We start from the raw sequence: 144,179 nt of genomic DNA on the forward strand, positions 1-144,179 counted from the left end.
TGGAAGTCTGAGATCAAGGTGTTAGCAGAGTTTATCTTATTCTGAGGCCTCTCTCTTGGCTTGTGGATGTGTGTCTTTTCCCTTTGTCTTCGCATCATCTTTCCTCTGTATCTGTGTCAAAATTTCTACTTATTTTAAGGATATCAGACATACTGGATTAGGGCCCACAAACATAACCTCATTTTACCATAATTGTCTGTTTAAAGGTCCTGTTTCTAAATCCAGTCACTTTTTGAAGTACTGGAGATTAGGACATCAACATATGCATTTGGAGGGAGGGGAACAATTCTGCTCATACCAATATACTGCCCTGATATTGTCCCATATTATTCATTGACATATTGGGACCATTTAAAGTGTATTCATGATAGAAATGAAGAAGTTGTTGTTGTAACTTGATGTTTTATCCTGTGAAAATGGTGATTCAAGCTGGGCATGGTGGATCATGCCTGTAATCCTAGCACTTTGGGAGGCTGACGTGAAACAGGACATTTCCCTGACCCCTTAGTGGGTGAGAACTGGAATGTGAGCGCTAGAACTAGCCAATGGCTTTGGCACCAGAGAGAGAACTCCACTCACTCAAACCCTCTGTGCTCATCCCCTCACAGGAGAAAGCATACATGTGAGCTGGTGCAGGAGCTGGGGTGAGGGCTTTTTGGCTCCGGCAGGAACAAACTCCGTACTGGCCCTGCATTAGGATCTAGCGGGGTGTCTGTGACCCTTGAAGCCCCAGAAGGAGTGTTACAGTCAGTGTTATTCTCTTTTAGCTTTGCCATCTGCAAATGGTCGTGTTGACAGCTCAGTGGAAGGTCAGTTTGACAGCCTTCTGCACCTGCAACTGAGTTCTTGTCTGGCATCCAGGAGGAATGAAGTTGCGCAAACGAATTTGAAGGATGGTAAACGCAAGGGATTTTATTGCTGATGAACGTGACTCTCAGCAGGAAGGGGAGCTGAAAAGGGGATGTAACAGGAAGCTAATCTTCCCCTGGAGTCCAGCCATCCCTGGCTAGACTCCTCTCTGAAGCTATGCCAATAAGTTAAGTTGTCCCTCTGAAATAAAGCCACTTCTCTCCAACCACAGTCTCCAACATCCAGCTGCGTCTCCTCTCTCCTCCTCTAGTGGAACCCAGGGTTTTTATATGCACAGGATGGGGGTGGGGTAGGCCATCAGTGGTTTTGGAAAAGGCAAAATTTGAGCAGGAAAACAAGAATGTATGTTCTCACTTTGGGCCGTGGTTCCAGAAATTCTGCCCAGAATTCCCCTGCCTTCTGTCCCTGTCAGAGGCAGGCAGATCGCTCAAACCCAGAAATTTGAGACCAGCCTGGTCAAGATGGCCAAACCCTGTCTCTACAAAAAAAATACAAAAATTATCTGGGTGTAGCGTCATGCGTCTGTGGCCCCAGCTACTCAGGAGACTGGGGTGAGAGGATCACCTGAGCACTGGGAGGTCCAGGCTGCAGTGAGCTGTGCTTGCACCACTGCACTACTGCAGCCTGGGTGACAGAGTGAGACCTTGTTTAAAAAAAAAAAAAAAAAAAAAAAGACCATTCGGATACACAGATACATTAAATATTTACATGATATAGAATAAAAACGAAGAAAAAATGTAACCGGAGGGATGTTTTACAAATCTAAACTTTAGGATACGGAGAAAAATAGTGGTGCTTTCAATATTTAAAAAGAAGCTAGAATGGGAAAGCTAAGATCTACTTAGTAATTAAAGTATAAATTCTAAGTCCTGTTTATACTAAAGTGATCTACTGGGAAGAAAATGATTGAATTTTTTTTTTGTTTCATATATGATCTTTAAAATGATCATTGGATTTGAGCTTGCCAATTCTAAAATGACTTTGATTTGGGATTTGGGATTCCTTTCTCATTATATTTTGTTGTTTTTCTCCTTCATTGATTTAAATCCACCATGATCATAATTTGTCACTCAAATTCACAAAAAAAAGAAAAGAAATAAATATAGTCATATTTATTCATATATCAAAAGAAATCATTTATTTCACAGGCCTTAGGTTATCTGGAAATACTATTTCAGATCTACTGTTAGTTACAATGTTTAGGTACTAGTTTTCCTATTAGTATTTCTCAGTTGTCCAGTCATTTTTCTAATTGGTCATTGACTTTGCTGACTTTGTTATGCCTTATAGGCAACATTGATGTTTAGTAACAATGATAACAACAATAATAAGCAGCATCCACATTTTTAGGACAGTAATCACTGTTTCTATTTCTAAACCATAAAAACATTCAAGAAGGTTTTCAAATGACATATTTGACACTCATAATCCAAAAATAAAATTTGATTCATCATACAGGACCAACAACATCGCTGCTAAATGTCCCTACTGAAATGTAGACACCTGAAAAGTCAATGTAACTTTAAGGACTCCTATAGAATTCTCACTGAAGATATCTAATTATTATTGATAATATTTTTTACTTTATAAATTGGAAACCAAATGGGATCAAGTGACTTGTTCAAATGTATGTAGAACAGGCAAGTAAAATAATCACCTGATTTATTTTACATTTTAGTTGCATGACATGAATGTGTTAAATCAGTGGAGATACATATCTTCAAATTATTAGTTTGAAAATTATGCTTGTATTATTTTAACAAAAGAAATATATTCCATTGTGGACAAGATGGACAAGGCAAACACCCATACTTGCTCACTTGTACAGAATCTCTGAGGTTAAATTGAATTTCATATTAAATTTAGTACAAATAACTTATTTTTAAATTTTATTTAAATAAAATAAAACTTCATGCATACAAATAAATAATAAGTATTTTTATAATGGTGCAGTTTACATCACCACATTGATGCATACTTACATTTTTGGCTGATTATTATTATAAGACTTTCTTTTATAGGAAATAAAGAAAAATGTTTATGAAGGACTCTTAATGTTTCCTTTATACCACCTTCATGGTTTCTGGCTACTATATTTGGATTATTTGAACTACAGCTTAAATCCCTGTAGCTATCTGTAGTATTCAGAAGACTTGTTTTCATATGAAAAGGCATTTCTGAATACAGACAATAATCTTTTCAAGTTTTAAGGCTGCTGTTAGCATTTGCTACTACTGAGGATCAACTGCCATGAGCTACAAAGAAATCACAAACTCCAACCCTCCTGCTAAGTAGAAAATCCAAAATGGCAGAAGGAAGTGTTTTAGCTCCCAAGATAAATTGTGAAGACCTTAACTGCTTGAAAATCTACCTTGTACAGGACAACATAAGAAAACACCAAGGATAGAAAACACAACCAAGTAAACAAAGACCAACCCTCAAATACAATTCAAAATGGAAAGTCATAGAGAGCAGTAGTCATAAAGGTAAGGTGAAGAAAACCATGACAATCTTATTTTCAGATTAAATAACTACCTTCAGAAATATAATATGATCTGAATTTTATAATATCAAATTTAAGCACTTTTTAATAAGCCAAGTTTTCATATAATAAGATTTTTTTCTAGTCTGGTTTTCAAAGAGAGTTTAGCCCTTTTGCTGCATAATGTATCCTTTTATAATCATTATTATATGACAACTGTAAGTTATATACTTATAAGAAAACAAGTTTCTGCATGTGTACTATATAATAATCTATTTTATATGCATACCTTAATACATACATAGAGAATTCTGGAAAATTATTATTAAAACATTAATGATGATAATATGAGTAACTTAAACTTTTATATTTATATTTTTGCAAATTGACATTTGTTTTATCATACTGACATTTTTACAACATAAATAAGCAAAAAAATCTATTATATAATGATTCCTAAATATAGATTTTCAATCCTGATATACTTCTAAATTTCAGACTCATAAATTCTTCTTTTAATTGAAAATCTATGTTTAGAATTGTAACTAGCATCTCAAACAACATTACAAAGCAAACCTCTTGACTTCTACCATCAAACTTGTTTGTTTCACAGTATCTGCCTATCTCAGTAAGTGCTTAGCCATTCCAATTTTCCAGTCTATCAGACAAAATATCTTGCAGTCATCTTTGACTCCACCTTCTAGCAAGTATCTTAATTCAAATCTTGTCAACTTTATCATAGAGATATGCTTTGAATCCTACCATTCTTCCTCACCTAGGCTGTGGGCATCTTAGGCTAAGCTCCCAGCATGTTTGATGTTGGCCTCCATGTTTGAACTGGTCTCCTTGTTGTTACCCTTATTCCTTTATGGTCTGCATCCAACAATACAGAGTAAACCTTTGAAAATACAGCTCAAGTTTTGGCATCCTCTGTTGAAAATCATCAGAAATTTTTTCTATTGTTAAAATTCCAAATTCTTATTGTAATATGCAGAGGCTACCCAATGTCAATTTACACCCATTCTACTTTTTTTTTCAGTAACAGAATTTTGTTTTTATTTGGAGTGGCATAGTGATTATCCCCAGAATTACATTCCCTATTATGCCTTATATAGAGAGGTAAGATGGAAGCTGACAAGATATAACCAGAAATGTTTACATGGTGCTTTCAGGAATGTTCTACAATGGTAGTAAGTCCAAGTGGCACCCCTGGTTTGTACTTGCTCTTTTCTGTTTTCAGCATACTAAAATGAAGTGTGTCATTTAAACTTGGCAGCTATCCTACAAGCAAGTGGATAAGGACCACACCCTATGGAGAATGTAAAAATAGAATTACCCTGAGTACTTAATGAAAAACTGGAGCCATCATAACAGCCCTGGACCTCTTATGTGATAAAGCTTTAAAATATATATATATTTAAAAGAAAAGTTGTTATTTGAGTTTTCTATTGCATGCACCTAAACAGTCTCTAATGGTTACATGTGTTCTTTAGAGCTCTAGATTTACCTACACCTAGTTCAGTAACCTGCCTGTATTAATTTGCTCAAACTGCTTTACAAAGTATCAGAAAACTGGGTGGATTAAAACAACAGAAACTCGTCTCACAATTCTGGAGGCTAGAAGTCAGAAATCCATGTATCAGCACGGCCATGGTTCTTCTGAGACTCTGGGGCAGAGGAGAAGGCAGTGTGAAGACAGAGGCAAGAGATTGGAGCAATGCAGCTGGAAACAAGGAAGTTGAAAGACATAAGGAAGAATTCTCTACTAGTGCCTCCAGAGGGAGTGTGGCCCTGCAGAAACTTTCATCTAAGACGCTGGCCACTAAAACCCCAAGAGAATAAATTTTTATTGTTTTAAGGCACCCGGTTTGAAGGAATTTGCTACAGTACCCTCAGGAAGCTAACACAGAGCCTTTACCTCAGCAGTTCCCTTTTCTTACCTATCTCCTATGTATTTTGCTGCCTGACTACATTCAGGTCTTACAGGTACTGCTTCATCACTACAAATTTCATCACCCGACACATCACATATCTCTGTGTTATTTTGTGTCTGCCCCTCTCATTAGAATTGAAGAAACATGAAAGCTAGAACTTTCCTATCAGCAGCTTGCTGGAGGTTATCTACATTAGTGTAGACACAGTAAATATTTGATTGATCTAATGTGACTAATTAAAAACTAATAAGTATTGATTGAACTAATGGAGTACTGTAAACAATATACTGACCTTTAAATTTTGTGCTTTTAATTGATATGATTTGAATCATTAGAAAAGACAAGTCATGTGTTTCATAATTACATCTCAATTATTCTTTATGATGCTAGGGAATGTTATCATCAATCATATCGAAAAGAGGGGGAGATGAGAACACTACATTCTATTTATATTTTCACTTTCTAAGAAGCAGTTTCTTTAATCCACTCTTTACTAGAAAGAAATATTGAATTCAGGAAAACACATTTTTAAAAACATCAAGCACATGGATTTTTTTATAAACAAAATAAGCTAATGCTTATGAAACATATCAGCTATTATTTTTCCACATAAACAAATACACAAAAATAAATTTATTCACATCAATGATGTTATTTACAATATATACATGTCCCTTCCTTTGCAGTCTCATTGATTTGTCAGCTAAGTCTAGATACTTGAAATGACCTTGAGACATAACTTGGCAAAGAGTGGGTAAAAGAGGAATGTCCAGAGAAAGGAGAGTTGTCAGCCAAAATGCTTCTAGTATCCTAAAAACAGGGCATCAGAGAACAGTCTTCTGAAAAAATAATAAATATGAATAAACAGTATTGAGTAGTCACATACATCTGTGGCAAGTGTATTTAAGTGAGAGAGTAAGATGCTTATGCTAAGGTGATGGATATCTAAAAAGAAAATACATATTCTAAAATAATCCTGGCAAATATAGTTACAACGAAGGTGATTAATAACATCATTGCCTTTGGCTTTTATATTACCCTATGGATCTATTTATTAGGATTTAAATTTAAATCAGAGAGGTTGATGCTGAGGTAGCTTAGCATAAGTTTGTGGGAAATAAGAAAGAAATTAGGTGGCAAGAAGCAAGTCTATAATATCCCTCTCTGCTTCTAATAAAATGTAAACTGCATTACAAGAAATGTAGAATTTAACTAAAAAATGTTTTATGTAAACAACTAAAATTATATCCCGATGGTGTCAAAATACTGTCATATTCCATGAGGTTTCCAAAGCCTCTTCTTTTTCTTAAGAAAAATAAGATGTTTTATTTTTTGAAGTGTCCATGTATATATCCCACAAGAATCCTCTTTTTAAAAAATAGTTTTACACATTTTATGAAGTTGTATGTATGTGGGTGTCTCTGAGTCTCTGCATGCTATGAGATTTCGGGCGAAAAAGACTACTTGTTCATTTTTAAAGCATTTTAGATGATTTTAATATAAAAATTCACTTATGACTTTACAATTTATCTTACTGTATTTTTATCAGTTTATAAATGGGTAAATTTTTATCTTTCTAAAACAGAAGGCTTATTATATATAAAAAAACATTTTTGTAATAATTTTTCACACAAGTAGAAAACTTGTTATTCGAAGAAAACCATTTATAACTTTAAAATTGTATGTTAATATATTTTAATCAGATTTTTTTCTTAGTCTGAAGAACAAGAGTATATGAGTTTTATATGTGAGCTAAAATATATTATTAAGACTAGAGATAGATACGTAGATATAACTATTTTGTACGCATTTGTGTTCACAAGCACACATACATACATATATCTGCACATTGAATGCCTTTTTAAATTCTCCCTTTCAAAATAGAAACTAGAATACTTTAGAGTGAATCAGTACATACTATCAGAGACAACATTAAAGACAAAAATGTTTTCATGTCTGCTGTATGGGAGCCAGAGCTATTCAATTTTCCTGCAGGCTTCTTCTGAAAAAACTACCAAGAGACTGCATTTTTATACCACTGGGGGTACTTCTTATGGTATGTATTAATTTGTATTGGCAAGAACTTTTGGAAGACAGCCATTTGCCAGCTTTCCAAGAACAAATTGTATAGTTACAAATGTTGCAGCAGTAGGCATGTATGAAAATGTTGAAATCATAAAAAATAAAAGTGGATTAACATTCGTTTCTTAGCATTAGTATGCAAATAATTGAGAGCTAATGCAATTTTCAGATTACAACCTAATTTTATAGCTTACTTTAGCAAATTGGCTAAAATGAATAAATGTGCTAGTGCAGACATCTAAGTTTAAAATTTGCATCTAATAAATGACTGGCAAATAAAAGATGTCTATGCAAAAAATGGTGTTGCTTGTGAAGAACCTTTGCTTGTTCAGTGATTCTCAATCTACCTGTATCAATGTATGTAAAACCATTAATATATTTTCAGTGTCATTGGCAAGAATTCCATGAAACATTATTTCCATTCAGTGGTTCACAATGAAATGGTTTAAAACATGAATTTGGTGCCGGGGCGGAGGTGGGGGAAGAAAAAAAATGAGATCTATGACCTGAATTGCACACACAAAGATATCATTTTAATAGAGTGTTAAAAAGCATTTTATTCAATCTCAATATTCCAAATTTGAAAGATAATTAATCTATTTCTGCTATTCATACTTCCCCATAACCCAGTTTAAGCCAGTTCCCATAAGAAATATTAACTCTCATTATTATTGAAAATTGCATTTTTTAAAAATTAACCCATTGATTTGCTAATTATATACCCTATATCTGGAAGATTCTATGATGAGTTTCAGTAGAGAACAGAAGAAAATCTACTGGTGTATTTTAAATTCTGATTATTTTTATCCATTGATATGATGATTACATTTTTAAATTATATTGTTTGATGAATATCATTTTATGGTAAATAAATGTGAATGGTAAAATTGTAGACATATTGCTTCTTTTAAAACAAATACACAGGAAAAAATAATAATCTTCAAAGCAGCAGTCACTCTGAAAAGCTTTTAATCCAATGATATCCTAGTCATTTATGGAGATTGTATTTGAATTATTTATTTATTTATTGGTTTAAAGGTTCTGAGTGTGGTGCTATTATTTTTCCTTTGGAGGTGAATCTGATTTTTGAAAATAAAAATCCAGGATTTGAATAAGTATATGGTAAAAATAAATGATGCAAAGTATACAAACAAGTACTCTTGGAAATAACACTGTTCAGTATCCAGTAGGAGTGACGTTTGGGTCTACGACTAGAAATAAAAGTTATATACCTTTAAACAACTTAAATAAGCTTTCAGGCTAGGCTTTTTTTCTGAGCATGAAGACAATTTATATAAATTTTGTCTTCTGTTCTTAAAGGATAATTTAAAAATATTAAATTACCTACGGCATGTAAGACAAATTGTATTTTCATATCAACAAGTTAGATATGAAAATATTCTTTTAAAGACAAAAACTATAAATCTGTGTACATCAATGTAACAAACTATCTATAGAGGAAATAGATAATCTGAGCAGTTCTATATCTATTTAAAAATTGAATTCAGCCCAGGCACAGTGGCTCACGCCTGTAATCTCAGCACTTTGGGAGGCTGAGGCGGGTGGATCACGAGGTCAGGAGTTCAAGACCAGCCTGGCCAAGATTGTGAAACCTCGTCTCTACTAAAAATACAAAAATTAGCCGGGTGTGGTGGCGGACGCGTGTAATCCCAGCTACTCAGAAGGCTGAGGCAGAGAACTGCTTGAACCTGGGAGGCTGAGGCTGCAGTGAGCCGAGATCAAGACACTGCAGTCTAGCCTGGGTGACAGAGTGAGACTCCAAAAAAAAAAGAATTCATAGTTAAAAATATCCTACTTCAGTTTAAGAAAAATATAGTTCAAATTCCACCCAATTTTTTTTTCTTTTTTTTTAGCAAATGAGAGGTGGTAACAATTCCCAATCATTTTATGAGACTAGCACTGTTACCAAAGAACAGGCAAAGACATTGAAAAAAAAAAAGAAAAACACAGACCAATGTCTTCTATGAGTACAGACCCTCAAAAACTTAAAATTTCAGCAAGTTGAATCTAGTAATAAAAAAGTGTGATCCATGACAGGGTTGAGTTTATTCTCAAAATGCACAATTAGTATAAAAATGAAAAATCATTCAATATAATTTACACCATTAATGCGTTGAAAAATACAATTTGAACACCTCTATAGATGAAGGAGCGCATCTGAAAGAATAATTCAACACACATTCAGCATAAAATCTGCAACAAACTAAAAGTTGAATGAAAATTTCTCAACTTGAAAAAGCATAATTATGAAACCTAGAGCTAACCTTATATTAAACAACACAGACCTGAAGGTTTTATACAAATATAAAGAACAGGGAAAAAATATTTGTTCACTACTTTTAATTAACATTATACTGTGCATCTTAGTACAATAAGAACATAAAAAAATTGAGTACTGGATAAAGATAAAGAAATAAATTTGTTCCTTTTAGTAAAGGGCATAATCATGCACGTAGAAAGATTGAAGGAATCCATAGAAAAGCTTCTAGAACTCATTAGCAAGTTTAGCAAATTTGTGCAATGTTCCAAAATAAAGTGTAGTTCTATATAACAGAAAATCATTGGAAAATAAAATTAAAATACACTGCAGAATTAAAAAATTTAAATACACTATATATACTATATATACTACATACTATATATACTACATACTATATATACTATATATGCTATATACTATATATTATGTATAGTGTGTGTATATATACAAAAAATGTGTACACATATATATGTATATATATATAAAGTGGCTGCAAATATATTTTTAAAATTGTCACCTAACATTTTTAGTTAGATGATTATGTTAAGAAAACTCTAATAAATCATGAAAAGTAGACTTAAAGCAATGCATTGTATTTTGTATTATATATACTATATATATATATAGTATTATATATATATAGTATATATAGAAACAATATATAGAAACCCGTTAAACCCAACAAGTGGCTTTAAGGAGAACAGAGAGAATGTAGATTGCCTGCAAAGAGGTGGAGCTATATTACGTCAGGGTCAAAATAGAGTGCTCTGGGGAGAGGAAGCCATCCAGACTTGCATGGTAGAAACAAGATAATGGGAAATAAACCAGAAAATTCTGGTCCAAAAGCTATGCTAAATTTTACTGATGACCAAAAAACAAACCAAAAAATACAATTAAACATCCTAGTAGAGGTGATAATGAAGAACAACCATAGTTTAAATGCAGAAAGCCATGAGAACCAAAAGGAACAAAAAGCCACATTTGGAGACTTAAGAAGAATTCCTTGAGAAAATGGAGTCCAAACTCAAATCAAATGGCCTTTCTCTTAAAAGAGAAAGGATGTAAAATTCTTTTGTAAGAAATGAGAATATGGCCTTGTGAGAATTTTGTATTTGAACCATACAGGTGTTGAGTGAGAGAGGAAACAAAAGAGACAGGTTAAATCAATTGGCACAAGGTCATAATGGGCCTTGTGAGCCACATTAATGCACTTGGATTTATCTATAAGCAAAGAGATGACAGTTAAATCCGTCTATTTTTATTCACATGTAACTCATGGAAAATCTTAGGCACAAAATATATTTCCTGAAGTTTATAATTCATAAGAATCAAATGAAAGATCAGGCCATCTTATTTTCTGATGTTCATACCAGAAAACCTAAAAGTGTAGCTCATTGGACAGCTAGAAAAAAACCCATGAATGATAATACTTCTAATTCTGCACCAAAGTGAAATGTCTGCTCTCTTCATATTTTGTAATAATGACACAGCACATTAATTTTAATCTTAATAAAATTAAAAAAAGAAAAGCAACTGTTAGGGGTAGTTATTTCAGGCTAAATATTATCAACCAATCTCAAATTCCGTGATGAGAAGGGATGTAAAATACAGAATAAAAGCATTTTCTCCTTTACATTGAATTTTAATAACTATCATTTATCTTTATTTTCAACTCCTTCCCCAGATATCTTACTACAGCCTTCTAAAGTTTGAAAATGTTTTCTTAAATATTTCTGTCTCTGAAATTTCATGTCAATAATTTTTGATGAATGGAATTAAGTCCATTTTTTTCCTAGATGTATTTTTTTGAAAAAATAATTGTCCTGGTTATAAACATCTGTGTTTTCTGGCAGTGGCCCAAAAATGCCAAGGGAGGTATACAAAATGCTGAGTAGATATTATGATTATATTAATACTATTTTGTATCTGTTTGATTTTATTCAAAAATAACATGCTAGAATTTTTATGTTTATTGGCATTCTTTGTTTCTTTAATTTTTTGTCTACGTATTCAACTATTGCACAGTTATCCATTCCTGATCTCATAACTTTTAATCATTGTTAGACACAGAGTAATGCAGTATGATGATAATTTCCTAACTTTAAATTTCCTGGCTTACTGCATTTCCTTTTATGTTTAAGAACAATAGTATTTTCCTTAATTCAATGCTTCCATTTAAAGAGTTAGAAAAACAGACATTTGTAATCTAGTCTTTTGAGGAACTTCGAACTCAACCTACTTCAAAAATAGCCACTGACTGAGGTCTGTGTGGAGGACCTAATTGGTATGAGTGAAGCACAACAGGAGATAGCAGCTAAATTTGTATGCAAGAGTCAGGATAAGAAGTATGACACTCACAGTGAAAGCACAAAACATCAAGCCAACAGTTCAGGACTAGTCATTCAAATGGACTAAAGGTCAGTTCCTTTTGTATACCTTTCTTACAGAGTTACTTAGAGGTGGGAGATGGAAGAAATGAATTTTTCATGAAATATACTGCCTGAGGAAAAGAAAAAAATAATGTCTATTCCATTGTGTATACCCAGAGCAAAGTGTAAGGCTCGTGGAGTACAAAATGTCATAGGCAAAGCTTGACTCTTTTTTCCATCATACAGTTGGGTAAATGAAGCTTGGCAGTGACTAATAATGCATCAATTTCTCGTGATCATAAATAAACCTGGATTATAAAGAAACATGAGAAAACATCTATCTAAGCCCAGGAAATGATTCAGAATTCCCTGTATGAAGTAAAATCTAGGATGTTTTAATACTCAAGGAAATAACCAGATGTCTGTTTTAATGCTTAGAAAGTTTATAATTTTCTAATTTCTTCTATAAGATAGATAATTAAATTTGAATTTATAAGATACAAATAGAAGATAATTCAAAGAAGCTAATCAATAAATGTGTTCCTCATTTGCTGACCCTGCTTTAAGCAATTTCTGTGAGTCTGATTGTAATTTCTGTGTTCCTCTTAGGTGGGGGAGAAAAAATAAGAGTGGATAAAAGAAAGAAAGAAAACAGAGAAAGGTGGGAAAAAAAAAACAAAGGAAGGAAGAGAGAAAAGAGAATGAGAGGAAGAGAAGGAAGGGGAAAAACAAGATTGACTTTACAGTATGAGATATACTATTATATATTGGTAAGCAATTGGAAAAATAAATATATGTAAATATAATGGATTAATTATATTTTAAACAATTACATTTAAATGTTACATATGTTTAAAATTTTAGAATTATTAATCTGACATAACTGTATATTTCTAGGTGTTATTTAAATAAACATAAATTTGTTCCAATTAACTTTTTGATAGATTAATCTACATTGACTCCTATCTTACATACCCATTTAACATTTTTTAGTTTTTTCTTAAATCCTAATGTAAATGAACTCTTCTGTGAGTTGCTAGATTTTCTCAAATACTAAACATTTTTATTCCTTTTTCTTCTTTCTTTCTATCTCTTCCCTCTTCTGTCCTTCTTACTTTGTAAATAATTTTTCTTCTTCATTCCTTTTTATTCTTTCACTTAATTATTTTTCTGTCTTTCTTATTTTCTTTCTTTCTTCTGATTACATGCAAAAGTGTACTTCTAGATCACCAGGCAAGATTTCAAATTTTCCAATTGGAGATCCTGGTAGAATTTTTGCTTACAAGTTTTGTAAGCAATAATCTATATTAACAAAATGAAAAAGAGGTAAAATGATTAAAATGTCTACATAATTGCAGATAATTAAATACATAAATGAAGTTAATAGAAAAATAATTTCAAATAAAGAGCAGGTAAATTAAACATCACCTGTTTTTTACTAATTGCTGTTGATTTTATTACCTAAAAAAGATGAGGAGCTGTAAACTTTGTTATTTTAGGGAGAACAATTGCCATGAATATAGGACACAGCTCTTTCATCTGAATTTGAATACTTATTTATTTTTCTTTTTAAATTAGAGACACTGTCTTGCTATGTTTCCCAGGCTGGACTCAAACTCCTGGGCTCAGGCTCCTGTCTTAGACTCTGTAGTAGCTAGGACTACAGGTGTTCACCACTGTACCCAGATTGTGGATTTAAATCTTATTTGAAGGAATTGCTTTAAGGATATAAGGTTAGGTTCTGTCCCAGGTAAATTCGACAATCTTACCATGAAAACAACAAACAAATATCCTGAGTTGGAGGTAGTGAAAAAGTTATGACCACCAAATATCAAATTATTATAATTAAAACAGGAACATGATATCAGATTACAGCAAATTTGTTTCACTGTCAACCTTGTACCAGCCAAGAATGCAAAGGTACAGTTTTTGCATATTCTACAGCACCTGAGCCAGAAATTCTCCTAAGAGGTTTCTATACATATATTCAGTCCATTTAATTGTAAAGAATGAAATCTGAAGAAAATTACCTCAGTCTTAGAGTATAATTTACTTTGCACATATAGAGAAGTTATAAAGTCCCTGAATTTATGACATCGAAGGCGAGAAGCTCATTTTTACCACCATTTCCCATTTCAAAATAGGTAATTACAATCGAAGTCCCCACTTTCCACTTTGTGTAATGTATATATCTCACCCATTCTGCCTTCTAGCTGATGGATCTATAGGGAACACATTATGAAATATAAAATTGGATGCAGTTTTCCTATGAAGTTATAATTTTACTTCTATATAGAAAAAATAAATATGTGTGTGGTACTGTTATCCCACTTGTGCTGAGCAACTAATGTTAAAAATCTCGAGCATACAAAATTGGTTAAATCAGTGATTTGCTAGTTTTCTTTTAACGTTTCTCTATGTCTAAAGTACTTTTTGTACTAGCTATATTCTTGATAATTTAAAAGTAGATATTAGGACTCTTCTAAAAAATATTGTCTTTTAAGAGTTTCTGTGGGTTAGAAACTTTTTTCTTGCTTTCTTATAATTCTTGAAAAAACATTAAACAATTTATCTCATAGAGTACTTTTATGAAACTAAAATTTTATGATTTTTATTTTTAAGGAAATGATTAACTTTATTGGTTAGACTACCATATTTCCTCTATAAGTCTATTACCTACATGAATACAAGGATCCTGCCTCCTTCTCTCTATCTCAGATCCACTGACAGCACCTCGCATAGAGTAGGGGCATCCATTCATAGAACACAAGAATACAGTGGTACTCTACCTGTTTATATGTTTTCCTTTGTACCCTCAACAGCGAATAAGAATACAACTATTTAGCGCACTTAATTTTGTGAGTGAGTTCATGAAATGCAACCTTTCATTCCCTTGTGTGTCTGTGTTGCTGGGAGACCTAGGTTATTGCCTACAATTTGTTTTTGTTCTGAATAAAGCTGCAGAAACCAAATCCAACAACTTTTGGCAAGGAAGCTTCCTTTTATCATGCACCTCCCTCCCTTGGGACTTGGAGAGTCTTCTCTTCTTGGAAGGCCGATGCATTTGCAATTCTCTACAACTACTGTAGTCCCATGAGAAATGCTATTTTCCCAAATTTCAACAAAAAATTTGGATTGACATTTTATTTATTGACATTGACATTATTTTACACTTCTTCCAACTCTCCAGAAAATAAGAACCACTTGATGGTAGCAGTCCCACTATCACTGCTGTTCTGTAAATAACTCTTTACAATAATTAACACAACTTAATCTGACTTTATCTGACATATCTTATTTTTAGCTTTCTACTATAATATTTATTTTGGATTTATCTGAGTATTTATTTGAAAAAAAATCCTCAGTATGAAACATGGCTTAATGATTCCAGATATCTCATCATCAAAACTAACTCATGGAACTTTATTCTTAACCTTTCAATATTTCACAGTTTTATTATAAAAGTAATAGTTCTGCTATTACAAGTAATGGTACTTTTTATTAATAAATTACTCTACACATGTGCTGCTAAATTTCTGCAACCCTAATTTATTTAGAACCTCTTTTTTCTTTCTCTCATGCTACAGAGATAAAAAAAAAAGTTATTGATATGTGGGATTTCCCTAGTTAATACTTGAAACATTTTGGAAACATTTTTAAAAAAATTATAGCATCATACAGTATAATTTCTTTACTAATGTACATATATCCCCAATCCCTACACCAGGAATTGGCAAATGTTTTCTGTCAAGGGCTAGATAGTAAATATTTTAGACTTGCAGGACATACAATCTCTGCCACAACTACAACTCAGCCTTTGGAGCCTGGAAACAGCTACAAACTGTACATAAATGATCATGGTTGTTTACTACTATTTCTGGACACTTGTATTAGTTTGCTATTACTGCCATAACAAAATACCATATACTGTGTGGTTTAAACACAGAAATTTATTGTCTCACAGTTTTGGAGGCTAGAAGTCCAAAATAAAGGCGTCAGCAGCAGGGTGGTTTCTTCTGAGGCTTCTCTCCTTGGCTGTCAGGTGTGACTGCTTTTACTCTATGTCCTCATATGGTCTTTCTTTTATGTCCACAGATGTGTGGTGGCATCTCTTTGTATGTCCTAATTTTTTATTATAAAGACATCAGTCAGATTGGATTAGGGCCCATTCTAAGGCTTCATTTTAACTTAATCACCTTTGAAAGGCCCTTTCTCCAAATACAAGCACACTCTATGGTACGGGGTTTAGAGCTTCAACACATACCTTATGGAGAAACAACATTCAGCTCCGAACAACACTGATACTTGTTACCACTTAATTTGATGCAGACATATACCAATTAAATGCAAACCTTCTACTTATGAAGATATTCATATGATATTCCAGAATTACAAAGCTGTATCTACTTTAAATATTTACTACTTTTTATATAGAATGATATACTTTTCAAGACATTGGCCATAACATTCTTTCCATTTATATATATATATATTTATCATGTTGTGCTATAAGGATTCAACAATAATTAAAATATGATATCAGCTTTCTAAGTAGGAGGAACCGCCACAAACGTATGTACTTTAATATCATAAGTGCAAATATAGATCTATAAAATGTTAAGATGCACATCAGAAACACATAAACTGTAGGTCAGATCTGTGGAAAGTTGACTGAAGAAGTAACATTTGAGAAAAACTTTAAAATAAAAAGTATTCTGGTTCATCATGACAAAATGTACATACACGTTCATGTCTCTTGCCATTAACATTTCATGAGAAATTAAAAATAAAAAAATGTGATTAAACCAGTATTGAAAATAAAAGAAGCATGCTATAACTCCAAGGCAAAAAATATTCTCTGGAAGATACAATGCAAATGCCTGAGAAATCCACGACGCCAAGCCAGGAAAGCCCTGAAAAATGTAATGGCAAACTAAAAAACATTGTTGAAAGAAATGAAAGAAGACATAAATAAAAAAAAAAGACATCCCATATTCAAAAATCATGACAGACTTTATTCTTTAGATGACAATATTCTCCAAATTGATCTATAAATTCAACAAAATCCCTGTCAAAATCCTAGCTAGACTTTTTTTTTGGCAGAAATTGTTAAGCTGATCTGAAAATACGTAGGTACAATGGATTCAAAATAGTCAAAGAAATCTTGAAAAAGAACAATGTTAGAAACTGACAATTTCCAATTCCAAAATTTATCACAAAGCTACTGTTATCAACACAACATGATATTGGAATAAAGGTAGATGTATAGATCAATGGAATGAAATTGAGATCCCAGAAATTAATTAATCATACCATTAATTAATTAGATTAGCAATTAATTAATTTCAGTAACCTAATTAATTAGATTAATGGTTAATTGATTTTCACAAAGGTGCCAAGATAATCCAATGAAAAAGGAATGATGCATGGACACCTGAATAACCATGTGCAACACAATAATGTTGACATGTCCCTTATATCCTGTAAAAAATTAATTCTAAATGGATCATCGATATAATTATAAGAACTAAAACTGTAAAACTCTTGGAAGAATAAATAGGAGTAAATCATTATGATTTTGGTTTAGGGTATATTTTATACTACACCAAAAGCATAAATGACAATGGGTAAACAGATCATTGTACTTCATCAACATTTTTTTTTGAAATTGATAAATTTTACTGCTGAGTGATGGAAAGAGACAAAAATGACAGAAACATAATTCATAGCTGCATTCCTTACTGTAAAGCCAAGCACGAATAGCTCTATTGCTTAGAATCATTGCATTTAAACATAGCAAGATCACATCTTTCATAGTCTTTTTATGGATGATAATAAGGCCACCATCAGGAAAGTGAAAGACTATGCATGCAATGCGAGAACACATTTGCAAATAGTATATCAGATAAGGAACTTGTGCCCAGAATATATAAAGAATTCTTAAAACTCAATATTAAAAATTAAAAATAAATTTGCCTGATTTCAAAGGGAGCAAGAATGCAAAGGATGTATTTCAACAGCTTTATTGATATATAATTACATGCTATAAAATTAACCCAAAGTATAAAACTCAGTGGTTTTTAATATATACACAGATACGTGCAAGCATTACACAATTTTATAACATTTTCATCACCTCAAAATAAAACCCTGTAACCTTAGCTTTTAGCTCCTAATCCTCTATGTATGTATATTCTTAAGAAACAAAAGTATGTATATTCTCAAGAATATACATATTCCTCAAAGTATGTATGTTCTTAAGAAACAAAAAACATAAGTTGATCTTAGTAATTTTACTATGTTATTCAAATTTTGAATTTATTCAGATATATAAATATATATGTATGTATATATACAAATAATATTAAACTGATATATATAAATAACAAAACATAACATCCAAATGGCATTACTTGTAATCAATATTTTGAAATATAATAACATAAAATTCTTAAAAAATGAACGAACTTTGTTATGTTGATTGGAAATGTAAACATAAAGGCAGAATTATTTTAACTAAAATATATTTCCTAGAGCTGTTCATTGATATGTGCAAGAACAATGGTACCTCAACAGCAATGAACAAACTGGGACCTAGTTGATTTTTTAAAATCTAATTTCAAATTTATTTTAGATTTAGGGAGTACACGTGAAGATTTGTTACATGAATGTATGGCATGATGTTGAGGTTTGGGGTACAGATTCTGTCATCCAGGTAGAGAGCATAATACCTAATAAGTAGTTTTTCAATCTACGTCCCTCTCCCTCTCTCCCTCCTCTAGTATTCTGCTGTGGCTATTGTTACCATCTTTATGTCCATGTGTACTCACTGTTTAGCTCCCACTTGTAAGTCAGAACATGTGGTATTTGGTTTTCTATTGCTGAGTTTGATTTGATTTGACTCTCGGCCTGAACATCATTAATGTATACCAAGGCTACTGATTTTTCTATGTTGATTTTGTATCCTGAAACATTACTGAAGTCATTTATGTTTTAGGAGCTTTTTGGTGGAGTTTTTAGAGTTTTATGAGTATAGGATCATATTGTCAATGAATAGAGAAAATGTTATTTCAGTAGTTTTATATTTGATAATGTGAATACAGGATAATGTACCTTTTAAAAATAGACACATGCTGAAGTATTAGTAAAAAATAGACACATGCTGAAGTATTATGATGTTAGTAATATTTTTAAAATCATTTTCTAACGAGTTCCAAATAAATAGTAAGTTACATATGTAATTGTTATGCTATTTATCTCTGTACATGTATGTATATATTTGTATCTAACACTACTACAGATAAAAATACATAAACATGATAAATGTTAATAATTATTGAATATTACATTTATTATATTCTTTCCATGATTCTTGCTTGTTATTTTGCATAATAAATATTTTTGAGCAAATATTGGCAATTTAGTAAGTCATAAGAGTAGCTGTACAATTTTTTAAAATACAAATGAAACAGAGCACTTATTTATATTGCAGTGAATCTAGCATTAATAATAAAAAGAGTAGAAATTTATTAATTAAAATACAAGTTTTATATAAGAGATGCTTTCAACAGAGAAAAATTTTAAAGTGTTATTAAGGTTTTTCAAAGTATGGATATTCACTGGAAATATTTCCTACTCCAAGAGTCAACTGAGGCAGTAAACAGAGTAAGTGACTACATAAGGAAGTAGGAAGTTAGATCAAATTATATTTCTGACAACATGGCATGAAAATGCTTGTAAAAGACTGTGGCCACTTGCCTTTTCTTTCCACCTTTGTTCTACTATTTTTAAACTGTAGATCTTATCATCTTTTCTGAAAAATATAATATTAAAATGTTAAATCTTATTTGTTGCTTTAAAAAGTAAATGGGCTAAGTTGTTTTTTAAAGAGAGACAGACTGTTTTAAGAACTTCTGCACAGCAAAATAAACTATCATCAGAGTGAACAGGCAACCCACAGAATGGGATAAAAGTTTTGCAATCTATTCATCTGACAAACAGCTAATATCTAGAATCTACAAAGATCTTAATCAAATTTACAAGAAAAGAAACAAACAACCCCATCAAGAAGTGGGCAAAGGATATGAACAGACACTTCTCAAAAGATGACTTTATGCCACCAACAAACATTTGAAAAAAAAGTTCATTATCACTGATTATCAGAGAAATGCAAATCAAAACCACAATGAGATACCACCTCATGCCAGTTAGAATGGCAATCATTAAAATATCAGGAAACAACAAATGCTGGAGAGGATGTGGAGAAATAGGAACACTTTTACACTATTGGTGGGAGTGTCAATTAGTTCAACCATTGTGGAAGACAGTGTGGCGATTCCTTAAGGATCTAGAACCAGAAATACTATTTGACTCAACAATTCCATTATTGGGTATATACCCAAAGGATTATAAATCATTTTCCTATAAAGACATATGCACACCTATGTTTATTGCGGCACTGTTCACAATAGCAAAGACTTGGAACCAATCCAAATGCCCATCAATGATAGACTGGATAAAGAAAATGTAGCACATATACACCATGGAATACTATGAAGCCATAAAAAATGATGAGTTCATGTCCTTTTCAGGGACATGGATGAAGCTAGAAACCATCATTCTCAGCAAACTAACACAGGAACAGAAAACCAAACACCGCATGTTCTCATAAGTGGGAGTTGAACAATGAGAACACATGGACACCAGGAGGGGAACATCATACACTGGGGCCTGAGTGGGGGTCGGGGGCACGGGGAGGGATAACATCAGGAGAAATGCCTAATGTAGATGACGGGTTGATGGGTGCAGCAAACCACCATGGCATGTGTATACCTATGTAACAAACCTGCACGTTCTGCACCTGTATCCTAGAACTTAAAGTATAATAATAAAAAAAAGAACTTCATGAAGGCTGTTTACTAGAAATGTGTATAAACAATATGATGATGCTGCAAATAACAAAGACTCCCCTCTTTATTTGGGCTTATTAATATTCTATTGTGCATATATAGCACTATTTTTCATTCATTCATTTACTAACTGATAAATATGCAAGTTGATTCCACATCTTGGCTATTGTGAATACCAATTCAATAAACAGGGTGGGTACAGATACCTTTTTAACATACTGATATCATATTTTTTTGAATATGTGTCCTGAAATAGGATTGCTGTATCATATGGTAGTGATTCTTTGAAGTTTTTGAGGAACCTTTATACAGTTTTCCATAATGGATGTGCTAACTACCAACAGTTCACAAAGCTTCCTTTTTCTCCTTATTGTCTCCAACACATGTTATCATTTGTCTTTTTGATAACAGCAATTTTAACAAGTGGGAGGTGGTATTTCATTGCAGTTTTCACTTGCATTTCCCTGATGAATAGAAATGTTGAGCATTTATTCATATATTTGTTGGCTATTTAAATATTTTCTTTTGAGCAATGTCTATTCAGGTGTTTTGCCCATTTATTACATTTATTATTTCTATTTTTTCTATTTAGTTATTTCAGTTCCTTATATATTTCGGATATTAAATCCTTATGAGATGTATGGTTTGCAAAAATTTTCTCTCATTACATAGGAGGCTCTTTACTCTGTTAATGTTTCCTTTGCTGTCCTTCTTAGTTTGATATAATCTGATTTATCTGTATTTGTTTTTGTTGTCTGTCTTTCAGGGGTCATAGCCAAAACTTCATTGCCTAGACCAAAGCCAAGATATATGTCCCTTATGATTTTTTTCTGGTGGTTTTAGAGTTTCAGGTCTTTTGTTTAAGTCTTTAATTGTTTTTGAGTTGATTTTTTAATATGGTGTGAGATAAAGATCCATTTTTATTCTTCCCAATGTGAATATTCAGGTTTTCCAACATCATTTATTGAGGAACTTGTCCTTTCCTAATTTTATGTCCTTGTTACTTTTGCTGAAGATTGATTGACTGTAAATATTTGGATTTATTTATGACTCTCTTTATTCCATTGCCTTATATATCTGTTTTTATGCCAGTACCATGCTGCTTTGATTACTATAGCTTTGAAGTATGATTTGAAATCAGGTAGTGTGATGCCTCCAGCTTTATTCTTTTTGTCCAAAATCGTTTTGGATACTCCAGGTCTTTTGTGGTTTTGTGCAGATTTTAGAATTCTTTTTCTGTTTCTATGAAAATTTCATTGTAACTTTGTCATTGGGATTGCATTAAATATGCAGGTTGTTTTGGGTAGTATGGACATTTTATCAGTATTAATTCTTCCAATTCATGCACATGGGATGTCTTTCCATTTGTTTGTGTCTCCGTTAATTTCTTTCATCAATGATTTTCAGTTTTCATTGCACAGATGCTTCATCTCCTTGGTTAAATTTATTTCTTAAGTGTTTTGGGTTTTGTTGGTGCTATTGTAAGTAAGATTGCTTTCTTGATTTTTTGGATAGTTTGCTCTTAGTGTATAAAACTGCTATTAATTTTTATGTGTTGATTTTATGTGCTTTGTACTGAATTTATTTATTTGTTTTAATAGTTTTTTGATGGAGTCTTTAGGGTTTTCTATATATAAATTCATGTCATCTACAAACAGAGATGATTTTACTTCTCTCAAACCTGAATACTTTTTATCTCTGTTACCTACCTCCTATGGCTAGGAATTACAGTACTATATTGAATAGAAATGGCTTGAGTGGGCATCCTTGTCTTGCTTCTAATCTTAGAGTATAGGTTTATAGCTTTTCACTGTGCAATACCATATTAGCTGTTTTTTTTTATTACTATACTTTAAGTTTTAGGGTACATGTGCACAATGTGCAGGTTAGTTACATATGTATACATGTGCCATGCTGGTGTGCTGCACCCATTAACTCGTCATTTAGCATTAGGTATATCTCCTAATGCTATCCCTCCCCCCTCCCCCCACCCCACAACAGTCCCCAGAGTGTGATGTTCCCCTTCCTGTGTCCATGTGTTCTCATTGTTCAATTCCCACCTATGAGTGTGATATTCCCCTTCCTGTGTCCATGTGTTCTCATTGTTCAATTCCCACCTATGAGTGAGAACATGCAGTGTTTGGTTTTTTGTTCTTGCAATAGTTTACTGAGAATGATGATTTCCAATTTCATCCATGTCCCTACAAAGGACATGAACTCATCATTTTTTATGGCTGCATAGTATTCCATGGTGTATATGTGCCACATTTTCTTAATCCAGTCTGTCATTGTTGGACATTTGGGTTGGTTCCAAGTCTTTGCTATTGTGAATAGTGCCGCAATCAACATACGTGTGCATGTGTCTTTATAGCAGCATGATTTATAGTCCTTTGGGTATATACCCAGTAATGGGATGGCTGGGTCAAATGGTATTTCTAGTTCTAGATCCCTGAGGAATCACCACACTGACTTCCACAATGGTTGAACTAGTTGACAGTCCCACCAACAGTGTAAAAGTGTTCCTGTTTCTCCACATCCTCTCCAGCACCTGTTGTTTCCTGACTTTTTAATGATTGCCATTCTAACTGGTGTGAGATGGCATCTCATTGTGGTTTTGATTTGCATTTCTCTGATGGCCAGTGATGATGAGCATTTTCTCATGTGTCTTTTGGCTGCATAAATGTCTTCTTTTGAGAAGTGTCTGTTCATATCCTTCGCCCACTTTTTGATGGGGTTGTTTGTTTTTTTCTAGTAAATTTGTTTGAGTTCATTGTAGATTCTGGATATTAGCCCTTTGTCAGATGAGTAGGTTGTGAAAATTTTCTCCCATTTTGTGGGTTGCCTGTTCACTCTGATGGTAGTTTCTTTTGCTGTGCAGAAGCTCTTTAGTTTAATTAAATCCCATTTGTCAATTTTGGCTTTTGTTGCCACTGCTTTTGGTTTTAGACATGAAGTCCTTGCCCATGCCTGTGTCCTGAATGGTAATGCCTAGGTTTTCTTCTAGGGTTTTTATGGTTTTAGGTCTAATGTTTAAGTCTTTATCCATCTTGAATTGATTTTTGTATAAGGTGTAAGGAAGGGATCCGTTTCAGTTTTCTACACATGGCTAGCCAGTTTTCCCAGCATCATTTATTAAATAGGGAATCCTTTCCCCATTGCTTGTTTTTCGTATTAGCTGTTAACTTGTCATTTATGGCCTTTATTATATTGAGATATATTTCTTTTATATATCTAATTTGTTAAAAGTTTTTCAAATAAAAAAGTGTTGAATTTTGTCAATTCCTTTTTCTATATCTATTGAGATGATCATATGATTTGTATCCTTAATTTTATTAATGTGATGCATCACATTTATTCCATTCATATGTTTGATTACTCTTGTATACAGGAATAAATCCCACTTGATAATGGTGGATAATTATTTTAATATGTTGTTGAATGTGGTTACCAGTGTTGTGTTGAAGACTTTTGCAGCTATGTTCATCAGAAATATTAGCCTTTAATTTTTTTTTTTTTTGTAGTATCCTTTTCTGGCTTTAGAAGTAGGGTAATGCTGATAATGTAAAATGAGCTTGGAAGTACTGTCTCCTCTTCAATGTTTTGGAAATACTTAAGAAATATTAGTGTTTGTTCTTTTTTGAATGGTTGGTAGAGTTCAGCAGTGAAGCTCTCAGGTCCTGGGCTTCTGTTTTTGGCAGCTTTTGATTACCGATTCACTCTTTACTAGTTATTAGTCTGTCCAGATTTTCTAATTTTTCATGCTTCAGTCTTGGTAAGGTGTATGTTTCTAGGAATGTATCCATTTCTTCTAGGCTATCTAATTTAATGGCGTATTATATGTGTGTTGGGGAGTGTACTATATATACGGTTGTTCACCCTTATCTCCCTTATCTGCCGGGATTATGTTCCAGGCTCCTCAGTGGATGCCTGAGACTGTGGATCATATCAAACCCCATACACTATGTTTTTTTTTTTTCCTATAGAATAGTTGTCAGGGAGCATATACAGTGTGGATACACTGCATAAAGTTATCATTCATGACCCAGGAAGGAGAGGATGGGATAGTATGAGATTTTACTAGCTACTCAAATTGGTGCTCAATTTGAAACTTATAAATTGTTTATTTCTGAAAATTTTTATTTAATATTTTAAAATCATAGTTGACCACATGCCTTATTCTCTTTAGTGTTGATATACCAGAACACTTGAGGCTAGGTAAATTATAAATAAAAGGGATCTACTTGGTTCACAATTCTGGTGGCTGTAAAATCCAAGAGAATGGCACCAGTATCTGTTTTGCTTCCAATACAAGCCTCATCCTGCATCACAACATGCAAGAGAAGCAGAAGGGGAATTGTTGTGTGCAAACAGACCAAACAGGAGAGAGAGTCTGCTTCATAAAAACCCACTGTCAAGGTAACTAATTCAGTTTCAGGAGAGTGAGAACTCATTTACTACTACAAGACTGTTTTAATACCTTCATGAGGGAGGATCCCTCATGATCCAAACACCTCTTAAAGGCTGCACCACTTCCCGACACTGTTAGATTGGCAATTAAATTTCAACATGAGTTTTGGTGGGGAAAAATTGTATGCAAACCATAGCACTGCCAGTAACTGAAGAAACACAGAAAGCAGAACTATAACTAATGGGGGAAAAATACAGACATATACATACACAGTGGAATAGAATACTTCTCAGCCTTAAAAGAGAAGAAAACCTTATCATTTGCAAAAACATAGATAAAACTGGAGGACACTATATTGCATTTTTCTCAGTGAGATAAGCCAGGCAGAGAAAGACAAATACTGCATAATCTCACATATGTGTGGAATTTGAAAAAGTCAGACTCAAGGAAGATGAGAGTAGAACAGTAATTACCGGGGGAAAGGGTAGGGTAGGAGGAAGATCAGAGGAATGGAAAGATGTTGGCTAAAGTGTACTAAGTTTCAGAAAGATAGAATAATTTCTGAAGATCTATTTTGTGCAGGGTGACTATTGTTATTAATAATGCATTATATTCTTGATAATTGCTAAGCAAGTAGGTCTTTAATGTCCTCACCACAAAAAGCATAGCAAGTACATGAAATAATGGATGTTTACTAGCTTCACTGAATCATTTAGAAACATTTACATATATACAAAAACACCATTATACACCCTAAATATATGTAAGTTTTTACAATTATACTTATACCTTAATAAAGCCGGGATGGAGGGAACAATAAAACACTGTGAAAAAAAGTTTGGAAATTGTTATATGGAAAGTTTGTGTTTTGTCAAATTCATACGGCAAAGCCCTCACCCCCAGCAGGATGGTGTTTGAAAGGGGTCCTTGGGAGGTAGATAGGGTTGGATCAGGTTAGAATGTGGGACCTTTATAATGGGACCTTATTAATAAGAAGGAGAGAGAGAGAGAAAGATGACATGGAACCTTGATCTTGAACTTCCCAGTCTCCACAATAGTGAGAAATAAATTTCTATTGTTTAAGCCACTCAGACTATGGTATTTTTTTTAAATGTCAGCTCAACCTAATATAAAAATCAAGAATTGAAAATGTATATAATAGATAAAACTTATGATTAACATTACAAATAAGACAAAGAATGGCATTAGATAATGATACAAGGTAAACATACTAACAGTATCAAACCCTTCAGCAACTAATTACATAAAGTAAACTGTATTAGAAATTCTAAGAGAATTTGATACAAATGAAATTATTGAAGTGAGTGTAATATATCTCTTTAATAATAATAAATAGTAGATAAGGCCGGAGCATAGGGCTTGGAGGCAGGGAAAATAAGGACTTCCTAGAATTAAATCAAACAGAAACACCAGCTATGACAGGAAATATCCTCTTCATTTACATAGGGTGTACAGCGAGTAAATAATGTTGTAACTTTACTTTATTCTCCTCATCTACATAGGGCATACACCAAGTAACCAATGGAAATTTCAGAGGAAATTTAAACCCCAGAAAATTCTGTAACTGGGCTCTTGAGCCACTTGCTGGGGCCTGCTGCCGCCCTGTGGAGTGTGCTTTCGTTTTCAATAAATCTCTGCTTTCGTTCCTTCATGCTTTCCTTGCTTTGTGTGTTCATTTTGTCCAAATCTTTGTTCAAGACGCCAAGAACCTGGACACCCTCCACCGGTAACATATTTTGGCGAGCCAGACAAGAGGTAAGCCCAGAGTTTGGGATTTATTTTTCACCTTTTCCTTTCTGCTCCATACAGTGGAATCTCTCTCTCTCTCTCTTTTCATTTCCAACTCAGGACCCTTGGTGGGCAGTGCCTAAACAGAGACAACTACAGGTTTCTGGCTGTGGCCACTCTCTGGTGAAACTAAGGGGTTTCTGTGTGGAGGTGCCTAACAGCCACCGTCCAGTTTGGGTAAGGGACCTGGATTTTTTTCCCTTTATTTCTTTTTTCTCTCTTTCTTTTTCAGGCTTTTGATGGCTGCTTCCTAGTATTAAATAGCTCCTTAGTAACTGAGCGCAACTGTCCAGGGCCACTCTCTGGTTTACCTGAAGGGCAAGGAGTAAAGGGGGATAGCTACCATGCCTGGAAGGGGGAAGGATTTTTCTGTCTTTTCCAGTTGTTGTCCCTGATCCCTACATGTGGGACAGCTTTTCCAGGGTGAACTCGCATGCATTTCAGGTGACTTAAACATTCTTTTCCTATGCTAAATTCTTCCCTTCCCCTACTCTACTGGCTAGGGACGAAAGAAACCCACCCATCCTCCAGTTCCTGTCATTACAGTTCATGGCTATCACTCTAGTGCAGTGGGAAACATGGAAACACAAGGCCTTATGAAATTATAAGGATGCTAGAAGTCAAGGCCTTCATCCAGGGACAAAAGGAAAGCTCATAGTAGGCCATCACCTCTGGAGGGAAAACATGCAAAGCAGCACCAGTGCCCACCTGAGGTCAAACATATCTGTCCATCTAAGATTGGACTCCAGAGGGGGACACCCCAGGGAATCCTCTGGACCTCAACCTCTCCAAAGGGGATGCCCTTGGTAGAGGTCCCCAGGTCAAGTACTAAGCCCTTCTTAGAATTTTCTCTGCCAGTTGCAATACTGTTTCACCACAATACTATTTGGAATCTGGAGTTTGCTGTTGAATGGGAAAGTGGGATGGAATTGCATGTATCCAGGCTTTTGTGCTGCTGTTCTAAGCAGGGGGCCTGGTTAACATGTCATCCTCTCCTGTGGTACTGTTTGGTCCCAGTGTTAGAGTCTGGGAAGGTTTAACCTTTAAAAATTAAACTGTCAAAGCCCATCTCTACTAAAAAATACAAAAAATTAGCCAGGTGTGGTGGCGGGCACCTCTAGTTCCAGCTACTTGGGAAGCTGAGGCGGGAGAATGCCCTGAACCCAGGAGGTGGAGCTTGCAGTGAGCTGAGATCGTGCCACTGCACTCCAGCCTGGCGGGCAGAGTGAGACTCCGTCTCAAAAACAAAAAACAAAAACAAAAAACAAAAAACAAATTAAACTGTCATGTAAACTGCTTTAGTTTTGTGGTGAGCTTGTATTGCTATCTCATGGCTAGAGTCCCAAGATAAAAGCTATTGAAACTTCACTTGTATGTATACACAATAAACTCATGTCTAGATTTGTTTATTTGTATGTTCACTAATTGTTACATGCTGTGTCTACTGAATTCGCTTATAAGTAAAAGACTTTTCATAAATTAAGTAAATAAGTGTAAGCAATTTTACTTACTGGTCAGGTGCCTAAAGTGAATTTCCTGATTGCACAGGATGTATGGTGATATTAGTGAACTTAAGGATATTGCATTGTGTAACAGGAACAAAATATTTATTATGTGGGTTTTGGGGGGCCCTGGGGAACACTGTAGCCTCCATGATAGATTGAGTAGGATAACAATAGATTATTATGCTACCTTGTATTTTCACCAGGTAAAGAAAGCTTTTTATGGTTCACTAAGGACAATCAACCCCTTCGCAATCTAGAACCAAAAGACTGGATCTTCTGAGAACATCTACTGTAAGAACTATAGTTACACAACAGACTTTGAATTCTCTTGTGAAAGTTAAGGTAGAATTGGCTGAACAGAGGAGTATCTGTGCGGCTGCTGGCATTTGTGGCTTATGGAGAAACACATTAAATGAAGATTACAGAGATTCATTGGCAGGGGATTAACAGAGATTGCTTAATTAAGTGAGTAGGCTCACTATCTAGCTCATTCTTTGATCTATTTGATTTTAGGTGGTTTGGTTTATGGGGACCCGGGGAAAGAAGCATACTCCAAACTCTTAGTATTATCCTCCCGATGGTTATAATAATAGTTGTCCTGTTGTGCTGTATTTTCTGAAAGGTTTTAAATGCTTGCATGCAGCCATCTCTAGAATGTCAAATGGTCTCTCTTCAACTGGAATGACAAGAGCTTAAAGAAACATGTGACCATGAGGAAACCATAAACTATGAATAATGTGTTGAGACCAGAAACCCAAAATGATGGTAACTGAGTGGTGCTAAGGCCCTAAGTTTTGGTCACACTCTCACCTAAGTGAGAACTTGACCAAAAAGGAGGGAAGTTTTTAAAACAAAATTGTGGGAAGTCATTTGTTTTGATTGAGTTCATGCACTCAGCCCCAACAGATCAAACCAAACCAAAATGGAGTTGCTTGTGTTAAGACTATAAGGAAACAGATACATTCTAGAACAGACCATGTTTTGTTTTTCTCCTGCAAATCTCTGTAACAAACATTCCTGACAACATAGGCATCCACTCCCTGAAGTTCCCATTAAGTCTTTTAACTAAATTCACTTCCTCTGGCCTAGAGACCATCAAGCTTCAGATGCTCATGTGACAAGGGTTCCAGCCAGTTCCAGGTGAAGACACCACTCCTAGCCATCAAGGAACTACCCTGTCTCCACTAGACAGAGAAGGGTGAGAGTTCTGTGATCCTCAACAGATAGGGACCATGCCCCAAGCCAGCATAAAGCAATTACAGAAGAAAGACCATTGGTCTCTCCGCCTCCCATATAGATGTATGGGGATCACGCCTTTCACGTGGGGAATGAGGCAGGAGAACAGGGCCTGGAGGCAGGGAACCCTAAGTACTTCTTAAAACTAAATCAAATGGAAACACTTCAGTCATGACAAGAAATATCCCCTTCATTTACATAGGGCATACACCTAGGAAATGACTTTGTAACTTTACTTTATGCTCTTCATTGACATAGGGCTTACAACAAGAAACCAGTGGAAATCTCCAGAGGAAATTTAAACCCCAGAAAATTCTGTAACTCAGCTCTATGCTGGAGCCACTCCCACCCTGTAGAGTGTACTTTCACTTTCAGTAATTTAAACCCCAGAAAATTCTGTAACTCAACTCTATGCTTGAGCCCACTCCCACCCTGTGGAGGGTACTTTCACTTTCAATAATTTAAACCCCAGAAAATTCTGTAACTCAGCTCTATGCTTGAGCCCACTCCCACCCTGTGGAGCGTACCTTCACTTTCCATAAATCTCTGCTTTCGTTGCCTCATTCTTTCCTTGCTTTGTTTGTGCATTTTGTCCAATTCTTTGTCCAAGATGCCAAAAACCTGGACACCCTCCACTGGTAACAATAGATAGGGGGAATATAGAACAATTTAAGTAAAAACCAGTTTAGAAGATGTATAAGAATTTTTTCGTTAAAGACTTAAAAGATGTGCCTTTTTTTATCTGTGTCCAGGGAAAAAAACACAAAAATGGGATATGAACTTTGTCACAAGGAAATCTTGAAATTTCCAAGAAGTGAAACTTTATTGTATGCCTTAAACTTTTAGAAGATATACTAAATCCATAGGTAATATTATAACTAAATTATATAAAGACAGACAAATCCAAAATCTGGTTCTTTGAATGTGTTAAAAAAGATAGAGTAAGAAACAATGTACAGGAAAAACAAGCAAACAACAATGACAAAAAACAAACAAACAAAAACCATCTCTGAATCTTACTGAACAGAAAAGAGGAGAGATGAAATATACACGTTAGTAGTTAGAGGAGAATAAGACCACTCAATAAGTAGAGTTTGAAACAACAGAAGTTTGCTAGGTACAACCCTATGGTGATAGTTATTTATTGTGTATCTAATTACCCTAAAACTTAGTGACTTAAATCAGCAACATTTTCACTATATCAGTTTCTGTTCCTCAGAAATCCAGGTGTGACTCAGCCGTCTCCCTTGGCTCAGGGCCTTTCTTTCTCAGAGCTGTGATGAAGGTGTCAACTAGGACTGAAATCATATCAAGCCTCAAGTGAGGGAGGATTTTCATCAATGCTCATCACTTGCTGTTAAGATACCTTTCTTCCAAAAAATGCTCACCATCACTGGCCATCAGAGAAATGCAAATAAAAACCACTATGAGATACCATCTCACACCAGTTAGAATGGCAATCATTAAAAAGTCAGGAAACAACAGGTGCTGGAGAGGATGTGGAGAAATAGGAACACTTTGACACTGTTGGTGGGACTGTAAACTAGTTCAACCATTGTGGAAGTCAGTGTGGTGATTCCTCAGGGATCTAGAACTAGAAATACCATTTGACCCAGCCATCCCATTACTGGGTATATACCCAAAGGACTATAAATCATGCTGCTATAAAGACACATGCACACTTATGCTTATTGCAGCACTATTCACAATAGCAAACACTTGGAACCAATCCAAATATCCAACAATGATAGACTGGATTAAGAAAATGTGGCACATATACACCATGGAATACTATGCAGCCATAAAAAATGATGAGTTCATGTCCTTTGTAGGGATATGGATGAAATTGGAAATCATCATTCTCAGTAAACTATTGCAAGGACAAAAAACCAAGCACTGCATGTTCTCACTCATAGGTGGGAATTGAACAATGAGAACACATGGACACAGGAAGGGGAACATCACACTCTGGGGACTGTTGTGGGGTGGGAGGAGGGGGGAGGGGGGAGGCATAGCATTAAGAGATATACCTAATGCTAAATGACGAGTTAATGGGTGCAGCACACCAGCATGGTACATGTATACATATGTAACTAACCTACACATTGTGCACATGTACCCTAAAACTTAAAGTATAATAATAATAAAAAAAAATACCTTCTTCCTAGGTTAGACTACTGCCTCAGCTTCTTGTTGATTGTCATGCAGTGGCCTTACTCTGTTTCCTTCGCCATCAGATTCTCCATGGGGTACCTTACAACATGGATGTTTTCTTCATTAGAATGAGCAACAAGCAAGCAAGGAGAGTTAGAAAGAGAGTGGGAACAAGACCGAGAATAGCCTTTTTTTTTTTTTTTTTTTTTTGATATAGGGTCTCGCCCTGTCTCCCAGGCTGGAGTGCAGTGGCTCCATCATGGCTCACTGCAACCTCCACCTCCCAGGCTCAAGTAATCTTCCTGCCTCAGGCTCCAGGGTATCTAGTACTATAGGCACACACCACCACACTTGGTTAATTTTTTATTTATTTATTTATTTTTGGTAGAGACAGAGTCTCGCGATGTTGCCCAGGCTGGTCTCAAACTCCTGGGCTCAAGTGATCCCCCTGCCTTTATTCCCCAAAGTGCTGGGATTACAGGCATGAGCTACTATGCCCGGCACATAGTCTTTTTTATAAATCTCAGAAGTGACATCTAATCACTTTTGTCTTTTTCCGCTGTTTTTAGCAATGTATTAGGTGTTGGTCACACTCAAGGGCATGTGATTATACCAGAGCATGAATATCAGAAAGAGGCAAGGATCACTGGAATTCAGTTTAGAAAGATGCCTACTGCTGGTGACAAGTTTAAAAACAAAATTTAAGGATTTTTTTATTTCTAAAAAATAAGGTATCAAAACATACAAAAGGAGAAGTAGGATACTTAAATAGAACAATAAATATAGAAGATATTTCAAATGTGATTATTAATATTATTAGATTGGTGTTTCATAATTTCTTTCTGTCTTAAGAGAGCAATATTTTAGTTATTTAAACTTTCCAGACTATAAATAAATACTGTATTTTTTGTAATTGTATCTAATAAACCTAGAGTGACCTATTGCATCATTTGATTTTACTTATTATATTGTCCCTGCTATTCTTTATCATTATTTGTTCATACATTTTGCTCACACATTTGTTTAGTTGTTTCCTTTCTCCCTACTTAACAATTAAGTTCAATGTTCTCTTCCCTGAAAATGCTTCTTCAAACAATATGGTTTCAGTGAAAGTTATACATATTATTACCTGTCTCACCAATTATCATCTCCTGCCCTCAGTCATCAAGATAAACACAGAATATAAAAAGGGCAAGTAAAATACTATAATCTTTCCCTAAGCTATGCCAATTTAGTGCTGATTTGCTGGAAGGATTATCTCTCTGCTTCCTCTTTCTTACAACTTCAGCTACTTGAATTTGTTTTCTATTATTTACAATTAGAGAAACCTGACTGGTATAACATCTAACACCCTTTCAATTTCATCACCACTTCAATGCCAATGATCCTTGTTTGTACAACAGCCTCTCCTATATTCCTATAAGACTTGCACAATTTTGGTTATACAATAGAACTAACATCTGGGTAAATGGGTCATTGGCTTTAGTGCAGGACTAATAGGGAATACAAAGTAGGGAGTAAACATTGCATCTCAGAATGCATGACTTAGAGGAAGCAGAACATAGGATTGTGCTTCATGGACTCATTGTAAGGCAATACAGTCTCTATGCACACAGATAATTTAGATAATTCAATCAGTACCACAGATACAAGGAAGACAGAGAAAACTACAGAAACTGGAAAAATAAAAGGCTTTAATCCCTTTCCAGAGTTTTTAAACTTTATTAAGCAAGAGACTTGGAGAAAACCCAATGATAATAAGTGGTAAGAGCAGAACCATAGAAAACATGACCTATTATTATTTAGTTGTCCTATTGTACCCCCAGACTGGTGGTATTTTCAGGAGCAATATTTATTTATTAAATTATTAATAAAGAGTCCTTTTGGTATGCTTCCTCAGGATTATAGAGAATAGTGATTTCCATTATAGTAAGGATTAGGTGTAATTATATCTCTTAATATCTTCTTACTTTGGATTGTTATTCTTTTTTCCTTGACAGTTTACTGGCTACCTTGAAGAGTTAGTAAATTATGTATATACAAGTCATTCTAGTATTATGTCACATTTACAGATACTTAAGGCATAAGTAATTAGATGAAATTTTATGACTTTGTGACAATTAATTTACTAATGGCATTTGTTATGTTGGTAAGATTATTGTATGTAACTTAGTTTTTTGAACTTTAGCAGTACTTGATTTTAGAAAAAATTGCATTGTTTTTCTTTTGAAAGTTCTAATATACGATTTTATGTTGGTTTTGTTTATTATCAGTACTATTACTCAAAAAACGCTGTATGATATTGTTTCACATTAACATATTAACTAATCTATCAGGAATTGTATTTCGTGATTTCCTTTTAATTTATATGACTCCAACCTTATATATGAAGTTAGTGAAAAGAGAAGAGTAAACCGAATATAGGATAGCTTGTAATCTCAGTAAAGATAATGTTTCATAATAGGCTTAGTACTACTTATCTTCATAAGTATGTAAGATTTAATACTAAAGTTATCCACTAAGATGTGAATAAATATTAAAGTAAGTAAGCAAATGATAAAGCATCTAGACTGTATTTAGAATTATTTCAATTATAATCTTGTGATATATCTACTCCTTGAAACTGTGTCTAGTTATTTTTCTTTCACATTAAAACTATATCCACCATTTTATTTGCTTATTAACATTTGTGAGTTAATGTTTTCCTAACAGTTAAGCAGAGAAAGTAGTATAAAACGCATTAAATAAAAATAGCTATAGGAAATATCAACTACTTAAAAATTTTTCTGCTTACTAAATCAATTAATTCTTAGGTATTTGTGAAATATTAATTTCTGCCAATACACAGAAAAATGCATTGAGATTTTTGGTTAGGATTATTTAGGAATTAGTCTGTTTACTAGCATAGTTCTGTGACTTACCATAACCAGAACCAAAAATAATACAAAACTTGTTTAGCCCAAACATATCCATGATTTGAAATCAACACAAAGCCACAGGATATATAGTACTTATCAGCTAAGATTTGCCATGGGTCAGGAGCCTGACAAATTTGAACTGGGTCCTCTGTTCAGGATCCGACAAGGCTGAAATTAAGTGTTGACTGGGTAAGTTCTCAATTTGAGGCTTGACTAGAGAAAAACCTGCTTCCAAACTTTCTCAGGTTGTCGGAAGGAATTGTTTCCTTGCTGTTATGTGACTGATATTCTCATTTCCTTTTAATTTAATTTAATTTTTAAAAATTTTATTTTAAGAATATGTGATAACATACATATCTGTGGGGTACATGTGAGTGTTTGTTACATGTTAAGAATGTGTAATGATTAAGTCAGGGTAAACGAACTACCCTTCACCTTTAATGTTTACCACTTTTATGTGCTGGTATCATTTCAAGTTTCCCATTCTAGTTACTTTGAAATATACATAATGTTATTGCTAAGTCATCTTAGTCCACTATCAAACATTGGAATGTATTTCTTCTATCTGACTGTGTTTTACTCATAACTAACTGTATTAGTCCATTTTCCGACTGCTGATAAAGACATACCTGAGATAGGAAAATTTACAAAAGAAAGAAGTTTATTGGACTTATAGTTCCACATGACTGGGGAGGCCTCACAATCATGGCGGGAGGCAAGGAGGAGCAAGTCATATCCTTAATGGATTGCAGCAGGCAAAAAAAGAGCATGTGCAAGGAAACTCCCATTTTTAAAACCTTCAGATCTCGTGAGACCAATTCACTATCACGAGAAAAGCATGGGAAAGACCCGCCCCCATAATTCAATCATCTTACTGGGAGAATTATGAGGGCTACAAGATGAGATTTGGGTGGGGACACAGAGCCAAACCATATCATCAACCTATCTTCATCCACCACTCCTCTCCTACCCAGTCTCTGCCATCCATTGTTCTATTCTCTATGTCCATGAGATCAAATTTTTAGCTCCCTCATAGGAGTAAGAACACACCCATTGTTTTTTTTCATAGTCGTGAGCAAGAGACTGCTTTCAGTTTCCAGGTATCACACTCTGGTTCTTGCCACATGACCCCCATTCCCATAGCTTCTCTCACACTTTAAATATCTTCCCTTAGTAAAGGTCTAATTCCTTTTATTTACTTCTGTATTTATTTATTATTTATTTTTATTTTATTTTATTTTTGAGACAGGGTCTCCCTCTGTCACTCAGGCTGGAGTACAGTGGTGGGTTCTTAACTCCCTGTAACCTCCGTCTCCCAGGTTCAAGCAATTCTCCTTCTCCCAAGTACCTGGGATTACAGGCATGCACCATGAGGCCCAGCGAAATTTTTTATATTTTTAGCAGAAATGGTGTTTCACCATGTTGGCCACTCTGGGCCTAAAATCCTGGCCTCAAGTTATCCGCCTGCCTCGACTTCCTAAAGTACTGGGATTACAGGTGTGAGCTACCACACCTGGCCTCCAGTTTCTTTTAAAGGCTCACCTGATTGGATCAGTTCTACCCAAGATAAACTCCTTTTTTTATTATCTCAAAGTCAACTAATTTGGGATCTTAACTATATCTATGAAATCCCTTTAATTCTGCCTACATTCAAAGGGAGGGGATAATCCAGGGGGTGTAAACCAAAACATAGGAATCTTGGGAGCCAGTTCTGAATTTTGCCTACCTCAGTGGTTTTGCTGATAGAACATATGTGACTAGGAGAATCCAAAAGGAAAGTTGAAAAACATGCAAATACCCTTACTTCTTTGTTACAAAGAATTGTATGCAATAATTTTGAAACACTAAAATATATAAAATATTTTAAATTATTTTTCCATCATTCTTGTATAATATAGTCAGTAGCCTAAATGTTTCAAGATACACAGGTATCTGAAAGTCTTAGTTCATGCCCAGTAAACTCTATACACCAAATTGGATATCTCATTATCTGCTTGATTATGGAAATGAAAATTCTCCATTAAAGGATCAAAAATCAAAAAGGTTTCTCTGTTAAGTTCTAATCTTCTTTCTGAAAAGAAACATCTATTTAAATAATATAATGATAATAATATATTATACAGTTTCATATTCCCTTGACTTTGCCTACAGAAAACTCTAACTCATATTTCTCCTTATCCATTAAATCTTCACAAGCCTCTTATATTTATTTTTTACCCCTTCGTCTAGTTCTCATCTAATTTCCAGAGTAGTGCATATTTATGAATCGTTCAATTATTTACAAATACACAGATGATACATGCACCTCTTTTAGTGCACACTATCTTACTGGGAAATGTCAAAACTATATTTTAAAACAGAAATTACATCTTCTGAAGTAGAGAGACTAATTGTTGAAACACCATACAAGAATGAATGCAGTTTGGGACTTCATGATAGGTGAGTTCTGAGAAAGTTCTTTTTATGAGTTGGAGGGAGTCCCATCCATTGGGCTGAGAATGGTATATGGGCAGTAACTCAATGTATCACGTAGCTGACAAAGAAAAGCAGTAACCATTGGGACTTTAGAAAATGGCACAGTATGGTGTTTGAATCACCTGAGCAGACAGGAGGAGGTTAGCAAAAGGAAAGTTTTTTTGAGAAAAAGCATGTTCATGTGTATAAAAACACAAGGTAGAAGTCAATCTACTTAAAAATAATTGCCAAAATGTTCATATTGGAAAAAAGAATATTGATCAAGATCAGGATTCTACTTCAGTTAGTCCAGTAACAAGGGTGCCTTGCTATTAAATTCCAGAATATCTCCAAAGGTGAAAAATAAAGCTAGAGGCTAAAATTAGGTTTTCCACAGGTGTGGGTCAAATATCACCCTTAAAGAGGAATTAGAAAAAATTAAAGTACAAGGCTAGGACTGAATAACAAAAAATCTTTAAATCGATTTGTTTTATAAAATAAAACTATATTTTCTAGTACCAAAATTAATAACACTATGGCTTATTAAATTATTGAACACATTTTTAATTATCAGAAAATGATTCAAAATAAAATAGTATGTCAGGTTATTTCAATAAGGTATATGTTTAAAGGAGCAGGAATAAAATAAAAAATATTTTTTATTAAGTTATCCTCAAATCTTATAAAAATCTTCATTTTGGAGATTATTCAAAGATTTTGAAAAGAATAACTTTTTTAAAGAAAGAGCTTTTTACTTTTATGACAATAAAAATATTTGGAATAGTAATTTTTAATTGTTCATAGATTTTGATTTGCTTTATAAATCATATGACTTTAAAAATCAATTAATATTAAGTATTAGCCAGGATATTTGTTTAATTTCAGAATACACTGAAGAAACTACTTCTTATTGTGATCTGGCACTTTATAGATCTTCTATTCACATTCTATCTCTTATAATTGCTTGGCAGTTAAATACAAGTTTGATAATATGTAAAAGCTATACCAGCTAGTACTGTGCATTTGTAATTAACTATGTAATTTTAAGTGATCAAAATATTGTCCATGACTATGCTCAATTAAAATCTAAAAATTAATTATATTAATATATGCTAAATTTATTAGTGGTTGTGCCTAGGTAGCTAGGAATTTATTATTGTGTTTATATAGCCATCTGTTCTAATTCCATATCCAAAGTTATTGGACATTATCCAAAAATGTGTAGCTATTGTAGACCTAAAAAATGTTAGCTGAAATATTTTACTAAACAAATAATAATTTAAAATAGAGCACTCTTTTAGAGTAGAAAAAATATAAACTAGTAAATGAATTTGGGCTATTCATCTATAAGACCAGTTTCCCTGAAATTATCTTTAGGGGAAAATCTCATATTCGCTTAATTGCATATAACAAGAGTGTAAAAAAGGGGAAATTAGTAAACGTCTTTTTCTCAACTCTTTAGTTTTAGTTTCAAAGTTTAAGTTTCACACTCATAAAATCTGCATGTTCTTTGGGTGCTTGATATCACGTTTAAATATTCTGAAGTAAGATTATGAAAAGACTATTATTTAACGTAAATGACTAGTCTTCATCCCTATGAGTTTCCCTGTGTTTTGATCATCATTGTCATTTTCTGACCATCTGTTTATTCCGTCACATTAATTGAGGGTATTGGCCCCTGTCTTCTTCCCTCTCCTTTTTAAGTACCATCATTCTTCCTTAATGATTATAGTTTCTATGAGAATAGCCTCTATTAGCATTTATTACTTTTAAGGTCAATCTCTCTATTTGTGAGCATTAAACAGGTAGTGGTAATCTTGCTCAGCCTCACTCTGGCACCATCTCCGTGCATGTTAGTCAGGATCCAACCTCTATGAGGTAGAAACCACACAGTAATTTGAAGAGTTTAACATAAAGAACTATTGACTATAGGAAGGGATTAGAGTAATGAGGAATTGGCTACTGAGAAGTAAAGAGAACTCTAAAGAACACAGGAATAGCATATTGATGTGCAGCTACTACCCTTAGAGCTGAGATAGAACACCCATGGAAGAGGATACTCCAGGACAAGATCCAGACCTTGTTGAGGAAGCACAGCCTTGGCCATTGAGTGGCAAATTCACAGGGCTGCTGCCTGAAGAAATTTCTGGAAAAGTGTCCTCCAGAATTTGCCATAAGTCAACCCCTTAAAGTGTTAAGGAAATCTCCCCACAGGGAGATGTATTATCAGAGGGACTTCTTTAGGAAACTACCAAAAGGGGATTTGCATTTGAGTATTATTACCCAAAAAACTATGGAATACAATAATGATTTAGGTTATTGAAATTCTTTGTAAACTAAAATGTTGAAAAAACTAAAGAGGGCAGAATGTATGATCTACTTGAGCGTATTTCAAAATTAACCAATACAGAAAACTATAATCTGACTGTCTATACAGCATAAAAACCAAGTCCTCAATTTTTCCTGTCAATCAATAAATCAGTCATTTCTATGTACTCAAATGGCATTTTAAAAAATTGTTATGTAATTACATCAAAATCATCAAATAACTATCATATAAACAGGGAATTAGATGACATTAAAAAAGACAATTATGTAACAAAATACAAAGATTTCAGGAGACATCACTCTCATTAAAGTTTAAAAGTCTGAAAGTAGGAAAATAAAATAAAATTGCATTTTTTAAAATGCAATTTTAAAATGCAATTTTAAAAGTAGTTGACTTTCTACTTTTTTTTATCCTTTGGCCTTAGTTTAGACTATATTGTTTCATAACTTCAATATATTTGACCCTAGCTCCGAGGTGGGAGTTGGCAAGATGAGAAACTTCAAACCTTGATTTTGAAACCCCCAGTTCAAATGTTCTGGGGTGATACTGTGAAGAGACTATCCTTAAAATAAATGATTTGATCTTCAATCAAGAAAAGTGTTAACTTCCTGGAAAGATTTCAGTTTCCTGCTCTGAAGTACTCAATTTAGCAATTTCATCAACTTTCACTTAACCATGTTATTGAAGAGAAACAGAGGCATGAATAATCTAAAAGTACAGTTAATTTTAAAGGAATATATATGAGATGATTTTCTGCAGTAAGTTTAACTTTCTAGTTATGTTGTATCTCAGCTAATAATAAAATTAGTTTTTCTTCCTCAGGGTGTAATAATTGGTAGCTAAGTAAAATGATGTGATAAGGGAGAGCCAAGCACTTTTATTAGTTAACATGAAAATATTTTTAAGCAGTACATGCATATGTGATGAGTTGAAAATTGCTGATAATAAAGAAAACTTGCTGTGTGTGAAAAGCTGGAGAATCAAAACAACTGACCCTACATTGTGAGATAGACTGGACTAAATACATATCCACACTAGTGAGGTGGATAGACTCTACTAGCCAACCTTCCATGAGTCAATGTATTTAACAGCATTTTGTAAATTACATAGAATTACATAAATACATGAATTGGAGGTTATCAAATGTTACTTTTTTGGTGTGATGCATGAACTTTTCTTAATTTCCATTATTATATGCGTAGAAAGCGCCTTTTTTAATGTTATTTTTTCCATGCTTTCTATTTTCTTATTTCCCATTTGATCAGGTAGGCAAGTTCTGTGATTTTTTTTTATCTCAAAGAATGATTCTAGTACAAAATTGTTTCCAAAAGCCCAGCCCTACAAAATAATAAGGTTGGCAAGAGATAGTTTCCTATAAATTAAGAAGAGAAACTCTTTGGATGTAGAGCAAAAGAGGGCATGAGAGAATGGTTTGGGAGAAGTCAAGGAATATGAGGCATACGAAGAGGTCATTGAGGAATTTCCAGCTCATACCAAATCAACAGAAAGCTCAATCTGCTGAGACAAGTAAGCATGGAGAAACTACACTAGCTAATGGGAAAGGCACAGTCTAATAACTAACAGCAACAACAAATGCAACCACCTTGAGAAAGCTCTAGGGAAACTGAAGCCTTTCTAGGAACAGTGTATGTAGTGGTCTGGTGTCTACAAAACTTGATTTGAAGAAGAGAGAGACTACTTTTGAAGAAATAGTTTTAGTACCATTGCTTTCTTATTCACTGACTGTATCTTAGCAATTAGAGGCAATAGAAAAAATATCAGGACCAAACCTACACTCTATGCATGCGTGAAATTGATGGAAACTATTGTGGCTTGACCAGTCATTCATAGTCATTGATTTTTCACCCCGCCCCCAAGATCACTAAGTTTACCAACTGCCAACTCCAAATGTTTCTCATAGTCATGATCACGGATATATAAAAATGTAATGCATGATAAAGGTGGTATCACAAATGCATGCAGAAAGAGCAGATTGTTTATTAGATAAGGTTGAGAAAATTCGCTCATTAAATGGAGAAAAATAAACTTGGATCTCTACCTAACTCCACATAGAAAGGTGGACTCCAGATGGCTTAAAACCTTAATGAAAAATAATCCCATAAATTCAACAAACAAAAAAAGTTAACTATCATTTTTACTAAGAAACAATGAAGCATGTCTTAAACAATATTTTGAAAGCACTAGCCATGAAACAAAGCAAACAAAAAGATGAGAGAGTGATGGCATTCAATCAAGATATTAGGACAAAAAGATAAAGGGAGAAAGTGCATAAAACTGATAAGGATTAACATTTAGCACGTAGAGATTTTACTAAAATATACTAATGACTATAAATCAATTGATAGCACTCCAAACAGGAAAATGAACCAAGGAGACAAATAGGCAATGTACAGAAGAGAAAGCTCATAAGCTAAGAAATATATGAAGATATTTTGTAATGTATTAGGAATAAGATAAAGGAGAGTGAGAATACTTAGATATCCCATTAACTTTTATCAATAGAACAATTCCAGTTCTGTGAGTTATGGGGATGCAGAGTCGCTGGTGGCCTGCTGGTGTAGCTATTCTTAAGAGCAGTTGATTCCACGTGGTTAAATAAATCTACATAACTATTAATACAGGAATTAAATTTTGAGTAAATGAGCCCAAGATATTTTCATATAAGTCCATTGAAAGTATGTACAAGGACTTATACAACTTTTGTCTATCCTTAGAAGAATGAATAATTTAAATGTGGTCAAGGCATGCCATGAAATAGTATGTATCAGAAGCAACTAGCTAGTTATACACATAATAACATAGATTTATGTTAAAACCCTAGCACTGAGGAAACAAAATAGAAGCAATAGAGTGAAATATATGCCTTAATCTTATGATAATAAATTCAAACTGTGTGCACTAAAACAACAAGACCTACATTCTAACCATACACACAGCTGAAAATATTCACAGAAGACAGAATAGGTTTTTATGGGGAGAAGGTGAGAAAGAAGAATGTGGGTAAAGCAAAAGACTCAGAGAGAACAGAGTCAGGTGAGGTATCAGTGATGGGCAACAGGTAATAATAACATCAGAGAAAGCTGAAACCTCTGGGAACTAAACTGATTACTACAGGCTGCTCAGCCTTCTCATGAGTCTACCTTATCCTTTGTCTCCTAAGGGTGTTCTTGTCTGTTTTTAAATTTTAACAAATCAGCAGCTGGTGGTTTTCTTGGTACCTATCCAGCAGAAAAGGATGATTGATGTCCTGTGACTTTGCTTGGGGTCCTGAGCTGCTGCATGAAAACCATGTGAATTCCCCCAGACACCCAACACATCAGTAAGAAATTGAAAATTGTGTGAGCCTTGGAATCTAGTGAGAGTTAAAGTGGTTGTGCATACATGAGAAATATCCACACCTGAACTTGAGCATTGGCTTTGTAAACTGGATGGAAATAGCTTAAGCCCTTAGAAAAATATATAATGATTCAAAATCATTTGATATGCTTTCTAGGTTAGTAATTACATCTTTCAATAGCAACAAGTAGTAGTTTGGAAAAGAATGAGTGAACTCAAGTAAAGTACACCAAATCTTAACTGATGAAAAAATCAAACCTACCAATATAACATATATATATATATATATTTATATTAAATTAATTGGTATATAAGTTAATTGGTGGAAAAAACTAGCAACATCTGAATAGAGCTAGGAATTTTTTTTTCTTTTTCTGGCTCATATATATATATATATATGTATGGTGCAATATACATATTTTGATATTTTCAAAAATTTTTGATACATTATCAAATTTGAAGATATTTGTCAATCAAGTAAATGTTAACACACACTGTTTTAAGCACAAGTAAAGTTCAATATGTTTTTACTTTTTTTTTTTTGAGACAGTGTCTCACTCTGTAGTCAGACTGGAGTGCAGTGGCGTGATCTTGGCTCACTGCAACCTCCACCTCCGAGGTTCAAGCGATTCTCCTGCCTCAGCCTCCCGAGTAGCTGTGACTACAGGTGCCTGCCACCATGCCCAGTTAATTTTGTATTTTTAGTAGAGATGGGGTTTCACTATCTTGGCCAGGATGGTTTCGATCCCTTGACCTAGTGATCTGCCCACCTCGGCCTCCCAAAGTGCTGGGATTAAAGGAGTGAGTCATGGCGCCCAGCCTCTTTTCACTTTTTATTGGGCATTTGACATTTATTTCAGTGATTTTTTTGTTCACTTTGAGTTTTTAATTTCAAGATCTCCGCTACTCTGCCTTTTCATTTTATATAATAATGTGGTATAATTTACAATAAGGCATATACTAAAACATAATTGTAAGCAAGAAACACAGTCCAATATGGTCTTGCTTTCTGTTTTTTTCTAATTATTTTGAATTCATTTCAAAGTTACAGTAAAAAATTAAGAAAAGTTAAAAAATTTCATATATCCTTCATACAGATAATCCATTCAGGTTTTGAAAACTATACCAATAATGTATTTTACTTCAAAAATGTCTAACCCAAGATCATCTGTTGCACTTAGATATCATTTAATCCAGAAAAATTCTTCAGTCTCTCTTGACCTTAATGTCCTATACATTTTTGAAGATAACAGAAAAGTTGTATATTAGATTATCTTTTAATTTGGATTTATTTGATACTTCTTCATGATTAGATTTAGATTATGCCTTTGGGGCATAAATATCACAGGAAAACTGCTGTATTTGTGTCATTGAATCCTAATAGTTGCCATGCGATGTCAATTTTTCTCATTATTTGTGATGTTTGATTTAATTACTTGAAGTGACAACAGCAAGGATTCTTTTCTGTAAAATTACTTCTTTTTCTTTGTAAATAAGTAAGCAGTCTGGAGGAGACACATGGAGACTCAGTAGATATCCTATTTCATACTCAGGTTCTAGTAACCTTTCAGCATCAATTGATATTACTTACCTGAATGTAATTATTGTAATGATGCTTCTCAGGGGTGATTTTCTAATTTTATATTTTTTCTATGTTTATTTTAGGCATACTACTGTAATGCAATTTTTCTCCTCCCATCCTTTCATTCGTTTATACTGGGGTGTTCTTGTGGCTTCTCATTTTATTCAATGTAATATAAAGGTGTGTATGTATGTCGGGGGAGTGCTTGTACACACACTGTACTCATGATCATTATTTATTTTGACACTCTAATTTTTCAGTTCATCCAGTAATCAGTATAGCCTCTTCAAACTGGTTTCCATGTCCTGAAAATATGCCATTAATTCTTTGAGCATTTCCTTGCTTTCTTTTATGGCAAAATATTCCACTCTTATCTAGTTCTTTCCCTGCTCCAGTCCTAAGATCACCTTTTTCAAGGAATAGTGGTTCCACTTAGAAGAGAATATTTATAGACTGAGTTCTGAGTTCTTGGTATTCTTATTTCTACAGGGAATTTGCTAGTCCCAGGCCCTGTCGGTGGATAAACTTAGAAAATATATGCATGCATATGCATATACATGGGTACACCTACACAAACACACATACACAGACTTCTACATCTGCAATTAGGTTTTTTAATCTATTAGTTCACATTTATACTTCCAAATTCAATCTATTACTGCAGGATTTATTTTCTTGCATGTGCCCTTTTCATATTTGAATATTTTTCTCCAGGTGTGAAATTTGGCTCCAGTTTTCCTCAATGTATTTATTTAATCCCCCTGTATCTAATTCCCGAAACTTGCTGGACCGACGCCTCACTTATTTCTGCTTAATGGTTATTTGACTAATTACAAAGGAAGGAAGGAAGGAAGGAGGGAATGAAGGAAGGAAGGAGGGAAGGAAGGAAGGAGGGAAGGAAGGAAGGAAGGGAAAGGAAAGAAGGGTGATGAATTTTAACTAATGTGTCTATCAATGTAAACTTCATTTCAATGAAGATATAGAACATTTCTCTCATTCCAATAAGTTCTGTCCTGCTCCTTTTCAGTAAACTCTTCATTACAGTTAAATCACTATCCTAATTTCTATCAGCACAGCTTAGTTTTATCTGTTCTAGAAATTCATGTTAATTGGATCACACAGTATGTATTTCTTTGTGCTTGCTTTGTTCCCATCTGAACATGATTATTTTAAGATTCATCATATTGTATGTATCACTATTTCATTTCTTACTCTTTCTAAGTTATATTACATTTTATAATTACTACACAATTTCTTTATTCATCCATTCCTCAACAGCTGAGTTATTTCAGTTTGGGGTTAGTAGAAAAAAATTGTCATGGAAATTTATACAAGTCTTTTGCATAAATATATTTTTATTCCTCTTGGGTAAAATACCTGGAAGTATAAGTGTGGGTCATATGATATGGGTATTTTCGTTTCTTAAGAAACCTGGAAATATTTTAATAAGTGGTTGTACCATTTTACACTGCTACCAAATATACCTGATGACACTTTTATATGAAGGAATACATTTTGTTATCAATATATGGATGTCTATTCTTCTAAAAACATTCATTCTAATCAATCATTTCCAATACGTGTGTTTAATAATATTTAGAACCTTCTAAGAATATTTATTAAATATTATTTCCTCAGGGAGTGAAGATAAGCCCTTTAGAGATTGAAAAATGAATGGCACAACAAATTTGCAGGATAAACTCATGAATAGACACATAGTGACTTAATCTGTATAATGCTGTAATCACTGAAGATTTGAAGAAAGGCTTTCTCTCTCTATTTATTTCTCTATTCCCACATATCCAATGGGAACTACTAGGTGACCAAAGTGTTTCTTCTGGAAAATTATTTAAAATTAATGACTAAAATAAAAAATAGCATGTTGATCTGATATCACACACTTAATAGTGTATGAAGTGCTAATCTTTCCTCACCAGTGCTTCCCAGTGAGAATTTCTGCTTGCCTTATTATTTATTTTTATGGTTTACCTGAGCATTATATAATGCCATATTGAAAAAGTTCTATTTTCTTCAAACATTCATCTAAGCCATAATTAATTGATTTGTTCCTGTATTAAGGAGAAACTTTCTTTCTGATGAGGCATAAACTATAAACTCATTTTTCCATAATTGACAAGATTGTGATAATACATTTAAAGAATCTTAAATTAATTTTACAGAATTAATATTTATATGTTCACTTCTGTTTGTCTCACCACACATCAAAAATTTACCATAACAGAAAAGCCATTAAAATAAAAGAGCAGCAGAATTAGAGGCTATAAAAGTTCTCATAAAATAGTAACATTTGCAATGTGAAATATTATATACAATTCTGGATAATTTTAGTGTTCTAAGACATTATATATTATTAAACAGGAAATAGCCTCAAGCATGTACATTTTGATAATGAAGATATATGTAAAATAAATACTTTATAACCATACTTTATCTTAGTAATTATACACAGCATTAATAAAGGAAAATAATTAAGTATAAACATACTAAAATGGTGGTCTGGTTATGCATTTGTTAAGTAGAACTGATTTATTTTCTATTATACGCATTTAAACTAATATTTAGCAGCCTCATTTACCTTTACAAAACTAAAACTCACTATTGTAAGAGAAACATTTTCATAAATCTATTGATCTCTACTTATTTTAGAATAAACCCTTGTATAGAGTGAAGAATACAAAAGTAAGTTTGACATGCTTTGCTCAGTGAGTTACGCACACTAGCTTTGCCATGATACTCAGTGAAAAATACTCTTAGGTAAACCTTTATTTAATTGGAAAAAATACTCCTCCTCTTTATTTTTTACTAGGAAACATATGTCTCAACAATTACCAACCCATGCCTCTTATTCTTTGACATTAACTACATTAAATTTTGGCAATATATTTGATAAAATACAGAACAAGCATTCTTACTATTATAAGCATAGCATTTATTAAGATAAACTAGTAAGAGTATGTAAGAAAAAATACTATAAGAAAGAACATAAATATTTGTATAATATTAGTATTTTATGACTACTCAGGAAGCAAATAATGTAGATTATAAGATTGCAGCAGATAGCTCATATCCCCCTTATTCTTCTGTTTTGTATTTTACTACATAGCTTTCAGATATTAGTTTTACTGAGTAAATAAAAAACAAATGAGACAAATTAATGAAAACAAGGCTCTAAGTTCCAATAAATAGATTAAATAAAGAGCCAACTAAAGAGAAATAATATCACTTGTTCAGTTCATTCATAGGGGTACAGCAAAACTTCACAATAGCATTACATACAAAAATCTTGAAATTACCAAAATTTGCTCGTATTATAATATTAAGACTCTACTGTACATATTACAGCATAGTTAAGCCATCTGGGTGACTTAATTATATCTCAATGGTCTAAGAAATATTTACTGCTAAAAACATTTTTAATTTTTCTTCTATCGAAGTATAAGACAAATAAATTAGTGAATCACTTTTTTAAAAGAAAAATGTAGAAGTGTGAGGAGGCAGAACTGAGGTATTTACATACATTTTCATAATATTTATGTGAATTTATAGTAAATATAAAGTAAGTAAAACTTGACACAATACTAACTGAAAATTACTTCAGTGTTTTGTGTTTTATTATGTATGGAAAAAAAGAAAAAACAGAGTAACAAATCTAAAAGTGACACACATAAAGAATGCTTATTGGAAAACAAATTATCCTAGAAGCTAAATAAATGTTCAGGAAAATACTTTTTCTTAATGATAAAGGTAGTTTTTAAAAAGCAATAAGATAATCAAAGAACAGTTGCAAGTTAACAATGATTGATGATAAAATACATAAAAGGGAGAAGAAAAGTGAGTTAGTGATTTAAAAAATGGAAGGGAAAGTTGCTCTGGGAAATAATTATAGAAATCAAAATCATTTGGTGTATTGAATGATAATATTAAGTTTGCCTAAAAACATTCTGAAAACTATAAGACAGTTTTGAGAAAAGTATAACATAAAATGGACAAGAAAACAGTGTGTATATTGATATAGAAAGCCTTCAAAAATACAGTATTAAACAAAAGTAGTCTATTATTATTCTTTGATACAATAATTTTACTAAATATGTACTAAAAAGTTATTCATATGCATAAGTACATATATATTCAAGATATATGCACATATACATATGTAATTCTTCTAAATATGGGTATTGGGTTAGATAAAGTAGGCCCTACTCTGCACACACAATTTCCGTAATGATGAAGTTAAAAAAAAGTTAATGTAATATTAAGTTAATGCTGAAAAAATGTTAAGTCATTCTCTACTCTTATGTTTCTTCCAGTAGTATGATGCCTCTGGCTTCCCTCTATCACACGTCTTCTTTTCGAGTAAAGGTTTTTCATAAATGTGAGCGTGGAAGAAGAAACCAGGTATGTCCACATAGATAAGTCCCTTCCCCCTCACCTCTCTGGACTATGGCTGACTGCACAGGTCATAGGTTCTTAAATTCGTTATACTTTGGGTTGTCAATAGCCAGTATTAACAGGTCTTTCCTCTAGAAAGTGGAAAGAAATATTTTTTTAAAAAATTACTAGCTATTATGTAATACAATTTTTTTAAATGAATAATTTCTAATTGCTTTCACAAAAATTTTTAAAAAAGCTTTAATTTTTAAAGCTAAATAAGTATGCTATTGTTGGAATTTTTACAAAACAATTTAAAAAAAGGAATGATAATTTTATAAAAATTTTGTTCCCATATACCTAAGTGAGAAAGAGTTTCTCACTTAACACTATACAACAAACAATAGGGATAAAATGAAACATGGTACTAAAGGGTGAATATTGTCTTATTTAGGATTAAATAATATCCATCCACAGACAATAACCAATTACAATAATTAGTAAACATATTTGCCCAGTAAGGAATTCAGTTACAGTAAAAGTTTCCTTATTTTTAATTTTTGTTTGCTTGAGGAATTATTTACTAGTAATTTTAATAAATTCTCATTTGTGACTAAAAACTTTAACTTAGAACCATAGAGGCCAATATTTTTTTAAAAATAAATTATAATATTTAATCCACATTTTTGCAGAAAGTTATAATAATTAAATCAATATAACATTATAAAGCATGAAATATATTACAATAAACTCTTTGGGTGTGATGAAATAAAAATACACATCAAATACTTATGAATAAACCAAAATTTCTCTTGGAGATGAGCTTTTTGATGTATTTCAAAATGTTTACTTATAGGTTTCAAAGTGTTGTATTAACAGTGTAATGTAATAGTATTTTAAAACATTTATATTTAAAACATGTTGAAATGACTGTTTACATTTAAATTAATATAAAAACTGTAGGAAATAAAGTGAAAAAATATGAGAGAATATATGCTTTCTCAAATAATTTTTAGTGGAAAGCATAAGCCAAAAGACATGCACCTATTTTTTATTTTAACTTTTTGATTATGAATATGTAATAGTTGTACAAATTTATGGAGTACATGTGATATTTTGACACAAGCATGCAACGTATAATGATCAAATCAGTGTAATTGGGGTATCTATCACTTCAAGCATGTACAATTTGTTTGCATTAGGAAAATTCCAATTACATTCTTTTTTTTTATTTTGAAGTACGCAATACATTATATTGTCATCCTATTGTGGATACAGTCATCCTATTATGCAACCAAAACACTAGATTTTATTCCTTCTATCTAACTGTAGTTTTATACCCATTAACGATCTTAACTTTATCCCCTGCTTCACTGTTTCCCAGCCTCAGGTAACCATCATTCTACTCTGTATCTTCATGAGTCCAATTTTGTTTTGTGAGCTGCCACATATTAGTGAGAAAAATGCAGTATTTGTCATTCTGTGCTTGGCTTATTTTACTTAACACAATGTCCTCCAGTTTCATTCATGCTTTTATAAATGACAGGATTTAATTTTTTTATGGCTGAATCTTGCATTTTGTATTGGAATCACATTTTCTTTATCCCTTTATGCCTCCATGGACACTTAGGTTGAGTTCACATCCTGCGTACTGTAAATAGTGCTGCACAGGAGTGCACATAACTCTTCAATATACTGATTTCCCTTTCTTTGGGTTATATACACAGCAGCAAGATTGTGGATCATATAGTAGTCCAATTTTAATTTTTTGGGTCACCTCCATATTCGTTCTCCATAGTGGTTTTACCAATTGACATTTCTACCAACAGCGTACAAGGGTTTTCTTTTCTCAAAATCTATATCAGCATTCGTTATTGCCTGTTTTTTTAAGCCATTTTAATTGAAATGAAATAATATCTGATTGTAGTTTTAATTTGCACTTATTTAACGATTAATTGTGCTGAGCATTTTTTTAGGTACTCTTTGGCCATTTGTATGTCTTCTTTTCAGAACTATCTATTCGGATTGCCTGCTTTTTAACTGGAATCTTTCATTTTTCTATTGAGTTGTTTGAGCTTATATGTTATGGTTATTAACACCCTGTCAAATGGGTTGCAAATATTTTCTCCCAGTTTGTGGGTTCTTTCTTCACTTTGTTGGTTGTGTCCTTTGCCGCACAGAAGCTTTTTCATTTGATGTGATTCTGTGTCCATTTTTGCTTTTGTTCCCTGTGCTCTGGAGGTCTAACTCATGAAATCCTTGCCCAGACCAATGTTCTGAAGTGTTTCTCTAATGTTTCCTTCTGCTAGTTTCATAGTTTTGAGATATAAGTATCTAATCAATTTTGATTTGATTTGTGCATGGTGAGAGATACAGTTCTAGTTTCATCTTTTGCATATGGATATTCCAGCACCATTTATTACAGAGACTGTCTTTTCTCCAATGTATGTTCTTGACACCTTTGTTGAAAGTGAGCTGACTGTAAACATGTGGATTTATTTCTTGGTTCTCTATTCTGTTGCATTGGTCTAAGTGTCTGTTTTTTCTGCAAATACCTTGCTGGTTTGGTTACTAAAGTTTTGCAGTATAATTTGAAGTCAGGCAATATGATGCCTCCAGTTTTATTCTTTTTGCTCAGGAATTCTTTGGCTCTTCTGGATTGTTTGTGGTTCCATATAAATTTAAGGATCTTTTTTTTTAAATTTATGTGAAGAACTTCACTGGTATTTTGATAGGGATCACATTAAATCTGTAGATTGCTTTGGGTAGTATGAACATTTTAACAGTACTGACTCTTCCAAACCATGAATGTGGAATACCTTTCATTTTTTTTTGTTTTTTGTTTTTTTTTGAGCAATGAGACAAAAAATGGAAAGGAAGAACTCAACTTATTCTTGTTTACAGAAGGTACGATCTTATGTTTAGAAAACCCTAAAGAGTCAACCAAAATAACTATTAGAACTGATTTAAAAAATCAGTAAATTTGCAGAATGCAAAATCAACACACAAAAATCAATAGCATTTCTATAAACCAAAAGTGAACAATCTGAAAAAGAAATCAGGAAAACAATCCAATTTACAATAACTATAAATAACATAAAATGCAGTGAAAACTGTAAAATATTGATGAAACGCATTGAAAAGGCATGTATTTATGGTTCAATTTCCATTTTATAGATGAGGGCTGTGAAGACAGGTGAAATTATTGTTAACGTAGAAAATGAAAAAATCTAAACAGTATTTTCAGGACAAATGGTATTTATTTCCACCAGATTATATTTTTAATATATTTTAAGTGATAAAAATATGTAGCTGATAATTTAGTCCTAAAATTATATAATCACATATGCTGTCTAATTTCTCAAATTTAGGACCCCATGATGGAGTCAAAAATATCATCATACTTTGGATTACTTGTGTATGTATATATGTATGTATGTATGTGTTTGCTTACCACTCTACACATGGTATAATGTTGAAAGCTTCTTTAGATATTGCTTTTGTGGAGAAACTGAGGCTCAAGATAAAAGGTTATTTTTCCCTTTGTTAAATAATTCATTCTTGATGTGTCTAACCAAATTAGGCTCTAGGACTACGGGTTGCTCATTTGCATTTGTATCAATTCCACGAAACTCTAATTTGTATGAAATTAAATTAGTCACATTACAAAGTTGGAAAATATTTCTTTTAATTTTTACTGGACATCTTATATTTTTGTCATATTTTGCTATAGGTATTTGGATAAATGGACAGAAAACTAAATCCAAAAAAAAAAAAAAGTGTATTCTTGAGGACAGCCAGCTAAGTCAAACTTAAGGGTGAAGAGTTTGTGTATGAGTCAAGAGTTTAACAATGGAGGCCATTTGTCAAACTGGTTGTGTGTAGCAATACAAACATTTGCCACAGGTGGTGGAAATAGACACCGAATTCAAATAACAGGAAAAAGTAGAAAGTAAGGAAGTAGAGACAGCAAATGTAAACTATTTTCTCAAGAATCTTGGCCGTGCCTTCCATAAAGATAAAAATGACGTACTTTAGCACTGAGAAACAAGTGATCGAATCTTGCTTATGACACTTTTTAATAGCTGTGTGATTTGGGGCAAGCCACAAACTGTTGAAAGCTCAGCCTCTCAAGATGCGAACTGAGGGTAAAAATATCTGTATCAGCTGAGTGCGGTGGCTCACGCCTGTAATCCCAGCATTTTGGGAGGTCGAGACGGGCGGATCACGAGGTCAGGAGTCAGAGACCAGCCTGACTAACATGGTGAAATCCCATCTCTACTAAAAATACAAAAATTAGCCGGGCGTGATGGTGCAGGCCTGTAATCCCAGCTACTCAGGAGGCTGAGGCAGGAGAATCGCTTGAACCCGGGAGGCACAGGTTGCAGTGAGCCGAGATTGTGCCGCTGCACTCCAGCCTGGGTGACAGAGTGAGACTCCATCTCAAAAAATAAATAAATAAATAAATCTATCTCATGGGGTTATTGCAGGCATTATAGGAAATTATCTATTAAAAGTAATTAACACACTTCTCATCATATAGTAAGTATGTAACACATAGAGTACACAACACTAAATACAGTATAAAGAAATAGCTAATTTAAGGGTATATTTTGCACAATAATTTTAAATATAAAATGTGCTTAAAATAATTCATAAAAATTATTGAAGGAATTAATTCATATTCAAATTATTGGGAGCATTTTAATTTAACATATATTTTTATTAAGATAAAAACAAACAAACAAACAAACAAACAAAATCATTTTATTCTAGATAGGGAGACCAAACCGAAATTCCTGATTTGATGAAAGGTAACTGTTTTAGTCTTCTCATATTGCTATAAACAAAATACCTTACACTAGGTAATTTTTAAAGAAAAGAGGTTTAATTGGCTCATGGTTCCTCAGACTGTATAGGAATCACGATGCTGGTCATCTGCTTGGCTTCTGGGAGGCCTCAGGAAACTTACAATTATGGTGGAAATCGAAGGGGAAGTAGTCATGCCTTACATGGCAGTAGCAGGAGGAAGGGGCAGGGAGGTACTACACACTTTTTAACAACCAGGTCTTACGATAACTCATTCACTATCACACTACAATACCCAGGTAAAAATTCTCCCTCATGATCCAATCACTCCCACTAGGTCCCACCTCCGGCATTAGAAATTACATTTCAACATGACATTTGGGCGGGGACACAGATCCAAGCCATATCAGTTACATAAAATTTTCTATTTTCCAATTTAAAATTAAATACTTTGAATCTAATTGCTAACAAGTTAGATCAACATAAATAACTCTTCATAAATTTCTCTAGATTTATGATTCTCAAACATCTACTAAAAATTATGACAGATAGAAATAATGTTAGTCCCAGCCTCTGCTCCTCCTATTGTTACTTTGTAGCTAATTTGGGGTGCTATGAATTTGGTTGTTAGAAGAAATTCAGTAAAAAATTTATGACCAATTCTTAAAAATGTTTTAGCCATGTGTTTATATACATGCGTGTCTGATTTTTTTCGTTACAGATATAACCTGATTTGAAAGTCACAGAAATAATCTGATTTGAAACCATGATAGATCATGATAGTCACCAAAAAGTAGTTAACATTTTCATTTTTATGACTACATGGGTGATATGCATAAAAGTATAACAATAGTCCTCACTGGACTCTAATTTAGAACCAAGCAAGCCTTTGTTTTTCATTTATTTTTATCAAATTAAAATAACATCCTTTATTTCTCAGCAAAAGTATGTTTTCATTTTCATCATGTTTTGTATATTTATTTTGCTGTTGTGCAAAAGATAGTGTCATTTTATTTGGTGGTACAATACTTTCAGAACTGTTTAAAAAAGTTAAGCTTAAATAATTATTATCTAGTTTATGTGCATAAAAAATTAATGTAAAAAAATCCACAATATTTTGCCATTTGACTAGTGTAGATCAAATATAAATGTTTATTTAGTATGATTTTTAGAATTATATAGAAATCTGATTATTTTAGCAATTTGATGTTTTTTATCTGTTCTTGTATGGAAGAAAGAAAAATGTTAGATTTGCGTATTGCTCTTACTAAATTGACATTAATTCTTACATAATATGATCAAATAGGTGTTTGCAATAAAATTGTATGTGTTGCTTTGATATACTCACATATGAAGGACTATTTGTAATAATTTTGTAGTAAAATTCATAGTTTTATTTTAGAAGGCTCCAATATTTCAGGTGTGATACTTTATAAGAAAAATTCAGGTTTTCTGCAGTATTATTGAAAGGCAAAATAAATCGTGAGCAGTACATAACTTAAGTGAGATATTAATGTTTTTATATCTATTTATACATTTAGCATTTATACAACTTTCTCAGTATATTACTAATTATAAAACAATATAACGCTTATCTATGTAACTGAGCAAAACCACCTACAAACTGTCAACAAATGTTGATGCACCTCTTCTGTAAAAACGTAATGGTTATTTTCCTGTGGCATCAGAATATTAAATTTGAGATACACTGTGATTAATTGATCAAGGACAGTTCTTGTTGAGTAATTATATTTAAGAAGGATCTGTCAATACCATTTGCTTTCAATTGTCATATTAAATCTAAGATAATGAGTACAGGTGTACTGAGTGATGTATGAAATAATGCAATTGAGTGAAAAAATTCAAATAAAAATATAGATAATTAAGAACTAAAAGTAGGCAAAGTAAGATAATAGGGTGAGATTCATTGACTGCCTTCAGGATACTGAAAAATCAAACAAGTCTGCCAATGATTTAAATGTTCCACTTAGTACACTGAAAATATTTCCTAGACATACTTCATAAAATAGCATCACGAGGCCTAGACAAGGTCACAAAGTAATATTTAAACTAATACCAAATGATCTAAAACTTAAAAAACTGGTGTGGTCCAAGGAGAATATGGTTAATAGTTTTATAGAGGAGTATCAAATGTAATTTATAATTCTAAAACTATAACTAGGAGGAAATTAACATATTATTGTATTAGAATTTACCATATTCTGATTTTGCAGTTCTCAAAAAATATATGTTTACACGTATAAGTTGTTTGTAAGTAGCATGCTCTCAGAACTCAGTAAATATGTGTATTTTGCAAATCAGATGAGATTTACCATTTAATGAAGAAAATAATTTAAAAAGGAAAAGTTATACACATAAAAGCCATGATGTTAAGTTAAAATATTCCCCTAATCAGAAGTATAATTATAAAACCAAGCTAAGACCAAAATGAATAAAATAGTTTTTTAAAACATAGTATATAATGTACTAAAATTCTGAAAGTTATTTATAAAGCTTGTGTACAGGCCCAGATTAAATAAGAAAATATTTTATCATTTAGAAAGTTATTTATTTAATTCAATGTGTAATTATTTAACTAACCTAATCTCAGTTTGCACACCTCGGTAGTATGGTTGTTGTTACCTGCTACCTGTGGTTGATCACTTTAATGAATTGCAATATACTGAAAGCTCTCCAGTTATTAATGCTTTGCTGTAGGATTAAAGCTATTGCCAAATTCAGAATAATTTATCCAGTGTTAATTATAAAAGTGTTTATTAGATGTCTCTGTAGAAATAATAATTTTATTTTATCTTTAAGTTCCATAGAGTAGGAGTACCAGGTTTCAAATGGTTGGAAAAATTAAATGTTAGAAAATGGAATTGTTAAATTCAAATGTTTATTATTGTTCAAATAATCAAGTTAGGAAAGAGAAAATTGATGTGCAACTTGTTCTCCATACCAGTTATGACTTAGCATTTTAAACAATTAAGAAGAATAGTTCCAAACTACAATGTATAGACTACCATGAAAAAAAAATGCTCACTTTCTCAAAATATATGTGAGTTTTGATTAGGAGACTTCAAATTACAGTACTCAGCTTACAGATGTATTGAGGTCATCTATAGTGTTGATCTACATATCTCTGGGATAAAAGATAAAATGTTGGAAAAGCAGTTCTTGCATTTTTTCTAGCTGTTTAGTTTCTTTTGGGATGTGTGCCCAGTTTTCCTACATCTTCCATTACTAAAGAGATTGTGGTAATATGGATTTTTTTATGACAAGGATATTCATAAAATTCCTGATGTACACACACAAATTATATTCATATAGTCTTGTGTGAGGTTTGTGAGTAATACATAGACTGTACTCAGAGTTTTAAAATTAATTGTTCTTTAAATTTTAGGATAGTCCTTTACACAAAATAATTCATTGATTTATGGAAAGTCTGCAATGAAAAATGACATGTACAGTCTCATAAGTGTTTTGTCAGCCTCTAAATTGTGAAGAAAAAAACCAAAATGTTTCAAAATTGGTTAAGTTGGATGCTTTCCCTTTCTCCAAATTTAAGTGGTGGGCAACAAAGCCCCTAGGAGACTCTAAGATTTTCAAAGTGACTTAAATCCTTCTTAGTTGTTTGAAAGTTGTACCTGATTTCAAGGATAGCTTTTTATCCTAATAAAATTTTTTGATAAAGGATACATATTATATCACATAGTTCATACTATGTAACAGAGTTTTTTTCTTTTAATGAAAGTTTATTTTTATACTTTGTAGAGACAGTTCTTTTTTTATTATTATTATACTTTAAGTTTTAGGGTACATGTGCACAACGTGTAGGTTAATTACATATGTATACATGTGCCATGTTGGTGTGCTGCACCCATCAACTCGTCATTTACATTAGGTATATCTCCTAATGCTGTCCCTCCCACCTCCCCCACCCCACAACAGGCCCCCCAGTGTGTGATGTTCCCCCTCCTGTGTCCATGTGTTCTCATTGTTCAATTCCCACCTATGAGTGAGAACATGCGGTATTTGGTTTTTTGTCCTTGCGATAGTTTGTTGAGAATGATGGTTTCCAGCTTCATCCATGTCCCTACAAAGGACATGAACACATCCTTTTTTATGGCTGCATAGTATTCCATGGTGTATATGTGCCACATTTTCTTAATCCAGTCTATCATTGTTGGACATTTGGCTTGGTTCCAAGTCTTTGCTATTGTGAATAGTGCCTCAATAAACATACGTGTGCATGTGTCTTTATAGCAGCATGATTTATAATCCTTTGGGTATATACCCAATAATGGGATTGCTGGGCCAAATGGTATTTCTAGTTCTAGATCCCTGAGGAATTGCCACACTGACTTCCACAATGGTTGAACTAGTTTATAGTCCCACCAACGTTGGTGAGACAGTTCTTAATATGTTGCCCAGGCTGGTCTTGGACTCCTGGCCTCAATCAATCCTCACACCTTGGCCTCCCAAAGTCTTAGGGTTACAGCTGTGAGCCACCACACTTGTTTTAGGAACTGTACAAGGTGTTTGCTAGACTCTTCATCCAGTCTTCGACTCCTACTGTAATGAATCCACTCTGGAGTTTTCAATTTCCTGATGGTAACAGGCTTCCAAAGGCTCTTAGCTACCCTGAGAACATATGGGAAATGCCAACAAGAAATGGAGAGGTCTCCACTGGGATCAGAAATACTCCTGGAGTTATGGAGGCCAAGATGTCCAAGGTCATAGGGCCACATCTGGTGGGATCTTTCCTGCCGGTGGGGACAGTGATGAATCCCAGGGCTGCGCAGGGTATCATATGGTAAGAGGGCTGAGCATGCTAGCTCAGGTTTCTCTTCTTTGTATGGTTTTTATTGTATTGATTTTCATTCCAGTAATTTTTGGGGAACAGGTGGTGTTTGTTTACATGGATAGGTTCTTTAGTGGCAATTTTTGACATGTTGTTGCACCCATCACCCAAGCAGTATAACCGTGCCCAATGTGTAGTCTTTTATCCCTCACCCCCTCCCGCCTTTCCCTCTGAATCCCCAAAGTCCATTGTATCATTCTTATGCCTTTGCATCCTCATAGCTTAACTCCCACTTATAAGTGAGAACATACAATGTTTGGTTTTCCATTCCTGAATTAATTCACTTAGAATAATGGTTGCCAACTCCATCCAGATTGCCGTGAATGACATTATTTCATTCTTTCCTGTGACTGAGTAGTATTCTATGGTGTGTGTGTTTGTGTGTGTGTGTGTGTGTGGATGTGCGTTTCTCGCTCTCTCTCTCTCTATAGATAGATAGATAGATAGATAGATAGATAGATAGATAGATAGATTCATTCTTTCATTCCTTTTTATGGCTGAGTAGTATTCCATTGTGTGTGTGTGTGTATATATGTATATGTGTGTATATGTATATGTGTGTGTATATATATATGTATATACATTCTTTCATTCCTTTTTATGGCTGAGTAGTATTCCATGTTGTGTGTGTGTGTATGTGTATGTATATGTGGGTGTATATATATGTATATACATTCTTTCATTCCATTTTATGGCTGAGTAGTATTCCATGTTTGTGTGTGTGTGTGTGTGTGTATGTGTTTCTCTCTCTCTCTCTCTCACTTTCTATAGATAGATTCATTATTTCATTCTTTTTTACAGCTGAGTAGTATTCCATAGTGTGTGTGTGTGTGTGTATATGTTTGTGTATATGTATATGTGTGTGTATATATATGTATATACATTATTTCATTCCTTTTTATGGCTGAGTAGTATTCTATGGTGTGTGTGTGTATATATATATGTGTGTGCATATATATATATAGGAATTTTTATATCATATATATACACATATGTATATATACACACACACACACACACACATATATATATACACATATATAATCACATTTTCTTTATCCACTCATTGATTGATGGGCATTTGGGCTGCTTCCATATTTTTGCAATTGTGAATTGTGCAGCTATAAACGTGTGTGCAAGTGTCTTTTTCATATAATGACTTCATTTTTTCTGGGTAGATACCCAGTGGTGGGGTTGCAGAATCACATGGTAAATCTACTTTTGGTTCTTTAAGGAATCCTCATATTGTTTTCCATATGGGTTGTACTAGTTTATATTCCCAGCAGCAGTGTAAATGTGTTCCCTTTTCACCACATCCACACCAACATCTATCATGCTTTGATTTTTTAATTTGGCCATTCTTGCAGGAGTAAGGTGGTATCGCATAGTGGTTTTGATATGCATTTCCCTGATAACTAGTGATGTTGAGCATTTCTTCATATGTTTATTGGCTATTTGTATATCTCCTTTTGAGAATTGTCTATTTATGTCCTTAGCCCATGTTTTGATGGAATTTCTTTTTCCTTGTTGATTTGTTTGAGTTCCTGGAGTAGATTTCACATATTAGTCCTTTGTTGGGTGCATAGTTCATGAAAATTTTCTCCCACTCTGTAGGTTGTCTGTTTACTCTGCTGATTATTTCTTTTGCAGCATGAAGCTTTTTAGTTAATTAAGTCCCATCTATTTATCTTTGTTTTTTGTTGCATTTGCTATTGGGTTCTTGGTCATTAACTCTTTATCTAAGCCAATGACTAAAAGAGTTTTTCCAGTTTTATCCTCTAGAATTTTTATGGTTTCAGGTCTTATATTTCAGTTTTTGGTCCTCTTGAGTTGATTTTTGTATAAGATGAGAGATGAGAATCCAGGTTTATTCTTTAATATGTTGCTTGATGATGATCCCAGCACTATTTGCTAAATAGGGTGTCCTTTACCCACTTTATGTTTGTGTTTGCTTTGTCAAAGATCAGTTGACTAGATTTAGCTTTATTTCTCAGTTCTCTATTCTGTTACATTGGTCTATGTGCCTATTTTTATATCAGTACCATGCTGTTTTGATGACTATGGCCTTGTAGTATAGTTGTCAGGTAATGTGATGCCTCCAGATTTGTGTTTTTTGTTTGTTTTTGCTTTGTCTTTCCTTGGCTATGCAGGCTCTTTTTTGGTTCCATATCAACTTCAGGATTTTTTTTTTTATAATTCTGTGAAGAACAATGAGAGTATTTGATGGGAATTGCATCAAATTTGTAGAATTGCTTTTTGCAGTATGATTATTTTTACAATATTGATTCTACCCATCCATGAGCTTGGAATGTGTTTCTATCTATTTGTGTCATCTTTGATATCTTTCAGCAATGTTTTGTAGTTTTCCTTGTAGAGGTCTTTCACCTCCTTGTATAGGTATTTTCCTAAGATACTTAAGTATTTTGTTTTTGAAACTATTGTAAAAGGAATTGAGTTCTTGATTTGATCCTCAGCTTGGTTACTCTTGGTGTATAGTGGTGCTACTTATTTAGATACATTGATTTTTGTATCCTGAAACTTTACTGAATTTATTTATCAGAGCTTTTTTTTTTTTTTAAGATGAGTCTTTAGGGTTTTCTAGCTATACAATCATATCATCAGTGAACAACAACAGAATGACTTCCTCTTTATCAGTTTGGAAACCCTTGATTTCTTTCTCTTGTCTTATTGATCTGGATAGGAGTTCCAGTACTATGTTGAATAGAAGTGGTGAAAGTGGGCATTATATTCTTGTTCCAGTTCTCTGGGGGAATGCTTTCAATTTTTTTTTGTTGTTCAGTAAACTGTTGGTTGTGGGTTTGTCATAAATGGCTTTTATTACCTTAGGGTGTGACCCTTCTATGCTGATTTTGCTGAGAGTTTTAATCATAAAGGAATGCTGGATGTTGTAAAATGCTTTTTCTGTGTCCATTGAGCTGATTATACATTTTTTGTTTTTAATATTGTTTATGTGATGTATTACATTTATTGACTTGCATATGTTAAGCCATCTCTGCATTCCTGGTATGAAACCCACTTTATCATGGTGAATTATCTTTTTAATAAGCTGTTGAATTCACCTAGTATTTTGTTGAGGTGTTTTGCATCTACGTTCATCAAAGATTTTGGTCTGTAGATTTCTTTTTTGGTTATGGCCTTTCTTGATTTTGAATTAGGGTGACACTAGCTTTATACAATGATTTGGGGAGAATTCCCTCTTTCCCTGTCTTTTGGAATAGTTTCAGTAGGATTGGTACCAATTTTTCTTTGAATGTCTGATAGATTCAGCCGTGAATACATCTGGTTCTGAACTTCTTTTTTTGGCAATTTTGTTATTGCCATTTCAATCTCTCTGCTTGTTATTGGTGTGTTAAGAGTTTCTATTTCTTCCTGGTTTAATCTAGGAGGGTGGTAAATTTACAGGAATTTATCTATCTCCTCTAGGTTATCCAGTGTGTGCACATCAAAGTGTTCACAGTAGCTTTGAATGATACATTGTAGTTCTGTGGTATTGGTAGTAATATCTCCCATTTCATTTCGAATTGAGCTTATTTGGATTTTTCTCTTCTTTTCTTAGTTAATCTCACTAATGGTCTATTAATTTGGTTTATCTTTTCCAAGAACCAGCTTTTTGTTTCATTTATTTTTTGTATTGTTTTTGTTTGTTTTAATTTCATTTAGTTCTGCTCTGATCTTTGATATTTCTTTTCTGCTACTGGATTTGGGTTTGGTTTTATCTTGTTTCTATAGTTACTTGAGGTGTGACCTTAGATTATCTATTTGTGCTCTTTTAGACTTTTTGATGTAGACACTTAATGCTATAAACTTTCCTCTTAGCACTGCTTTTGCTGTAAGAGGTTTTGATAGGTTGTGTCACTATTATCATTTAGTTCAAAGAATTTTTAATTTTCATCTTGATTTCATTATTGACCCAACAATCTTTCAAGAGAAGATTATCTAATTTTCAAGTATTTGCATGGTTTCGAGGGTATTTTTTTTTTTTTTGGTGTTGATTTCCAGTTTAATTCCACTGTGGTCTGAGAGAATACTTGATATAATTTCAATTTTCTTAAATGTATTGAGGCTTGTTTTGTGGCCTATCATATCATCTATGCTGGAGAATGTTCCATTTGTTGATGAACAGAATGTATATTCTGCAGTTGTTGGGTAGAATGTTCTGTAAACATCTGTTAAGTCCATTTGTTCTAGGGTGTAGTTGCTGACTTTCTGTCTCAATGACCTGTCTAGTGCTGTCAGAGGAGTATTGAAATTCCCCACTATTACTGTGTTGCTGTCTATCCCATATCTTAGGTCTAGTGGTAATTGTTTTATAAATTTCGGAGCTCCAGGATGGGTGTGGTGGCTGACATCTGTAATCCCAACACTTTGAGGGGCTAAGGCAGAAGGATGACTTGAGCCCAGGAGTTTAAGACCAAACTGGACAACACAGAGAGACCTTGTCTCAATTTAAAAAAAAGAGAAAGAAATCAATGAATAAATAAATGAATTTGGGAGCTCCAGTTTTAGGTGAATATATTTAGGATTGTGATACTCTCCTGTTGAACCAGTCCTTGTATCATTATATAATGTATATAATGTCCCTCTTTGTCTTTTTTAACTGTTGTGGCTTTTTTATCCTGATAAAATTATTGCATAAGTGATGTGTATTATATCACATGTACATATCATATCATTTACATAGTATGGCAAAACATTATACCACTTAAGCAATATTATTTTAATATCACATTTTATTCTTAAAATTGCCAAATAATTTCTATATAAAGAAATTATCTTAAGCAGTGATTTAATAAATATAATGTAGTTGAATTCATTGCTGAGAGGAAAAACAAAGTATTCTCCATCCTTCAACAGCATTTGACATGCAGTTTGTTATTGTACTTTAATCAGATAAAGCTAACAATAAAAATTTGTCTTATCTTTTCAATTTGTAAGTCTTTGTACTTTAATCTTTTTTAAATTGGATTATCTCATAGTGCTGATATAATCTTAGGAAAATGGAGGATATTTAGACACATAAATCTGATTCACATGTGTAATATGATTTTCCAAGACATGTCAAATGAAATTGGTTTAAAGGTTGTTTTCTGTGTAGTTGCTCAAATGTTGCCAGTATGAGATATGAAGGATTCTTCAATTTACATTTCTAATGTAAAAAAAACTGAGGCTCGATAGAAAAAATAATCTGTACATTGGAGTTATTTAAAAGTACTGCCATTTTGAGGGCATATGTTTTATTTAGGAAATATTCTCTCTACCTCCTGCATCCTGACTTTGAGAAAACATGGAATAACCTCTTCTAATATCAATATCAAATTTCACTTATCTATTAAAATTCACAATTTTAAAAATAAAATCTATTTATTTCTTAGCTATTGTAAGCTTGTGTTTGATATAGTGTGATTGGCATTGTTGTTTTTCTGTTAAGGAATTATTATTCTAACCAGTGCAAACAACTAATTGACAAACTTTTTTAGTTATTAAAAATCAGATTTTACAAAATACTAATAAAGTACCTTTTATTTAACTTGATCGGTAAAAAGGTATGCTTCATTTTAATGTACATAATTACCTACAAACTCTTATATACTTTTAAATTGGTGTATGAAGTAACTTAATCTAGGACACTTAATCAAGGAAAAGAAGAAGACATAAAAATGACTTTCTCCTGCTTATCGTCAGACATTTATTTTATGTAACTTACTGATGTTTAAATAATTGTGAAGCATAATTATTTGTAAGATTGGGTTAGGTCGTGCATGCTATGGAAACCAATAACTCAAAAATGTTAGTTATTTGAAGCAAGATGATTTACTTATTATTCATGTCATTTGTGTACCGTGTATATCCTACAACATAGGCTATCCTTTATATCTCCTTAGTCTGTAATCCAGAATAATAGCAAGGTCTCCATGTGGATGTTGCCATGCTAGAAAGAAATAGAATAAAAATTTTAAAAGATGGAATTTGCAAGTCACTAACTGACTCTAAAAATTCCTTCCTTTTCACTTACATTTTATAAAACTGGGTTCTAAAAGTATTTTCCGTGGACCAGTAACATCAGAATTGCCTAGGAACTTGTTGGAAATGTAAAAAGTTTCTGTCCCTAGCTCCAGAATTACTAAATCAGTAACTCTGGGGTACGGGCCTAGTAATCTATGTTTTAACTAGCTCTTTAGTAGATTTTGATGCTCAATAATGTTTAAAAACCACTGTCTATGGCAAACCTTGTCTAAAGCTAACCTCAAAGAAATGGGAATGTACAGTCAATTTAAGTGTTCTGAGGATAATCAGAAATATTTGATGGCTAGTAATAGTGAATACAACATGAGATAAAATATGAGAAAAACATGATTGCTGTTGGGCCCTAGTCATTCCTTTGATAACTATTATCAAACTTAAATTTGTATCACCTACTTAGTCAAAGGGAAACCTTGGGTTACAAAGATACAATATGAATGTGACACTTAAAGCTTACAATATAGATAGAGAGACAGATATGTTACCCAAATTGATGAGTAGTGACATGAAACAGTTTATGTTAATTGCCCATGTGGCCTTGTCAATCAACAAGTATGGGCTGATTGTCTGGAGTTTTATATTGAGACTTCTGAGACAATCATCAGATATATTATAAAAGATTGCTAAAGTCAATCTAATTAGGACTGTTCACATGGGTAGGGAGGAATAAAAGAACACACATGACATGTATTTGTATCTTAGTTTTTTTGTGTGTTGCTATAGTAGTCTGTTTTGTGTGGCTATCACAGACTGGGGTATTTTATAAAGAAAAGAATCTTATTTATCACAGTTCTGGAGGTTGGGAAGCCTAATATCAAGGTGCTGGCATCTTGCCAGAGCCTTCATGTTCAGTTATCCAATAGTTGAAGGTGGAAATACAAAAGACTGAACTCACTTTTATAAAAACCCACTTTTGTAATAACTAACTCACTTCTGACTACATGAACCCATTCATGATGGCAAAGGTGTCATGGACTAATTGCCTCTTAATGATCTCACTTCTTAATACCATCACAATGGCCATTCAACTTAACATGAGTTTTGGTGGAAGCATTCAAACTGTAGCACTTTGCTATCCCTATTTATTCAAAAAGTGAAACAATTTATGCTAAGATATTAGGTTTAGAAAAGAAAAAAGTATAGAGTAGATAATAAAAATGAACAATTGTCCTAACGACACATTATATTGGTCTTATACTGAAAGAGTTTCAGAAATTCTGACAGGTGAGAGAGAAACAATATTACATATAGAGTCATTAGTTCCTATATGGCTCTATCTTCTTTTAGATCATATCATTAATAGGCCAGTTTACTTCTTAGCACAAAAGAATAAAGTCTTATTTTTGACTGAATGCATTTTAATTCTTATCTTTACAGAAGAATATTATCTTTTATCTTTTGTTGATTTATCATTGTATGCACTTAAAGCTTTTTAGTCTTTTTAGTTTTGTGTTAACCTACCTTTCTAAATAAAAACTCATGAAATATTCTTTTATTGAATTGGCACTGTTTCTTTGTAATTAATATTATAAAGCTATTCTGACTTAATTTTATAATTTTCCTTAATAATTTTAAACTTAATTTTATTTAATATTATTTACTGTATCTATTATTATATGCTTGAATTAGTATCATAGATTTATTTAGTCATTTGTATAATTATACAATGCTTATAGTTGTATGATAGCAAATAATAAAAAGAAATTAAATTTGTTTTTTCCTTAACAATAGTTAAATATGGAACTTCACACCAGGACACAAAAGGTGGGTAATTCTATTTTTATAGCCTTCTTAATGACTAGAATTTACCATAATATTATGGTATAGCAAAACCAATTTATATTTGGATTATAATTTTACATTTTATATTGAATTCTCCATCAAAATTTAAAACAAAACATTTAAGCAAATCTCTAACAAATGTGCACTCATGACAAAGTGTAGAAAATGCAAAAGTCAAAATAAAAGTAAATATGAAGAGAAGGGACAATCTCTCTGAGGAAAATTTTAAGATAATTTACAAATAATTTGCTAACACTAATATTAACTCATACATTATTTGCTTAAATCATCTAAGTAATCTAAATTTCTTGATATGACATTGTTAAAAAACAGTTTTAAATTGTCTTTTTTGAGTGGCAACAAAGTTTTAAAAATTGTGTTGAATTTATTTTTCAATTGAAAATTAAAAACTGTTTATATTTATTATGTATATGTTGTTTTGAAATATATATATGGTGTGGAATGATTAAATTTAGCTAATTAACATATGCATCACCTCACATATTTATCTTTGTTTTTGTGGTGAGGACACTTAATATTTACTCTCTTAGCAATTTTCAAGAATACATTATTATTAACTATAGTCACTATGTTTTACATGAGATGTCTCATGTTTATTGCTCATATCCCTTTGTAATTTTGCATTCTTTGCCAAATAACTCACCAACCCATCCCACACACTGGCCTCACAACTTTATCCTTTCTTTCTAGGACTTCAAACTTTTAGATTCCACAAGTATGTGAAAAGATGCAGTATTTGTCTTTCTGTGCATGGTTTACTTCACTTATCATCATGTCCCTCAGGTTCATCCACGTTGTTGCAAATGACAGGATTTCATTCATTTTTAAGACTGAATAGTACTCCATTATGCAAATATACCAGATTTTCATTGTCTATTCGTTCACTGATGAACACGGGTTAATCCTATATGTTGGCTATTGTGAATAAAGCTGCAATGAATATGAGAGTACAGATATATTCTTGACATATTAATTTTATTTTATTTGGCAATATACCCAATAGTAGCTAGATCATATCAGAGTTCTATTTTTAATTTTTGAGGAAACTTCATACTGTTTTTCATAATAGTTATTACTAATTTACACTCAGTATACAAGAGTTCCCTTTTCTCCACATTCTTTCCAAAATTTGTTTCCTTTTCCCTTTTTGATAACAGCTACTCTAACTGGGGTGAAATAATATCTCACTGTGGTTTTAATTTTCATTTATCTGATTAATGATTTTGAGCTTTTTAAAATAAATACTTGTTGGCAATTTGTATGTCATCTTTTGAGAAGTGTCTATTAAAATTTGTTTGCCTATTTTTAATCAGGTTATTTGTTCTTACTATTTTGTTATTGGAGTTTCTTACATATTTTAGATATTATGTGCAAATATGTCCTTCTATGCTGTAAGTTGTCTTTCTACTCTTGTAAAAACAAGACCCAAATATATACTGCATACAAAAGAGTCACTTCATCTGTAGGGACACAAGTAGCCTGAAAGTGAAGAAATGAAAAACAAAATATTCCATCCCAATGAAAACCAAAGAGAAGGAGTAGCTCTACTTATATCATGAAATTGACTTTATGTCAAAAACTGTGAAACAAGAAAAATAAGGTTATTATGCAATGATAAAGGAGTTAATTCATCAAAAATGTGTAACAATTGCCAATCTATATGCATGCAATATCAGAGCAGTAATTATATAATGCAAATAATAGTAGAACTGAAGTTAGGGATGCACTGTAATATTATAATAACAGGGTAAGTCAATACCCTACTATCTGCAATGGAAAGATCATCAAGGCAGAAAATCACTAAGAACATATGAGACTTATACTGCACTTTGGAACAAATGGAGCGAACAGACATACACTGAACATTTTACCCACCATTAGTGGAAAACACATTCTTCTCCAGTACACATGGAACATCCTCTATGATAGATCATGTGTTGAGCCACAAAAGGAGTCTTAATGAGTTTTGGAAGATTAAAATAATATCATGTATTTTTTCTGACCACATAGTATGAAACTAGAAACCAGTAATAGGAGAAATTTTAGAAAATTTATGAATACACGAAAATTAAATAACACCCTCCTGAGCAACCAATGGATCAATGAAGACATTAAAAGTGAAATTCAAGTAAAGCACCCTCAGCAAATTTAACAGAACAGAAATTATAATAAACTGTTTCTCAGACCACAGTGTAATCAAATTACAACTCAGGATTAAGAAACTCACTCAAAACCACTCAATTAAATGGAAACTGAACAACCTGCTCCTGAATGACTACTGAGTACATAATGAAATGAAGGCAGAAATAAAGATGTTCTTTTAAGCCAATGAGAGCAAAGACACAACATACCAGAATTTCTGGGACACATTTAAAGCACTGTGTAGAGGGAAATTTATAGCACTAAGTGCCCACAAGAGAAAGCAGGAAAGATCTAAAATTGACACCCTAACATCACAATTAAAAGAACTAGAGAAGCAAGAGCAAACACATTCAAAAGCTAGCAGAAGGCAAGAAATAACTAAGATCAGAGCAGAACTGAAGGAGATAGAGACATAAAAAACCCTTCAAAAATCAATGAATCCAGGAGCTAGTTTTTTGAAAACATCAACAAAATTGATAGACCGCTAGCAAGACTAATAAAGAAGAAAACAGAGAAGAATCAAATAGACGCAATAAAAATTGATAAAGGGGATATCACCACTGATCCCACAGAAATACAACCTATCGTCAGAGAATACTATAAACACCTCTACGCAAATAAACTAGAAAATCTAGAAGAAATGGATAAATTTCTCGACACATACACCCTCCCAAGACCATAGCAGGAAGAAGTCGAATCCGTGAATAGACCAATAACAGGCTCTGAAATTGAGGCAATAATTAATAGCTTACCAACCAAAAAGAGTCCAGGACCAGATGGATTCACAGCCGAATTCTACCAGAGGTATAAAGAGGAGCTGGTACCATTCATTATGAAACTATTCCAATCAATAGAAAAAGAGGGAATCCTCCCTAACTCATTTTATGAGGCCAGCATCATTCTGATACCAAAGCCTGGCAGGGACACAACAAAAAAAGAGAATTTTAGACCAATATCCCTGATGAACATTGATGCAAAAACCCTCAATAAAATACTGGCAAACTGAATCCAGAAGCACCTCAAAAAGCTTATCCACCATGATCAAGTGGGCTTCAACCCTGGGATGCAGGGCTGGTTCCACATACGCAAGTCAATAAACATAATCTATCATACAAACAGAACCAAAGACAAAACCCACATGATTATCTCAATAGGTACAGAAAAGGCTTTTGACAAAGTTCAACAGCCCTTCATGCTAAAAACTCTCAATAAACTAGCTATTGATGGGACATATGTCAAAATAATAAGAGCTATTTATGACAAATGCACAGCCAATATTATACTGAATGGGCAAAAACTGGAAGCATTCCCTTTGAAAACTGGCACAAGACAGGGATGCCGTCTCTCATCACTCCTATTCAACACAGTGTTGGAAGTTCTGGCCAGGGCAATCAGGCAGGAGAAAGAAACAAAGTGTATTCCATTAGGAAAAGAAGAAGTCAAATTTTCCCTGTTTGCAGATGACCTAATTGTATATTTAGAAAACCCCATCATGTCAGCCCCAAATCTCCTTAGGCTGATAAGCCACTTCAGCAAAGTCTCAGGATACAAAATCAATGTGCAAAAATCACAGGCATTCGTATACACCAATAACAGACAGAGAGCCAAATCATGAGTGAACTCCCATTCACAACTGCTTGAAAGAGAATAAAATACTTAGGAATCCAACTAACAAGGGACGTGAAGGACCTCGTCAAGGAGAACTACAAACCATTGCTCAACAAAATAAAAGAGGACATAAACAAACGGAAGAACATTACATGCTCATGGATAGGAAGCATCAATATTGTGAAAATGGCCATACTGCCCAAGGTAATTTATAGACTTAATGCCATCCCCATCAAGCTACCAATGACTTTCTTCACAGAATTGGAAAAAACTACTTTAAAGTTCATATGGAACCAAAAAAGAGCTGACATTGCCAAGACAATCCTAAGCCAAAGGGACAAATATGGAGGCATCACGCTACCTGACTTCAAACTATACTACAAGGCTACAGTAACCAAAACAACATGGTAGTGGTACCAAAGCAGAAATATAGACCAATGGAACAGATCAGAGCCCTCAGAAATAATACTGCAAATTTACAACCATCTGATCTTTGACAAACCTGACAAAATAAGAAATGGGGAAAGGATTCCCTATTTAATAAATGGTGCTGGGAAAACTGGCTAGCCATACGTAGAAAGCTGAAACTGGATCCCTTTCTTACACCTTATACTAAAATTAATTCAAGATGGCTAAAAGACTTAAATTTTAGACCTAAAACCATAAAAACCCTAGAAGAAAACCGAGGCAATACCATTCAGGACACAGGCATGGGCAAGGACTTCATAACTAAAACACCAAAAGCAATGGCAACAAAAGCCAAAATTGACAAATGGGATCTAATTAAACTAAAGAGCTTCTGCACAGCAAATAAACTACCACCAGAGTGAACAGGCAACTTACAGAATGGGAGAAAATTTTTACAATCTACCCAACTGACAAAGGGCTAATATCCAGAATCTACAATGAACTCAAACAAATTTACAAGAAAAAAATCAAACAACACCATCAAAAAGTGGGCAAAGGATATGAACAGATACTTCTCAAAACAAGACATTTATGCAGCCAACAGACACATGAAAAAATGCTCATCATCACTGGATATCAGAGAAATGCAAATCAAAACTACGATGGGATACCATCTCACACCAGTTAGAATGGCAATTTTTAAAATGTCAGGAAACAACAGGTGCTGGAGAGGATGTGGAGAAATAGGAACACTTTTACACTGTTGGTGGGACTGTAAACTAGTTCAACCATTGTGGAAGACAGTGTGTCGATTCCTCAAGGATCTAGAACCAGAAACACCATTTGACCCAGCCATCCCATTACTGGGTATATACCCAAAGGATTATAAATCATGCTGCTATAAAGACTCATGCAGATGTATGTTTATTGTGGCACCACTATTCACAATAGCAAAGACTTGGAACCAACCCAAATGTCCATCAATGATATACTGGATTAAGAAAATGTGGCACATATACACCATGGAATACTATGCAGCCATAAAAAAGGATGAGTTCATGTCCTTTGCAGGGACATGGATGAAGCTGGAAACCATTATTCTGAGCAAACTATTGCAAGGACAGAAAACCAAACACTGCACGCTCTCACTCATAAGTGGGAGCTGAACAATGAGAACACTTGGACACAGTGTGGGGAACATCACACACTGGGACCTGTCCTGGGGTCGGGGATGGGGAAGGGATAGCATTAGGAGATATACCTAATGTAAATGACAACTTAATGGGTGCAGCACACCACCGTGGCACATGTATACCTATGTAACAAACCTGCACGTTTTGCACATGTACCCTAGAACTTAAAAGTATAACAACAATAACAACAACAAAAGTGAAATTCGCCCGGGTGCGGTGGCTCATGCCTGTAATCCCAACACTTTGGGAGGTTGAGGCTGCCAGATCAGTTCAAGAGCAGCCTGACCAACATGGAGAAACTCCATTTCTACTAAAAATACAAAATTAGCCAGGCGTGGTGGCCCATACCTGTAATCCCAGCTACTCGGGAGGCTGAGGCCAGAGAATCGCTTGAACCCGGGAGGCAGAGGTTGTGGTGAGCCGAGATCACGCCATTGCACTCCAGCGTGGGCAACAAGAGTAAAACTCCGTCTCAAAATAACTAACTAAATAAATAGAAGTGAAATTCAAAAATACCTGGAGAAAAATGAAAATGTAATGTAAACGTAATGTAGCAAAACTTATGGGATCCAGTCAAAGCAACTTTCAAATAGGGAAGTTTGTAAGTTAATAGGCTCCAAATAAAAAAATAAGAGAGATCCTATTTAAACACCCTAATTATGTACTTCGAAGAACCAGAAAAACAAACTGAGCCCTAAGCCACCAAAAGTGAAAAATAATAAAGATTAAAGTAGGAATAAGTAAAATAGAGACAAAGAAAGAATAGAAAAGATAAATGTAACTAAGTTTTTTTTTAAGATCAAATTGATAAATCTTCATAGAGAAATACTAAAAGAAAAAACAAGAAGACTCAAATAAATAAAATCAGAAATGAAAGAGGAGGCCTTGCAATAGATATCATAGAAGTACAAAGGATCATAAGAAGACTATGAATGAACAACATATACCAATAAACTGGATAACTTAGAAGAAATGGAGACATTCTTAGACACATAAAACCTACCAAGACCAAATCTTGAGGAAACAGAAAACCTGAACAGAATGATAACTAGCAAGAAATTAAAGTAGTAATGAAAATTCTTCTACCAAAGAAAAGCCCAGGACCTGATGGCTTTACTGTTGAGTTCTGCTACAGATTTTAAAAAGAACTTACACCAATCTTTCTTAAACTTTTCAATAACATTAACAAGAGAATACATCGAAATTCAATTTACAAAGCAAGCATTACACTAATAGAGCCAGACAACAATAATACAAAAAAGGAAATTACAGAAAACTATTGCTGGTAAACATAGATGAAAAAGTCTTCAACAAAATATTAGCAAACCAAATTCAATATCACAGTAAAATAATCATTTACCACGATCAATTGAGATTTATTCCAGGGATGTCAAGATGGTTCAACATGTGCCAATAAATCTGATATATCACATTAACACAGTGAAGGACAAAACAACATGATTATTTCAATAGATGTAGAAAAATCATTTGACAAAATTCAGCATTACTTCATAATAAAAACTCTCAACAACTTAGGTATAGAAGGAATGTATTTCAACACAATAAAGGCCTGATATGACAAACCCACAGCTAACATCATACTGCTAATTCATACTGTATGGATGGGATGCTGAGAACTAAGACAAGGGTGTTCATTCTTGTCACCTCTATTTTATGTAGTTCTGGAAGTCCTAGTCAGAGAAATTAAGTAAGAGAAAAAATAAAATACATCCCAATTGGAAAACAAGAAGATAAATATACCCTGTGTGCAAAAGACATAATTTTACATATAGAAAACCCCAAAGACTCTACCAAAAAACTATTAGAACTAATAAATTCAGTAAAGTTGCAGGATACAAACTCAACACATAAACATCAGTAATTTTTCAATACACTAACAATGAACTATCTGAGAAATAAATCAAGAGAACAATTCTATTTACAATAGTATCAAAAACAAAATACTAGTAAAATGCATAGGAATAAATTTAACCAAAGAGGTTAAAGACCTGTACACTGAAAACTATAAAACATCAATTGAAGATTGGAAGAAGACACAATGATGAAAATATGGCCCACATTCATGGATTATAAAATGAGTATTATTAAAATGACTATACTACTCAAATCTACAGATTCAATGCAATACCTATGAATACACCAATAAAATACTACTGATATAGTAAAAGCCATCCTAAATGTATATGAAACCATGATAGACTGAATAACCAAAGCAATCTTGAGAGAAAGAACATAACTGGAGATGTCACACTAACTTCAAAATATATCATAAAGCTATATTAATCAAAACAGCATGATACTGGCATCACAATAGATATGTAGACCAATGGAATAGAATAGAGAGCCCAGAAACAATTCCATGAATTTACAGTTAATTGACAAAGTTTCCAAGAATGCACGATAGGGAAAGGACGTTACCTTTCAGAAACCATGTTGCTACAACTGTGTAGCCACATACAAAAAAATTAAATTAGATTATCATCTCACACTATATACACAAATCAAAATTGATTAAATAATAAATGTAAGACATGAAACTGTAAAACTAATAGAAAATTTTAAAAATTAAAAAAAAAACAGGAAAAACTCTCCACGATACTGGCCTGGACAATGATTTTTTTGGATATGGCCCTTAAAGCACAGGCAACAGAGCAAAAATAGACAAATGGATTATATCCACCTAAAAAGGTTCTGCCCAGTCAAGGAAACAATCAACTAAATTGCCTACTAGTGTTATTTTCCTTCTCCATTTTAGTTTGAGATCCTTGAAGTTTGAATGAACAAAACTGTTCATTCCATTTTGGAGAGTAGATATAGAATTTGAATTTATATCTTTTAACATATAGGTTTTATCTGACTTGTTACATGTTAGAGAATATGTCAATGGGCTCACTGAATACCTTGATAGATTTAGATTTCTGAAGTAACTCAGTGTGTGTGAGAGAAAGAGAAAGAGAGAGGGAAATACAGAGAGACAGAGCCAGAGATAGAGAGAGACAGGGAGGGAAGGAGGGAGGAAGAGAACGATTTTATTTTTTCTCAGTATTTCTTAGTGTTTATGTTTCAATGATTTGTACCTAAATTCTGACATACATATCACCCAAATTATACAGTATCTGGACCCACTAACACATGTTTTGTTTGAGTTTTTATCCAGGTCACTGGAATCCACAAAAATCTGCTTTATTTTTGTTTGTTAGTATCTGCCTACTATTTACAAATGGACTGAATAGGTACATAAATAGTTAAGTATTCAATTTCAGTCTAACTTTTCAGCAAAATATTTCAAGTTGGTTCTGCTTTATAAAATGACACTTACAAGTTTTAGCTATTTACTATTTGAAGTTAACTATTAATTTTGGTACATTTGGTTGCCAAGTTCAGAGAATATCCAATCAGAGCGACTTAACTCAAAAGCCATTCTGCCTTTATGTGTGCTGCTCTGAAATTTTTCCAACTACACCTTTGCTTAAGAATAAATTATTTCAAAAGAAGGAAAATATCATTGATAAAATTTACTCTTAGGGATCTTAGTATTTTTTTTCTTTCTAAATATCACCTCTCAAAATGTTAGACTTGTTAAATATTGGTGATTTTTATTCATTCAATAATAATAATATTGATGAAGATACCCAATTAAGCACATTCTACTATATAAACTATTTGGTATTTATAATAAAATTAAAATATGATTCCCAAATACAAGGAGAGTGAGTAGTCAGTAATACTTTTAAGCCATATTCATGCAGAATCTTAATGTGTTTTATTTCTTCAGCGATAATCTTTATATATAGCACATTTGTAAGGATTTTTCTTATATTTCATATGTGACTTGTACAGAACCTTGTTACATTCTTTTATTAATATAGTTACTTTGATCCTAGTTTTCTCAAAATTGCAATCAAAATAGTTAATTTATTTAATATCAAACTTATATTAAATCATCTTTATATCTCCCAACAGTACTTGAATACATTGCATTTATTTATTTTATATATTGCTGTAGATTTATTTTCTTTTAAAGTATGTTTACTTAGCATCAAGGGGCCATGTTCTAGAGTTGGGGTTTTATTCCAGCTTCCACAAATGTATAAAGTGGCTTTAATACATTTTCTGAGGTTCAGATTTTTCTGCTCTAAAGTGGTGCTAACAGCATAAACTGCTCAGAAATTTGTGAATTTTCTTTGAGTCAACAAATCTGTTTCTATCTGATCTTCTCAAATAATTATTAGTTCTCCACAGTATTATAGCTGCTCTTAGCTATATATTTTTCTTCTTTTACTTTCTTTGGGTTTACTTTTTTTCGTATTTTATTTAAACACTTACCATATTTAAATAAATACTATCTTTTTTATATTTTATTTACTGAATACTATGTAGCAATATTTATCCCTAAATAACACTACTGCTTTAGATGCATGCCACACATGTTGATATTTATTATTTACATTATTGTTAAGCTCCACGTTTTTCTATGTCTGTTAAGAAATGTTTTACTGCATACATTATTATTATTATTATTATTTTTAATAATACTTTAAGTTTTAGGGTACAAGTGCATAACGTGCAGGTTAGTTACATATGTATACATGTGCCATGCTGGTGTGCTGCACCCAGTAACTCGTCATTTAACATTAGGTATATCTCCTAATGCTGTCCCTCCCCCCTCCCCCAACCCCACAACAGTCCCCGGTGTGTGATGTTCCCCTTCCTGTGTCCACGTGTTCTCACTGTTCAATTCCCACCTATGAGTGAGAACATGCGGTGTAACTATTTAACTATGTGATTTAAAGTCTCCAAGAAAAAAATTTGTCGTTGTTATTATTTTAAAACTGTTTTGAACTGTTTTCAGAGAAATATTGGGTATGATACAATCTACGAGAATTCTTGGTAGCTGTCTTTGGAATATTAGTCATTCAAAAAGTAATTTTTCATGTCCACTTAAAACCAATAAAGTAATGTTTGTGTCCAGAAAAGTCTATGTACATTTGATTAAGTTTATTGAATGTGCAAGTCAAATCTTCTATATCCAACAGTACCAGACATCAAAACTGAGTATAAAGCTATAGGAATAAATTTAGTGCAAGGATGTACAAACTGATCATTAGAACTAAAGACACTATAAAAATTGACCCAAGGTTTCCTGAATTATAAAAGTGGTAGCACTACCATTAAGAAGAGGGAATGGATGACGTTTTCAATAAATGAAATGGGGTCAACTGAATAAAAATGTAGAGAGACTATATACACACACACACTCAGACACATTGACCTCAAGTTCACAACATACAAAGAAATAAATTCCATGTGGACTGTGACTTTAAATGTGGAAGGCAAAAGAATAAACAGTGAGATTTGAGAAGACAAGTGTATCATTTTATATTTCAGTTATATAAGACAAATTATATATATCAATTATATAAGACAAAAAATATATATATCATGGTGATCTTGGTGTAGTCACAGATTTCTCAAATAGGAAACAGAAAAACAGTTAAATAATGGGGAAAATAAAGTTAACTATATTTAATTAACCACTTCCATTCATCAAAAGACACTGTTAATTACCTAATTCTGAAAAGAGGGTCTTCTATGAAAAATGTCTTTAAACCATAAAAGTTAAGAAAATTAGACAAATTAGCAGAAAAAAATCAAAACCCTTGAATGGACACTTCACAGAATGGGCCATTCAAATTTGCACTGACATATGATATATATATATATATATATATACACCCATGTATGTGTGATATATATGCTTATGACATATATATGTGTGACATATATGTGTGATATATATGCTTATGACAATGAAAAAAAAAACTGCAACCTGAAACCACTACAAACTTATGACAATTACTAAACTAAAAGATGCTAGAAAATACTGGTGTTAATAAGGAGATGGATCAATCAGAGCTCACAATTCTTTGTTAAGGAAGAAATGTCCAGCACAACTCAGATTCTGTCTCCATTCCTCCTAGAACAGGATGTTCTGCAAGACTTGTACTCAGACAGCTCAGTTGCATGCAGGTTATATAAACTCAGGATGGAGCACTTTTAGGGTCCATCAGCTGTAGTGCAATGTGGGGTACATGCAGACAAGACTCCAGTTATTTTAGGCAGCTGTTCTGAGCATTGGAGGACCACCTCACCATGAATCCTTAGCTTTTGTTTATCATTCCTGCCTATGTGTAATAAATCTGCTTTTCTTCATTTGTTGTGTAAATGTTCTCTCTCTCTGGATTCATACAATTAGCAAAGAATCTTTCATTGCCCTGGCAATCAGTACTCAGTGGCCATGATGAATAAGTAGGTCAGCTTCATTGCTTGATGGTGTCCAATATGTCCCTCAGGCTCTGTTCACTTTCCTTCAATCTCTTTTCTTTTTGTTCCTCAGACTCAATAATTTCACCTCTCTTATCTTCAAGTTTATTGATTCATTTCACTACCTTCATTGAATTCATTTTTCTGCATTCAACTTTTGACTGGAAGTTTCATGAATTTAGTATGTACAGCCTGGATCCCATTACTCTTTTTCTTTCAGGTCAAAACATTTCCAACTTCCTAATGGTTCTTTTCCACCCTAAAGAAAAATATGCAAGTTCAAGTCACAATTCTAACTCAAATCTGACCTTGAATCCCTGCGGCAAATTCTTTTTGTAATATTCAGCTTCAGAATTTCTTTGTGGATTCTTTTTTGGTTTTCTATGTCTGTATTCATATTTCCATTTTGTTCTTACATTCTTTTTTTTTTTTTGAGATGGAGTCTCACTCTGTCGCCCAGGCTGGAGTGCAGTGGCGCGATCTCAGCTCACTGCAAGCTCCACCTCCCAGGTTCACGCCATTCTCCTGCCTCAGCCTCCTAAGTAGCTGGGACTACAGGTGCCCGCCACCACACCTGGCTAATTTTTTGTATTTTTAGTAGAGATGGGGTTTCACCGTGTTGGCCAGGATGGTCTCATCTCCTGATCCCGTGATCCACCCGCCTTGGCCTCCCAAAGTGCTGGGATTACAGGCGTGAGCCACAATGCCTGACCTACATTACTTTATTGTCATTGTTCACAATTGTAGTTCTTTGAGCATCTTTAATACAGTTGTTTTAAAGCCTTTGTCTAGTAGATCCACCATCAAGTCTTTTTCAGTGACAGTGTCTATTGGTTTACTTACACATAGAAACAATTTTTCTGTTTCTTTATATGCCTTGTGATTTTTTTTATTGAAAACTGAACATTTGACTTTTACAGTGTGGTAACTCTGTCTATGAGATTCTCCACCTCACCCTGAGTTTGCTGTTTGTATTATTGTTTTGTGGTTTTTTTTTTTTTTTTTAAGGGTCTCTTTTCCAAAGATCCACCTGAGGTGTAAAGTTTGGGTCCTTTCATTTCTTTTCTGAGCCTGTGCCTTTCTCCAGGCATATCTGGTCCTTTTTAATTTTCTCCAGGTATGCAGTTACTTTTGAAAGTCCTAGACTTTAACATTTAGCTCCCAAAGGGAGAAACGAAGAAAAATAAAAGAGAGAAGCATCTCAATTCATTAAACCCCCTGGAAGTTACTTTAACTACAAGGGGAGGAATAGGTTTGCAACAATGGATGGAAATACGACAGTGCTTCTCAACTCTTGGTTTATACCTCTGTGATCAGAAGCAGAAATCAGAACAGAGATCCCCAATATGTGAAGGAAGAGGGGTTTTTTTCATTTGTGTGCTTTTTCCTTTTGTCTGTCCTGGCTTCCTTGAGCTTTATGCAGACTTATTTAGGAAAATAGGGACAGCTGTTAGCCATGGGGCTTGGGTGGAGGATGGCTAGCTGCTACTGTACTAAGAGATTAAATTGACCAAAATTGCTTGCAATGCACCATCCAATCATTCTCCTGGAACTTGCAAGCCTTCAATAGTTTCCAGAGTCTCAAAATAGCTACATTAGACAGATTCTGTCAGTTCAATTGTTGTCTAGGTAGTAAGATTGATCCTTTGTGCTGCCTACCATACTATTTTTCCAGAATCTTTCTAGAAATGTAAAAATGTTACATTTTTAACATAAACATAATCTTTCAAAATTGCATCTTCTTATATATTGTATGTAATTACAATCAATTTAATTTTGTATATATATTTTTTATTCAGTACTCTTTCTAAATTTCATTATTATGTTAATCACTTCAATCCTTTAAACAGTATTTAAAAATTTTATTCATTATGTTATTGTATTTCAACTTCTTGAAGAGCCAGATTCCCTTTCTAATGTGTCACACCTCCCTAGTGTTACTTTTTTTCAAAATTTCTTTTTCTGAGCTTTTATTTGTATGTGTTATTTTGTTAAACATTATTTTACCAATTTTTTTATTTTGTATCAACATTATATAAAATCAAAATTGTAGAACTCCACTACTGTCATTATTTTAAATTTGGTTTGATTTTTTGAGATTCTCAGAACTGGAGCAATTTTTATGTGACTTAGAGATTCTTCAGTGTGACTTGGAAATTCTTACTACACATGGCTAGTATAAATAAATGTAAAATATATAAACCTTGCGATTTTGTTATCATTCTGTACATTTAAGCATACAAATTTACAAAAAAAAATTGTATCTATAACATTTTTCATGGTAAAAGTATCTTTCAAATATTTACGTAGTCCTCTATTAAAATGTTAACCATTATAATAATCAATTTATGAATCCATTATATAATTTTTACTGCAAGAATAACTTGATTTAGCACTTATTTTATTATTCCCTTAGGCTGCTGTAATAAAGTTCCATGAACTAGATGGCTTAAAATAACAAAAAAAATATTATTTCATAGTTCAGAGACCTGGCTATTTAAAATCAAGATGCTGGCAGGGTTGGATCCTTCTGAGACCTGTGAGGGAGAATGTGTTCTGTGCCTCTTTTCTAGCTTTTGACGGCTGCTGGCAGTTTGGCATTACTTAACTTTCAGATGCATCATTTCAATATCTACCTTGATCTTCACATGATATTCTCTTTTTTTGTTGTTTATATGATATTATTATTATGAGGACACTAGTAGGAGCTGACTCTATATGACCTCATCTTAACTAATTATATTTGCAATGAGCCTATTTCCAAATAAGATAATATTCTAATGTACAAGGGATTAAGACTTCAACATATCTTTTATAGGAGTGGGAGCACAATTCTGCTCATAACTTTGGTAAACATTGTACTTAATAGATAATCCTTATAGTTTATCCACTTTTAATTTATGACAACTATAACAATTTTATTTTGTTCATTGAACTTTTGACTTAAAGTTTCATGTATTTAGCATGTACAGCCTGGATCTCATTACCCTTTTTGTTTCAAGTCAAAACATTTCCAATTTCCTAATAGTTCTTTTTCTCCCCTAAGGAAAACTATGCAAATTCAAGTCAGAATTCTAAAAGATTATTCTAACCATCACCATGTCCAATATATTTACATTGCTATAAATTCCTTATATTAGATATGTTTAACTCTAGTCTCTTCCATTTAGGTCTTCTACAAGAATCTAAATCTAAGTGATAATATCAATCTTTTACAGAAATTAAATGTGCTTGGGGTATCCAGATTGCCTCTTCCCCTCCTCATGATTTCAACACATTCGTCACAAAGCAACTACAATTTTAAAACATAAAAAATAATAAAGTCATTTACTCAGGTGAAGCATGTCACTGGCTACCACTGTGGCCCTCAAAGTATTGTATTATCTGGCTTTTTCCAACCTCGCTATTCTTATATCATGCTAATCACTGTCTTCAGTTTAATCTATAATCACATGCTTTTTAAAATTTCTAATGGTTGTTTTCTTCCTGTCCATTTTCACTTGCTGTTTATTATTCCAAAAATCTTATACCCTACCCTAACCTCTACTTCCTCACATACTGAATTGAATAGCACGCTTCAGTTTAATGGGTTTTTCCCTCTGGAAATCTTTCTTGATCTTGGAGTCCAGCTAACATTTTATAGCATGTATCTTTCTCTCTAAAATTGACACAACTTTAATATATGATTTATTCTAGTAAAAAGAGTTCATTATTTCTCTCTTTAACATTTGAACTACAGTAAACTAAAAGCTTTTAGAAATTTAGGTAGAAGTAACATTAGATTTGAATCCTTCTGTAATCTCAGACAAGCAGCTGCTTGGATATACATTTAGCATTCAATATCAACTTGCTGAATGAATGACCATCTATATGCTGATAACCTCCAAATCTATACCCAACTCCAGGCACAATGTTTCCACATAAATGTCCCATGAACTTCTTAAACTACGTATCTGTAATTTTCACTCGTAATTGCTAAACAAGAAATGTCTGTTGTTGTCTTACTCCTTATTCATCCTCACATACCACACCAAAACCTACAAAAATCCCAATTTTTTTTTCTGAGATATAGTCTAAATTCATCCACTCCTCTGCATTCCTGTTACGCCACTTTACAACACTCTTACTCATTAAATACATACTGCAAAAGCTTCCTAGTTGGACTTTCAGGAACAGTGTTGACACCATATAAACTATTCTTTTACAGCAAATTGATGTTTGGTTTTTAGGCACATCTTGTCTCTCACACACCTGCTTTATATTCCTTTTTTTTAATACTTTAAGTTTTAGGGTACATGTGCACAACGTGCAGGTTTGTTACATATGTATACATGTGCCATGTTGGTGTGCTGCACCCATTAACTCGTCATTTAACATTAGGTATATTTCCTAATGCTATCCCTCCCCCCTCCCCCCACCCCACAACAGTCCCCGGTGTGTGATGTTCCCCTTCCTGTGTCCATGTGTTCTCATTGTTCAATTCCCACCTATGAGTGAGAACATGCGGTGTATGGTTTTTTGTCCATGCGATAGTTTGCTGAGAATGATGGTTTCTAGCTTCATCCATGTCCCTACAAAGGACATGAACTCATCATTTTTTATGGCTGCACAGTATCCCATGGTGTATATAATAACTTCCAATTTTCCTTAAATTCCAAGAGGTTTAAAGGCCCTATGCTATTAAGAAGGTGTTAGTTGGCAGGGCGCTGTGGCTCATGCCTGTAATCTCAGCACTTCGGTAGGCCAAGGAGGGGTGGATCGCCTGAGGTCAAGAGTTCGAGACCAGTCTGGCCAACATAGTGACCCCATCTCTACTAAAAATACAAAACAAAATTAGCTGGGCATGGTGGCAGTCACCTGTAATCCCATCTACTCAGGAGGCTGAGGCAGGATAATCATTTGAACCCAGGAGGTGGAGGTGGAGTTTGCAGTGAGCTGAGATCGCACCATTGCACACCAGCCTGGGCAACAAGAGTGAAACTCTGTTTAAAAAAAAAAAAAAAAAAGATGTTACTCATAATTTAAAAAGTTGATTTTTTATGTGTGTAGTAGTATAACATTGTTTAATTTGCAATTGAACATCTTTTTATATGCTTATTTGCCATCTCTATATTTTCTTTGATGAGTTAAGATCTTTTGTCCATTTTTAAATTTTGAAACAGAGTCCTTAATTAGGTACCTCTTTTGTAAATATTTTCTTCCTATCTATGGCTTGTCTTTTCATTTTCTTAACAAGTCCTTTCTCAGAGCAGAATGATCTTATTTTAATAAAGTCTAGCTTTTCAATTATTTATTCCACGGAATGTGCTTTTGGTGTCATATTTAAAAAATCATTGTCAAGCTTAAGGTCATCTAGATTTTATCCTATGTTACCTCCTAAGAGTTTAATAGTTTGACTTTTAGATATAGGTCTATGATCCATTTTGAGTTAATTTTTTAAGATTTGTACCTAGAATCATTTTTGTGTGTGTGTAAGAATGCTCACTTATTCCAGCACCATTTGTTGAAAGCAGTTTCTTTTCCCCATTGTATTGCCTTTATTCCTTTGTCAAAGATGAGTTGACTACAGTACTTTTGGTCTAATTCTGGATTCTCTATTCTGTTGTATTGATATATTTGTCTATTCTTTTCCCTGATATTATACTGTCTTGATTACTGTGGCTTTACAGAAGAATTACAGTTGGGTAATATCTCTCCTCTTCAATGATCTTTTAATTCATTTCCTTTTTTTTTTTCATTCCTGCCTCCCCATGCCAATTTCATTCCTTAGAGAACTCTGAGAGTAATTCTTTTAAAAATAAGTGAAACAATATAACTTGCCTACAGAAAAACTTTCAATAAGTTCCTTTTCTCTTAGAATAAAATATATGATTAACACAATCATCCGAAGGCCCTGCATTATCTGACCTCTGCCTTCATCTTTAGCTTTGTAGTCACCCACATCACTCTTTCCTCACAGTCATTTTGACTTTTTAAAATTTCTATTATATAACAAAATATTTCCCCTCAATGGGTCTTTATACTTGCTTTTGGGGGTTTCTGATGTTGTTTCCTTCTCTATTAGCCTGGCGGTTTTCTACTCATGTATAATTCAAGTCAAGTCTCCTTCAAAAAGAAGATCTTCTGAACACATAATTTTGTTCCTTCTTTTTACATAGTGTGAATACAGTTATGCATAATATAATGATGAAGATGCATTCTGAGAATTGTGTTGTTAGTCAATTCCATCATTGTACAAACAGCATAGATGTACTTACACAGCTAGATATTATAGCCTACTACACACCCAGACTATATGATATATCCTATTGCACCAAGGCTACAAACCTGGGAAGGATGTTATTATACTAAATCCTTTAGGCAATTGTAACACAATGGTATTTGTGTGTTTAATCACATTTAAACATAGAAAAGGTACAGTAAAAATAAAATATATAAAATGAAAAATGGTATACCTGTATGGAGCACTTACCATGAAGTGGTAAGTAGGACTGGACATTGCTCTGGGTAAGTCGGTGAGAGAGCGGTGAGTGACTGTGAAGGCCTAGGACATTATTGTGCACTACTGTATATTTTATAAGCAGGGTACTCTTAGGCTACAGTAAATTTATAAAAATATTTTTCTCTCTTCATTAATAAACTAATCTTCTAACCTTAGCTTATTGAATTTTTTTTTTTTTTGAGACAGAGTCTCCCTCTCTCTCCCAGGCTGCAGTGCAAAACGGTGCGGTCTCACATCACTGCAGCCTCCACCTCTCAGGTTCCAGTGATTCTCCTGTCTCAGCTTCCCAAGTAGCTGAGATTACAGGCGCATGCCACCATTCTAGGCTAATTTTTTGTGTATTTTAGAAGAGATGGAGTTTCACCATGATGCCCAGGCTGGTCTTGAACTTCTGAGCTCAGGCAATCCGCCCTCCTAGGCCTCCCAAAGTGCTGGGATTACAGGTGTGAGCCACCGCGTCTGGCCTGAAAGTTTTAAACATTATAAACTTCATATTTTTTAAACTTTTGACTTTTGTAATAATATTTAGTTTAAAACAAACAAATTGTGTAGCTATACAAAATATTTTTCTTTCTTTATATCCTTATTCTTTAAGCTTTTCATGTTATCAATTTTTAAAATGTTTTACTTTTTAAACATTAGTTTGTCATTAATGCATCGCTCTAAAATATGACTATGACAACCCTAGGCAATAGCAATTTTTCAGCTCCTTTATAATCTTATAGGACCACTGTTGTATATATAGTTCAGTGTTGACCAAAATGTTTTTATGTGATTCAAGACTTTATTTGTTGAAGGTTTTTTTTCTTCTTATCACTAAGATCAGTGAAGCAGTTCATTATGCTCAGACTGTAACACAACAAAATATAGATGATTATTTAAATATCTAATTTAATGAATGAGTACATTTTGAATGTTAAAAAATGAAAATTACATCTCTAACGCATTAATCTTCCAATAGATTATTTTTCATGATTTACAATCTGTGGAGGCATCACACAAGTATCTTGTCTTCTGAATTTCAATCATTTCTGAATTAGTCACTTTAACTAAGATAAAACATAAGACGATTCATACTACTTTGTTCAAATTCTCCACTGGCTTCCCATCTCACTCAGAGTACAAGCCAACAGTCTCACAATATGGCCCTTGGTTACTGTCTCTCTGATCTTGCCTCTCTCTTCCTCATTCCATCCTTTACAGTCCTAAAACGCACCAGTCACCCTTTTCTCTCAGACTACTTAGAGCTGCTTTTCTGCTTTCCTGGAATGTCCCAGAAATTTGTATGTTTCTGTGCTTCATCAAGTTCATTACTCAAATTGTGATCTTCTCTGTATTACCTTTCCTTGCCATGTGAGCTAATAATGCAATCTTGATCTCACAACTCATTTGGATATGAACTTTTGGAATTCTGTATATTGGTGTGCAGGGATGTGTTGGCATGTGTATATTTGCAAGCTTTTTGTTTCAGAATGATGGCATAAGACACGAATATATCACTATGTGGCTCAATGTGAATAGTGTAACTGGTGCATTTTTATTTTATATTTTTGGGTAAAATACCATGCCTCAAAAAAATGATAGAAAAACATACACTAGAGGATTAGCACCAATTAGAAAATGTGTTATTTAATAAATTGATGAAAAATATGGAAAAATAGAAAGGTGCTCTGAGGTAGTAGTCATCTTTTAAATATTCTTTAGATTGTAAGTGTAATCAGTAGCATAATTAATGAATTATAAATTTTTATAAATATATTCTTCATATTTTAATATCTTTGACAAATAACTATGTTTTAGAATAGGTTTTCAGTCTTGACTAAATGCAAAGAAAATTGTTCTATGACTTATTGTAGTCTTTTCCATCAGTATAATTGTGTGAAGTACTATTCTTTGGAGGACGTATAAGAAAATAAGCAAAAGATTAGCAGCAAATTCTAGCATAAGTGGATTAGCCATCTGAGCAGTCTTGAAGGTAATCCTTTTTATTTGGGAGAAAAACATCTAATTGGAGAATTTATACATCTGTGGTATTAGCTTTATTAACAAAAGAAAATTGATAAAAGCAACGAGTCTCAATTCCATTTCTGGAATATTAACATTATTTCAGTATTTGGGCTTGAAAGTTATCCTTGTAACTATGTGTGAAGTCTTAAAATTAATCACACGATTGTTTGTATGTACAGAACAATTGCTGGCCCTTTATCTCAACTATAATTTACTGGAAGTTTATGAATCTCATGTTTAAATTCAGAGTAAAATTTAATCCTAACCAATATACAAATTTATCAGCTCCATAATTTAAATGGTTGCTTTTTTACCTTTATTCTTTAAAGAACAATTGTCCCTGCTGGGCTCCAAACTGGTATAAGGAGATAATGTAATGAGGCTTTTATGATCTTCTGATGTAGATAAGGGAACCTAAGGCCTCTTTCTGGTCCTTAGGTGTGGGTGATGTGATAATGTTTGAGACATGAACTTCTCAGGACATTGTGCTGCCATTCAAGGTTGGTATGTGGGACTACTGTTAAAGGAACTCCTTGAGCTTGATAGATAGAGCCTGTTGGCAGCTCGTTGGAAGGCATGGCCTTTCTTTAGCTCTAATGAAACACTATCATGTTCTCTATGCATCCCTTTGGTCTATGATATTCACTCATGTACATTTCCTTAGTAGACTTTCTAGACCTAAATGCAGCAATCTGAGTAAGTTTTTAACACATAATTTAAGGATAGTGCAACTACATTCAACACATTTTCATCCCAACATGTCATCTTCTTATCTCTACAATAGATTCAAGGGAATCCATATTGCCTTGAGTTGACCAGGAACCAAAGTCTTCTGAGTACCAAGACACATACAAATGGATTTATACCTTTTTCTCCTACTCAAAATTTCAGATAAAAAAGGAAGAAATATTATCTTATATCTTCCTTCCTTACCACTCAAGCTCTTTGGTTAATCCTTTCAGACACATTAATTTATTTATATTAAAGAACTCATCATTTATTTTTCCAATTGTGTATCAAGCTTTACTAAAGCAGCACATACATATTAAAACACATTGTCTTTGTTTAGGGATAGATTTTTTTCAGGTCAAATATCTTTCTAAAGACATTGAAATTCCACGTTCTTAAGCTTTTGGGTGATAATATTTATGATTTCACCTCAGTACTGAAAGAGCACAAAGAAACATCAAGAGTTAGATTAAACTGCATCCATGTAATTTTTTTTAGTACTTTCTCTAGTATAAATCTTGCTGACTCTACAAAGTCTAGCTTCAGAAATTATAGACCCCCAATAAAGTGGGAGCTAGATCTTTATTCCGAACTAATTTGCATCCCTGAGGCACTTCATGTTTTTCTTGATCAAACTGGTTACTGAGTTTTACCTTATATCTAGTCAGATCCTCAGAATAATGTTTTTTTAAAATAAAGGTCATAATCCATTTTATTTGTCATTAAATTAAATTTATGTGATTCAGTTGAAAGAAAAAGAGAAAGGAAAGAAAGAAGTAAAGAAGGAAGGAAAAAGAAAGAAAGAAAGAAAGAAAGGAGAGAAAGAAAAGAGAAAGACAGGGAGGACAGTAAATATAAAGAGAAAAAAGAGGAAGAAATGAAGAAAGGGAAAGAAAGAAAAAAAGGAGAAAAAGAAGGGAAGAAAGCTGGAATAATGAAAAAGGAAAAATAGAGGAAAGAATAAAATAAAATAGAAATGCGATGAGTAACATAATTTTTTTGTTTCAGTCATATACATATTTCTGAGTGAAATTTTATAGTGTGTGTGTGTGTGTGTGTGTGTGTGTGTGTGTGTATCATGAATAATAAGCATGACATTATGAGGGATTTTAGTTAAAACCAGAAGTATAGATTTATGAGTCAGTATCTCAGTACCAATCTCTTTCCTCGTTCCCCTTAGGTTGTGCTTTTCATTTCTGTCCTACAGTCTGATTAGAAAGGGATGCATACCATCTGGTTGAGATTACAAGAAACAGCATGGTATCATCTTCTGACTGCCTGGAATCTCTCAAAGTAACTTTGCCTAGTGGATGATTAATTTGTAGTCTCTTTCTGTCTCTCACGATTGATTTCCTTTTTCAATGCACTGTCTATATACAGTTCACAGCTCATTTTAGCCTGAAACACCACTATTGGAATTGGGTCTTCCTCATTAATAAGTTATGGCCAAGATATATTTGTATGACATCAAACCCACCAAACAGGAAACTACTTCAATCCAACCCAGATATAATACTAGCCTATCATTATTTTTCATCTCAGTATAACATGCAATTTATGTATACCTATTAGTCATCAGGGACCTGGTTTCCTCATCATTATATTAAGGGGCTTAAATTATCTTAAACTCTATTATAGTTTACCTTGTTTCTCAACTAACCAATAGTAACAAGAATCCAAAATTCCACAGTGGTAGATTTCCATCTTACCCCACCCCACCCACACAAAATATTTAGATTTGTGTGCTTAACATAGGTTACTTTGATAGATGAAGCAATTATATTTGGTAGTAAAGGCAAATAGTTTGTTGGTGATTGATAGAATAAGAAGAATGCTGTGGCAAGTAACAGAGATAATCAGGTAATAGCAAAGCAGAGGGTCTGAGGCCAGAAGAGTTAATAATTTCAAAGTGGGTCAGGATGGGGGAGGGCAAGATGGCCGACTAGAGTCAGATACGTGGAAGAGCTTTCACAGAGGGACTGAGATGACAGGTGTGCTTTTAAAAGCTCTTCAAAGGAAAGAAGCCAAGAGTCGACAGAATAAGACAGAAGTTGAGCTCAAGGGGGAAAAATCTGGGAACTCTGCAGGGGCTATTGAGCACTGGGACTCATTTTTGAACCACAACAGCTCCAGGGGAATGGGTGAGTTGAACTGGCAAGGAGCAACCTGCTTTCGCCATGGGCCTTTGGATCCCTGGCAGGAGGGGATCCCTCAAACACCAAGGACACATGAATTGGCAAGGGGAGCTGCATAGAGAAGTTCTGGGGCAGCAAGCCAGCTGATATGGAGCACAGATGATTTGGTGTGGGTGTGTCTGTAGTGCAACACCAGGAATGGCCATCCTTCTAGGCTCAACTTGCTCCCATAAGAGACTTTAGCCCTAGAGTAACAGTCAAACCTGATCTCTGCAGGGTGGCCTTGCACATCAGATGGGGCTGGTCTCACCTAAACACTCCTTAGTCTGCTGACCTCTTCCAGGCCACAGCCTGGCCACACGTGCTTATAGGGCAGTCTCAGATGTTCTGAGGGCCCTCAGTATAGCTTCAGCACCTGTGGATCATGCCTGGGGAGAGCTCCAGTGAGGCAGTCCCTGGAACCACATACCAGCCTGCACATTCCCTCTCCATACTGTACAACAACTACACCCATCACTTTGCTGGCCTGCATCTGCGTGGGTGGGTTTTTCTTTTCTTGCCCTGTAAGTATTCAGAAGTGTAGTCTACCCACCCCCAACTGCCATTGCGGATGAAGCCTTGGTGGGCGGAGAGCTAGCAAGCCCCACCTCCACCAGCATCTGACCCTTATGCTAATGCTACACAGAGAACAAGGGATCCTCTCACACACTGTGTGATTACTCTAGTTTGTGGGGCACAGAGAAGGCACCCAGATTTATGCTGCCTAGCACATCAACCCAAGCCAACTCTACCTCCAGTGCAACAGTGCACACAATCTCTAGCAGGGACCCCCTGCTCCCACCCCCCAATCATCCGTTTTGCCTCCCCCACTGTGGTGAGTGCCCAGAAGGAGGCAGGAACCCCTGCATCCACTAGCACTCTACTGCAGCTGCCTCACCTCAGCAACGCCAGCACAATGGACTCCAAACCTTGAGGAGCCAGAGAAAAACATGGGAGTCAAGTACAAGTTCCTCAAAGAGCACTCAGTCCAGGAGTTGGGAACTGAGAGTTGGCCCTCTAAAATTTCCCAGAAATGAAGCCAGTTGACTGAATCTACCTTATACCACAGTCAAACCCTCCAGGTCATCAAATAGGATAAAAGAAAATAAAAAACATCCAAACGTCAACAGCCCCAAAGATTGAAGGTAGATAAGCCCATAAATATTATAGTCAGTGCAAGAATGCTGAATCCAAAAAGCCAGAATGCCTTATTTCCTTCAAACGACCACATCACCTCACCAGCAACAGGTTGAGACTGGGCTGAGGCTGAGATGGCTGAAATGAGAGATGTAGAATTCAGAATATAGACAAAAACAAAGTTCACCGTGTTGTAGGAGTATGTTGAAACCCAATGCAAGGAAAATAAAAATCATGATACATTGCAGGAGCTGACAGACAAAATAGCCAGTACAGAGAAGAATGTAACTAATCTGAAAGAGCTAAAAAACACACTACAAAAATTTCATAATTCAGTCACAAGCATTAACAGTAGAATAGACCAAGTGGAAGAAAGAATCTCAGAGCTTAAAGACTGCCTTTCTAAAATAAGACAGGCAGACTAGAATAAAGAATACAGAATGAAAGAAAATGAATAATACATTAGGATTATGTCAAGAGACAATATATGACTGATTGGTGTACCTGAAAAAGATGGGGAAAACAGAACCAACTTGAAAAATATATTTCAGGCTATCATCCATGAGAATGTCCCCAAGTTGGCTAGAAAGCTAACATTGAATTTCAGGAAATGCAGAAAACCCCAGTCAGATACTTCACAAGGAGATCATCCCCAACACACATAATCAGCAGATTCCCCAAGGTCAAAATGAAAGAAATAATGTTAAGGGCAGTTAGAGAGAAAGGTCAGATTGTGTACAAAAGTAAGCCCATCAGACTAACAGCAGACTTCTCAGCTGAAACCCTAAAAGCCAGAAGATATTCGGTGCCAATGTACAACATTCTTAAAGAAAAAAAGTCCATCCCAGAATTTCATATCTGGCCAAGCTAAGCTTCCTAAGTGATGAAGAAATTAGATCCTTTCACATAAGCAAATGCCGAGGGAATTTGTTACCTCCAGACCTGTCTTACAAGAGCTCCCTAAAGAAGTATTCAATATGGAAAGGAAAGATCATTACCAGCCAGTATAAAACCACAGAAGTGTACAGAACAGTATACAGAACAGTAAAGCAACCACATAAACAATTCTTCAAATAACCAGCTAACATCATGATGACAGGATAAAACCCACACGTATCAATACTAACCTTAAATGTAAATGGGCTAAATGCCCCAATTAAAAGACACAGAGTGACAAGTTGGATAAGGAACTAAGAGCCATTGATATGCTGTCTTCAAGAGACCCATCTCACATGCAATGATACACATAGGCTCAAAATAAAGGGATGAAGAAAAATCTACCAAGTAAATGGGAAACAGGAAAAAAGCAGGAGTTGAAGTACTAGTTTCTGACAGAACAGACTTTAAACCAACAAAGATTAAAAAAGACAAAGAAGATTGTTACATAATGAAAAAGTGTTCCATTCAGCAAGAAGACCTAACTATACTAAATATATATTAACTCTTTCTATAATAAGGCAGGCAGACAAGAATAAAGAAAAAAATGAAAGGAAATGGATAAAACGTTTAAGAAATATGGGATTATGTAAAGAGACTGAATCTATGACTGATTGGTGTACCTGAAAGACATGGGGAAAATGGAACCAACTTGGAAAACATATTTCAGGATATCATCCATAGGAACTTTCACAACCTAGCTAGAAAGGCCAAAATTGAAGTTCAGGAAATGCAGAAAACCCCAGTCAGCACCCAGATTCATAAAGCTAGTTCTTGAAGAACTTCAAAGAGACTTAGACTCCCTCAGAATAAGAGTCAGAGACTTTAACACCCTAATGACCATATTATACAGATTATCGAGACAGAAAATTAACAAAGATATTTAGGACCTGAACTCAGCATTGGATCAAATGGACCTGATGCATAGCTATAAAACTCTCCACCCAAAACCAACAGAATATATTTTTTTTATTACTACATGGCACATCTACCATTGACCAGATAATCAGAAGTAAAGCCCTCCTCAGCAAATTTGAAATAACTAAAATAACAAAAAACAGTCTACACAGTGCAATCAAATTAGAGCTGAAGACTAAGAAATTCACTAGAAACCATACATTTACATGGAAACTGATTATCCTGCTGCTGAGTGACTTTTGGGTAAATAATGAAATTAAGGCAGGAATTACGAAGTTCTTTCAACTAATGAGAGCAAAGATACAACATACCAGAATCTCTGGGACACAGCTAAAGCAGTTGTATGAGGAACATTTATAGCCCTAAATGCCCAAATCAAAAAGTTAGGAAGATCTCAAGTTTGCAACCTAACATCACAACTAAAAGAATCAGAGAACCAAGAGCAAACAAATCCCAAAGTTAGCAGAAGACAAGAAATAACCAAAATTGGAACTGAACTGAAGTATATTGAGACATGAAAAATCATTCTGAAGATCAACCAATCCAAGAGCTGTGTTTTGGAAAATAAATAAATAAACCTCAACCTAGACTAGTGAAGAAATAAAGGAGAAGATTTAAATAAACACAATGAGAAACATCAAGGAGGATATTACCACTGACCCTACAAAAATACAAGCAACCATCAGAAAATATTATGAACAACTCTGTGCACATAAACTAGAAAATCTATAACAAGTGGATATATTTCTGGACACATACACTCTCCCAGAACTGAAACAGGAAGGAAATAATTGAACCATGAACAGAACAAGCTCTGAGATAACAAGCTCTGAGACTGAGGCAGTGATAATTATCCTACCAACCACAAAACTCCCAACCACAAAACTCCACAGGACCAGGTGAATTCAGAGCTGAGTTCTAGCAGATATACATTCCTACTGAAGTTATTCCCCAAAAAAATTGAGGAGGAGGGACTCCTCCCTAACTCATTCTACAGGGTGAGCATCTTCCTGATACCAAAACCTGGCAGAGGTACAACAGAAAAAGAAAACATCAAGGCAATATTGATGATGAACATCAGTGCAAAAATCCTCTATGAAATACTGGCAAGCTGAATCCAGCAGCACATCAACAAGCTTATCCAATGCAATAAAGTAGCCTTCATCCCCAGGATGCAACATCCACAAACCAGTAAATGTGATTCATCACATAAACAAAACTAAAGACAAAAATCACATTATTATCTCAATAGATTCAGAGAAAGCTTTCAATAAAATTCAACATCTATTCATATTAAAATCTCTCAATAAACTAGGTATTGAAGAAACATACCTCAAAATAATAGGAGCCATCTATGACAAATCCACAGTCAACGCCATATGGAATAACAAAAGCTGGAACCATTCCCCTTGAAAAATGGCACAAGACAAGGATATCCTCTCTCACCACTCCTATGTAACATACTATTGGAAGTCCTGGCCAGGGCAATTAAGCAAGACAAAGAAATAAAGACATCCAGATGGAAAGACAAACTTTCAAACTATCCCTGTTTGCAGATGACATGACCCTATATCTAGAAAACCCCATAATCTTAGTCCTAAAGCATCTTAAGCTGATCATAAACTTCAGTAATGTCTCAGGATACAAAATTAATGCATAAAAATCACTAGCATTCCTATATAACAACAACAGTCAAGCCAAGAGGAAAATCAGGAACATACCCCCATCTACAACTGCCACAAAAAGAATAAAATACCTACAAATACAGCTAACCAGGCAGGTGAAAGATCTCCACAAGGAGGACTACAAAGCACTGTTCAGAGAAATCAGAGATGACACAAACAAATGGAGAAACTTTGCATACTCATGGATAGGAAGAATCAATATCATTAAAATGACCATAATGCCCAAAGCAATCTGTAGATTCAATGCTATTCCTATTAAAACACCATTGAGATTCTTTGCAGAACTAGAAAAAAACTATTTTAAAATTCATATAAAACCAAAAAAGAGACTACATAATCAAGGCAATCTTAAGCAAAAAACATAAAGCTGGAGGCATCACACGACTTGACTTCAAACTATACTACAGTGCTACAGTAACCAAAATAGGATGGTACTGGCACAAGAACAGACACGTAAGACCAATAGAACAAAATAGAGAACCCAGAAATAAGACTGCATACCTACAACCATCTGTTCTTTGACAAATCTGACAAAAACAATTGACGAAGAAAGGATTCTCTATTCAATAAATGGTGCTGGGATAACTGGCTAGCCATATGCAGAAGACTGAAACTGGACCCCTTTCTTATAGCATATACAAAAATTAACTCAAGATGGATTAAAGACTTAAATTTAACACCCAAGACTACAAAAACCCTGGAAGACAACCTAAGTAATACCATTCAGGACAAAGGAAGGAACAAAGATTTCATGATGAAGATGCCAAAGGCAATTTTGACAAAAGTAGAAATTGAAAAATGGGATCTAATTGAACTAAAGAGCTTCTGCACAGCAAAATAAACTGTCAATGGAGTAAACAGAATGGGAGAAAGTTTTTCAAACTATGGATCTGACAAAATTCTGATATCCACGTCTGTAAGAAACATAAACAAATTTACAAGAATAAAACAAACAAACCCATAAAAAAGTGGGCAAAGAACATGTACAGACACTTTTCAAAAGAAGAGCTACATACAGCCAACAATCATATAAAAAAAGCCCAACATCACTGATCATTAGAGAAATGCAAATCAAAACTACGAGATACCATCTCACACCAGAATAGCTATTATTAAAAGTCAAAAAATAACGTGCTGGTGAGATTTGGGGAAAAAAGGGAACACTTTTACACCGTTGGTGGGAGTGTAAATTAGTTAAAACATTTTGAAGGATAGTGTCTTGATTCTTCAAAGGCCTAAAGGCAGAAATGCCATTCGGTCCAGGAATCCCATTACTGGCTATACATCCAATGGAATAAAAATCATTCTATTATAAAGACATATGCATACATATGTTTCTGGAGGCATTATTCACAATAGCAAAGACATAGAATCAACCTAAATGTCCATCAATGATAAACTGGGAAAAGAACATTTGGTACATATATTCCATGGAATACTATGAAGCCATAAAAAAGAACAAGAATATGTCCTTTTCAGAGACATGGATGGAGCTGGAGGCCATTATTCTTAGCAAACTAATGCATAAACAGACAACCAAAGACTGCATGTTATCATTTATAAGTGGAAGCTAAATGATAAGAACAAATGGACACAAATAAGGGAACAACACACACTGGGCCTATTGGAGGGTGGAGAATGGAAGGAGACAGAAAATTAGGAAAATAACTAATAGGTACTAGACTTAATATCTGGGTGATGAAATAATCTGTACAACAGACCTCCATGAAACATGTTTATGTAACAAACTTGCACATGTACTACTGAACTTAAAAGTTAAAAAACAGAAACTAGTTCAGGTAAAAAGAAACATTAAGCAGTAATGAACAACAAGTTAAAGAACATTAATACCAGAGAAAAAGGCAAAATGTTTTTCTCTGACTGACATCATAGTTTTCAATTTGTTGAGGCATATTTAGAGACAATCACAGTATGCATAATAAAATAAAATTTACAGTTATTGAGTGCTATGTGTTAGGGGAAGAGTGGTATATTCTTACATATAGTACAGAATTTATTTCACACTATGTGCAGTAATTATTTTCTCATTACAGATGAATATACTGGAGTCAAGAACTTTCTCAAGTCCAGTTCTAGAATCTTTTTCTGTTAGCCAAAAGCAACGCTAAATGCATAACCTCTTCCTCCCCAAAATTTACTCCACTTATTCTGTTCTCTTCTCCTACACTTTCTTATCTACTTTAATGGTAGGAAAAGGGGAATATTAATTAATCACACACCAGTAGTCAAAGCCCTTTATTATTTGTTTTTATGATTATTCATTAATATAGGGCCCTCTCATTTGATTTTTTTTTTTTTTTACTTCATCCTGGATCTCTTTCTCTGTCCACAATCCAGATATCTATTTTACTGTGTTTAATATATGTTTTTAGAAATGTATGTATATTTTTAAATACTTAGTATTTTTTCATTTGTGTTTGAGTGTTTATGTAAATTGTTGACTGCATTAATTTTCAGTAACTGTTTAGACCAACAAGAGCTAATGTCATCTTTGACTCTACCTGATCTCTTAGCCCATACTTTTGTGTGTGTGTGTGTGTATGTGTGTGTGTGTGTGTGTGACAGAGTTTCGCTCTTGACCAGGCTGGAGTGCAATGGCGGGATCTCAACTCACTGCAACTTCCACCTCCCGGGTTCACACAATTCTCCTGCCTCAGCCTCCCAAGTAGCTGGGATTACAGGCATGTGCCACCACGCCTGGCTAATTTTTTGTATTTTTAGTAGAGACAGGGTTTCATCATGTTGGCCAGCCTGGTCTCAAACTCCTGACATCATATGATCCAGCTGCCTTGGCCTCCCAAAGTGCTGGGACTATAGGCATGGACCACCGCACCCAATCAGCCCATACTTTCTATTCCTGTCAATTCAGTCCTCAATATCCCTGACAATTATTCCATTTTCTCTGTTTTAAGTGCTGTGCTGCAGATCTGGTCGTCATTATTTTTTGTAATAATCTTGTAATTACTGTGATGTTAGAATTAACTCCTTCTCCAATCTTATTTCTGCTTTCCATTTGGGCTCATTGTCTAAATAAATGACTCACTTAGATTTGATTCTGTACAGCAAATCCTAACTTGGAAATTTGTCTGCAAACCATTCACTGAGAATGTGCTCTCTGGAGAAGAAACATGATGAATACAAAATAGGTTGAGAGACAAGGGCTGAACCAGGATGTGCTCTCAGCTCCAGCCTACATTCCAACTGATTCCCAGGGGTGTGCTACAGCATGAACTTCTCCACAGGGTTAGTTCCCCCCTCAGACAAGCCTTGTATATTTCTATCTTAGTCAGTCGTTGTGGTTGTTCAGTCTCATAGGGAGTAAGGAGAGTGAGGACCTGGTAAGCAGATCGTCATGGCTGAGGGAGTTTCTCTGAAGATTGGCCACGGGGAGCCATGTGTGGCTAACAAAGCAACAGCAGCAGCAGTACTAGGAAGGAAAAAATTTCACTACTCAGAAACAGCTATCTGGGCAGTGTATCAACCACAGCCACTACAGCATCCAAGTGATTTTCTAAAACCCTTTAGCTCCCCTAATTACAATCCATCAGTAGTTTCCTACAGGCTACAACATTAATTCCAAATTATTTATGATTGCATACTTTTTTCCCTTTCATTGTATCCATCCTTACAATCTACACATATAGATGTATTTGTAGTTTTTAAAGCACCGTCTTCTACGTATATTTTGTATACTTTTTGGACAGATGGCTTTATCTTCAAAGAACTGTATTTGAAGATTTGAACACCTAATGACCTAGTTAATTTCAGCTTTTTAAATCTAGCTAAGATTTGACTTCCTCCTACATACCTAACCATATTCCCAAAGTCCTAACCTCTGCCTTAATCCTGCTCTTTCTATAAGCTCCTCTAGCATTTATAATTCTGTTATAAGTATCTGCTTACCATTCTCTCATCTCAGTAAGCAATTATTTCCTTATGATCAGAAGCTGTGATTTTTAATCTTTTTATTATACATCTTGACACATAATATTCAATATACCTTTTCTTAAATAAATGCATTAATGAGGTTTATGGATTAAAATGCTCAAATTAAAAACCAAATAAAGAAAAAAGTAGAATGCATTCCCATGCTATGAACTCAGTTTCATCAGATTCTCACATGTACAACCAACTTTTATTTAAAAACAAAAAGGTCTCGGGATTCTTACACTATGGTATCTGAAATTAGGTGACTCTTAATTTATTGGCAATATAATATTATCTCATGAATGTGTATTCAGACACATCATATATATAAAGTGGAAGATACCTAAATATGTGTTTGTGTCTCTAGGGCGTCCTCCTGGATCACATGCAGTTCAACACGGCTGGAATGCTTATTCCATGATTGTTTGATTTTTCTCCAATAATAAATTAAATTTCTAAATAGTACTAGTTCAGCATTATGCTACAATCAATTATAGCTACTATTATGGTTGTTTGCACATGAATGGCCCCACATTTATTCATCTAGCTTTTAATTGTGCTTGTTTCCACACTTCTAGCCTATAGTCCACTGAAGGAGCAACAGGTAAACTAGTTAACTTTCCTGCAGTTATTGTCATACTTTTTTCCATTATATACATTGTATACAACATGCATATCAATATAAATTTTCAGAGATTCTCACTCAAAATCACTATGAAGTATATGTATATATGTATATTCATGTATATACATATGGATATATGGATATATGGATATGTAATATCCAGCATGGCTATGAGGATAGCATATAGCTCTTCATGTAAGAAAACTGATACCCTTCAGTTAGATGCAGTTAATATTTTTACCCTAGTCTTCTACGGAATATCTCATTTTTCACTCAAGCTCTCTGCCATTATCTGATCCTTTTCTCTTTTTCAAATTAGCCCAAGTTAAAACGATCATTTTCTTACATTGGTGCTTAGATACTAACTTCATTTTCTGTGTCTGCAGTTACTCACTCATCGAACACAAATGTAGAGACTTCATCAACTGTACCTCTATAGTTCTGTACTGTATAGAACTGCATCTCTCTCTTTCTATAAATCTATAGCTCCTGCTTTTGATAGAAAAAGAATAACATATAACATCTAAGTTGAATTCTACCAGAGCAAGTCTTCTCCACTTTTCAAAATTGATTCTAAGTAACTTCCTAGGTTTATACTTCCAGACGTGCCTCTAGCTTTAGCACCCTGAGGTTTCTCTTTTTAACAGTTTCATCTCCAGTAGGACTGCACAACATAGAAAGGCTTTTGGTATCAAAGTGTTGATAGAAGCTTGAATCTGGTTCAGTACAGGTCACAAGGATAAATGGAGAGTAACCCAGAGATGAGCTTAGCACTAATTAGTGACAGGAGAAGCTGGATAATATTACTTCTTCTGTATGAACATCTGTTTTGTTCAATTGACTACATTACGTGGACATGCTCTTTAATTCCTACAGTTAATATTATGAAACAAGTAGTATTTCCATTTCACAGATGAGGTTTAGCAAGGTTAAACAATTTGTTCATGAACCTGAAGCCTATAAATGACAGGGAATGATCAGCCTCATCCCATCCTTGTAAGTAGGCATTTAAACTGAATTTCTGTGACTAGTTTCCCTAAATCTCTTTAGTCTATTTACCAGGTACTGATATCTTGCCCACTATGTGCCAGTCACTGTTCTAACAGCTTTAAAATATTGAAAGTATTTACTCATAACAGCCATCTAAGTGATACATTATTAACCTCATTGTAAAGAACAGGAAACTAGGACCAGAAATATTTAGTAAATTGTCCAAGATCATGCAGCTTTTAAATGCTGTATTAATTAATTTATTTATTTATTTATTTTTGAGACGGAGTCTCGCTCTGTCGCCGGGGCTGGAGTGCAGTGGCGCGATCTCCGGCTCACTGCAAGCTCCGCCTCCCGAGTTCACGCCATTCTCCTGCCTCAGCCTCCCGAGTAGCTGGGACTACAGGCGCCCGCCACCACGCCCGGCTAATTTTTTGTATTTTCAGTAGAGACAGGGTTTCACCGTGTTAACCAGGATGGTCGCAATCCCCTGACCTAGTGATCCGCCCATCTCAGCCTCCCAAAGTGCTGGGATTACAGGCGTGAGCCACCGCGCCTGGCCTTAAATGCTGTTTTTAAATACACAGACACATGAAAGTAAATATTAATGTTTAGCTAAACATTACACTGTTTTAATAAAGTCATTGCATTTTTCAAAATTTAGTTTTGTTTTAAAATAGATTGATATTCAGCAGTAGACGTTTTTGTTTCAAGTCTGGTTATCAATTGTCCACGCCTGGAAGATATTTACCTTTTAAGCCTTGGTCACTCTAACTGCCACTATCACTATTTCCTTTTGGCAGCTATTAGACTTTCAGGCTGAGAAACTTGGGATTAATAACAGTTTCTAGGAGACGTACATTAGAGATCCAATATATTTCATTGATGACACACGCCCTACTTCCTCAATAACCTTCACTCTAGCCAAGGCTGTCTGTGACTGGAAGAAAGAAATACTTTGCAGCATCTCTAGAACTGCAGGCTGCTGACAAGGACCATTAACTAATTTAGATTTAAGTGTCTGTGGAATTGCTGGCTAGAACTACTACAGCAATGCCATGGGGTAATAAAGGTTTACTTCTATCAGGGAGTCTCCAGAGCTGCCTGTGTCTCATATTTCTTCTTACTGAAGCTAATGCACTGGAAACTTTGTGTGGTGTGTGTGTTTGTTTATAGGAACACATGACATGGTTTGAATAAAATGTAGATTTGATAGTATGCAATTAGGTGAACAATTTATTACATGTATGGCATTAAACAGATCAGAAAGAGTGTGTTATTATTGGTTACATGGGTCCTCTATGATGTTATTTGGTGTGATGCTCTTCACATGAATTGCTCTGACAGTTTTTATGTCTTGTCATTGCATGCTGATGGCAGTGTGCAAATAGGTTTGCCACATAGGAATTACCTGTCCCACAAGTTCATTTTCAACGGCATTCTAAAGATCAACCATCCTTGCAGGAGTTAAGAAAGATTTACAGAATCACTGCAATGCAAATCCTTAGAAAGAAAGGCATAAAAAAACTGACAGCATTGTATAGAAGAGAATATAAAGAAATTCACTATTTTTAAAGTTTCATATTTTAAAAAATATAACTGCTATACAATAAAAATGTAGAAATTAAATTTCCATAAAATCAAATTTTAATGTTTTTCTCCCCACATGTTGAACAGAAGCTACTGATAAATCTTTGTAAGGAGTCTATGCTGGAACTAACAAATAATTGACATTTGTTTAAATGGTGAAATCACCAACACATTCCTTAATATACAAAGAAGTGGTTTACATTTAAAATTATCTGAATGTAGATTACAAAAGAAAAACCTAGAAATTCTCCATTTCTGATATCCACATTTGTTTGGTCATAGAGAACTAAAAAAATTGCTGAAAGAAATACTAGCATCTCATAATATTTTGGTTGAATATATATATATACACGAATGTGTGGGAACATGTACATATATACATATATGTATAGCACAAATTTTTAATGTTTAATTTTGTGCGTATGAGGCAAATCTCATATGGTGTTTCAAAAATAGCTGGACTATTTCCAGAAAAATAAATTTTAGGTGTGCATAAAGAAGAAAACCTCTCAAAAGTCATTGCCTGATTTGTTTCTCTTGGGACAACTGGGGTAATTATATATTTTCTATTACTTCGTGGCTGCCCATGGCATTTTACTATATATCATTGTATGTGCCACAAGGATAAAGCAATATTTATTATTAAATTCCTACTATTTTATTTATGAAAATTTATGGGGTACATAAGAAATGTTTTATATATACAATGTGCAGTGATCAAATCAGGGACCCAATTACAATACATTTTTAAAGTATAGTCATCCTACTTTGCTATCAAACATTGAATTTATTTATTCTATCTTACTGCATGTTTTTACCCTTTAATCCAGCAGTTCCCTACCTTTTTGGCACCAGAGACAAGTTTGTGGAAGACAATTTATCCATAGATGGAGGTTGGGGGTCACGGTTTCAGGACGTTCCATGCACATTATACTTATCGTGCACTCAATTTCTATTATCATTACATTGTAATATATAATGAAATGACAATACAACTCACAATAATGTAGAATCAGTGGGAACCCTGAGCTTGTTTTCCTGCAACTAGATGGTCCCATCTGGGGGTGATGGGAGACAGTGACAGATCATCAGGCATTAGATTCTCATAAGGAGCATGTAACCCAGATTTCTTGCATGCACACTTCACAACAGCATTTGAACTCCTATGAGAATATAATCCTGCTGCTGATCTGACAAGAGGTGGAGCTCAGGCAGCAATATGAGCGATGAAGAGTTGCCGGAAATACACATGAGGCTTTGCTCACTTGCTCGCCACTCATCTCCTGCTGCACAGCCTGGTTCCTAACAGGCCACGGATGGGTACCAGTCTGGGGCCCCAATGTTGGGGATTCCAACTTTAACTCACTTCTCTTCATTCTTTCCCCTCCCCACTCTCCCTTCTCAGTCTCTATTATCTATTTTTCCTTTATCATCTCCATTTGTTCAAATATTTTAGCTCCACATATGAGTGAGAACCTGTGACAGTTGTCTTTTTGTGCCTGACCTAAAGATCAGGTAAAGAAAGGAAATGTAGTGAAAGGAATAATCTAATTCCATTCTAAGAGGCCTAAAAATAGAAATGCTGAGCCTTGAAATATAAACGATTAAAGTCAATTTGGGATATAAGATTACTAGCTTAAACATTTATTAATTAATAGTTTGTTAGTTTTTGAGGGCAGTGGCTTGTTAAAGCAAACTAAATATGGCCTGACAAGGACTCTGTACTTCTATATTTGAGTTCTTGTGGATGCACTGTAACCTAACTTAATAGTCAGACAAAATTCAAAACCTAACTAATAGTATGCGTCTGTAACAATGGCTGAGAGTTGGCCAATCCCAGCAGCCATACTTCAACCATTCATAGACTGCTAAATGTTCAAACTGCGTTCAGATAAGGCAAACATTGAGCTGTAACCAATCTCACTGTTTCTGTACCTCACTTCTGATTCCTGTATGTCACTTTACCTTTTTTGTCTATAAATTTGTTCTGACCATGAGGCACCCCCTAGAGCCTCTGTGAATTTTCTGTGATTCTGGGGGCTGCCCTATTTACAAATCATTCATTGCTCAATTAAACTTCTTTTTTTTTGTTTTGTTTTGTTTCGTTTTTGAGACGGAGTTTCACTCTGTCACCCAGGCTGGAGTGCAGTGGCGCGATCTCGGCTCAATGCAAGCTCGGCCTCCCAGGTTCACACCATTCTCCTGCCTCAGCCTCCTGAGTAGCTGGGACTACAGGTGCCCGCCACCATGCCTGGCTAATTTTTTTTTTTTTTTTTTTAAGTAGAGACAGGGTTTCACCGTGTTAGCCAGGATGGTCTCGATCTCCTGACCTCATGATCCACCCACCTCAGCCTCCCAAAGTGCTGGGATTACAGGCGTGAGCCACGGCGCCCAGCCAATTAAACTTCTTTAAATTTAACTCAGCTGAAATTTTTCTTTTATCAGATGGTGTCAGAAGCGGATCCGAAGTGGAACTTTTAGTGACCCTCAGGAGCACTGAATGAACATGCAAGGAACCTGCAGGACCCACTTGTGTCCATTGATCTCTGGGAGCAGCTGGGATAAGCTCCTTTTCGGATTTCAGAGCTCCATGGACTTGTGTCTTGAGATCCCTGAGTTTCTTTGAGCAAATTTCTGATCCAAAATGGGTTTGGCATCATGGCAGAAACAGGACTGGGTCCACGAATGGATTTGATCCAGGAATGAACTGGCTTGGATCCAGTCAGAGGTCTCTTACATCTGACTGGGTCAGAAAGGAACTGGTAGTAAGCAGTAATATTGCAGAGGTTATAACATTTGGCTTTTAAAAAATAACAGGAATTTTTGTGTTCTACCTCCTATGTTAAATTTTTCTTGTATACTTAGGTAGAAAAAAGTCATTGGCTAAGTTAATCAAGAGAACCTGAGAGTAAAGCCAATATTTTAGGTAAAAATGAGATCCTTAATTTCTGGGAAACTGAGTTCATTCTGGTTTATACTTTAAGCCTGGGAGGCAGCGAAGTCTTGCGGCAAAATCTTACAAAAGATAACTTACAGGGGAACGCTGCAAATGAACAACAATGCATTGAAGTAAATTTAAAAATGATGGTTCTCGGTAAATTCCCATTGGCTAAGAATGGATTTGGCACTTCGGGATGTCAACTGCTATTCTCTTTGGAATAATCTGTCTTGCACTCTTTGATGACGACTATGGGTGACAGGATTAGGGATTTACAGGATCCTGGGACATGGGGAGCTTATTCCTCCCTAAAAGGGGAAACTTGAGAGATGAGGAGACTGCTGGAAAAGAGCCCTTTGCTACCAAGAAGCAACCACCTGAACTTCTCAGTGTTGCTTCAATGTGTGGGTCTTTCTCTGGCCTCCCTGATCATTTCGCCTTCCCCAACCTCCCACAGACTATGCTTTCCTCTCTCTCCTTTCCCTTTCTTATCTTTTCTCTTACTCAGAGGGACCATCTTGCCCAGAGACCACGTGTTGAAACTCCTACTCAGAGGTTGGATTAAAGATGACAGGACCCATCTGAGGGCAAATTTAAGCCTTGCCAATTTGATATTGGGTGCTAAGCAGAGTAGCTAATATCTATGTTTTATCACACGTATTTTGCTCTGGCCAGACTGAAAAAAGATAATTTTTCTTTATGATGCATCTTGGTCCCAGCAGGATGGTGTGGCAAGCTGAGTCACTAAGGCTGCTCAGGGAAAGGGAACCCAGAATCTTGGCATGCCGGCAAAAGGGTAAGAATTTCTTACAAGTCAGGTTTCTGGCTTTTCTCTTTCTGTGCAAGCAGTTGAATGAATGGTAAAAATCACTCTTTATCTCTTCTGTAAAGATTCGATTAATGAGAAAAAGAATTCTGAGGCTAGCCTTAAACTGATGTATTTGTGCTATGAATTTGTTTTTCTGTGTCAAGGAGTACCTTAGGATAAAACATGGACTTAGGTCCCCATAAGCTGGCTGCTCAAGATGGTCCAGCAAGCTGATCAATAACAAACTTTCCCACAGGTCCCTAAAACAAACAAAAAAACTGAATGGGGTCTCCATCTTGATTTATGTCCTTGGGAGCTTGACCTTGTAACCATGTGGCAGTACTTTCTCTTGGTCTCCACCTTCCAGGGAAGAGGAATTTTAGGATTTATGTCATAGTTAGCTCTAAAAATTATCTTTAGTGGTTAAAAGCGTTTGCAAGCTCAAAATTAACTACTCTAGATTCCTTCTGGGAAGAGCAGTGGAGATTGCCCTGTGCTGCTGTAGCTCAGTAGCGAAGGTTTTGCCCTTTCACACTTGCAGTCTGTGTTTGATTCCCTGCTTAGGAAGAAAGTTGTTTTTGGTTTAATATTTGCATGATCTTGTCTAGTCTTTTCTTCTCCAAGGGCTATCTTAAATTTTCCTTTCTCTGAGCACCTGAAAGGTTACCTTTGGTAAAGCTCAAAAGCCAGAAATATTGGCCATTTGACCATTTAAACAAAATTTTAAAAGGACTTTATTAGAGTGCTGCTGTTAAAAGTCAGCTTAATTAAAAGAGGATATTCAAGCTCTAACAGCCTGGACTTCTTGGGAAAACAATGAGGCAGCAGAAACCCCTTTCCTGACCTTGTTCTTCCAAGAACTCCACCACAAAGCCAATAACCAATTAAGAAACTTAAAAACTGGCAAATGAAAAATCTTACAATTACTGTAGTAATCTTCTGTCTGTCTGTGTAATTATATATGCATTGTGTATAATATTTATATAAAATAGCCCTAATTAATTGGCTTAAACAAAAATAAGTGCTTAAATCAAATATTTTAAAAGCAAAATGAAAACTGTAATGCTGCCGGGCGCAGTGGCTTACGCCTGTAATCCCAGCACTTTGGGAGTCCGAGGCGGGAAGATCACCTGAGGTTGGGAGTTTGAGACCAGCCTGGCCAACATGGGGAAACCCCGTCTCTACTAAAAATACAAAAAATAAATTAGCCACACATGGTGGTGGGCACCTGTAATCCCAGCTACTCAGGAGGCTGAGGCAGGATAATCCCTTGAACCAGGGAGGCAGAGGTTGCAATCAGCTGTGATCATGCCATTGCACTCCAGCCTGGGCAACAAGAGCAAAACTCCGTCTAAAAAAAAAAGAAAGAAAATTGTTCAATTTATTTTGGAGACATTAAATTCTAAATAAGACTTGGGGAGATATGGAATTAGCCATGCCCCCTTCCTATGCAAGAAAGGTTATAAAGTAAAACATGTCATATATGGTCTGTGTATGTCATGAAAGAATGTATTAAAAGAAACTTACACCAGAAATGTTGTACAATTTAAAGGTGGCTAGGCCTCCTAAATGCTTCATAAAATGTCACTATGACTCTTAACAGTACAGCTTGCCTGATTTACAGCTAGGTAAGTCCTAGGACATGTGAAGTTAGAGGCTGGAAAGAGTCAGACCTTATCTGCATTTCTGTCTGGGTCCTAGGCGCCACACCTAATACATAATTAAAATCCCTTACTTATCAAGGTTTTCACCAAAAGTAAAAGTCACTAAGAGTTAACATTGTAATATGTAATTGAGACTACTGAAAAAATATGTTTATATACAAGATGTGTAAGGAGAATAAAATGTGTTTTTGTAAGAGATTATATGAAGGTATGGGAATGTAAATTTTTGCCTAGGTTAGAGGGTTAAAAGATTATTTTATATTAAATAAAGCTAAAGGTTTGAACAAGTTGTGGAAGGTTTATAAAAATTAATTGTAAAAGATTCTATGTGTGAACATATTGCCAAAAGTTAAAATGGCATTATTCAAGGGTTTTTTTTTCCATAAATAAGACATTGAAATAAAAGCACAACGAAATATTCTTAGAACATTGTTCTGCTCTGAGAAAAAAAGAAATTGTAAGGGGTTATAAAAGGTTTATGAAAATCTTACCTTATGGTCGAGTTAATTAAAACTGAATAGATTTATAAAATGTTACCAAAAACTAGATTTAACATTAAAAATACACAAATGGAAACATAAAATTTGGCTTTCTCTTTTAAAAACATGTAATATTAAAAGATAATGAAAGGTTTTTGTTTACCTTTTAAGTAAATTACAAAACAAAAAGAGGGGCAGGGAAAGAAAGGAGACAGAGTCAGTTGACCTATGCTCTCTTAATTGAGTCTTGTTTGGAAAGCTGAGTCTCCTCCTTATCCGAATAATGCTTTCTCCTTTTAAAAATTTTCGAGTTATTATTATGGCTAAATGAAAAGCTTATGGTAACCTAAGATTCTATTTTGTAATATCCAATGTTTTAAACCTTTGTCTTAAGCCCATGGTTCACTGAGGACAACTCCTTTGCAATCTAGAACCCAAAGATTGGATCTTCTGAGAACATCAGAGAAAGACTGTCCTTGCCATCCACACTACAGCAAAGCTTTGGAGCCTTGAACCTTGGGTTCATGATCTTACAACTGAGAAGGGCCCCTCCACACTCCTGAACTGTACAACCATTGAAACTCTTAAGGTAAAATTAACTAGGAAAGTTTATCTCCTTAAGAAGATGGCATCCTTGATGTGAACAGCTTTTCCCAAGATCCTGGATCAAAACGTCTACTATCACGAGACTCTTATATTTGAATATATTTTCCGGTTTATGCCTTTAGGAACAATTGAAATGAAAGGGGGATCTATTATGTGCACTTATAGGGTATACTTTTATTTGTGAAGGATTTTGCATCCAGCCTTATATGAATAACCTTGTACTTTAATAGATAAAAGATGAAGGCTCAATGTAGGTGAGAAAATGTAGTGGTACATATGTTGCCTCATAATCAGTCAAAACTCTTCTTAACCCACATAATGGATTAAAGAGAATATTGCCAGGAGGCCTTCGCTTTTCTAAAATGACATCATTTGTTAGGTCCTTTTTCCATAGTTTAGTATAAAAGAGGCAATAATTAGAAATGTCACCCTCATAATAGGCTCTACAGCAAATTCTACTTTAAAGGCTATTGTTACACAACAGACTTTAAATTATCTTGTAAAAGTTATGCTAAATAATAGAATTGGCCAAACAGAAAAGTACCTGTGCAGTTGCTGACACCTGTGGCCTATGGAGAAATACATCAAATGTAGATTATACAATTTCAGTTGTAGGGGATTAATGAAAAGACCACCTAGTCAAGCAAGTAGGCTCTTCATATAGCTCATTCTTTAATCTATTTAATTTTACATGGTTTGGTTTATGGGGACCCTGGGTAAGGAGCACACTCCAAATTTGTTATTATTCTCCCAGTACTCATAATGATAGTCTCCCTGATGTGCTATATTCTCTTAAAGGTTTTAAATGTTTGCATGCAGCCATCTCTAGAACATCAAATGGTCTCTATTCAACCAGAATGACAAAAGCTGAAAGAAATGTGTGACCCTGAGGATATCGTAACCTACGAATGATGTGCTGAGACTGGAAACCCTAAATGATGTTACTGAGAATGGCACTAAGGCCTTAAGTTTTGGTCACACTGTCACCTAAGTGAGAACCTGGCTGAAAAGGGAGAATTTTTAAACAACAAAATTAGAGGAAGCCACTATTTTGGACTGAGCTCATGCACTAGGCCCCAACAAACGAAACCAAGCTAAAATGGAGTCACTCATCCTAAATGTGACATAATCAAACCAAGGCTTTAAGAACACAGATAGATGCTAGAACAGACTACATTTTGTTTTTCTCCTGTAAACAGGATGTCTATCATAAGGAGGTACCGTCTACTCAGTCCTTATTCTCTCCTTGCAAAACCCACTTTTCTACTGTTTCCCAGTGGGTTTCAAACCATATAATACATTTATGATAGTGATATTAACATCAATGACTAAGGTTTTGGTCAATCTCTCAAAATTGAGAAAATGACCAAAAGAGGGAAATGATTGCTAAAGCAAACTAAATATGGCCTGGGAAGAACTCCATAGTCTTATATTTGAGTTCTTGCAGATGAACTGTAACTTAGCTTAATAGTCAGACAAAACTGAAAACCTAACTTAATAGTATGCGTCTGTAACAATGGCTGAGTGTTCGCTAATCCCAGCGGCCATACTTCAACCACTCATAGACTGCTGAAAGTTCAAAGTGCATTCAAATAAGGCAAAAACGGAGCTTAACCAGCCTCACTGTTTCTGTATCTCACTTCCGATTCCTGTATGTCACTTTACCTTTTTTGTCTATAAATGTGTTCTGACCACGAGGCACCCCAGGTCTCTGTGAATCTGTTGTAATTCTGGAGGTGCCTGATTCGCCAATCATTCATTGCTCAATTAAACTCCTTTAAATTTAACTCAGCTGGACTTTTCCTTTTATCAGGTTGAATTTTACATATCTACTTTAGATTTTAATTTCTTCTATAAATTAAAATCTAATCTTCCATAATTTCTGATAAAATGTTTGTTAAATGAACTCAATGCATTGGACAAAAATTTCCTGTTGCTTTTCTTTCAAAGTACATAAATTGATGCTACTTTTTCCACCTTTCTCACATTTTCTCTGTCCCAATCTTACACTGGAGGTTCAATAGTCTTCTTCATGCCTCAAGTTCTTTCTCTTGTAATATGAAAGGCATGTGGCCACTTTCCTTTTCTAATTCTTTCATAAATCTAAACATTTTCACTACCTATTGGTTACTATGCTCACCATCTGGGTGAAGGCATCATTTGTACACAAAATCTATAAAATATACTATTTACTTATGTAAAAAACCTAAACATGTACCTGCTGAACCTAAAATAAAAGTTGAAAAAGAAAAATAAATAAATAATACCTTCCCAGAATATTGCCTATAGGAACAAGTCTAAATTCCTTAATACAGAGTAAAATGGTAATAAAATTCTTGCCCTGATTTTCTTTCTTAGGCCTATGTCATTTCAACACTCCCCATCACCATTCTTCCCCAATCTCTTCCATTTTTTGAGTCTAAAATCCTTAATACATTGAATTTTTGTTCAATATTTGTTATATGCCCAAAACTATGCTAAGCTGCTGGACTCGTGCTCTTTCACAATTCCTTTTCTGTTCCTTTCAGACTAGTGAAATGATACTGATTTTTAATGATCTGTCTTTTCTTGGAAATTTCCTATTTCCAAATGTCAAAAAAAGAACTTATAATTTTTGTCTCTCCATTTCCATAACACTTATCAATGTCACTGACATAGCCCTAATAATTATGAGATGTACATTGTTAGTTACACACATTTCTTGTTTTCCTACTTTTGATGTCTTTAAGGTCAGAGATTGTATTTTACTCGTTTGTATTCCTATCAGAAAAAAAACTGTGGCTTACATGTAATATACATTCAGTAATTGTTTGAATGAAAAATGTATTAAAATAGTATGAGTATCCAAGTTGGTGATTCAATTTAGTTAATCTCTTCTGATACCCCTACCCCAAAAAGGCATATGTAAAAGTGCATAAAATTGTGTGTATGAATATGTAGATCAATAGATAGAAGCATCTGTGAACACAAATAAGAAATTTAGGAAATGATTATCTTAGAAACTCTTTAGCATCAAATCTTATTTATTTATTTATTTATTTGCTATAGCTTTTGGGGAAAAGTTGGATTTTTGTTACATGGATAAGTTCTCTTGTAGTAATTCCTGAGATTTTGGTGCACACTGTACCCAATCTGTATTCTTTATTCCTCACCCCTCTCCCCGCATTCCCCTTGAGTCTCTGAAGTCCCTTATATCATTCTTACGCCTTTGCAGCCTCATAACTTAGCTCCCACTTATAAGTGAGATCATACAAAATTTGGTTTTCCATTCCTGAGTTACTTCACTTAGAATAACTGTTTCCAGCTCCATCCAGGTTGCTGAAAATGCCATTATTTCATTCATTTTTATGGCTGAGTAGTATTCCATGGTGTATATATGCCACCTTTTCTTTATTTACTCTTTGGCCAGTGGACATTTAGGCTGATTTCATATTTTTGCAATTGTGAATTTTGCTACTATACACATGTATGTGCAAGTGTATTTTTCATACAATGACTTCTTTTCCTCTGGGTAGAGACCCAGTAGTGCGATTGCTGGATGAAATGCTAGTTCTACTTCTAGTTATTTAAGGAATCTCCATACTGTTTTCCATATGGGTGGTACTAGTTTACATTCCCAACAGCAGTATAAAAGTGTTCCCTTTTCACCATATTCACGCTAATATTTATTATTTTTTATTTTTAATTATGGTCATTCTTGGATCTCATTGTATTTTCAATTTGCATTTCCCTGGTAATTAGAGATGTTGAGCATATTTTCATGTTTGTTGGCCATTTGGATAACTTTTTCTGAGAATTGTCTGTTCATGTCCTTTGCCCACTTTTTAAGTTTAATTTAATACTAATCCTACTATTATATATATATATATAAGAATAGATAAATATTATTATATACATAACAGTAGGATATAAAAGAATAAATATATTCTTATATATGTAATAGTAGAATATATACATAATAGTAATATATATATATATATATATATATTCTTTTTTAGAGACAGAATCTCACTTTGTTCCCAGACTGGAGTGCAGTGGCACAATCAGCTCACTGGAGCCTTGAATTCCTGGGCTCAAGCAATCCTCCCACATAAGCCTTCTGAGTAATTGCAACTACAGACACTCACTACCTTGCCCAGCTAATTTGGTAGAGACAGGGTCTTGCTGTACTGCCAAGGCTAGCCTTGAACTCTTGGCCTTGAGCGATCCTCTCACCTCAGCCTCCTAAAATGGTAAAATTACTGGTGTTAGCCACCTCACCCAGCATATAAAAATATGATAATATCAAATGTATAGAAGAGATACCCACAGTTATAAAAACCACCATAAAAATACAATTATATATATAAACAAAACTTCTTGGTGAAAAATAAAATTTAATCTTAAATATAACTATTATACTTGTAGTAAATTATTATGTAATCCATATTTTCTGTGGAGCAAGATACAAACTGCTAAAAAGAAACAATCGCAGGATAATTTTTTCCTTGAGAAATAAATTTTTTGCTGTTAATTTTACCAAAAATGAATTGTATGGTGTCCTTTGAGAAATACTTAGAATTTAAGAATGTTAGTTGGCATTTGTGTGAGTGAGGCATGATGTGTGAATACTCATGTTATTTTAGGAGATTTGGAATATTTTGTCTATTATAATCTATGCCCAAGTGATCAACCTTAAGAAGAGTCTTTACAATATATTAATACATAGGATATGAATATAGTTCCTTGCTCCCAAAGACCCAATAGCATATATTATGTATAAACAATTTCAAATTGGTTTTATGCTTAAGTTGTCTTTTCTAGAAAATGTAACCAACTTAGACACATAAGTGGCAAGAATATATATATACCGTTCGACATTTCCTTCATGCTACATGAAAGGAAAAGTAAAGGTGTACTTTGAAGGACATTGGCCTGTGGCATAAACAATGGAAAAGAAAACAGTAAAAATAGCCCTTTACTTAGGTTTATGTCCATTTATTACGTGAAAATAGGAGAGACAAGCTACATCAAAATTATGCAACAATGTACACTTAATCTAGTATCTAGCAAGAGGAAAACTGAACACAAAATAATAAAATATTCCATTTAGATCATTAGAAACTGATAAAAGTTTTCATGATGAAGGAGAAATACATAACATTTAAGAAATAAGCACTGTAGATTGGTTATAAAGCTTATTTGACATTGAAACACTAATGTTTACCTTGTCATTCAGCACACGCAAACAATATACAGACCCACAAGGAGAGAAGTTAGTGGAAAAAAATAGAAAGTTGCTCATTTTCACCATGTACAGCAAGGAAAGCTCCAGAAGAAATACAGCATTGAACTAGAAATTGCATCAAAATATCACAGTCTCCTGGTTTTCCTCCTCCTGCTTCTCATTTTCTTTCGCTAGTTCTTTCTACTTTTCCCAGACACCACAATATTGAATTATGAATTGCCTAGGGTGCAGTGTCAATGTTCATTTTTCTCTTAACTCAGTCCCTGAGTGATCGCATACATGTCCATATTTTATATACCATCTCTAAAATTAAGGCCACAACACTTTAATCTCTAGCCAAATTTCTCTCCTAGATTCTATATTACATATAGAACTATATTTGAAATATTTAACTGGTATTATTTCCTTAAAGGAATCTCAGATCAAATCTGTCCAGAACAGAAATGATTTTAGTCCTCTCACCCCATAACTTCACCTCTCCCATATCTGTGAGACCACCATTGCTTCAATCCATTGCTTCAATCATTCCATTGCTTCAATCAGTTGCTCCTCTGTGACTCCAGAGTTATTCAGATTTTTTTTAAAGATTTTTATTTTCTTGGAGCACTCTTAGGTTCATAGCAAAATTGAGAGGAAGGTACAGCAGTATCCCGTTTACTCCCTGCTCCCACACAGGGATGTCCTCCCCATTATTAACATCCCCCACAACAGTGATAAATTTATCATGATTGATGAACCTACACCCAAAGTCCATAGTTTATGTTAGGTTTCATTCTTGGTGCTGAACATTCTGTTGGCTTGGACAACTATATGATGATATATATCCATCATTATAGCATCATACAGACTATTTTCACTTCTCTAAAAACCCTCTGTGCGCTACTTATTCATCTTTCTCTTCTCCCTAACCCCTGGCAGCCACATATCTTTTTGACTGTCTTGACAGTTTTTTTTGTCTTTTCCTAAATGTTGTATAGTTGAAACCATACAGTGTGAAGCATTTTCATACTGACTTCTTCACTTAGTAATGTTAATTTAAGTTTCCTTCATGTCTTTTCATGGCTTGATACCTATATATTTTTTTTGCATTGGATAATAATCCAATTTTGGAAGTAGCACAATTTATTCAACCATTTACCTATTGAAAGTCATTTGGTTCTTTTCAAGCTTTGGCACTTGTGAATAAAGCTGATATAAATATACATGTACATGTTTGTTGTAAACATGAGTTTTTAACTTCTTTTGGTAAATAAATACCAAGGGGTGTGATTGATAGTACGGTAAGAACATATACAATTTTGTAAGAAAATGACAAACTATTTCCTAAAGTGTCTGTACTATTTTGTATTCTCACCAGCTATGAATGAGAGTTTCTATTGTTCTATGTACTTGCCAGCATATGGTGATTATAGCCTTCTGGATTTTGGCCATTCTAATAAATGAGTAGTTATATGTCATTGTTATTTTAATTTGTATTGACTTGATTACGTATGATGTCAGATACATTTTTATATGATTAATTGCCATATTTCTGTTTTCTTTGGTAAAGTGTCTTTTAGGGTCTTTGGCTCATTTTTTAATAGGCATGTTTGTTTTCTTATTTTTGAGTTTGAAATTTTTTTTTTGTATATTTCAGATAACACTTTATTATCAGATATATATTTTGCAAATACTTTCTTCCAATCTATGGCATGTCTTTTCATTCTCTTGATAGTGGGTTTAGCAGAGCAGAATTTTTTAAAATTTTATGTTTTAAGTTTTGCTTATCAATTTGCTCTTTCATGGATCATGCCTTTGGTGACATATCTAAAAAGTCATCATAAGTATAAGGTCATACATTTTTTTCTCCCATGTGAAATCCTAGGAGTTTTGTAGTTTTGTGTTTTACACTGAGGTCTATAATTCATTTTTTGTATACATTTTTGTGAAGGGTCTAAGTTATGTGTCTAGATTCACATTTTTGTATGTGCATTTCCACTTGCTCCGGCAGCATTGATGGAAATGACTATCTTATTTCTATTCTATTTCTTTTACTCCTTTATCAACGATCACTTGACTTTATTTGTGTCAATTTCTGGGGTCTCTATTCTGTTCCATAGATTGTCTAATATTTCACCAATACCGCAGTGCCTTCATTACTATAGTCAGAATTTTTAATGTGCAATATTTAAATTATTTAATCTTGTTTTAAGTATATGCTTTATATTGCTATGTTGCCAGAAAATGAGGAAGAGTGTTTTGTTTTTTGGGAAATTCTTCATTTTTTTTTAACTTGGTGTATTATAAATAAGATGATTATAACTTGTGCAATACTCATAGGTGTTTGAGAAAAAATAATCACCTTCTCTCTTAATTAAAACAGATAAAAAGAAAGAGAGAGAGGAGAGGAGGAGTGGAAAAGAGAGGGAGAGGGAGAAAAAGAGAGAAAGAGAAAGAGGACAGAAAGCAATTTGAATAGCAATTAGAATAGGTCAGCTGTGGAAAATGGCTTATAATTAAACCTAACATTTTAATGCCGGCAGGAGAAAATCATAAGACATTATAAAGAATTCATCAAATATTTAATTGACTGCCATAGAGAAAACATGCCTAATGAAGAGCTGGAGGAACCACGAATATAGTCTACAGAGAGCATTATCCTCAACACAAAATGCCTACACTGTGGTTATCAATAATTGAAATTATACTTGAGGTTAACATTGACCCTATGTAATTTTACTTTCCAGTTTGACATTAGAATTATACTCTGTGGAATATTGAACCCACCTTGTATATAATTCCAACATGAAATATCATTTTATACATATTTATTACTTCCTATATGAAAGATAGTATGTTAGGCCTAGGTGACATTAAAGCAAAGATAAGTAATGCCAGATCCAACCAAGCTTTTAGTATTATTGGGAAGAGATAAGAAATGAACAAATAAATTCATAAAACAAAACAGTAACAGTTTTTGAATATGTTGTGGAAAAAACAGAAGTACATAATAGATTGCAATGAAGTAGTACCTCAGATGGAATACTTGGGAGAACTTTTCTGTGGAGTTGGCATTTGTGGAGACACCTGAAAAATGAGAAGATGCCTGCCAATTGAAACACCTTGGAAACAGCCTTCCAGGCGAGGAAGTAGCAAATGCAGAGAAATAGTTAAAGTACTTATCATGGTGAGAAATAGAAATAAGGGCAGTGTGGCTGAACAGACTTCAATATTTGTATAAGGTGAGGATAGGGGTTTAAGAAGGGACCCCATTCTGTAAGATGTGGAAGGCTGTATATAGAGTTTATATTTTATTGAAAATTCAGCAGGAAGATATTGAAGGATTTAAATACAGAAAGGCAAGATCAAATTGACATTGTAAAAAAAAAGGACTCTGACTTATGCTCTATAAATAATAATTATTGATGTGGCAAATGCAGTATTCCAGGCCAGATATGATGTTGACTTGTGGTAGAATTGGGGGCCAGGGAAAAATGAGGTAGTGACAGATTTGAAGTATTTGTTGGAGGTAGAACTCATTGTACTTACTGATGGATTTGATACAGGAGGGCGTGACTGAAAGGATAAATTAAGGGGAACTTGGATTTTAGCTTGAGAAACTAAATGGACATAAGGTCTTATATGAGACATAAGAGTTAGAGATGGGAATAAATTGGTGTGGCTGAAAGGAATGGAATCAAGAGTATTATTCTGTTCAATGTCATAATGCAGTTATTGGGACAGTCAAGAGCTTTGAAGTATGTAAAGCACTGGGGTTATCTCCTGGCACACAGCAAATAATTATTAAATGTATCATTATTTTTCTTATTATAATTCATATTCATTTTATCTATTATTACAGTTGCAATTTTCAAATGTGTGTGATTATTTGTTTAATGTATTTGGTTACATGGAAGACTGTTTTCCTCTATACACGTTTGATTGACATAAAAATTCTAAATTCACTCATAATTAAATATTTTTCAAAATAGATTTCAACACATATTTTATTATCAGCTTTTCTGAAAAAATGTATTAATTTTATAATGTTCAAGGTTTCCCAATTAGCACTCTCTTTCAAGCACAAAGTTGCTTATTTGTAAGTTCTATTGCATAATAACCCTCTTCTTTCAGTATGTTAAAATTATAGTTGCAGCTCTTTTATTTTAATTTATAGTTAATCTTTAAGATTGAGTTATATGTTTGATAGTTTTGATTTATTACTGGCCCCTTGAAACATTGATTTTCATATTTCATTGGCTCAAGTAATTGTTTATGTAGATTTTTGTTGGTTGTTTTATTGAGAAAGATAGATGGGGACATATTATATTCATTCTATCATATCAAAACAGTTCTTTGATTTGAGGTGACTCAAAGTAAATGTATGGACATTCACTTAGTGGTCCTTGGCATACCTGTCACATTATATTCCCACAAATCTTTGTAGGCTTTATTTAACTGCCTTAGAGCATGTGATGTGGCAGGAGAAAGGTATGAATTAAGTGATCAGTTTTCTCTTCGCAAAGGTTTTAGTCTGTTTTTTTACTCTTTAAACTGGTTAGGCTTGGATTTCTCAGAAACTTCCATTGGCTTCCTTGAGATGAGGTTGTGTAAGAGGAGCTTAACTTTCCAGTAGGCCTCATGCTATTTCTTCAAAAAACAAAGAAACAAAAAATCATTTTTTAATGGATTATAGAAAATGCTAGGTCTTTAGTGGCAAGTTTCTAGAAATACTAGTTTCTTTATTATCATTGTTTTTACTTTTTGCTCCTCGAGATAATTTATTGTTACGTACAAGAAATTTATATTCAACAGCATATTTGAATATTGCTTTAGTTTTGTTTGTTCTCACTCATTATTTTCACTCAAAAATATGTGTGTAATATTTTAAAATTATATATTAACACATACAAATATAACTTTTAAAACTTGTTTCACTCTCCATAAGTCACAACTGCTTCATTAATTCCATAAATCTTACTATTTTAAAGGGAGCCATGCTCTGTCACACGAGTTGAAGCCATGCTCTGTCACATGGAGCCATGCCCTGTCACTCAGGAGTTCACTCATCATGGGGCCATGCCCTGTCACATAAAAGTACACTCATCCCAAAGAAAATGTGAGGTTTTTTTAATTTTCATTTTGAAATAATTATGGAGTCACATCTAGTTATAAGAAATAATACAGAGAGATCTCGTGAGCCCTATACCTAGTTTCCTCCAGTGGCATTATCTTGCAAAATGATAAAGCAATGTGATACAAGGATATTGACATTAATATATTTCACTTATTGAGACTTCCACAGTTTTACTTGTACTCATTTATGGGCATAAATTTACTATTACACAATGTTATCAAATGTGTAGGTTTGTGTACCCACTACCAAAGTCAAGATTCTAAACGTTCCATCACTACAAAGGGCCTTCCTTTGTATTCCCCTTTTATCATCACAGCCACATCTGCTCCTCCTTAACCCCTGGCAACCAAGGATCTCTTTTGCATTTGGAAAACTATATCATTTCAGAAATGTTATGTAAATGGAATAATCCAATCTGTAATATTTTGTAATAGTTTCCTTTTTCCCCACTTATAATAATTCCCTTGAAATTCATTGAAATTATTGTAAATATCAATAGTTCATTCCTTTTCATTTCTGAATCGGATGCCATAATATGGATAAACCATACTCAGAAAACATTTTATGTTCAGAATCACATTAATTTACTTTCCATAAGTGCATAAAAAGTATTTCAATTAGTTTATTTGAGTCACCCCTAGCTCGTATCTCAAAAAAATCATAGTACCTGCCTTGTTTATAAATTGTTAAAATCCATGACTTTTTAACAATTTTTCTTGAAGTTTAATATAGAAAAGTCTGCACATCAAAAAGTGTACAATTCAGTGAATTTTACCAAAATGAAGTATATGTGTAATCAAGATCAGATCAGTAAATAGAAAATAATGTTTACCCTGGAAGTTTTTATAATATCCTCCTTTTTCACACACCACCTTTCAAGGATGGCCACTATCCTTAATTCTAAGAACATTGATGAGTTTTTATAATATTCACAAACTATTTTGAGGAATAGATATTTTATATAATTCAATTATACAGTGCATATTCTTTAGTTCTTTGTGTTTGGCTTCTTTAGTTCAATGATGTATTTGCTGGATTTCATTATTGTTGAATTAGTTATATTTTGTTCATTCTCATTATTTGTGTAAAACAGGTGACTCTATTCACAATTCTCTATCATTGGCATATTTCTTTATACTTGTTCCAACATAAGCTTTCATAATTGTTAAAATCTGGGAGTAGGTCTTGATAACTTGGAGTTGAAATCCTCCATCTTCATTCATTTTTTTTAAGATTGCCATGACTATTTTTGGCCGTTTGTTGCCAAATGAATTTTAGAGTCAACTTTTTAAATTTTGCAAAGTAAAATTTAAAATAAAAATTTTAAAACATGTTTTGATTTTGATATGGATTGCATTGAACTTGTATAATAATTTAGGAGGCAATAAAGATCTTTATAATATTCCAGTAAATGAAAATGAAGATAACAAATCTTCCACTTATTTATATCATATTTAATAATTTTCAATTCCTTGCAATTAGTGTAGCAGTCTTGCCCATTTTTGTTTTTATTTATTTCAAGTTACTCAATGATTATTAATGCTACTGGTAAAGGTATTTTTGTAAATTTTATATTCTATTTGTTTGTTGCCAGTGTTTATAAATATAATTCATTTTTAATAGTGACTTTGTATCCAGTGACCTTGCTAAATTAGTTTATTAATTTTGATAGGTTGTACATTACTTCTGAATTGTCTAAGTTTACAATTGTGTCATTTTTGAGTATTGAGAGTCACTCTTATGCCATCAATTTGCCTCATTTTTTCCCCATTAAAATGTTGAATAGTCTTCGAGATAGCAGAGATAACAGGCAACCTAATTTTGTTCCAGATTTCAGGGGTAATTATGTACTATGATATGTACTATCGGGTTTTGCATGTGTGTGTATGTGTGTGTCCACGTGTATTAATGCTTGACAGTCTATATCATATTAACAGAGTTTCTTATAACAGATTAAGACTAATTTCCTGAAATTATTTTTCTTATGAATAGGTATTCCTTCTTTCAAATGCTTCCTTTCTTGCATTTATCAATATCATATGATTCTGTGTTCAGGTAATACATTGTATTGATTAATTTTCAACTGTTTAAGAAACCCTGCACACATAGAAAAAGCTCACTTGTTTATTATACCCTATCCTTTGAGTATATTGTTGAATCTGACTTAATAATATTTTGTTTAGATTTTAATCAATGTCCGTGAATGAGATTGATGTATAATTTCATTTTTTTTTACCACATTACACACTAAAACATTCAATGTTCTTGTCAGATTTTCCATTCCTGGAAAAACTCATCTCAAAAAATTTTTAGGAAGACTTTCCTCTGTTTTATATTTTTGTTTCCTGAAAGAATATGTGCAGTGTGCAGGCTTGTATTTACTTCTTTTGAAAAGGTTTGGAAGAATTCACAGCTGAAAGCATTTGTGTCTGAGGTCTTCTTTCTATAAAAGTTTTATTTATGAATTTAACTTATGTGAAATGTATACAATCACTGAAAAGCTTTCTTTATTCTTTAATAACTTTCGTAAGTAGCATGTTTGGAAGACTTTGTTCATTTTATAAAAGTTCTCAAATTTATTGTCATCAAGTTGCTTATAATATCCTTTTACTACCACTTTGATATTTGTGGGTTCCGCAGTGATGCATGATTTTGCCCTCATATATTATTATGGGACCTATGTCATTTTATTTCTGAAAAGTTTTGCAAAAGTTTTATTACTTTTTCAAAGAAATAACATTTGCTCTGTTAATTTTCTTTATTTAGTTTTTTCTCTGTTGTACTGATTTCTATTTCTAGATTGAAATAAAAACTTAACTTCTTGCTTTTAGATTTTTTTTTAATGTATTGCTGGAATTCTTTTCTAAGCACTCCTTTACCTCTTGCCCCTAAGCTTGGTATGACATTTTTATTATCACATTGTTCAGAATTTTTTCCTTTTGTAATTTTTAATTTTGCTATGATTTTAACGTTATTCAGTATTTAACCAATTATTTATATTTGTTCCTTTTGCTCTTTATTTCTTCATCAAGGTAGTTTGAAAAGTATTAATATAAATTGATAGTGTTTTCAAAAATTTTAAGAGTGTATTACATACATGATACCTTAGCCCATCAAAATACCTTCAATGTTTATAACGTAAGAGGAAAGACATCATTTTACATAACTAAAGTATAGGATTGAAACAGGAAATTTAATAAAGGTAATTACTATTACCTAATTAACAGTCCGTAATCAAGTTCCATCAATTGTCTGGACAATGTCCTTTATAGTCTTCATCCCCTAGCTCTAACCTTCTTTAGAGGATAAAATCTAGGATAATGTACTGAATTTAGTTTTATTTTATTTTTTTAAGGGGCAGGATCTTGCTCTGTTGCCCAAGCTGGAGTGTAGTAGTGCAATCATAGCTCACTGTAACCTCAAACTCTTGAGCTCAAGTGATCCTCCCTTTTTAGCTTCCTGTGTAGGTAGGATTACAGGCGCACACCACTATGCCCAGCTAATTTTTATTTTGTTTTATTTTTTGTAGAGATGGGGTCTCACTATGTTGCCCAGGCTGCTCTTAAACACCTGGCATCAAGTGAGCTATTTAATAGATCTCCCAAAGTGCTGGGATTACAGGCATGAGCCACTGCACCTGGCCTTTCATGTCATTTTATTATTTCATAACCTAAAATAGTTCACCAGCCTTGCATTGTCTTTCATTACTTCATATTTTTGGAAAGCATAGGCTATTTGATCTAAATGATTTTTTTGAGTTTGTCTTATGATTCCTCATGTTTAATGGCAAGTTATGAATGCTGTTAGAAATACCACAAAAATGATACGGTGTCCTGAGAAGTGCATCAACTCAAGAGGCCCCTGACATCAATTTTGTTAACTGTAGTCACTCAATTATAGTGTTATTGGCTGGGTATGTCTACTGCAAAATTACTACTTTTGCTTTTATAATTTATAAGAATTTACATGGAAGTGATTTGATTCTAAGAAAATATCCTGTTTCTCATTACTTTTGGCATCCCTTGAGCATACCCATGTTAATTAATTATGAACAAGAGCTGCTAAATGGTAATCAAATTCTATCACTCTTTCTATCATGATTTTTACAGCTTTCCCTTTTTCTGTCTCTACAGCTCTATCTTATCTATCATCTGTCTATCCAGTTAGTAGGTAGTTATATCAAAATGTCTCATGAATTCATGTTATATTCAATTGGATTGTAGTCCACTAACATTATCATCTAGTTTGAGGTTAAAATTTTTCTACGTGGAACCCCATTCAAATTGGTGCCTGGGTCTCTTTCACATGCAAGCATCATTCACTGAGTGCTTGACTTTTCCTGACACACAAAGACATTCTAGACTAATCCATCTCTCCCCTAGCTTTGGAATCAACATGCAAGGCTTACTTTTTTGTTTCCACTTGGTTAGGCTATGGTATCCAGTTATTTGATCAAGCTCTAGCCTAGATGTTGTTGTGAAGCTATTATTTAGATGTGATTAACATTTATATCAGTAGAGGGAAGCAGATTGTCCTCCATGATATGGGTAAATTTCATCGAATTACTTGAAGGCTATATGAAAAAGGATTGTGATCTTCAAAAGAGGAAGATATTATGGCTCTCAAGTGCCTTTAAAATGAGGACTGCTACATTATCTCTTCCTGGGTCTCCAATCTGCCAGCCTGCTCTGCAGATTCTCGATTTGCCAGCCCCTACTATCATGTGACTCAATTCCTTAAAATAATTTTTTTTTTTTTTTGAGACGGAGTTTTGCTCTTGTTGCCCAGGCTGGAGTGGAATGGCGTGATCTCGGCTCACCGCAACCTCCGCCTCCCAGGTTCAAATGATTCTCCTGCCTCAGCCTCCCGAGTAGCTGGGATTACAGGTGCCTGCCACCATGCCCAGCTAATTTTTGTATTTTTAGTAGAGACAGGGTCTTGCCATGTTGGACAGGCTGGTCTTGAACTCCTGACCTCGGGTGATCCACCCCACCCGCCTCGGCCTCCCAAAGTGCTGGGGATTACAGGTGTGAGCCACCACGGCTGGCCAAAATAAATCTCTCTTTCTGTGTACCTATCCTATCTATTGACTGATAGATAGATTGATGGTAGATAGACAGATCCTGTTGATTCTATTTCTCTAGAGAACTCAATACAAGTAATTTTTCCATGTGGCCCATGTTCCTTTTAGCAAAAAATGGTATCTGAAAATTAAGTCCTGAGTTATAGGTGTGCTCATTGCCATTATATTTTTTAATGTTTCCAGGCCTTCTCATCTGTGAGAGCTAAAGAAATATAAATATATATTTGTATACAGAGATATATAAACACACACACACATTTCTCTAATTACAATTCAACATCTCAAGGTTCATTATTCTAGGCTCCCCATTTCTATGTATTTAACTTGATTCCCCAACAATAAGAAACCTGGCTTCTAAATATTCTAAATATTCACTCATTTGCTCAATTACAAAATACAGACTGTAGCTACAAAATGGCTGCCCCACTTCAAAATTCCTAACCTATACCACTGAAAACTAAATCCCACTAACTAGAAATAACTACACTTTAACTTTTGTTTACAATGTTTTCATTTTTGCTTTAGACTGTGTGTTAGATTCAAAATACTGTGTTCTAAAGTAACTTAGATAGTTTCAGTCAGTTTTTTTTACCCTTCATTGTGCTTATGGTCAATTTGTTTTTGTTCTTTATCTTTCCTCATTCATTAAGTGTTCTTTATATATTTTGAATATTAGCTCTTTTTGTGACACATATATTTAATGTTTTGTTAATATTTGTCCCAATATTTAAAATTCTTTAGACCTTTGATGGTGATTTTTGCTGACATGCAACATGAGTATGTGTGTTTGTGTGTATGTGTGTGTAGTTCTACTTTATTATTTTTTTCAGTATGAGTTTATTGCATCTAAAAATTGAGTCTTAGTGAGAAAATCCTTTCCTATACCCCAGTTATATAAGAATTCAGCTACACTTGTTTATTTCCCAGAAATTGTATTTTAAAAAATATTCAGATCTGTTATGTTTTTTCTAGAGTCCATTTATTTTTATCTTTTTTTCTGCTAGCTGTATGGCTGTCTCAGAAACGTTTATTGCAAATTTCCTTTGATTGAATCATTTGTAATAGCAGTTTTATTATCTATGGAATTTCTGTATGTATCTATCTGTATTTCTGGATTTTATATTTCATTTTACTCTGTCTATTTATGTATCAACACTATAGTATTTGAATGACAGAGAATTTATGTTTTTATATGATGTATGCTACAGGATTACTCCTACTTGTAGAGTTTTTGATCAATTCTTTTCTAAATTTGTCTTGTATATTTATTTGCCCATATTAAATAGTATCAATATGTCTAGGTTTATAAATAAGCTTAGAGTTATTTTTAATGGAATTGTTTCAAATTTATAAAGTAACTTAGAACTCACATTTTTTAAATATTGAGCATCCAAAAAAGTATATCTTTTAATTCTACTTGTGTATTTTTTAAGTGTCCTAAAGATTACCTCTTATGTTTTGCAAATTTTTTAATTTTTTTATTAGTCTTTTTCTTAAGTATATTTATGTTTAATTATTTCTATCATAATGATCTTTCCCTACAGTTATGTATTCTAAATGGTTATTTGTGTACAAAACAAGACTATTTATTACACGTTTTAATTTTATACCCTGCTATATTAATGCATGCTTTGTTGCTTGAAAAATTGAACATATTTTAATTTTCATGTTTTATCCTATTATCCATGGACTATTAGAGCTTTTAAAAAAGTCCATGTAGTCTAATATTTTCTAATTATATTATTGCCTTTGAGTTTTAGCTTAATATCATTGTGGTTAGCAATGATTCTTTCTATAATTTCAGTCTTCTTGTAACCGCCCACGGGGTTCAACTTGCCTGCTAACTAAACACAGCTGATTTATCAAGAAAGAGAATTGCAATGGAGAAAGAGTAATTCACACAGAGCTGGCTGTGCAGGAGACTGGAGTTTTATTATTATTCAAATCAGTCTCCCCAAGCACTCAGGGAGCAGAGTTTTTTAGGATAGCTTGGTGGGTGGGCGGAAGCCAGTGAGCCAGGGAGTGCTGATTGGTCTGAGATGAAATCATAGGGAGTAGAAACTGTCTTCTTGTGCTGAGTCAGTTACTGGGTGGTAGGCCACAAGATCAGATGAACCAGTTTATTGATCTGAGTGGTGCCAACTGATCCATCAAGTGCAGGGCCTTGATGCACTTGATATCTCAAGCACTGATCTTAGGAGGAGTTTAGGGAGGGTCAGAATCTTATAGCCTCCAACTGCATGACTCCTAAATCACAATGATTTAATCTTGTGGCTAACGTTAGCCCTACAAAGGCAATGCAGTCCCCAGACAAGAAGGAGGTCTACTTTGGGAAAAGGTTATTACCATCTTTGCTTAAACTATAAACTATAAATTAAGTTGCTCCCAACATTAGTTCAATCTATGCCTAGGAATCAACAAGAACAGCTTGGAAGTTAGAAGCAAGATGGGAGTCAGTTAATTTAGATCTCTTTCACTGTCTCAGTCATAATTTTGCAAAGGTGGTTTCAATTCCTCCCTTTTGGTTTTATTACTCCTTAGTCTTAAGGCGTAGGCTATGAAGATGTGAAAAGGTCATCAATCATTCTGGCTTCTTCCCACTGACGGAAGATGTAGTGGGAATGGGAGTGAACCCATTGAGAGTGAGAATAGTGGAACAGCTTTCCAACTGTCTGTGTGTACTCATACAGGCTTGGCTGGGCTATCAAGGCTTGCATGGTGAAAATAGTAGTACTTACATCTGTAGTTTTAGTACTGTATTTAAGTGAAAAACATGCTATAAGGGAAATAATGAGTCCTAGGATGAAGAGTACAATTCCCAATTTTAAATGCAAAGATTTGAAGGCATTCATTTGGGGACTTCTAACCCACAAATAATTTAGCATTTAGTCTGAACTGCAGGAAAAAAAAAAAAAAACTCAAGCACAGCTAAAAACAATGTACTATAGTTTTTTCTTTTGAAGCACAATTTTTCTCTCTCCAGTTCCCGTTTTTTATAAAAAAAAAAAAGTTATGATAGAACTGAATTGTTTACAAAATAAACTTTAGTCTTATTGTACTTGCCCGATTATTTGCATAAAGTGCAGCAAGAATAATTATTTTTCACATTTAATTGGCTTTGATGGAAGACTGTCCCACAAGGAATCTCAGACAAGACTTTTTAACAGCTGAGCCCAGCCAGACGTCTATACCCTAAAATACCTATGAGTTGGGTAAATTGTGTCCTCTTGAGGTCACAAGATAACTTGGGGTTCCTGGGCCTGTTAGAAAGTGACATTCTTTACTTACCACAGGTCAGGAACCTTGTACATGGGCTGTGAAGACAAGATATGAAGTCATATTCTCCAAGAGGCTTTAATTGGTTCTATAAGTAAACTTTGATTCTTTAAAGGAAGCATGCTATTCCAGTCAAAACCTTGGTAAAATAACCAATTTCTCCAATTGTGTCGTGTTATAAAAGAAAACAGATTCTTGTTGCATTTATGCAATTAACTGTACTGCCATAAATTGAAAATACTCATTAATAGTTTCCAAATTCTGGGGAAATCAGGTAGAGAGAACAAATATGCTCCAAAAGTTTTACTTCCCACTGCCCCCCGCCCCAGCCCCCACAGTAATATATTTTACTCACTTGTAACAAGTTGCAAATAGCTCTAAAAAGTAAGTTATCTTGATACTGAAAACAAAAGGATTAGCAATGTTTAACACATCAGCTCTCCATGAAAGTCCCAGAAGTTTCATTTTTTCCTCTATTCCAATAGCACAATTTTTAAAGTTATCTGAGACCTGCACTGAGAGTCCTATATCTGATTATAAACTGCCTTTTGAAAAGGACCAAAGTAAGACAAAATGTCTATGGATGATAAAAGTCTGTAGCCACTATTACAGCTACAATTGACTAGGAATTTTGGCTACTTCTGTGGCATACAACAATTTTACATAACAATTACAATAATAATGTACCCTAAATCATATCAGAATTATAAAAGTTTTCCATATTTTTTGGAACACATACTAATAACATATTTATGCAAATAGTCCAAAGAAAACCAATCACCATTAATTCACTCTTCTATCTGAAAGTTTTTTCTCTATTCTAATGTCACAGTCTCCAGAGTTATTAATCAGAATCCTGCATTTAAGAGCATCTGTTAAATTTTATAGCTGATTATAAAACCATCTTTTAAAGAGGGGCAAAATAAGACAACAATTTTCTGTGGATGACAGAAACATTTTAGTGCAGCCACAGTTAAAGACATGATTGACAAGGAAATTTGTCACCTCTGTGGCACACAGTCAGTTAACATAATACTTATAATTATCACTGATAACATATACTAAGTCACATCAGAATTATAGGAGTTTTACATAATTTCAGAACATATGCCAATAATACATTTACACACATATAGCTCAAAGAAAGCCTAACACCATTTCATATTTGACAATGTTTCCTCTACAATTTGTATATGAAATAAGCCAAATGTCATTTATGAACATTAGAGGACCTAATACCTAAAATATTAGGCTAGAAAGAGACATAATTTATAATTTAATTTTGGAAAGTTTGTCAAATATCAAAGTTTTAAACATTGGATATTACAAAATAAAATCCCGTCAGTATGATTTTAATGTTTTAACCTATGGAAAAAAAAGTAAATAATTTCTTTTAAATCTTAGTCTCCTTGTTTATACCCACAGAATTTGTATTATAAGATTAACCCTTTACAAACCCTTTTTCACTTTGTCTAAGCCTTCAGTTTTGTCCTGTTACTCTTTTAGGTTAAGACAAACTTTAAAACCTTCCGAACTAGACGAGATTACATTCCCTTTAACAAAAGCCATATTCCTATGCCTTCTTATAATCTTTTACCAAAACCACATTCACTACACAACTTATATGTAAACCTGTTTATCCAGTAATCTCAATTTCATGTTACAATGTTAACCCTTAGCAACTTTTATTTTTAATGAAAAGTCAGGTAAGTGATTTTGATTATATACTAGGAATGGAGCCTAGAACATCAGATAAGGTCATCAGATAAGGTCTGACTCTTTTCAGCATTTAGGGGCATGGTTTCCACATGTCCCCAAGCCTCATCTATAATCTAATGCTCCAAAGTAGGTAAATTGAACAATTTTCAAAAGTCAAGGAAACAGTTTAACCTTAAAGCATTTAGCAAATCTGATATCTCACATTAATTTAGACCCAATGTCTACATTTTCAGGACATTTTATTTTACCAATAATCTTTAAAACTGTTTTTATTTCCAAAACATTACTAAAGTCATGTGAACAAAAAAGGTACTAAAGTTTCTATTTTTCTGAACAAAATATTTGACTTAAGTGCTTATTTTTCTAAGCCAATTAATCAGAGCTTTTTATATATAAACATCATACACACAACACATATAAATGCAGACAGACAGAAGATTCAGCACTTATAAGATTTTTCATTTGCCAGTTTCTTAATTGCATTACTGGCTTCAGTGTGGAGCCCTTGGAAGAACAGGGCCAGGAAAGCTTGCATTTCTGGGACCTAATCACAGCCAAAAGCAGAGACAGATCCCCAAAATTCAGGGTGCCATTTTATACTGGATCCTGGATCCCCAAAAAGTGGGAAATACTTCGGGAGAAGACAGGGCAGTGCTCTTACCGACTGTGCATTTCATTGCAAGGCCACCCAAAGCCTATCACCCAATGGTGTAATTAGACCATCCCCCATGGGAGCCTCACCTGTCAGTGGGAGTGGGGATGTTTCCATATCTTCCTGGTGGCCAAGAGCATGCTTCTGTGATCCAAGTGTGCAAAGAGTCAAGTATTCCTCCATAACGATTATTAGCCATCCCCTTAAGTACATTTCCTACCTAGTTATTACACACCAAAGCTCTCTCATAGTGAGAAGTAATTTCTGATACCCCTGAAACTCAAAATTGTCAGATACCACAATGCAAAACAGAACAGAGCCTTTGATTTTAAGAGGGATCTATATGCTTTTAATTTCTGGGGTTTCATGAGGAAAACAGTGTTTTTCCAAGACACAGTCTGTCGCACCTCCTATTTTTCCCAAGGAATCCCCAGCTGCCGGAAGTTATCTTAGGGCCTCTTATATGTGTGTTAAGGTTGGCTAGAAAAAAATGGAGAAAAATAATTCAGTCGACTGAGAAGAAAAAAACTTCCCAGAAAAAATGAGATTGAAAAAGAGAAAAACATAAAGAAATATACCTATAGCTTATCTACTTTAATTAAGCTGACTTTTAGCCATAGCACTCCTTAAAAAAGAATCCTTTTAAATTTTTTATTACCCGACTTTAGCCACACCAAGAGACCAATACTTTTGGCTTTTGAATTCTACCATGGGTAACTTCCCACATGAAGTTAATCAGTCTTAACTAAGGTTATAATTTAACCATGGACACATAGGTATCTCAAAGAGATGGATAAGCAGTTTCCTTTTTTTCAAGATTTAGAATCTCCCCTAGGGTAGTGTAGAGAAAGGGAAATTCAAGACAGGAAATCAGAAGCTATCCATGGGGGGAAAAAATTTCAATAAATGGCAAAGTTACATAAATAAAAAAGCAGAAAGGAATCTCCAGAAGCCAAGAATAGAACCCAAGCAGCCGTTGTCAAAAGGCAAATCTTCAGCTTCTGAGGTACAGCATTAAGCAGTTTCTATTTCTCTTCCCAGAAGGAACCTAGAGAAGCCAATTTCAAGCTTGCAAAGGCTTTTAACTGCTAAAGAATTTTTGAGATAGAGTTTTGCTGTTGTTGCCCAGGCTGGAGTGCCATGGCATAATCTTGGCTCACTACAACCTCTGCCTCCTGGGTTCAAGTGATTTTCCTGCCTCAGCCTCCCAAGTAGCTGAGATTACAGGCATCTGCCACCACTCAGGCTAATTTTGTATTTTTAGTAAAGATTGGGTTTCACCATGTTGGTCAGGCGGTCTCAAACTCATGACCTCAGGTGATCTGCCTTCCTCGGCTTCCCAAAGTGCGAGGATTACAGATGTGAGCCACCGTGCCCTGGCCTTAAGAACATTTTTAGGGCTAACTATAACATGAATTCCCAGGTTCCTGTCTTCTAGATGGTAGAAGCCAAGAGAAAGCATCCCCACATAGTCACAAGGTTATGCTCTTAAGGACACAAAATGAGACTGAGAAATTTCTTCTGGTATTGGTTTCAGGGACAGGCAGCAATATTTATAACTGACCAGCCTGTCAGGCTTGCTTGAAAAGCAGGATCTTTAGGGGTCCTAAACCCACATTCTATCATGTGATACTCCTTTCTGCATTATACAACACAGAAAAACAAATTATTAGCACAAAGGGCACATGATTTGCTACTGCCTAAGACTAGTCTTAAAAATCCTTTCTCTATTAATCAAACCCTCGCAGAGAGTCAGTGGCATTTACTGTTTACCCAGACAGAGAGAGAGAGACCAGAAACTTGGCTGATAAGAATGTCTTACCCTTTTTGCCAGCATACCAGGTTTTTGGGCTCCCTTTCTCTGCAGCTTCCAGAAGAATGGAGAGGTTTCTGAAGACCCTGCCTACTGGGCCAAAGCTGTGGGACTCAAGTCACTTTACAAGAGAAAATCACCTTTTCCTGTTTTAGGGAACCACACACAAGATGATTAGTTTGCAAGATTCTGCCCAACAGGCTGCATGGGGAACTGAATAAACATTTTCCATCCCAGGAAAATACACATAACAAAAGAAACATTAGTTACATTGTTCAGTACCCAGTATCAACCCAGCAAAGCTGAAACTTTCCCATTGTTCCCTGTAGTCTTTGGTCCACTCCATCTTGGGAGGGACAACCTTCGAACAGTAATTCATAATGAGGTCTCTGAGCAAGGTGAAGAGGAGAGTATCACCCTGAGAGTCAGGCCTGTTGAACCTTCTTTAAGGGTCACTGAATGTGATCAGACAAATAAGGAGGGTTTTCTGAGTTAGGCCTGCTGGACTTCCATCAGCAACCCCTTCTGAGATCCTTTCCAAATATACAAACACACCTGAAGACGAGGCAGACAGAAGGCCTTCCGAATCAGATCCCTAACCAAAAACTCCAAGAGTATCCCTTCCAAACTATCCTCCTATTTGTCATCTGAGAAACCTCCTTGAAATCCTCCTGATTGAGAAGTCTCCCAAACCAAGACTCTTCCTATTAGTTGGAAAACGCCAACCAAAACCCACAGGAGCTGAACAGACACACTGCAGTGGGGCTACAGACACAGGCACCCCATGTTGGAGCTACAAACAGACACTCTGCAATAAGATTACAGACACCACACCATAGGGGTACATAACCAGCTGGGAAAAGAAAGGAGGTGTTAGCAGCCCCTAGGATACTCACAAATCCAGACATCCCACTGGGCTACCGTGGGGCTACAGATAGACACCCAACCATGGGGGCTACAGATAGACACCCTGTGATAGGGCTACAATTAAGGGATATCTCCTCATGATTATTTCTCCATTGCAATTAAATCCATGAGCTTTGGGTAAGCAGCACCCCACCAGTAGAGAGAGTACCAGAGTCAGCCCTCAGTCCAAGAAAACTAGTCAGCCACTTGGGCTGGCCTCTGGATCCATCGTTAAAAGGGGGGCACTGAACCACAGGCAGGTAGCTACAAAGACAATCCTGGATGAGCCCCTAAATTTGTAACTGGCCAAGGACCTTGCCTGCTGCCTAAACAGAGCTGATTCATCAAGACAGGGGAATTGCAATAGATAAAGAGTAACTCACGCAGAGCTGGCCGTGTGGGAGACTAGAGTTTTATTATTATTTAAATCAGTCTCCCTGAGCATTCAGGGAGCAGGGTTTTTAAGGGTAATTTGGTGGGTAGGGGGAAGCCAGTGAGCCAGGGCTGCTGATTTGTCCAAGATGAAATTACAGGGAGTCGAAATTGTGTTCTTGAGCTGAATCAGTTCCTGGGTGAGGGGACCACAAGATCAGATGAGCCAGTTTATTGATGTGGGTGGTGCCAGCTGATCCATCAGGTGGAGGATCTGTAAAATATCTCAAGCACTGATCTTAGGAGCAGTTTAAGGAGGGTCTGATTCTTGTATCCTCCAGCTGCATGACTCCTAAATCATAATTTTTAATCTTGTAGCTAATGTTAGGTCTGCAAAGGCAATCTAATCCCCAGGCAAAGAGTAGGTCTGCTTTGGGAAAGGGCTGCTACTGTCTTTGTTTAAACTATAAACTATGTTTCTCCCAAAGGTAGTTCTGCCTGCACCCAGGAATGAATAAGGACAGCTTGGAGGTTAGAAGCAAGATAGAGTTAGTTAAGTTAGAGCACTTTCACTGTCTCAGTTATAATTTTGCAAAGGTGGTTTCATTCTGACAGATAGGCCTGAACTAATAGAAGGAGACACAGATTAAATTAAATTTTAGATAAACATTTTAATTTAAATCAGATGGGAAATTTAATAACTGAAAAAGAAAACTATCTGAATGCCCAATGGTAAATATTAAAGTTGTGAATTTGCATAAGATATTGTCAAGGTGAATACAATTGCTAGGAAGTCATTTAAAAAATTTAAAGCTTTGTGCCATAATGAATACACTTTACTGAATTTAACACTTTCAATGAACATTCTATCATCATGTCTATAGTTCTTAAGCATTAAAAAGGAGGTGGTTTGAGGAATGTCAGTTCTGAGAAGGAGCGTACTGATACTAAGCCAAGAAGTTCAACTATCCAATCTGAAATTTCTGTAATGAAATAGAAAAATCAGGTCTCATTTGAGAGAAAGAAAGCCATAACGTCCGGCTATGATGAGTCAATAAGTTGAAAACTAGCATCATAAGGGTTGCTATGAGTCTTAATAAGCAGTGACCCCTCATGCATAATGACTGAACATGGCTACATTTTCACCTCTTAATGAGAATACTGACTTTCTGCCCTCACACTGTGTATGCTGTGACTACAACAACAAGACTAACCCAAAGTCCATTATTCATTCTAGAAAGTAACCACATTGTCTGACTAAGAACAGATTTGTTAATGTGGCAGGGATTTTCCATCATAATAAAATCCTCCTGTTAATGACTATTGCTAAGATATGCACTTATCAGACCTGAATATAAATTGATAATTCCTGCTTTTGAGGTCAGATCTATTTTTATGTATTATGTTGAATGGCAGATTCTATTGAAGACCTTAGGTTACTAGGATATATTTTAAAGGTAGTAGCTGGCTATTAAAATACACTTGGTCAGGGTTAACAGTGAGTCATTTTTAAGGAAGTTTTATTTGGAATAGAGGAATCGGAATGGATAAACCAATTATTAAGGTTTTATAATTATCTTTGGTAATTGATAATTATTTTTATCTTCATGGTAAGATAATCATACAATGTGAGGTATAAATTATTGTGTTTTTATAAAGAATTTGGCATTTAACGTGAGTGAAATTTTATATTTTAGATGATTGCAGATCACGGATCTAAATGACCATAGAGTAGCAGAATATGCTACCCCAAAATATCCCACTTTGGCATAAAGACTATTATGAGCTGAAGACAATTAAGAAAAACACATCCCAGGACTCTGCCCTCTCCTTATTTTAGCTAAAAGTCGCACATAAATTTGTGAGGATTTCCCTGCCTCTACTCTCCATCAGGAAGGGCAGATGTTAATCACTGGAGATAATTCTAGACCTTAGCCTAGAGAGGCACCAGAGGAATCTACATAACAAACTTGACTCACTAGGCCTTATCTTCCATTATTTCTTCCACATAGTTATCTTTCTACAATTTACCTTCTTCGAAAACTGAAAAATTATTTTCCTTTATCATGTCACTTCTCTAAAAATGTATTCTTCTTTTGTTAAGATGTTAGATAAGCCCCAATTCTAACCATCCACTAGAGTTACTCATCTCTGAGTGCTCCTATGTGTAAGCCAATTAGTGAACTTCTGCTTGTTTATCTGTCCTCTGTTAGTTTAATTTACAAGGCCACACCTGGAAACTCAAATGGGTAAAGAAAAAAGACACTTTTTTTCTCCTCACTCCACCCAGCTGATTCAAATTGAACAAGCCACTTGACTATTCTGACCATGTTGTTTTATTAGTAATATGGAAAAAATAAAATCTCCCTTAACTATTTCCCACGGCTATTGTGAGGACAAATTAAGATGGTCATTATAAAAGGTCTTAGAAAATAAACTTCTAATAAAAATTGGATGCTGTTTTAATTAATTGTAAATGTTAATGAGCTCTCATAACTGTCTAAAATGAATATTACTTTCCTTTTAAAATCCCAAAATTTTTTAAATTTTTCAGTCCTCCTTTACATTTTTCCATATTTCCAAATGAATATATGGATAATTATTTTTTATTACATATATAAATTATATACGCATAAACATATATATTTTTTCTCTGATATATGAGTTAACTTTTATCTGTAAATAAACACTTTTCCAACATAATTATTTATTTCTGGGTATATTATTTAGTTTAGATTTGTTTTCTTCTTCATGTCCATCCAAATAACCAAGTATTGTAATGTAAACTGATTAAAAAGATAATGGCTGCACCACATCTAAGCTACAGATTAAAATAAATTACAGCTTTTAAGATTCAGCAAATCTGCTTGTAGCATTTACATTCGTTGTGTTAAGTAAAACCTTCCATTATGGTCATTAATCAAGGTGGATGATGTATTGTTACACCCTCACTCCTTTGACGTATGAAAGATTCCACATCCAATTAGTTGCCAAAGATTATATCCATTTCAGGAGGTCTAGGTTTCTGTCCTTCAATTGCTAACAGATGTTATGACTTTGGGGAAGGCTGCCACTTTGGAATTATTTTCTTTCAGATAAAATAAGGGAATCAGGAATAGATTACCCTTCTAAACCATTCTAATGTTAATAGTTCATGACATTATGGAACACTGACAATTTGGGATTCAAATCCTTACCTTAGACCTCGATACTCGGAGCAACATAGAGAATGCCTGCAATCTTTCTTAGAGGGTCATTTAATTTTAAATCACTCAACATGTACATGGTTACAGAGCCCTCTACCACCACAACCTCAAGAGAGAGGAAATGCAAAAATCATGATAAAACTTAAGAACTAGAGCCCTTTTTTGGGGGGGGAGCAATATAGCTTTCAGAAAGGGATAATGAGAGAGTACAGGTAAAAAATGAGAAAAGCATCCATCCATTTCATATAACTCTTTGCCAACTACTACTGGCACACATTTAAAATTCATTGTCTACTAGAAAAGGCTATAGAAATCAATGTTTAACTTGAAGAGAATTACAGAAAAGATTGATTGCACCTAAAAGTTTATCCAGGTCATTTCTGATAGCATGCTAAATTTTTCATATAATGTGACTTCTTTTCTTCATTTCCTTGGACTTTGTTTTTCCCAATCTAGGGCTGTGCAAAGTTATCTTATTCATATAAGCCTTGTGAAACATGGGAAATGTATGATTAACTTTATAAATGTATTACATTGTCCTCAAATAGAAAGGTGTTGCCAGCGGAGGTGTTAATATGTGTATGAGCATGTATTAGTGTTCTTTGTGGGAGAAAGAGTGATGTAATTATCTTACAAACCTGTAGTGGGCAGTGATGTGGTAGCTGCTGGGCGCTTGCAATGCATGCAGTTGCAGAATATTAACCTGAATAGGTGTCCTAGACAATGGTTTTCAATCCAAATCCAATGAAGTTAAAATAAAAGAGTCATCAGATGGAAAGCAAAAGGGTCAGGAGTTAGGAAAAAAAGTATTACACACACACATGCATGCATGCATACACACGTGCACACACACACACTCACAGAGGATAAGAAGGAATTTAGGATAGTCTCTTGATTCCAGGGCAATAAAGTAATATATGTTTTTCATTTGGGTGCTTCTGGCCACTCAAAAATCCTCTGAGAGCTCAAGATTACAGACTTGGAGAAACTAAAAATAAATTTATATAGAAAAAAATTAAATCCAAAATAATATCTGTGGTTTTCTTGTTAATTTTTGGTGAATAATTACTGTAAAAAATTAAAATAGTCATCTGTTTTTCATGTCACAGTATAGGGACAATGCTGTTTTAAAAAGCAATAATATATTCACCACCCAGAAAAAAAATCTATGTATCTTCAGATATAGTGCATGTTCAACTCAGAACAATAAATGAAAGAGACAAATATCTTAAAAACTATATAAACATTTTCCAAAATGATTGTAGAATGTTATATTTTCACTCTTTTAACAATTGTTTCAACCTTTAATTTAAAATTTGAAATTCTATTAGTTTATTATTTCTATTTTGCAAAATCATTATAAACCAGCATGAAAAAACTTGCCTTTCAAAAACAAGAATGTTAACTAGGTCTTATGAATTCTTCATGAGATAATATTTAATGCAATTATTTTTAGAATTACTACTTAATAAATACATTTTGCTAAATGGGATTTTCTAAGGTGACAATATAACAAAACCACAAGCTTGCATGTTTCTATTTAACACATATTTTTACATGGCTGTAATATTTAAAACTGAATTCTACATTTTCTTTCATTAATAAGTTTGAACTCTTATAGTGTCTGCTTTCCAGAATTGCATTCGTCTAATTAGCTAACTCTTACTCTTTTAAGCATTGACTCAAATGATAAAAAAATTGTAAATACATAGGAACAAGTGTATGCATATCCGTAAGGCGAAAAAACAGAATTAATTTAAGATACTAATCTATACATTTACAGCATTCAGTATACAGAATTGGATCTCATGATCCATTGTGTTCTTTTTGTGAAAACTTGACATACAAAAAAATTCTAGTTATTAATATTCCATGTGTAAAATATATGCATAATATTTGCTAAAATATTTTCTATATCTCTCTTTCCCTCTCATTCTAGCTCTCTTAGAACAAAAACAAAGACAGAAAAACACTAGAATATCTATACTTTCTACCTTGAATTATCTGGTAGTCCAGAATATATTTTGCAGTTTAGATTCCAATATTATTTATTTTTGATAACATACTTTTATTTTTAACATTGATTTTAAGGATGTGAAAGGTCCAGGCACGGTGGCTCACGGCTGTAATCCCTGCCCTTTGGGTGGCTGAGATGGGTTGATCACTTGAGGTCAGGCATTCGAGACCAGCCTGACCAACATGGTGAAACCCTGTTTGTACTAAAAAATACAAAAAGTAGCCAGGTGTGGTGTTGCACGCCTGTGATCCCAGCTACTCGATAGGCTGAAGCAGGAGAATCACTTGAACCTGGGAGGCAGAGGTTGCAGTGAACCAAGATCGCACCACTGCACTCCAGCCTGGGCAACAGAGGGTGACCCTGTCTCAAAAAAAGAAAAAAAAAAACAAAAAGAACCCAAGCTTGTTAATGGAAAATATGAGTTCCTAGCTTCTTAGCACGGGTTTTATACAATAATTCAATATTCATTTACAAAGTATCAAAGCATGTTTGAGCATAGGGGACACTTTAGTGTATTAAAACATGGCAATCTATTACTTCACTTTTGGGACCAAATATTTTTTGTTTCTGTGTATTTTCTAATGCTGTCTCATAGACTTGACTAATTTTTTCTCTGCATTTCCCCATGATCCAAAGAATTTCTCAAAGCTTCTGTTAGTCCCTCAAATAAAAACAGTTCTTTCTCTGAAATTTCATAGCGTTATTTCTGCCCCTGTGCTTCTTTGAAGACACTTTTATTTCCTTCTTGTATTAAATCTGTTTATATTCCCCTCTTATGCAGCTCTAATGTCTATTGGAGATGTGAATAGTTGATTGAATTTTTTAATATTAATAGTAACCAAATGAGTATTTTATATATAGCAGGAGTCCAAAATTTGTGTTGGTAAATAAATAAATTAACATCTGGATGTTTTATGTTTGTTATTACTTGAAGGCACAAAGACAGAATAAGGGGTGTTTTCATAATTTTTCAGAATAGTTTATTAGAAATAAAATTTTACACATTGTATAAATAAGACGTCTCAGTATTAAAGAGTAAAGATATTTACTTGTCCCTCAACTCATGGTTATTTCAAATGAATTTTGTTGGAATTTAAATGTTACATAACATTACTTCTCATATTGTCTTCATTGTTTTGTAACAACAGAATCAGTTTTAGTATTATAAATAATAACTTCAAAGAAATAAATGACATGTCATCTACTTAACGATAGTTGAATCCGTTTTCTTGAGTTTTCCTTGTGTTTGACATAGCAGACCCACAAAATATACCTTTTTTTAAAGAATACATGTCTTGGTCGGGTGAGGAGGCTCACACCTGTAATCCCAGCACTTTGGGAGGCCGAGGCAGGCATATCACCTGAGGTCAGGAGTTTGAGACCAGTCTAACAACCATAGTGAAACTCTATCTCTACTAAAAATACAAAATTTGCTAGGCATGGTGGCGCATGCCTGTAATCCCAGCTACTCGGGAGGCTGAGGCAGGAGAATTGCTTGAACCCAGGAGGCAAGATTGCGCCATTGCACTTCAGGCTGGGCAACATGAGTGAAACTCGATCTCAAAAAAAAAAAAAAAAGAATAAATGTCTTTAATGCTGAAATTGTGCATGTGATACTAATGAGATTGTTTCTAAATAATTGAAGAAGTTAATAATTGCAGTTTAAATCAAAATGTACACCATTAAGTATATGATGTTACTACCCCTAAAAGTAGGATTTAAAATATTTAAATCATCATGTGGCTCGCACAATGTGAAACCCAAACAATCCCATGGAAATTTGTTGATCAAATAATCATGGATTTTATTCAAATTCTCAATTTTAAACATTTGTCTGATGTAAAAGCAAATGTTCTGATGTTTGAAAAATAAAATAATTTTTATCCATAAATTAACTTGTGTCTGTAGCATCAACAACTTGTTAATCTTAAGCCAAATGTATTGCATCATGAAACTTGAAATAGTCAGCAGCAGAAAACTGTAATATTTGCAACTCTCCCAACGAGTAACCATGTGGAGCCTGAACAATTGTACTGCTAGTACAAATGGGGTACTTTTCTGAATATCTGAATTGTGGTTTCATTACTTAAGATGGCAACCTAAGTTGAAACTCATGTTTTTTTTTTCTTTTTTCTTTATTGGTTTATTGATCTGTATAAAATAAATATGAAGGCAAGAGTAAAAAACAGCAACATGAATAATAGATAGTACAATATTGGCAAGAAAGGCTAAAATTTGTGATCTTTGACCATTGTTCCACTAAACTTACTTACCTACTTTGTTATGATACTTAACAAGTTACTACTAAATTAAATTTAACCTATTATTGGAATATCGTTGGGTGAATATGTCAGTTCTATCTAACCTTTCTATTTTATTTCTAATACAAAGAAGAAACAAATTAATAGCTCCTATTTATATCATCTATCTAATAAGCATTTTATAAAACACATTTCTCTGTGAAAAAATACTAATTGATCATCTCTTATTCATAGATATGAGTTAAATAAAATATAGCATAAGGTTAATTTGTAATCTTGCTTAACTAGTTAACAACTAAACCAGAATGAGGGAGAAAGAAAGACATATCACTTTTAACAATGCAAAATTTTTTGATTTAATTTGAAAAAAATCAAATAGTTTATTCTACCTCAAAATTAGAAAATATAGTTGTATTTCTCTCAATATAAAGTTATTTCCTGTCAATTATCTTTATTTATTATGTAATTTTTATGCATTTGTAAAGTTTTGGAAATCTTTTCCTAAAATAATAACATTATAAGTTATATTGAAACTCATGCTAATATATTTGAGTACTCTCTGTTGCTTAAAATAATCATTTGAACATGTGGGTTATGTTTGCAAAAACAAACAACTCATGGAAAATGAAGATCCTTTAAAAATATATCACAAAAATAATTTTCTCTCTCCTTTTTTTTAATGAAGACAAGATCTGCTTTTGTTGGCCAGGCTGGTCTTGAACTCCTGGGACTCAAGCTATCCTCCACCTTGGCCTTCCAAAGTGCTGGAATTACAGGCATGAGCCATGGCGCCCAGCCCACAGAAGAAATTTTATTGGCTTCATTTCCTCTTCAAATACTAATATCATTCAAGATATTTTAAGAAGTCATTTGCCATGACTCCATTCTGTCTACTCTGTTTAAACACATCAACATGGTACTTTTATTTTCTCTTTTTCTGGCTTACCTATTTAACTATCTTGGCAGTTTGATATGGATTTTATATCTCCAAGTATCAAACACACCAATAATATCCTTGTTCTGTTTTTCTGGTTGCTGTTTTTAAAACGTTTAATATGTTAAATATAAGGATACCTTATATTTACTCTATGTAAGTTTCATACTAGTGATTTAAAAAGTTTAGTAACTTTTGTTTAATGTATATTATATACAGTAGTGCCCCCTCATCTGTTTGGAATACATTCCAAAATCCCCAGTAGAAGCCTGAAATGAGGATAGTACTGAAATCTAAACAAATGCTCCCTGACTTAACTATGGTTGAAATTATGATTTTTTGACTTTATGATGGGCTTATCAGGGTATTTTTGACTAATGATATTTTTGATTTATAATAAATTTGTTGGGATTATAATTTGAGGAGCCCCATCATAATTTGAGGAGCATACGTATAAACTATGTTTTTCCTTATAGATGCATACCTGTGATAAGGTCTAATTCATAAATTAAGTACAATAACAATAAAATAGAATAATTATAACAATATACTGTAATAAAATGTATGTGAATGTAGTCCCTCTTTCTCACTGTCTCCAAATATCTTATTGTATCAAGACAGCTAGTAAGTGACTAAAAGGTGGGTAGTGTATACAGCATAGGTAGGCTGGACAAAGGGATGATTCACATCCAGTAGAGGATGGGGCAGGGTGCACCAGATTTAATCATACTACTCAGGATGGTGTGTAATTTAAAACTTATGAAGTGTTTATTTCCGGAATTTTCCATTTGGCTTAACACTATGTATTTAGGAATATTTCCTCATCTATAAAACATTTTTTAATAAGTAGAGAGTAGTTTACCTCAAATGGAGACAAATTGTTTATAGAATCTTGAAAATGTATGCATTATGGGAAAAATACCATAAACTAGATTTTTTAAAAGGGCAAATAGTAGATAACTTAGGTCTAGAATATTTGGTAAAATTATATATTATAAATTATATATTTGCTATTGGGACTGCACTCATATATGAGTTATGGAGAGTCTGTCCATGCTTCTTTTGTGATGAAATGTGATGCATTTGGATGGAGCACTACTCAGAGGACATACTAGAATTTATTAAAATGTAGGACTGAATTCTCAAAATGAAATATTACATAAAAGAAAAAATCCTTATTTAATATGGCTAGAATCCCTCTTCCAACTCCCCAATATTTATATTATAAACTGGAAGATTATATTTTATTTACTAATTACTCAGATATACATTTGATTTTTTCTAAATAAAATTTAAAACTTTGGGGGTCTTTGGGCCTATAAATATTTAATTCAAAAATTGATTAATTCATTAACTAATACAGTATTCAGAAAAAATTCAGATTATTTTCTATCTGCCTCCTGGGTTCAAGCAATTCTTCTGCTTCAGCCTCCAGAGTAGCTGGGACTACAGGCACCCACCATCACACCCAACTAATTGTTTTTGTATTTTTAGTAGAGACGGGCTTTCATAACATTGGCCAGGCTGGTCTCAAACTCCTGACCTCAGGTGATCCGCCTGCCTCAGCCTCCCAAAGTCTTGGGATTACAGGTGTGAGCCACCACTCCCTGCCATCGATGTAGGTAATTTTTCATGGTAAAATGTTTATATGATTCTAACTAGTGATTAGTGTATTAACTAGTGTACTATATTAGAATGCAAACATTTACCATTATTTTCCCAGGATATAGCATAGAGCAAGTGACACTGATGGCAAAAATTATTTTTTAAGCAATTATATAATATACAAAATGATAATAATCTTAAAATAATATGTGATTAAGACATGATGTATGGGCCCACGTGTTTTCTTATCAGAATACTTTCATACCATAGAGTAAAACTGGCACTTGTGTGTGTGATTCTAGTAAAAATTAAACAGAAAGAGAACACACAGGATTAGTTTAAATGACACTCAACCAGTAAAATGATATTACCAAGTCATTTGAAAGGGCATCAAAACTGTAAAAATAAGTAAGTATTTCACAGACACCCATACTTTTTGGGAAGAGGTAAAGAGACAGAAAAAAAAAATGGTCATTAAAGCTTCTTTTGCAAGCAATGTTACACTCTAAGACAATATAAAGGAATACCAGAGCAAAGTCATTTTATAAGTAGTAATGTTAATTATTCAAATGTATTTGCTATAGTTATAGTTTATTCATTTATTTTATAAGGAACACCATTATTCTCTTTATACTTATGTGATTTACTTCATCCTGAGCATGAAAAAACTGTTGTCCTACTTACCAGGCTAAAGAAAGTCATCCATGATTTGCGGGTCAAAAAGAGGGAGGTTTATTATTATCTCTTGCTCAAGCACTTTCACCTCCCTTGGCACTTGATTCATTAGATACTTGTATGGCCTTGGAAATTACTTTCAAACCTTTCAAAGTTAATTGAGCTCAGAACTGAGGTTCAAAGCATCTGTACTTTTCTCCTTTACTGAAATAAAATATAAATCAGTGAACCAAGTAGTCTCCTATATTGCCAATAAGCTTTGAAATTTGCTATAAAATTGTCACATTATATATTAAGACAGAATTATATTTTAGTTGATTGAAAAATGCATTTTTCTTCAACCAGTGTGGGATGATTTAAACTACTTTTCTGTTTCTCTATGTTATAGCATTTAATTTTGAATTAGTTTTCATATCCTGGCCAGAACCAAACTAACGAACTAAGCTAAATATAAAAATTAACGTACATAGAAAGAGGAACCTAAGGAAAATATGAGAGGGACATGAATACTTTTAATGCCCCCAAGCACATTTCTGAAAAAAGTTTTATTCTTAGACTGCCCTACTCAGTTGTTTCTAAATAAAAACCTGACTGACATTCAGATGTCTTCCAGTTATGATGAAGTCATAAGATATATGAATACACACACACACACACACACACACACACACACACACACAGATATTGGACAGCAGATATTTTCAGATACTGGACATGTGGGAAATAATCATCCCCAAGAGAAGGAACAAGAATGAGGCAATCCATACAAAAGCCCCAACTTGCTGCTTGGGGAGTTTCTGGGCTGTGATGTAGAGAAAGGATATTCAAACAGAAACAAGCAGTCTCTGGGTAGAAGAAGCAGAGTTCAGAGTTTGTGGAGGCAAATGTGGGTAAAATTCTAGGGAAGATTACTAGAGAAAAGAGGACTGATCATACCTGGCAGGACTCCAGATATCTGAGAAGGGTTATTTCTAGTCTTCAGTTGAGCACAGATCAGTGCACTTGTGAGATAAAATGTCCAAAGGCCCTGAAAGACCACCAGAAAGGTCTGGTGTATCACTCTTCAGAGCAAACAGACCTGGGGCTAGCTCATGATTTCACAAGTGAGAGAGGAAACAAGAGTAGAAATTCCTATGTGCTTTAAAATTAAGGAAATATCAAGAACAATTCTATGCCAGTATCTTTGACAACTTCAATGAAATGGACAATTGTTTTGAAAGGCTTAAATACAGAAGCTTAGTTAAAAATAACAAGAATAGTCCTGCATCTATGAACACATTGAACTTTTGCTTAAAA

General features: G+C 34.1%; 1 long non-coding RNA gene across 7 annotated transcripts; it reads left to right on the forward strand.

Moving 5' to 3' along the window:
- Positions 1-12,016: 12,016 nt before the first annotated feature.
- Positions 12,017-110,869, forward strand: LOC105377188 (uncharacterized). Of its 7 annotated transcripts, none has more exons than XR_007096263.1 (8): positions 12,017-12,066; positions 12,628-12,788; positions 27,055-27,111; positions 27,205-27,321; positions 28,853-29,114; positions 49,008-49,095; positions 66,518-66,550; positions 67,280-67,835. It is a non-coding gene; the product is annotated as an uncharacterized LOC105377188 (long non-coding RNA). The 7 variants fall into 7 exon arrangements; XR_007096266.1 differs by lacking the exons at positions 12,017-12,066; positions 27,055-27,111; positions 67,280-67,835 and adding exons at positions 29,739-29,847; positions 103,972-105,260; positions 107,810-110,869 and having other exon boundaries at positions 12,580-12,788; positions 28,853-28,940; XR_001740800.2 differs by lacking the exons at positions 12,017-12,066; positions 27,055-27,111; positions 67,280-67,835 and adding exons at positions 44,763-44,859; positions 103,972-105,260; positions 107,810-110,869 and having other exon boundaries at positions 12,580-12,788; positions 28,853-28,940.
- Positions 110,870-144,179: the final 33,310 nt, after the last annotated feature.

The sequence above is a fragment of the Homo sapiens genome, chromosome 3 (assembly GCF_000001405.40).
Source record: "Homo sapiens chromosome 3, GRCh38.p14 Primary Assembly".
NCBI classification, from domain to species: Eukaryota; Metazoa; Chordata; class Mammalia; order Primates; family Hominidae; genus Homo; species Homo sapiens.